The 144,179-nt window shown below is 36.5% G+C and overlaps 7 protein-coding genes across 12 annotated transcripts; 3 read left to right on the top strand and 4 right to left on the bottom strand.

The window, feature by feature from the left end:
• The first annotated feature begins 43,022 nt into the window (after positions 1–43,022).
• Positions 43,023–47,429, top strand: LOC132632365 (homeobox-leucine zipper protein HDG11-like). The gene is made up of 10 exons (XM_060348270.1): positions 43,023–43,738; positions 43,890–44,007; positions 44,131–44,319; positions 44,420–44,887; positions 45,002–45,103; positions 45,203–45,415; positions 45,515–45,695; positions 45,780–46,048; positions 46,386–46,475; positions 46,598–47,429. The coding sequence occupies exons 1-10, from the start codon at positions 43,605–43,607 to the stop codon at positions 46,994–46,996; spliced, it is 2,163 nt and encodes a 720-aa protein (XP_060204253.1). The 5' UTR covers positions 43,023–43,604; the 3' UTR covers positions 46,997–47,429.
• A 6,740-nt stretch (positions 47,430–54,169) lies between these two features.
• LOC132631313 (uncharacterized) lies at positions 54,170–56,287 on the bottom strand. Its single transcript, XM_060346899.1, has one exon. It carries the CDS (start codon positions 56,285–56,287, stop codon positions 54,170–54,172), a length of 2,118 nt encoding a protein of 705 aa, XP_060202882.1.
• A 14,346-nt stretch (positions 56,288–70,633) lies between these two features.
• LOC132632364 (NAC domain-containing protein 54-like) lies at positions 70,634–76,142 on the top strand. 3 transcript variants are annotated; one of them, XM_060348269.1, is made up of 4 exons: positions 70,634–70,853; positions 70,945–71,225; positions 74,717–74,981; positions 75,791–76,142. In XM_060348269.1, exons 1-4 carry the CDS (start codon positions 70,697–70,699, stop codon positions 75,802–75,804), a joined length of 717 nt encoding a protein of 238 aa, XP_060204252.1. In that variant the 5' UTR covers positions 70,634–70,696; the 3' UTR covers positions 75,805–76,142. The 3 variants fall into 3 exon arrangements, with proteins under 3 accessions (XP_060204252.1, XP_060204251.1, XP_060204249.1); XM_060348268.1 differs by lacking the exon at positions 75,791–76,142 and having other exon boundaries at positions 70,945–71,222; positions 74,717–75,590; XM_060348266.1 differs by lacking the exon at positions 75,791–76,142 and having other exon boundaries at positions 70,635–70,853; positions 74,717–75,350.
• Positions 76,143–77,114: 972 nt separating this feature from the next.
• On the bottom strand, positions 77,115–87,333 carry LOC132632363 (uncharacterized). Of its 2 annotated transcripts, XM_060348264.1 has the most exons (7): positions 87,017–87,330; positions 86,829–86,927; positions 86,090–86,429; positions 82,043–82,177; positions 80,231–80,313; positions 77,703–77,808; positions 77,115–77,602 (listed from the first exon to the last, which is right to left on the bottom strand). In XM_060348264.1, the coding sequence occupies exons 1-7, from the start codon at positions 87,286–87,288 to the stop codon at positions 77,507–77,509; spliced, it is 1,131 nt and encodes a 376-aa protein (XP_060204247.1). In that variant the 5' UTR covers positions 87,289–87,330; the 3' UTR covers positions 77,115–77,506. The 2 variants fall into 2 exon arrangements, with proteins under 2 accessions (XP_060204247.1, XP_060204248.1); XM_060348265.1 differs by lacking the exons at positions 77,115–77,602; positions 77,703–77,808 and adding an exon at positions 77,850–78,905 and having other exon boundaries at positions 87,017–87,333.
• Positions 87,334–90,070: 2,737 nt separating this feature from the next.
• On the top strand, positions 90,071–97,885 carry LOC132632362 (tubulin-folding cofactor B). The gene is made up of 9 exons (XM_060348263.1): positions 90,071–90,263; positions 90,372–90,491; positions 90,996–91,147; positions 91,316–91,434; positions 93,629–93,690; positions 94,371–94,412; positions 95,293–95,426; positions 96,791–96,860; positions 97,474–97,885. The coding sequence occupies exons 2-9, from the start codon at positions 90,390–90,392 to the stop codon at positions 97,519–97,521; spliced, it is 729 nt and encodes a 242-aa protein (XP_060204246.1). The 5' UTR covers positions 90,071–90,263; positions 90,372–90,389; the 3' UTR covers positions 97,522–97,885.
• Positions 97,886–98,985: 1,100 nt separating this feature from the next.
• LOC132632360 (uncharacterized) lies at positions 98,986–114,861 on the bottom strand. Of its 2 annotated transcripts, none has more exons than XM_060348261.1 (10): positions 114,248–114,861; positions 112,251–113,007; positions 110,232–110,850; positions 109,122–109,293; positions 107,561–107,921; positions 107,074–107,184; positions 106,433–106,793; positions 103,885–104,110; positions 102,237–102,458; positions 98,986–99,496 (listed from the first exon to the last, which is right to left on the bottom strand). In XM_060348261.1, the coding sequence occupies exons 1-10, from the start codon at positions 114,772–114,774 to the stop codon at positions 99,343–99,345; spliced, it is 3,510 nt and encodes a 1,169-aa protein (XP_060204244.1). In that variant the 5' UTR covers positions 114,775–114,861; the 3' UTR covers positions 98,986–99,342. The 2 variants fall into 2 exon arrangements, with proteins under 2 accessions (XP_060204244.1, XP_060204245.1); XM_060348262.1 differs by having other exon boundaries at positions 112,251–113,026; positions 114,248–114,384.
• A 6,819-nt stretch (positions 114,862–121,680) lies between these two features.
• Positions 121,681–136,588, bottom strand: LOC132632359 (uncharacterized). Of its 2 annotated transcripts, XM_060348260.1 has the most exons (9): positions 136,272–136,588; positions 134,500–135,777; positions 126,768–127,112; positions 125,768–126,698; positions 124,598–124,877; positions 124,248–124,355; positions 123,886–124,164; positions 122,746–122,889; positions 121,681–122,304 (listed from the first exon to the last, which is right to left on the bottom strand). In XM_060348260.1, exons 2-9 carry the CDS (start codon positions 135,716–135,718, stop codon positions 122,116–122,118), a joined length of 3,495 nt encoding a protein of 1,164 aa, XP_060204243.1. In that variant the 5' UTR covers positions 135,719–135,777; positions 136,272–136,588; the 3' UTR covers positions 121,681–122,115. The 2 variants fall into 2 exon arrangements, with proteins under 2 accessions (XP_060204243.1, XP_060204242.1); XM_060348259.1 differs by having other exon boundaries at positions 125,768–127,112.
• Between the last annotated feature and the right edge of the window lie 7,591 nt (positions 136,589–144,179).

Here is a 144,179-nt window from a genome sequence, read left to right as displayed (position 1 = left end):
ATTTAAAACTAAATGGAAGCAAATGTTTACTAAAAAAGACTTGCATTCTAGCACTCCCCAGTGTTAACATATAACTTCTAGCAATGAAGCTTACACGACACCTTTGTTTAACAGTAAGGGAACCTACCTCTTATCTAGCTCAGCACGAAGAGGACAAACCATTCGAAGGAACAACGATATTGGAAATTGAATCTTACTTGCCACTTATAGGAGGCCGGGACTTAAATTAATCAGAGGAGAGGAAACAAGCAGCCATTAAATAGGAATATGAACCAATCCTAACTAAATCATGGAAAAACTAAATGCTAAAAATCACATAGTCACATGCTCATAGATCGATGTACGAAGAATTTAACTGAACAAAGGAATATATATATATATATATATATATATATATATATATATATATATATATATATATATATATATATATATATATATATATATATATACATATAAAACAGTTCATCTGCATTGCTAGAAATTAAGGTTTCTTAATACCAAACACCAAAGAGGCTGAAATAAGGAAATGGGAGCAAACTAATCTACATTACTGGTGTTATAATTTCCTCACGACAAATCGACGAAACTTTTTTAACACAATAACAAAATACAGAAAAGGATACTTAAATAGTCATTTTGTTTTATATAAAAAAAAAGAGTTACAGGCTGGAAAAACAAGTTGGTTATTTAGAATGACTAACTATGATGACATAAATGAAGTCTAAATAAGAAAAAGAAATGGAAATAAACATCTAAACTTGCACTCTTATACTTTCATCACAACTAAAGCAGACGATGAAACTAGCAGGGAAACAAGCACAACGCCATCTAAATTGGATCCTTATGAAACTAAAACAGGATCATAAATTTCCATACGAGCCCCATTTTCCAACATACGAAGAAGGAGTAAACCGATCCATTAATTCAAACAATAATCGAACTGAAACACATACACTAACGACAGAACTGAAAAAATGGTAAAATAAAACAAGATCAAACAGAACCTAATTAAACTAGAGATTTAGCCCACTCATATTCCAAACTAGTATAAATTCATAATAGGCAGCAACAAGATTAGGAGAAGATAAATGCTGAAATAACGAGAGAACTACTGATACCATGTTCTTTGCGTAGTAGGGGTTGATTCATCAAGCAAAACAATAGAGAAATGCGGCTAACCAAGCTTTTAAAACTAACCAACATATGGAACATGAGCTAAAACAGGCATAACGCTGACTAAACTAATCATTTAGCATGCTTAAATCAAAGACCTGAACTGATATTTAAATTTCTCTTTAACATGATTAAAATTAAAAATTAGGACAAACAACCAAACAAGGCTAGCACTTAACACATATCTACTTAATTTATACTAACGATTGTCATAGCTAATCAACTTAACACATATAAACAAAACACAAATAAAAGGCTGAAATACGCTAAAAGAGGGAAGTTTACTAACCTTCTTCGGGTGCAGCGAAGTGGGTACGGGGCCTTCGATTCACGCTCGAACACTATCAAATCCGAGCTTGCGATGCTCGGATTCACAGCAGCAACAAAGCGAACGAACACGAATCTGGAACTAGTATTCTTGACCCAATATTAAAATAAGATTACGACTGCTAAAGAAACTGATTTTTTAGGAATTCTACGCGGCTAAAGGGACTTGTATTTGGGAGATTTTTCGGGATTTCAAAGGAAAACACAAGAAAAATTGTTTCAGAACTTAATTTTTTCAAGGGGTTTTTTTTCAACTTCAATCTCTAAGGGGTTTCTGCGGCTAACAACTTGTCCTCAGTCTTTCCAAAAATCCCCCCTGAAATGGAACTTGAAGCGAATATTTATAAGAAACAGCTAGGGTTTGCTAACGAGTGAGGAGAGAGAGGATCGGGGGGACAAGGCATGATAGAGGCGTGGGAGGGGGGGGGGGGATAGAAGTGGATGTGGCAGATGAGTGGGGAACAGGAACAAGTGGGGGGGAGCGGAGAAAAGGGCGACAGAGAGGAGGAGCGAAAAAGGAGGAAAGGGAATAGGGTGTGCGGCGGATTGAGGAAAAATGAAGGAAACCCTTAGGGTTTCCTTTGTTTAATGAAACGGGTCGGGTCAAATGAGTACTGGGTCGGGTATGGTTTAAACAATGGGCTGGTTATTTTAAAATGTTTGGTTGGGCAAAAAATGTATATGAGTTGATTGGGCTACTACATTTAAATAAAAGACCAATTTAAATTACTTAATATAAAATGTGCAATTATTAATACTCGAATAATAAATTATATGCCGTCATAATAGCAGTGCAATAATATTTGAAATTCAAAAGTAAGTAAATGCTGTTATTTAATTATGCGAAGATAAATGCGGTGCGTGTGCGTAAGACGGTAAAAAATGCTGAAATGATAATTATGATAATACTAGTAAATAGTAACAAAATAATAATAATAATAATAATAATAATAATAATAATAATAGTAATTAATAATGGTAGTAATGACGGTAGTAAAAGATAATGACAGGATAATGAAATGCCGGTATTAATAAAAGCTAATTATAGTAAAAATGCAAGTAATTATTTTTTAAAGTTGCCAAAATATTAGAAGCGAAAAATAGGTATTTTGGAGGAAAGGTGGGACAAAATTGGGTGTCAACAACTTGTCCCTCTTTGCCCGATAATGATGAAAAGAGTTGTCGGGCAAAGACGTTAACTTAGTAGCCTATTTTGTCCCGGCTAAAGGATTATGGAGGACTAAGGGTAAAGAAAATTACGGCCGAACTCTGGTCTCTGAATCGCCTACATATCTCGGGCTGCACGAGAATCAGGTCGTGTGTAGTTCTGGGATGACTACGACACCTATGACTGGCAAATCACAATTGGTGCGAATCTTTGCAAAATATTGTCCCAGTGTCGAATTATGATGACACTGGGTATTGTGATAGAACTCTGAAAATTGAGTGTGCTGGAACACGAACGGGATATTTGGAATTGGAGCCGAGTGTTCGAGGTAGATCTTTGACCCTGGTCGGGAAGTCTGCTTATCCTTCCCGACGTATTGCCCCAGTTCGCTGCCGAAGAAATAGTTCCACGTTGCGCTAAAGCTCCTGCGAAACTTTAAACTAGATAAAAATAGTCAGTAAAAATAAATATTGAAATAAAGCGATGCAAGTGCGGTGCAATGTGGCTGCGAGCATACGTAGAGCATTCGAAAATAATAAAATAATGCAGGTGCGGTGTGGTGCGGTGCGTCTGCGAGCATACGCAGGGCATTAGAAAATAATAAAGCAATGCAGGTGCGGTGCAATGCGGCTGCGAGCATACGCAGGGGCATTTGAAAATAATAAAGCAATGCAGGTGCGGTGCAATGCGGCTGCGAGCATACGCAGGGGCATTCGAAAAATAATAAAGCAATGCTGGTGCGGTGCAATGCGGCTGCGAGCATACGCAGGGCATTTGAAAATAATAAAGCGATGCAGGTGCGGTGCAATGCGTCTGCGAGCATACGCAGGGCATTTGAAAATAATAAAGCAATGCAGGTGCAGTGTGATGCCTTATGCAGGAATTTTCAAGGGGGCGGTGCGCAACCCATGCAACATATGAAAGGCGGTGCTCAGCCTTATGCAAAAATTTCAAAGGGCGGTGCACAGCCCATGCAACATATGAAAGGCAGTGCTCAGCCTTATGCAGGAATTTTCAAAGGGCGGTGCGCAGCCCATGCAACATGTGAAAGGCGGTGCTCATCCTTATGCAGAAATTTTCAAAGGGCGGTGCGCAGCCCATGCAACATATGAAAGTCGGTGCTCAGCCTTATGCAAAAATTTCAAAGGGCGGTGCACAGCCCATGCAACATATGAAAGGCGGTGCTCAGCCTTATGCAAGAATTTTCAAAGGGCGGTGCGCAGCCCATGCAACATGTGAATGGCGGTGCTCAGCCTTATGCAGAAATTCCAAAGGGGCGGTGCACAACCCATGCAACATATAAAAGGCGGTGCTCAGCCTTTTGCAGAAATTCCAAAGGGGCGGTGCACAACCCATGCAACATATAAAAGGCGGTGCACAGCCCATGCAACATATAAAAGGCGGTGCTCAGCCTTTTGCAGAAATTCCAAAGGGGCGATGCACATCCCATGCAACATATAAAAGGCGGTGCACAACCTTTTGCAGAAATTCCAAAGGGGCGGTGCACAGCCCATGCAACATATAAAAGGCGGTGCACAGCCTTTTGCAGAAATTCCAAAGGGGCGGGTGCATAGCCCATGCAACATATAAAAGGCGGTGCACAGCCTTTTCAGAAATTCCAAAGGGGCGGTGCACAACCCATGCAACATATAAAAGGCGGTGCTAGCCTAAACTGTCCTATTAAAGGAAGACGAGCCCTAAATGTCCTATTTTAGGGTGGAAGAACCCGTGTATCCTGTTTTAGAGTGGACGAACCCAAGTATCCTATTTTAGGGTGGAAGAACCCAAGTATCCTATTTTGGGGTGGAAGAACCCAAGTATCCTATTTTTGGGTGGAAGAACCCAATATATACTATTTTAGGGTGGAAGAACCCAAATATCCTATTTTAGGGTGGAAGAACCCAATATGTCCTATTTTAGGGTGGACGAACCCAATATGTCCTATTTTAGGGTGGACGAACCCAGATCCTATTTTAGGTTGGAAGAACCCAAATATCCTATTTTAGGGTGGAAGAACCCAATATGTCATATTTTAGGGTGGACGAACCCAATATGTCCTATTTTAGGGTGGACGAACCCAGATATCCTATTTTAGGGTGGAAGAACCCAATATATCCTATTTTAGGGTGGACTAACCCAAATATCCTATTTTAGGGTGGAAGTACCCAATATATCCTATTTTAGGGTGGACGAACCCAATATGTCCTATTTTAGGGTGGACGAACCCAATATATCCTATTTTAGGGTGGACAAACCCAATATGCCATATTTTAGGGTGGACGAACCCAAATATCCTATTTTAGGGTGGAAGAACCCAATATATCCTATTTTAGGGTGGACGAACCCAAATATCCTATTTTAGGGTGGAAGAACCCAATATATCCTATTTTAGGGTGGAAGAACCCAAGTATCCTATTTTAGGGTGGACGAACCCAATATATCCTATTTTAGGGTGGAAGAACCCAATATATCCTATTTTAGGGTGGACGAACCCAAGCATCCTATTTTAGGGTGGAAGAACCCAAATGCTGTGCGTTTGCGAACAATGATGCTGTGCCTTTGCAGGGCATTTGAAAGTAATAATGCAACGCAGGTGCGGTGCTTTTGCAGTGCGGGACATTTGAAAGCAGTTGTGCATATGCAGTGTGGGACATTTGAACGTAATAGTACGTATGTAGTGCGGGGCATTTAAAACAATAGTGCATATACAGTGCGGGGAATTTAAAGCAATAGTGCATATGCAGTGCGTGGTATTTAAAATAGTAGTGCATGCAGTGCGGGGAATTTAAAGCAATAGTGCATATGCAGTGCGTGGTATTTAAAATAGTAGTGCATGCTCAGAGCATTTGAGAGAATTTGAAAGCAATAATATTTGTGCGTGTTATAAGAAGATTCAAACCGCTCGATACGCAGTCCCTGCAAAGCTGTAAGCATACTTCAGCTTCCGCAACTGGAAACCTTGGTGATATTTCACCTTGCTAAAATGTTTCCATGAATAAAATTCCTGCGCTCAAAGAAAATTATGAGTTTCGAAATTTGTGTTGATTTTGAATCATCCTTGAATCACCCTTTGCTTCATGACTTTCGTGAGGTTTTCTTGATGCTAAGATTCGTATGTCGTGCATTATCGCTGATGAGTAGCTAAAAATCGGTTCTGCGTTACTCAAAGAAAATTTGTTAGTATAAAAGGAAGTGGTTGCCTTGCGTTGAACATTGAAGCTTTGGCTTTGAATCTGTGCTTCTCGTTGCTATGCCATTGCGGAAATCTGATTATGTGAATATGGCTTGGGATAAGCCGTCTGCAAAATTTCTCCAGTCCGACTATGGGGGAAATTGAAATTTTTATTTATTGAGACCGGACCCAACATGGGCGCCTACGTATCCTGCTACTAACAGGAATCAGGTCGACCGTAGTTCATTGAAAAAGTCTAGAAAAGATTACAAGATAGCGGCAATTCCTAAAGATGGGCATGTGGAGAATGATATTCTCGAGTGGCGAGATAATGTCCCTGTCAGTCTGCCTGACTTGTTGCACGCTTTCTTTTCAAATGCCTTGGTGCCAGTTTCGATGAATCACCCTTAACAACAGTTGTCTTTGTGTTTTCAATATTACCGGTTGAAGGCTCTAGCTGTAGCTTTATCTTGCCAATTTCAATCATGCTTTGAATCTTAAATCTTAGTGCTGGACATTCTTCAATGTCATGTCCTTGAATGTTTGAGTGATAAGCACAACTCTTAGATAAATCAAAGTTTGGTGGTGGATGCTTAGGTATAAATCCCTCCTTTGGTTGTAGAATACCCTTAGCACTCAACCTCTCAAATATATTTGCCAATGGTTCATTTAGAGTAGTGAAGCACAAAGGTTTCCTCTTCTTTTGATGTTGAGAGCTTGATTGGGCTTGGTGAAACCGTTGTTGGTAGCCTTGCTGGGAGTTTTGCTGACGAGGACGTTACATGGCGGCATAAGATTGAAAAATTTGGTGACTTTTATGGCATTGCGCTTGATGCATAGTCGTGGAAGCAAATTGGTTTTCCTTCATTTCACTTTGCAGATTTCCTAGTATCTTCACTTGGAAGGTTTGGTGAACGGCTTGTGTTGTTGAGCTATCTATAATTCTTCCTTCTTGAATGGCATTTTCTAGTTCTCTACCAATCCTAATCAAATCAGAGAAGTTGTGTGCACAAGCTCCGAGCAACTTATCATAATATAAGTCTTCCTGAATTTGGATGAAGGTTGAGATCAATTCCCTCTCGGATAATAGAGGATGTATTTTTGAAGCTTCTAACCTCCATCGTATGGCATATTCTTGGAAAGACTCATGTGGCGTTTTCTTTATTCTAAGCAAATCGGCTATGTGCGGATCGCCTCCATTGTTAAACTCGATTGCTTTATAAATCCGCGGGCCATATCTTCCCACGTAAGCCATTTGCTAAAATCTTGTTTAGTGTACCAATAGAGTGCTGATCCTGATAAACTTTGAATGAACAATCTCATTCGTACGGCTTCAATATGTCCAATACCAATTAATCTGCTGCAATAGTCCTTTAAATGAGCGACAGGATCTCCCTTCCCATTGAAAGTGTTAAACTTAGGTATTTTGTACCCTGACGGAAGCTCAACGTTTGAATGCACACATAAATCTTCATACTTCAAAATCTGGAAATTCCTTGAACATAACTCTTCATTAACGATTTTCCTCAAATTGTGGAGTTCTTTTCCCAAATCTTCATGGTAAAGCGACTTGATTTCCTTTCCAGGCCTCCTGTATGGGGATATTGCCAGTTCGTTTTCCTTACTTTTCTCGAATTGAGTGGTGGCTATGGAAAATTGAGGATTAGGAATTATCGCTACTTGATCGGGAGTGTAGGTTGAAGGCATTTGTGGAATGGTATAGGTAGGATCTAAGTGAGGCGAAATGGCTAAGGAAACGTTGCAAATTGAGCTGGGAGTTGAGGTTGTGTTAGGAAGAAGGCTTAAGGTATTTCCCAGATTGACTACAATATTTTTCGAACCACCTTTCCCTTGCTATCGTTTTGTTCTTGCACCAAACCCATACCGGTGTTGACAGCTTCAAATCTCTCTGCCATTATAGTCTCGTCCTTAATGCAGATTTGCAGCCAAAACAATGTTCAATGCCAGACAACCTTTTAAAGAGAAAAGTAAAACTTCATAAACAAAATAAAATGTTAGTGCATGAAGTAAAAGCTTCATAAACAATATATATATATATCTTTTTTTTTTTTTATCTAATTAAGCAGGCTCTAGATTAGAGACGACTTTAGTCATATAAAGGAAACGAATGGACGAAAATGAATCATCAGCTATTTAGCTCTGACGGTTGAGAATGAATCGGAAGAAAAGAAAACTACATTGGAGTAGAACATGCCATTTGGAAAAATGTTGACTCATATCGAACGTCAAAGCTTGGTTCTGAGTTAATTCTTACCAATTCCAGCATATTTTTAAAAATTTGCCCTAGTTTTAGGACGTTTTGAAAAAATGTCTTGGTTGCATTCCAAAATTGTCCCAGTTTCATGCTCCTTCGTTAGGGGAATATTAAAATTTGTAGTAAATAAGACCGGGCCTTATATAGGCTGCCTACGTATCCTGTATCCGACAGGAAATCAGGTCAAACGTAGTTCGGGTTGCGTGTAAAAAGATTTTTTTTAATAATGCAAGAGATTAGCTTAGAGAAGATCATGATTGATCGGGCGCAAGACAGTTGAATTTAATATACCCGAGAGTTACGAAGCACTGGCGGGTTGCAAAATGTCAAGGACAGGAGACCTATGAGATTGTCCTTCGACTTGCATGCCAAAAATTGAAATTAATGGGTGTGCGAAGATAAATTTCAGCGACCCAGAATGACGCGATTGACTGAGCGAAGACTCCGCAGAAGCAAGGTACTTGAACAGTCATTCTTGAACAACTTGATGGCAAAAATCGAACAAATATCGAGAAGTGCCATTTGATAGATTGGACCAATAAATTTGGACATCTACTAATTTAAGAAACGACAAATGCTGAAAATGATAGAATTTGAAAGTAAAAGTTCCATGACGTAAACCGAGTGCAATATGGATTCTACGAGGCATGGAGCTAACGGGTCAAATGTTTCAGCGTTTGAGATAGAAGATCATACCCGTAAAAGAAGGACACAAAAAGCTCTAGAATTTGCAGTTTGATGCGAGACAAATTGTTCGACACTAATAGATTTGAGTAAGTAAGCAAATAACGATAAGAGAATGCCTATTAAAACAAAGTTGGAATGATAAGAGTTAACTTTAAGGATTTTCAAGGCTAGTTCATGTATGCGGAAATTAGGAAATTTCCTCCGACGATTAGAAATTTGTCGGGATTCATGCTAAGAATGCGAACGATCTTAAAGGTGCTCTAGAGTGGCTAAAGTGCGCTAACCGCGGAATAAATAGTTTTTTTTTTTTTTTGAAGTGAAGATGATGCAAAAATATTTAATGAACAATATGCAATTGTGCGGCAAAGCAAATATGAATTTTACTTTTCTTCTGAAACAAAGATGATGTTAGTAAATATCAAGTAATAACTTTTCATAAATAAATTCAAATAAGAGCCTGCAAATAAACTTAAGTAATGAGCTTAGCATCAGGTGATAATCGCAAATAAATTCAAAAGCAAGCATATCGCAAATAAATTCAAGTAAACCACTTAGCAAGCAAGCACGCAACTTAAAAGCTTATAACACAAGTATATAAAATAACAGCCACGCGTGTTAATACGTAGGGGACCTCCTTATGCCCGAGGTAGGCCTAGCGTGTATTTGAAAGATGAAGGTGTCATTATATGTCATCCCATTTGCTCTTTCATTAATTAAACGAGTCTATTCCCAAAATGAAGTACATAAATATTTATAAGCTTTATTACATGCCAAACAAGAAAAGAAAAAATATTCCTAAAAATAAGCTAAGTTCAATTGCGTTCAATCTTCTTTCAAAACTTGCGATCTTCATGGCTATCTGCATCACAAAAGGTTAGTCAAACCCCACCCACCTAAAGTTTAATTAATCAGAGCAATGGTCGATATTTGGCCCAATCAATTTCAAATAATGCACACATAACATGATAAGCGTCGCTTGGGGTCATCAACCCACTTGGACATTTTGGTAACGTTTACTAATGGACTTAATACACCTTGGGTATTAAGCCTCTTAGGCTCGTGCATGTCCTTAAAGAGGGTTTTGGTTTAGCTCTATCTTAAGCTGACTAGGAGTTGTTTTCCTATAACACAAGGCTCCCCCAAGCGGACAACTTGGGAGTGGAAAGTCCGTGGCCGTCGACTGCACCGCCGATCGACTAAATCCACTAGACCAATCCGACTAAAGAGTAATTTAGTAGTGCACGCGCGCGAACCGCGAAGCCGCTTTAAGTGTGTGAATATGTGTGAGTTTTCCAGGAGTGGAAGAAATATGAACGGAATGCCAGTTAAAGAAAGCAGTAACATATTATTACATAGAAAATTTCACATAATAAAACAATCACTTAAAATAACATAAAAGAAACAAATAAAGCAACAATAAAGGCAAAAAATAAAGAAAAACAACCAAACATCCAACAAATTAATTATTAACCTAAGTTTGTTATGGTTAGAACCTAAGGTCCCCAGCAGAGTCGCCAAGCTGTTATACCCCATTTTAACCGGGTTAAAGCGGAGTACAACATATTGGAGATTCCTATGTTGCTTTGTTTTAAGGAGTCGCCACCTAATTAGTTTAATGGTGAATTAGGACACCTAGTTATTAACTAAGGTAAAGCTAACTAAACCTCCATTAACAGTCTGCTTAATCAGTGTGATCTAGGTAAGGGTTCTATATTATCCTAAAGGGAAGGTGTCAGGCATCCTTTAGAATCCGTTAACTACGGTTATCCGGCCAAACTTAGGCTAATTAATTAAGGTTAAATAAGATGCCTGAAATTTTTTAAAAAAAGAGCTAAGAAATGTTGCTAACGTTTTTTAAGAAAAATATAAGAATGTTGCTTAAGATAAGATTTAGAGAAAAATATAATAATTTGCATAAAAGAAGATTTTAAATGCCATTTAAAATAAAAACTTATAAAAGTTGATAAGGATTTAAATAAAAATGCTATTTAGAATGAGATTTGTAAAAAATATAATAATTTGCATAAAAAGAAACTTCAAATGCCATTTTAAATAAACTTATAGATGTTGCAAAGACTTTTAAATAATAATGCTATTTAAAATAAGATTTGCATAAAATATATAAATAGAAGAAAACGCAGGTTTGTGCAGTGTTTTAATAAATACTTGAAACGAACTAAACGACAAGGTACTAATTGACTTTGCATTTTAGAAGTATAAACCAAATTATGTTTTATTAAGTACATTCGGCTAAATGTATGCATGATTGAGATAACCTTAAAAGATGTTCACAAAATATTTTAGTTCTTTTCCTTAAACTAACTACCCATTACTAAAACTAAACCTACTAATTAACTAGGATTTATCTAAACTAATAAAACAGAACAAACAAGAGTTAGTTGAATAATACAAATTAATGTGCACAAAATAAATAGAGGAAGAGATAATTTAAGTGAGCTCAGCCCATTTCAAAGCTGCTATGATCGGATTGCTGTTGGACTTCAGTCCAGAAATCTCATTCGTATGACTACGGGCTGCTGCCGTTATCTGTTTGCTATTGGGCCTTGGCCCAGAAAGTATTTTTATTTTTGTTATGGGTCGACCGGACACGAGAGGAAGTCATGTTGGGCTTCTAGCCCAACCGAATGCAGAGGAAAACGAGTCCCGAATCGACACCCCATTTGCTCGGATGTGTACATGTAAAAAAAAGGATAAAGATCAACGAGACAGGTTTTGCCAAATATATTCACGATACGTTTTTTTTATATATAAGAAATGATAAGAATTCATGAAAAAGAAATACCACAGGACATGAATTACATCTAATAAAGAAAGAGTGTTCAGTTTTATCCAAATTCCATCTTAAATGACTTGCAAGCTTAACCAAATATTGAAAGACACACGCTCTCTGCATTGCAGTGAGGTAATGAAACCATATTAATACACTCAAAGGGATATTAGCACATGAACTTTAAATCTCAAATGTCAAAGATTTAATCATAGCATCCCATACAAACAATGGCTAAGCATATCAACATACAACCTCAATCATGTTTATAACTCCACAATACAACAGCCAGGGAAAAAACATTTTTTCATTCAACAAGATTTAGGAAATAACAATCAGTTCTTAGAAACAGAACACCAACATGGCAACACATTGATGATCAACAATATCTCACAGATGCTAAAAGGAAAACTGATCAGTTTATTCACTTGCGAATGATGCAAGTTCACAGATTTCATATGAATAACAGGAGTCACACGGAGCAGTCCGTAATCCTACTTCAGATTAATTCTTTAGTTTAATCATATTTTACAAAAGCAAACTGGACAGAGTCTAGGCAAAACATATAAGAGACTCCTGACACATTTCAAGAGAAGAAAAGAATAATAATAGAGTTGAGGTCAAGAAGAACTGATCCTCTTAGAGGTTACTAAAATTTAGACAGGACAAATCCCTCAAGGTTTTGATCAACACCCACAGTTAGACACATAAGGGACTTTCAATTGTTAAGTTTTCATAGCAAGAAATAAGCATAAGACTGGTTCAAGATAACACAACTGCTTAGTTACTATCAAGTATATGATGCCAAACAAGGAAGTTCTAATCCCATTAGATCACATCTAAAATAGAAGGTCCAGTATTAGAACTAGAATCACCATCAGGGGATTTTTAATCCAACCAGCTTTGACTTAACTTAAGGGCAATTCTCAGCCGAGAGTTACTTGGTTTTAGATAGAAAACAACACATCAATGGTAAATAATTAATCTATGCATGGCAAATAAGAGTAAACTAATGTACTAAAGGTCTAATCACACTTATGCCCTAGCCGACGCGCACAAGGATGAGCTAATTCTATAAATTCTGAATAAGTTTTATTTAAAACTAAATGGAAGCAAATGTTTACTAAAAAAGACTTGCATTCTAGCACTCCCCAGTGTTAACATATAACTTCTAGCAATGAAGCTTACACGATACCTTTGTTTAACAGTAAGGGAACCTACCTCTTATCTAGCTCAGCATGAAGAGGACAAACCATTCGAAGGAACAACGATATTGGAAATTGAATCTTACTTGTCACTCATAGGAGGCCGGGACATAAATTAATCAGAGGAGAGGAAACAAGCAGCCATTAAATAGGAATATGAACCAATCGTAACTAAATCATGGAAAAGCTAAATGCTAAAAATCACATAGTCACATGCTCATAGATCGATGTACGAAGAATTTAACTGAAGAAAGGAATATATATATATATATATATATATGGAATATATATATATATATATATATATATATATATATATATATATATATATATATATATATATATATATATATAAAACAATTCCTCTGCATTGCTAGAAATTAAGGTTTCTTAATACCAAACACCAAAGAGGCTGAAATAAGGAAATGGGAGCAAACTAATCTACATTACTGGTGTTATAATTTCCTCACGACAAATCGACGAAACTTTTTTAACACACTAACAAAATACAGAAAAGGATACTTAAATAGTCATTTTGTTTTATATATAAAAAAAAAAATTACAGGCTGGAAAAACAAGTTGGTTATTTAGAATGACTAACTATGATGACATAAATGAAGTCTAAATAAGAAAAAGAAATGGAAATCAACATCTAAACTTGCACTCTTATACTTTCATCACAACTAAAGCAGACGATGAAACTAGCAAGGAAACAAGCACAACGTCATCTAAATTGGATCCTTATGAAACTAAAACAGGATCATAAATTTCCATACGAGCCCCATTTTCCAACATACGAAGAAGGAGTAAACTGATCCCTTAATTCAAACAATAATCGAACTGAAACACATACACTAACGACAGAACTGAAAAAATGGTAAAATAAAACAAGATCAAACAGAACCTAATTAAACTATAGATTTATCCCACTCATATTCCAAACTAGTATAAATTCATAATAGGCAGCAACAAGATTAGGAGAAGATAAATGCTGAAATAACGAGAGAACTACTGATACCATGTTCTTTGCGTAGTAGGGGTTGATTCATCAAGCAAAACAATAGAGAAATGCGGCTAACCAAGCTTTTAAAACTAACCAACATATGGAACATGAGCTAAAACAGGCATAACGCTGACTAAACTAATCATTTAGCATGCTTAAATCAAAGACCTGAACTGATATTTAAATTGCTCTTTAACATGATTAAAATTAACAATTAGGACAAACAACCAAACAAGGCTAGCACTTAACACATATCTACTTAATTTATACTAACGATTGTCATAGCTAATCAACTTAACACATATAAACAAAACACAAATAAAAGGCTGAAATACGCTAAAAGAGGGAAGTTTACTAACCTTCTTCGGGTGCAGCGAAGTGGGTACGGGGCCTTCGATTCACGCTCGAACACTATCAAATCCGAGCTTGCGATGCTCGGATTCACAGCAGCAACAAAGCGAACGAACACGAATCTGGAACTAGTATTCTTGACCCAATATTAAAATAAGATTACGATTGCTAAAGAAACTGATTTTTTAGGAATTCTACGCGGCTAAAGGGACTTGTATTTGGGAGATTTTTCGGGATTTCAAAGGAAAACACAAGAAAAATTGTTTCAGAACTTAATTTTTTCAAGGGGTTTTTTTTCAACTTCAATCTCTAAGGGGTTTCTGCGGCTAACAACTTGTCCTCAGTCTTTCCAAAAATCCCCCCTGAAATGAAACTTGAAGCGAATATTTATGAGAAACAGCTAGGGTTTGCTAACGAGTGAGGAGAGAGAGGATCGGGGGGACAAGGCATGATAGAGGCGTGGGGGGGGGGGGGGGGGGGATAGAAGTGGATGTGGCAGATGAGTGGGGAACAGGAACAAGTGGGGGGGGGGGGAGCGGAGAAAAGGGCGACAGAGAGGAGGAGCGAAGAAGGAGGAAAGGGAATGGGGTGTGCGGCGGATTGAGGAAAAATGAAGGAAACCCTTAGGGTTTCCTTTGTTTAATGAAACGGGTCGGGTCAAATGGGTACTGGGTCGGGTATGGTTTAAACAATGGGCTGGTCATTTTAAAATGTTTGGCTGGGCAAAAAATGTTTATGAGTTGATTGGGCTACTACATTTAAATAAAAGACCAATTTAAATTACTTAATATAAAATGTGCAATTATTAATACTCGAATAATAAATTATATGCCGTCATAATAGCAGTGCAATAATACTTGAAATTCAACAGTAAGTAAATGCTGTTATTTAATTATGCGAAGATAAATGCGGTGCGTGTGCGTAAGACGGTAAAAAATGCTGAAATGATAATTATGATAATACTAGTAAATAGTAACAAAATAATAATAATAATTATTATAATAATAATAATAATAGTAATAATAATAATAATAATAATGGTAGTAATGACGGTAGTAAAAGATAATGACAGGATAATGAAATGTCGGTATTAATAAAAGCTAATTATAGTAAAAATGCAAGTAATTATTTTTTAAAGTTGCCAAAATATTAGAAGCGAAAAATAGGTATTTTGGAGGAAAGGTGGGACAAAATTGGGTGTCAACAACTTGTCCCTCTTTGCCCGATAATGATGAAAAGAGTTGTCGGGCAAAGACGTTGGCTTAGTAGCCTATTTTGTCCCGGCTAAAGGATTATGGAGGACTAAGGGTAAAGAAAATTACGGCCGAACTCTGGTCTCTGAATCGCCTACATATCTCGGGCTGCACGAGAATCAGGTCGTGTGTAGTTCTGGGATGACTACGACACCTATGACTGGCAAATCACAATTGGTGCGAATCTTTGCAAAATATTGTCCCAGTGTCGAATTATGATGACACTGGGTATTGTGATAGAACTCTGAAAATTGAGTGTGCTGGAACGCGAACGGGATATTTGGAATTGGAGCCGAGTGTTCGAGGTAGATCTTTGACCCTTGTCGGGAAGTCTGCTTATCCTTCCCGACATATTGCCCCAGTTCGCTGCCGAAGAAATAGTTCCACGTTGCGCTAAAGCTCCTGCGAAACTTTAAACTAGATAAAAATAGTCAGTAAAAATAAATATTGAAATAAAGCGATGCAAGTGCGGTGCAATGTGGCTGCGAGCATACGCAGAGCATTCGAAAATAATAAAACAATGCAGGTGCGGTGCGGTGCGTCTACGAGCATACGCAGGACATTAGAAAATAATAAAGCAATGCAGGTGCGGTGCAATGCGGCTGCGAGCATACGCAGGGGCATTTGAAAATAATAAAGCAATGCAGGTGCGGTGCAATGCGGCTGCGAGCATACGCAGGGGCATTCGAAAAATAATAAAGCAATGCAGGTGCGGTGCAATGCGGCTGCGAGCATACGCAGGGCATTTGAAAATAATAAAGCAATGCAGGTGTGGTGCAATGCGTCTGCGAGCATACGCAGGGCATTTGAAAATAATAAAGCAATGCAGGTGCAGTGCGACGCCTTATGCAGAAATTTTCAAGGGGGCCGTGCACAGCCCATGCAACATATGAAAGGCGGTCCTCAGCCTTATGCAAAAATTTCAAAGGGCGGTGCACAGCCCATGCAACATATGAAAGGCGGTGCTCAGCCTTATGCAGGAATTTTCAAAGGGCGGTGCGCAGCCCATGCAACATGTGAAAGGCGGTGCTCAGCCTTATGCAGAAATTTTCAAAGGGCGGTGCGCAACCCATGCAACATATGAAAGGCGGTACTCAGCCTTATGCAAAAATTTCAAAGGGCGGTGCACAGCCCATGCAACATATGAAAGGCGGTGCTCAGCCTTATGCAGGAATTTTCAAAGGGCGGTGCGCAGCCCATGCAATATGTGAAAGGCGGTGCTCAGCCTTATGCAGAAATTCCAAAGGGGCGGTGCACAACCCATGCAACATATAAAAGACGGTGCTCAGCCTTTTGCTTAAATTCCAAAGGGGCGGTGCATAGCCCATGCAACATATAAAAGGCGGTGCATAGCCCATGCAACATATAAAAGGCGGTGCTCAGCCTTTTGCAGAAATTCCAAAGGGGCGATGCACAGCCCATGCAACAAATAAAAGGCGGTGCACAACCTTTTGCAGAAATTCCAAAGGGGCGGTGCACAGCCCATGCAACATATAAAAGGCGGTGCACAGCCTTTTGCAGAAATTCCAAAGGGGCGGTGCACAGCCCATGCAACATATAAAAGGCGGTGCACAAACTTTTGCAGAAATTCCAAAGGGGCGGTGCACAGCCCATGCAACATATAAAAGGCGGTGCTAGCCTAAACTGTCCTATTAAAGGAAGACGAGCCCTAAATGTCCTATTTTAGGGTGGAAGAACCCGTGTATCCTGTTTTAGGGTGGACGAACCCAAGTATCCTATTTTAGGGTGGAAGAACCCAAGTATCCCATTTTAGGGTGGAAGAACCCAATATATACAATTTTAGGGTGGAAGAACCCAAATATCCTATTTTAGGGTGGAAGAACCCAATATGTCCTATTTTAGGGTGGACGAACCCAATATGTCCTATTTTAGGATGGACGAACCCAATATGTCCTATTTTAGGGTGGACGAACCCAGATCCTATTTTAGGGTGGAAGAACTCAAATATCCTATTTTAGGGTGGACGAACCCAATATGTCCTATTTTAGGGTGGACGAACCCAAATATCCTATTTTAGGGTGGAAGAACCCAGTATATCCTATTTTAGGGTGGACTAACCCAAATATCCTATTTTAGGGTGGAAGAACCCAATATATCCTATTTTAGGGTGGAAGAACCCAAGTATCCTATTTTAGGGTGGACGAACCCAATATATCCTATTTTAGGGTGGAAGAACCTAATATATCCTATTTTAGGGTGGACGAACCCAAGCATCCTATTTTAGGGTGGAAGAACCCAAATGCTGTGCGTTTGCGAACAATGATGTTGTGCCTTTGCAGGGCATTTGAAAGTAATAATGCAACGCAGGTGCGGTGCTTTTGTAGTGCGGGACATTTGAAAGCAGTAGTGCATATGCAGTGCGGGACATTTGAACGTAATAGTACGTATGTAGTGCGGGGCATTTAAAACAATAGTGCATATACAGTGCGGGGAATTTAAAGCAATAGTGCATATGCAGTGCGTGGTATTTAAAATAGTAGTGCACGCAGTGCGGGAAATTTAAAGCAATAGTGCATATGCAGTGCGTGGTATTTAAAATAGTAGTGCATGCGTAGAGCATTTGAGAGAATTTGAAAGCAATAATATTTGTGCGTGTTATAAGAAGATTCAAACCGCTCGATGCGCAGTCCCTGCAAAGCTGTAAGCATACTTCAGCTTCCGCAACTGGAAACCTTGGTGATATTTCACCTTGCTAAAATGTTACCATGAATAAAATTCCTGCGCTCAAAGAAAATTATGAGTTTCGAAATTTGTGTTGATTTTGAATCATCTTTGAATCACCCTTTGCTTCATGACTTTCGTGAGGTTTTCTTGATGCTAAGATTCGTATGTCGTGCATTATCGCTGAGGAGTAGCTAAAAATCGGTTCTGCGTTACTCAAAGAAAATTTGTTAGTATAAAAGGAAGTGGTTGCCTTGCGTTGAACATTGAAGCTTTGGCTTTGAATCTGTGCTTCTCGTTGCTATGCCATTGCGGAAATATGATTATGTGAATATGGCTTGGGATAAGCCGTCTGCAAAATTTCTCCAGTCCGACTATGGGGGAAATTGAAATTTTTATTTATTGAGACCGGACCCAACATGGGCGCCTATGTATCCTGCTACTAACAGGAATCAGGTCGACCGTAGTTCATTGAAAAAGTCTTGAAAAGATTACAAGATAGCGGCTATTCCTAAAGATGGGCATGTGGAGAATGATATTCTCGAGTGGCGAGATGATGACCCTGTCAGTCTGCCTGACTTGTTGCACGCTTTCTTTTCAAATGCCTTGGTTCCAGTTTCGATGAATCACCCTTAACAACAGTTGTCTTTGTGTTTGCAATATTACCGGTTGAAGGCTCTAGCTGTAGCTTTATCTTGCCACTTTCAATCATGCTTTGAATCTTAAATCTTAGTGCTGGACATTCTTCAATGTCATGTCCTTGAATGTTTGACTTTGAACTACCGGCATGCATGTTTTCCTTTAAACGACCACCCCAACTTTATACTTTAAAGCAATATGCACAACTTCAAGAACACTACGACTAACGATGAAGCTTCAATGAATGACATTACATTATTGAACATATGATGGTGCACACAAACGCTACTTTAGGCCGTCACTTTATGTTGTTCAATTCTCATCTTTATGCTCTCACATAGACCAAAGATTGTCCCAACACACATATATACGACAAGAACGGGACGAAGATGAAGGAGAAGAGAAAAAACACTCAACACTCATAAAGAATTCATATCTACACATGCAAATACCATAGGCTTGCCCTTATTTTCTATGTTCTCATCCAAGGCTCGTTCGGTTGTGATCACATTAGGACTTGTTTCGGCTTGTAATATAGGTTTTAGGGACGGGTCGGATACTTTTTGGATATTAGTGACTCACCCTCCTTGAACACTACAACATCTTGTCACCTTAATTCGCCTCTTTTCTTTTCACCCCTTTATTTTCTTTCAGTTTTCGACCTCAATGTGGTTTTACTCCTAACCAACTTACAAATCTTTTTGTGTTACAATTTTCTGATTATTCTTTTTTTTTTATGTATATATATACATATATATACGTAACTACCACATCGGATCTCCACTAGCAAACTCCACCACCCCCAACTTATGTTTTCAACATGTGCTCCACATTTAATTCACCCCCAACTTAGGCATTTTGCCTCATCTAACTAGTAGCATCAAGGAGGGAACGGGTGCGAAGATGGATTAATTTCACAAAGGGTAAGGTTTCATAATTGGCTAGCCAAGAAAAAGGTCAAAAAGGCTCAAAAGGGAAACTAAGGGTATTTAACACTTTTGGTAAGGCTTATTTAGGCAAAGTGACTATTTCAACAAAGAAAGCCTAAGATCATCTCACAACCAAACTAACTTTCGGATTTCATACAAGACCAACCGGGAAAGTTCTAGATTATACATGCATAAACAGAATCAAACTAACAGCTCACACACACATTGGCATAAGGACAATTATTTTTACACTTGTGACCTCATAAGTAGTCATTTATCACACACAATACCCCAATAATAATAATGTCATATAAAGAATCAATCATATTAATCAATCATGTTCTAAGTATGCGTTTTTCCAAAATTTCGAGGGGTCCAAAATTTCCAACAAACCACAATACATGCCATTAGTTACCAAGTAGTACCAAATAAGACAAAATTACTCTACTCAACCTAAGTAATATCCTAAACATGCCAGTTTCAACAAAATAAAACCCCCCTCAGGAAAAGAACTCTGGCAAAGAAAAGCCGAGGAGGTTCCTAAACACCTATTTACCATACAATGATTACCAGGTAGCCACCCCCAACTAAAAAACTTGCAGTGTCCTCACTGCATTACATCAACATACAAAACATTTTTTAAGAATACCTGCCAGCACGGAATGCTACATTCATCTCTGCTCCTCCTCAGAACTGGAGCTGCTGGGATCTGGCAGGACAAAATCTTCCTCATTTTCCTCCTCCTCATGCTGTGCTCCGCACACACTCCTCAGAATACTCATCATCTTGTTCAGAAATTTGCTTTGCTTCTTGGCGTGCTCTCTTGCCTTTTTCTGCCTCCTCTCTATCTAACCCTGCTTTTCCTTTATATGCTTCATGTCCTCCACCACACCTGCTAATGTCGGACCACCAGGACCAGAGGGATCTGTAGATGTGCCTTCTCCATGTGGGCCCGAAGGGAGACTAGCCACTAGCTGTTGAATCCGAGTGTCCACTCCATGGACCTGGGTGGAGATATACTGAAAAGGCCTGGCTGCTTCTTGTAGTGGTGGTAGGATTGGTATAGCCATAGGAGGAGCAGATGCCCCACCAGTAGAATCTGATGCAGTAGATGTGAATTGCCCAAATGACGAGGCTGATATATCAATCTTCCTTTTCTTCTGTATATTACCAGGCCCTCTCTTTTTCAAAGGATGAATCGGTCCACCAGGCCCCTTTTCTTTGTCACCTGGCCTTGTGGGCACTCCATCAGTGGAGCACAAGTAAGTGATCAATGACGGGAAGAATAGACTCTTAGTCCGTTCAAGCACCACCTCCCGTATTTCTTGCATAATGAGCCTCCCCACGTCGACAGGCAACCCTTCCATCACATCACAAATCAATTTATCCCTCTCAATGGGCACCTCTGAATCATGTTTGGAAGGCAGCACCCTGGATGTGACAATATCAAGCCAAGTTTTGGCCTCAGCAGTGAACTCTGCAGAGTCAATCTTTCTCTGCATTGTGGTCAGCCACTTTGGTTGCTCCCCACCGTGGAGGTGGGTCACAAACCATTGTTGCCGCATTTGTTCGTACCTCTGGGCCATCTCACTGTTATCACCATCCTGCAGATTGTAGTAGGCATTGATTCTAGAAGCATTGCACAGGACATTTACGCCTCTGACTTTGACCATCGCCCGATCTGTAATGTCCACCTCTGCAGCATTTGCATAGAATTCCCGCACAAGGGTATAATTTGCCCTGATTGGTTCATCCGCAAAGCGTATCCAGCCGCTTGTTACCAGCCTTCCATAGAACTCGGGCATCTTTTCTTCCAAATTTTCTGTTACAATGCCCCTCTCTTCGATGAAGCTCTTTCCCAGCAGTCTATCATATAACTTTGAACATTTTGCTGACTAGAATGTGGTGGTGTCATAGTATTCAATCAAGGGCACTTGGGCAGCATTGGATGATGAAGCCATTTTTCAAGTTTAAGTACCTACAAAACAAACGCAAACATGTCGAACACACCTGTGAATACCTAAGACGATGTATAATGAGGTAATTAGGCCAAATAAATTGGTTGCCAAAGTTTTGGGCAGCTCTGTACGTGCTTTCTGTTTGTGGACTGTCGGATTTCCTTCAGCGCGATCGCGCAACACAGTGACGCGGTCGCGCAATGTTAATTCATTCTTCCAGCGCGATCGCGCATAAGCGGACCGCGATCGCGCATAAGCGGACCGCGATCGCGCAATGTTAATGCATTGTTTTTACGCGTTCGCTCCACGCACTGGCGCGATCGCGCTGAGTTGGTTCAGATTATCACAAGGCATTTTCACAAACAGGTGGTGTGCATGATTTTTGGGGCTTCGATTCAACGATTTTAAGCCTGTATTTTGCCCCATCTTTTTCATATATCAGCACCCAACTCTTAACTCACATCACTCAATAACAAACAACAATTTATATGACAAGAAATTTCAACAATTTTATCAAGTTTTTATGGTTACACAAGTGAAAGTCAAAATTTTCTTTCACAAATCTAACATGAAGAGATGATAAAAACAACCCTATGAACAAGAGAATGAGAGAATTACATACTTTGTGGTTGCAAGTTGAAGAATTTTTCTTAAAATTTTGAAATTGGGGTTGAGAGGAAAGTTAGGGAAATAGGAGGAAAATGGGGGTTTAACCCCCTGGTCTTCTGTTTTGTAACTGAAAAACGCGCGTCTGCGCATTCGCGTGGCCACATGGCTCGTTCGCGCAGAGTAAATTTTTTTTTTTAACGCTTTCGCGTTATTTTCTTCCGCGATCGCGCAGAGGTAATTCAGACCCATTAATCAGAAAATAAGTGCAGAAACTAGTCTAACAAATTATAACTCATGATTCAACAACAGCTACTGGTTTGTGGCTGCTCTGAAAACCCAACCTGCTCAAAATAATTCTAAAAATTTTGAAACTTTGCAGAGTAGTCAAAAATCATAAACTAAACTATTCTAAAAAAAAAATTCAAAAAATGATTTAAAAATTTTATAACGATGGGTTGCCTCCCACCAAGCGCTTAAGTTAACGTCGCGGCACGACGGTTACCTGTACCACTTTTCCTTCCATTTGGAAGATATGAATTTGCGCCCCAACTTTGAATCAAGATTATGATGACGCTCATAGGGCGGTGGTAGAAAAACAAAGAGGCCAACTCTCGGATGTCGCATTTTGCACTTTTTGGCCTTTGAGTGAGGAATGCCCTTTTTTTTTCTTGGCATAGAAAACTTCAAAATAAAAACGCTTTCTTCTTCATATTCAAAATTCTCCATTGGCTTGTTTGGTTCAACTTCCATATCATCAACCAAGCACAATGTTGAAAAATGGTTCGAATGTGGTCCAACGCGCTCAAATTTCAAATTTGCATGAATTTTGACATTCTTACCCATAAATGAACTAGAGTCTTCAAAAACGATTTCATAAACTTTTTTATGCAACTCTAGTATCATTTCTTCAATCTCGGCATCATTCACTATTTTTGGATTTGTTGGTTGGTAATTTATCATTAGCTCATGAAAATCAATCTTGACCTCTTCTTCATTGGAAACCAACTCAAAATTATGATCCATGGCCCTTTGATATTGAGCATTACATGCTTCAATCTTTGCATTCAATTCGGCCTCCAATTTTCGGATATCCATTTCAAGTAGCTCCACTTCTTGACTTTGCTCAACATACATTTTTAGATATTTTTTCATCATCCGTGAAAAGCCTTCACGGTGATCCCCATAGATTTCAAGTTTTTGAGCTTGATTCATTAGCCAATCTTGGCTCACAATATCCACTTTGTCAAGTTTGTCTTCATGGTGAGAATCGTCCAAATCTTGTAAAAATCCTAACGTGGTGAAATCCATGTTTTGGATAGTTTCATCATCTCCATATTGAACTACTTCCCACCATTGGGCCACAATTTTCCCATATTTTTTATTTCTCCCCATAATGCCACTCAACATTTTCTCAATTTCTTCTTTTCGAGTATTGGAGATTTCTTCTTTATGACTTGGCTCATTTTCTTCAAGTTGAACCACTTCTTCAATTTCACAACTCTTGTTGGGGTCACAAGAATTTTCGGGCGCATCTTGTAAATTTGAAATCTCTTCTTCAACTACTTCATTTTGAGGAATAGGCACATCCATGGTAATTGAAAAAAATTTCATCCTCAAGTGATTTGTTCATTTCTAAAATGGATTGCCCGATGAGTTCTCGCTCCTCCTCCCTTTCCCGGTCAAAGTATGCTTGGAGCAATTCCATAATACCTTCATATCCGGTACTTTGCCCTTCGTTTGCCATATCATTGTTCCTATCAAACTCAAAAGCACAACTAGTATTTTCATTTGAACAACTTGGGGGAGGGGAAGGAAAATAATTAGGACAATCACTCCAATGTTCATTTTGACCACCACAGATATTACAAATATTCGCATCATAGGATTGAGACGGTGCACACATCTCTCTCCCGGGAGCATTTTCACAATCTTGCCAAAAGTGAGGTCCTCCACAATATGGACATGGGTCATCAAAGTATGAACAACTACCATCCAACCAATTTTCATTATATGATGCCATTTTTTTTTATTTTTTATTTTATAAAGCAAAGAAAGTTTGGACCAAAGCAAGTTAGCTTAAATCCCAAACTAACCCAAATACGCCAAATTGTTCCCCGGCAACGACGTCATTTTTGGTAACGTCCAAATCCACCCTATTAATTAGAATGGGCACGGTCGTATGCAAATATAATTTACCCAACTATGAGTCGGGGTCGAATCCCACAGAGAACAATATGTAGGCGAGTAGGAAAAGTAGGAATTTTCACCAACTACGCTAAAGCCAAACGATGGATAATATTTTGGTTTTGTTTGAGAGAATTATAACTAATGCGAAAATGCAAACTAATCTAGAAATCAAGTAAAATGATCAATGGCAACAAGCATGGATACAAGGGAAATTACTCTCTAGTAACGATCCAATATATTTCATGATTTACAAATAAAGGTGAGTTTATATTACTTAGCCTCGGATAATGACTCTAAATTAGCTTCTTCCGAAGACTAACTAGACTACCTAATTGAATATCTCTAAAGCAATTAGGAGCATTAAGAACACCCGAATATGGCTACAAGTGGTGTCGCCTATCCCTAGGTCGATTTCCATTAGATGAGGGTTAACGCCCCAAATTCTTGTTAATTAATCTTTCCCAATCCCGAGTTTGCCTCTTCCAAGTTTAAACCGAAATAAATGGGCAAGTATTAGGGTTAGATACTCCCTTAAGAATCATTCAAAATGAGATTAATCAAAGAAACAATAACTCACTTCATTAGGAATAAAATCATTCAACACATAAGCAAAACAAGAGATTCAATCCAAACTTAAACAATGTATACTTCCATAAACAAGGTTCAAGTATTGAAATGAAATACTACACACATAAATATTCAATACATAGCAAGAGTAGAAGAAATGGGTAAAGAATTTCTCATTGGTGCCTCCAAATCTTCTCTTCCAAGGTGTTGGTGATGAACCCTAGCCTCCAAACTTGTGAAAACTGCCAAAGATATGTTAAGAAAACCCTAGTTTTCTATTTAAAGGGACTGGAATAGCAGAATTCATCAAAGCCCAATTTCTGCTCTGAGTAGGCTGAAAATTCTTCAACGCGATCGCGCCACGTCACTGCGCGATCGCGTGCAATTTACTTATTTTCTTCAGCGCGGTCGCGTGACAACATAGCGCGAACGCGTAGAGTCACGGACGCGCGTGACCGCGAACGCGTGATCTTCTTGCGCGAACGCGCAGAGTAATATTTCGCCAAAATTTCCAGAATGTCCAGTTGTTTCCAGTGAGCAAGGTTTTTTTCTCTTTTTTTAGCTTTTTTTCCACACTTTGGCTCTAGGGACCTCGTATTACCTGAAACATAACAAAAACCACGTAAAATCACATAGACTCGCTTAAAAACAAGTAAAACTTATAGCCGAAAAGCATCAATTGTGGCGTAAAATCACGCCACATCAAGGCTCTTCATATCATATTACTGCACAAAGTGATCAAGACACCTCATTTCAGATGGAGGTTGCCAACAAATTTAAGGACATCTCCTCATGTTACCACATATCTTTCAATGATGGTGATCCTCGAGAGGATGAAGATGCTAGAGATGCTCCTCCAGAACTTGAAGAAGGGGTGAAGGCCATAGTAGACTCCTTGAAAGAAGTTAATCTTGATACTGATGAAGACCCAAGGCCGACCTACCTAAGTGCTTTTCTAACAGTTGATGAAGAATACACTTACATGGAAATACTCGAAGAATATAGAGATGTTTTTGCTTGGAGTTATAAAGAGATGCCTGAATTAGATCCTAAAGTAGCAGTCCATCATCTGGCGGACAAGAATGGTGCCCGTCTTGTTAAGCAGGCCCAAAGATATTTCAGACTAGATTTGGTTCCTTCAATCAAAAATGAAGTCAACAAACTCATTGAAGCTGGCTTTATTCGTGAAGTTAAATATCCTACATGGAATTCGAGTATCGTTCCAGTGAAAAAGAAGACTGACAAAATTCGGGTTTGTGTTGACTTTAGGGATCTTAACAACGCATGCCCTAAAGATGATTTCCCGCTTCCCATCCCAGAATTGATGATTGATGCTACCACTGGTTACGAGGCGATATCTTTCATGGACGGTTCATCTGGCTATAACAAAATTCGCATGGCGCCAAAAGATGAAGAGCTTACTGCATTTCGTACACCCAAGGGTATTTATTGTTACAAAGTGATGCCTCTCGGTTTGAAAAATGCTGGTGCCACATATAAAGGGCTATGCAGAATATCTTTGATGATCTGCTCCATAAAAATATTGAATGTTATGTGGATGACTTGGTAGTAAAATCAAGAAAGAAGAGCGACCACCTGCAAGACTTGAGAATGGTGTTCGATCGACTTCGGAGATATCAACTTCGAATGAATCCATTGAAATGTGCCTTTGGAGTTACTTCTGGAAAATTCCTTGGTTTCATCGTTCGACATTGAGGAATTGAAATTGATCAAGCCAAAGTTGATGCGATTTTGAAAATGCCTGAGCCTCAAAATATTCATGAGTTGAAAAGTCTGCAAGGGAAGCTAGCATACATTAGGAGATTCATTTCGAATTTAGCTGGAAGGTTCCAACCATTCAATCGTCTCATAAAGAAGGGCACCCCTTTCAAGTGGGACAAAGCATGTACTAATGCCTTCGAGAATATCAAGTCATATTTAATGAAGTGTCTAGTTCTACTAGCCCCTGTACCTGGAACACCATTGATACTATACTTTTCAGCACAAGAAAGGTCAGTTGGAGCGTTGTTGGCCTAAGAGAATAGCGAAGGGAAAGAAAATTCTCTTTACTACTTGAGCAGAATGATGACACCAAATGAGCTGAATTACACGCCAATTGAAAAGTTATGTTTGGCGCTAGTCTTCTCGATTCAAAAGTTGAAGCACTACTTTCAAGCTCATAATGTTAACCTTATTTCCAGAGCAAATCCCATCAAGTTTGTGATGTCAAAACCAGTTCTCAGTGATCGACTAGCAAGGTGGTACCTCCAGTTTCATCAATTTGAGATTACATACATCTCTCAAAAGGCTGTAAAAGGACCGGCATTGGCGGACTTCTTAGTGGATCACTCGATACCTGATGATTGAGAGCTAACTGATGAACTTCCCGACGAAGATGCAATGGTCGTTGAAATTCAACCTCCGTGGAAAATGTACTTTGATGGTGCTGCACAACGTGATGGAGCTAGTGCTGGTGCTGGTATGGTGTTTGTTACTCTGCATGGAGAAGTTCTACCATACTCTTTTACTTTGACATAACGTTGCTCCAACAATGTCGTTGAATATCAAGCACTAATACTTGGACTTGAAATGGCTGTCGACATGAAGCAGTTGCAGTTGCAAGTGTTGACACCCAATTTTGTCCCTCCTTTATTCTAATTTATTTCCTTGGGCTTTTAAATTTATTAACGAGCTAAATACTTTGTTTTCACTACTATTTTTTTTATTACTATTAACATCGTTACTTTCATTACTTTATTACAAATTTCAAATGGTTCGTCATCGTTTCATTTTAGGATTTGTATTCGTTAAATTAATTATAATTTATTAAGTCCTCTACTTTTACATATTAATTACTAATTGTCTTCACATGTATATATTGTACTAGTTAGAAGCCCAAAGGTAATTAATTAAAGAAAGAAATTGGTCCAAAATCAGGCCCCAAACTCGTCAAGCCCATATTTTTAAATCATCAATCCAATATTTCAGACCAACCAGCCCATTACCCCTATACTACCCTTTCACCCGTCCAGCCCACATCTTTTATCCGCCCAGCCCAAAACCCATCGGCCCAATCCTCTATTTTCCTCCCTAAACCTAACGATCTCATCTTCAAACCAGCCGCACCCCTTTCCCCTTCTCTCTTCTTTCTCTCTCCCTCTGCTCCCTCTCTCGTCGTTTTCCTCCATTTTTAGCAAAGGACAGTTTCTCTTTCACCATGGCAGACCTTGCCACTTCATTTTTGTGCAAACCCTTTCCTCTCTCATCTTCATTGAACTAGTCAACACAAATGTCCAAAAAATACTTTCTGAATTCTCTGAACAAAATCGACTTTAGAAATTCGATGGTTGGATTCAAACGGCTCTTTTAGTTTTCTGTTTGGAGCCAAAAAATAGTGAAATTCAAAAATCTAAAACCCTAGACTTCGCTTATAAATACATCGTTAAGTCCATAGCCAAAAAAAAAAAAGAGGAATCCCTACTCTCTGTTTTTTTTAGTATCCGGTTCGATTCATAAAAGAGGGATTTTGGGACGACATTCAACATTTTTTCATCTTTTCATTACTACTCTAAATCTGGGAGTTGTTCGAAGTCCGTTCTGTTTCAGTTCTTTTTCAGCCACTTTAACCCCTCCTAAATATCTACATTTTTTGTTAAATCACTGTATCCGGGAACATTCAATTTAAGTCGTTGATCCTCTCTGTTGTCACCTTGGAATCGAGGGTAGATTGGGACTTAAAACCCGTTCACTGCACACAACAAAGGTCAGTGCAATCCCTTCCTTCCACTTTTTTTAGGTTCGTTTTGATTTATGATGTGTGTTTGGATTCCCTGTTTGCATATTTAAAGTGTTTTTAGTTTCAAGTTGGTGCTGCGATAAAGTTTGTATGTCCGATGTCGGAAAAATAGGAAGTTACATTTATCTTTTGATATTGGTTGGTGCTCGTTTAATATACTTAGTGTTTCACTTGAAAATATGGCTTAAGATCTCTATTTGATGTTCATATGAGTTATTTTCTATGGTTAGTTAAGCTTAGTTTGATCTTATTCAGTAAACTTCATGACTGCTTAGTGCGTTAATCATGTCGTTTGATTGTTAGTTGATTTATATTAGGCATCAAACCCGCTTGTATGTTTAAGTTAGGTGTTCATGTCCAGTGTTGATTTACTAGTATTCTGGGTCTTATCAATGAAATTTGTCGTACTTCTTTTGCTGAATTAAGGACCTAGCCCTTACATCTCTTTGCTATTTGCCCAAAATTGAAGATCGATGCACTATTTGGTGTGGATTTAATAGAAATATTATGTATTGTAATATTGATATGGTGTGCTGTTATTCTTACCCGATACTTGTGTAGCTATGTTTTTTCGTTGTAATATTTTCCTTTGTAGTCTCTTTTTCTTGCTACTTATTGATGCTCTGTGTAGGTGTTTAGAGGGATAAAAGTATTAATTCTTTTACATTTGTTGTTGTTGGAATTATAGGGTTGGTGGTGTATATCTTATAGTAATTGGTTTCAATATGTGTAAACTGTTGGTTCTTAAGTACATAAGTATTATGTATTCAAAGTTAGAGATCCTGCTCGTATGCTAAAGTTGAAATGATTTAAAGATATCTGCACGTTGCTATAGTTGGTTATGCGATTGACAACAAGTTGCACTAAAAATCATGATTTTAAAATAACACTAGGCTCTATTTATCTCTTTCTTTGTATTCTCATTTTAGATCCATGACATGGCAAACTTTGATGTATATTAGCTTACACAGTGATTACTTGGTTGCACCTATTTCATTTTCGCTATTTTCTTACTAATGTTTGAGAGGCAGATGTCCCTTTTCTAATGGTTTGTCTTTTTATTTTCTTTGTTTCGCATGTACACCGGAGCCGAAGAGTCTCATTTGAGACTCAACGATACCGCTTACGGAATCCGCCATCATTCACCGCCTATGCTCTCTTATATTGCTTGAGTGGCATCTTGCAAAACATTCCTATCGCTCGTGAAAATCGGAAATGACCTTTCTCATTTTTTTTATGTGCTACCATCTCTGCTTTCCTGTTGGCGTGATTAAATTTCCTATGTGACTACCTTTATTTGTATTTGTGTGACCAACTGTTGAGACTTGAGTTGCCTAAATTTATAGCTGAGACTCATTTAAATGTTATTTTAGTTAATAGCCGAATACTAACCTTTGGTACATGAGATATAACAATTAGATGTAAAGGAAGTTGAACAGGTAGTTAATTATCTATGTTTCTCCAAGCGTTATGCCTTAGATGGAATTTGGTTAAATGTTTTCACTAAAAGTTTATTCTAGCTAATCCAATCTTTTCTTTGAAAATAAATGGGTTTTCAAGGTCATTAATGTAATGCTGCACGTTAAAAAAAGAAGTTGGTTGAGTCTACAAAAATCATTTTAATTCCCTTCCCTTTTTTTTTTAAAAAAAAGGTGGATTTTCACAAATAGCATCTTTGAGGCATTGATAATGAAGATTTTGATACTTGGCATCTATACATAAATTCTACAACTTTACAACCAGCCTTTTTAATTTACTCAGCCTTTTAAATTAATCCTACAAGTCCTCTTTTAAACAGCATTTTTATAGATCTATCTATAACTTTAGCAATACCCACAAAGATATTTTCTTAAATGTTGTAAATTCTACATTTTCAGCCTTAATTAATCAATATAAGTCCGGTCGGTTAACCATTGTTAATGGGTCTTAAAGGATGCCTAATACCTTCCCTTTAGACTAATTGAACCCTTACCTAGAATCTTCAGTTAGTAGACCTTAAAACGGAGTTAAACTTTAGAAAATAACTTTAATGAACTTTAGGTGTCCTAATTCACCCTAAATAATTAGGTGGCGACTCCTGTACTTTAATTAACCCTGGAATTACCGGGATGTTGTAAACTATTTTGACTTAGGTTAAAATAGGGTATAACAGCAAGTCTTTGGTGACTCTCAGTTGGTAATCAATCAACTCTTGGGAAGCTACGAAGTCAAGAAGCCCGAATTACTCCCCTATCATGGTTATGCTCAGAAGTTGATAGGATGGCTTGGTGATGTGACTCTTCAGCACATTCCTATGAAGGAAAATAAGAAAGCCGATGCATTAGTTGCTCTAGCTTCAGCGCTTACTCTGCCAGATCAAACACAAGTGACTATCTGCCAAAAATGGGTAGTACCTCTGCCAAATGAGGATGAAGGCGCGGAAAATAAACTTGAGCATCTCGTAGCTGTTTCCGAAGCTGCGAAGGAAGACTGGTGACAACCCATTGTCACACCCCATTTTAACCGGGTTAAAGTAGGAGTACAACATATTGGAGATTCCTATTTGTTTTATTTAAGGAGTCGCCACCTAATTAATTTAACGGTGAATTAGGACACCTAGAGTTTAACTAAGGCAAAGTTAAAACTAAACCTCAATTAATAGTCTGCTTAACCAATGTGATTCTAGGTAAGGGCTCTATATTATCCTAAAGGGAAGGGGTTAGGCATCCTTTAGAATCCGTTAACTTACGGTTATCCGACCAAACTTAGGTTAATTAATTAGGGCTAAAGATGTAAATATAATATTTAAAATTAAAGAAAGTAGCTTGATAAATACTGCTGAAAATTTAAGGAAGATATAAAATATTTTTTAAGATAAGATGTAAAAAAAAATATAATAATTCACATAAAAGAAGATTTTAACTGCCATTTATAACGAAACTTACGAAGTTGATAAGGTTTTTAAATAAAAATGCTATTTTAGAATGAGATTTGTAGAAAAATATAATAATTTGCATAAAAGGAAAAATTCGAATACCATAGATTTATAAACGTTGCAAAGACTTTAAGTAATAATGCTAATGCTATTAGAAATAAGATTTGCATAAAATATATACATAGAAGAAAACCCAGGTCTGTGCAGCATTTTGAAATAACTCAAATGATGAGATATTAATTGATTTTGCGATTTAAGAATGTAAACAAGATTATGTTTTATTAACTACATTTTTGGCTAACCTATGCATAATTTTGATAAAACCTTAAAAGATGTCTAAGAATATTCTTTGGTTCTTATTTGCGCATTAGTAGTGTTAAAACTCCCAAAGATAAAAATATTATTCCTTTAAACTCAAAATATCAATTTACGCTTATTGAAAGTCCATTATTCTAAGAGTGAATATTATAAATACTACAAATAACTTTAATATAAAAGAAGAAAATGAAACTTACGGAACTAATTATCGGTTTTGTTTAAATTAACTACCCATTATTAACGCTGAAACCCCACTAAGTGTTAGTTAGAATGACACAAATTAATAAATAAGAATAAAATAGAATCCTGAAACGTAAATAGATGGGCTCAGGCCCATTTAAACTGCTTTGGGTCTGTTTCGTTGTTTGGCCTCGGCCCAACAGCAAATTTATAAGCTGTTGCGAATGGGCTGGATGCGGAAGAGATTTCGTTGGGCTTCTGGCCCAACACCGAGTATGGAAGAAGAATGAGTCCCTCGGACTCGTATGCGGTGATCATGCAAAGAACGAAAGGAAAATGATTAGAATATAATCAAAAGAATAAGGACAAACATATACAGATAAAATTTTAGAAGGACAGGTTAAAGATTAATAGCGTGGCTAGTACATGATTCAACACATCATTAGGACCTCATGGCTTTCAAGTTTAATTATTTCGCACGAACAACAACAAAGTGAGCTAGGATTCGACCTATCGTATAAAAAACGTGGTTGTTTGCTAATGCAATTTCACTGGACGACGCATCAAAGGGACAGCAAACATAATTTACGAACAAGATAGACAAGAAAAAATGCAGATCTGCAGGCACATAGATCCCAATAAGCATGCAGCTGATCATTTAAAGTTCGTCTTCATGTAAGGACCTCATTCAATCAGGTTTGAACCTATTTCTGGTGTGTCGTTGAAATCTGAACCTTATACTCATTATCTGAAGGTTTAAGTATAACAAAGATTGAGTATGTCTTAAACATACTCATTGATAGTATTAGACCAAGAGAAAATGTTTGACTTCATAAACTGTCACTTGTGAACATTTAAATGTCAAATAGATGTCTCCTGATTTTCAACTCCTATATACACATCTAAGTCCCAATTTGAAAACTTGAATATAGCCATGTTATGCAGTCAGTATAAGAAAGAAAAAAAAAATTACTAGAGCCCATACATATACTAACAGATCCAACACAGAATAAGACATGGGGGTAATGTAAGCACAGGCATGCATTTCGACAATACAGGGGTTAGTAAACACAGAAGGGTACAAGTGATGCCATTAAACATGGTCTTATCTTAAATGTTTAGAATTTAAAACAACACAGCATTTAAGATGAAACAGAAATCCAAAACCAAAGTGTTCATGTAAAACATCTTAGACCTAAGACAAACTCATTTATCAGTGAAATGCATGATTAGGCATTCTCAGATATCATACACAGATTAACTATCAGGAAACAGGTGGAAGGGACTGCATTTGAATGACAATGCCATACAGGGCCAGTTCTAACTCAGATTGTCATTTAGAGAGAAAACAGACATGTAAGGATAGATCGAACAATTACATAGACCCCTTGCGGATGACCCAGACTAGCCTTGATGCACTCATGAATCACATATGCATTGATGAGTCATATAAAGACATCAAAATAAATACCCAGACCAATATTGACAGTATTTACGTAGGCGACAGGTAGAATGGGGACTAACACGTATTTTACAGCCAGGTTCGGAATAAACGACACATAAATTTTATAACTAATTAATTCTAACAATAGAACATACGAATCACGACTGACATAGAACCAAACCAATGTATAATCTATTCTCGGCGTAAGCAGACCAACCCAAAATAGACTCTTAAGGCATGTTTGGCTGAAAACCAACGGAACTAGCGACTAGATCATGCTTTACTGAAATACATTAGACTATGACAACATCTAAAAAACACATTTTAATCGAATGGGGATAAACTGAGTCAATATACAGGACTAGATAATCTAAAAATAAAAACAGCATATAAAGCAGGCTTGACTACTAAACCAAAACTAACTAAAACGGCGTGCCTGAATCACAGGATAACGAACTGAAACAGACACAAGCAACCAAAAATGCGAAAAAAAATAAACGAAATGAATGATTACCTGCTTTGTGTGCAGCGAAATGAGGCGAAGGTCTCGAATCTACACTCGATTACTATGAAATCTAAGCTTGAATCCACTCAGACCCGCAACGGTAACAAGGGGCCAAAACAAAAGATGATTTAGTATTTTTTCAACTGAAAACTCAAGAAATGTTTTAGAGCGAAAAAAGAAGGTTGTTCTTCTCCTTTAAAGTGACTGGAAATTTTAATTCTTGGGGATTTCGTGACCAGAAAAGGAAAACGAAATTCCAGATTCTTTGGGGTTTTTCGATTTTTATCTTTAAAAGGTTTCTACCGCTAAGCAAACTTTATCATCCGTGTTCTCCTCTCCCCCAAAAAAATCTCCTTGAATTAACATAAAACTCTTATTTATATCCCCAATTCTCCTTTTCGTTTTGTATATAAAAAGTAAATAAAGAGGGGAGCGTTGGGGAAGACGACGGACAGGCGTGAGGGGACAAAACGAGGTGGAGGTGATGGTGAGGATAACGTGATGTAGTGGGAAGTGGAGGTGGCAGAGGTAACGTGGTGTAGTGGAGGTGTCAGACGCGTGGGATGGAGAAAAACAGTGGGGTGTGTGTGTGTGGCGGCTAGGGTTTAGGGGTAAAGGGAAAGGGAGTGGCAGAGAAGGGGATGGGGAGACGGTGGTGTGGTGGAGGCGACGATGGGGAGGTGGAGAAGACGGCGGAGAGGGAGAGGAAAGGGGGAAAAGGTGGGGGTGCGGCGGAAAAGATGAAAAAATGAAGGGGGATTAGGGATTTAGGGTTAAAGGAAAAATAAGGGATGGGCTGGACCGGGTCGGGTTAAAAATGGGCTGGTTTGGCTAAAATATGGGCTGGGTAAAATTAAAAGAGTGGGCTGGTCCGAAAATGTTGGTTAATTATTTGGGCTACTACATTTAAATAAAAGACCTACTTAAATAACTTGTGTTAAAATATTATTCAATATAAAATATGTAATTATTAGTGCTCAGATAATAATAATAATAATAATGGCGTTGTAATAGCCGTGCAATAATATCTCAAAAATCCACGGTAAATAAACACTATTATTTAATTATGCAAAGATAAATGCGATGCGTGTGCGTAAGCTGGTAAAATGCCGAAATGATAAAAAATTGTGAATAATAATAATAATGTCTAGTAACTATAAAGGAATAATGAAATGCCGGTATTGATAAGAGGCTAGTAATTATAGTAGAATACAATATATATTTTTTAATTTTCCAAAAATATTAGAAGCGTAAATAGGTATTTTGGAGGAGAGGCGGGACAAAATTGGGTGTCAACACCCATCATTGACTACTTGAGTTATGGGATACTGCCAGAAGACTCAAGAAGAAGAACTGAAATTCGTCGTCGTGCACCTCGATTCCTTTACTGCAAGGATACTTTATTTAGAAGATCTTTTAAGGGAGTACTCTTGCGATGTTTGGGGGAGGATGAAGGGGTCCAAGCTTTGCAAGAAGCACATTCAGGAGTATGTGGATCACATCAATCTGGACCAAGGCTCCACTTCCACATAAAAGGGATGGGATATTATTGGCCAATGATGGTGAAAGATTGCTTAGACTATGCTCGAAGGTGCAAGGCTTGTTAGTTTCATGCAAATTTTATGCATCAGCCGCCCGAAGTATTACACCCGACCGTCGCATCTTGGCCATTTGACGCTTAGGGGTTAGACGTCGTTGGTCCGTTGCCGAAATCTTCTGGTGGACATTTGTACATCTTGCCTACAACCGATTACTTTTCAAAATGGTCCGAAGTTGTCGCTCTTAAAGAAGTGAAGAAGGAGAATATTGTGAACTTCATCTGAGTAAAGTTATTTTTCTCGAAACTGAATCTTTTTGTGATTTTTGTGTGGATAACGAAATTTTATTAATTTTCAATTAACAATAAATTCGAATTATATTAAATCGAAGATATGTTAGTCCAAATAAATATTGTTGGCTAGTATATTTGGATCAATTATTTAAGTCCACAAAATACGGATTTAATTAAAGGTCCAATTTCGTTGGGCTAGTCCATTGATTTGAGCTACAAATGATGAGCCCACTTTGTCAAGCTCAAGGTGTCATCTTATCCAAGAGGCCCAAATTGGTGCCAGGTGTCAAATGACATGGCACACCAAGTCAAATAAAGAAGCCTATCGCGTCATGCCACGTGTCAAAATAGTGTAGCATGCCCAGTCAAATCAAAAGCCAATGAAGATGCGTCACGTGTACAAGTGATATGTTCCGGTCAATCAAATATCGATATGTCAGCTTAAATCTGATTGGTCGAAAGAAGCCTGTCCTTATCACAACTCCTCCATCCTACAACTATAAATAGGGGTCTCATAATTTAGAAAAATGACAGAAATTCTAACAAGAAGCCAGGGAGAGCTCGTGGATCAAACACCGCAGATTTCTCTACAAGCTAAAAGCATTCAAGCACTCAAGTATTTCTCTAGAAGTTCTAGAGATCCAAACGAAGATTCAAGATTAAGCTTCAAGCCCGTGAATCCAAGTACAAGTTTAAGATCAAGACCACCAGATTCAAGATCAAGCTCAAAGGCTCTTGAATTCAAGTATAAGTCAAGATCAAATCCATCAGTTCAAGATCAAGCTCAAAAGCCCTTGAATTTATTATTGAAAAGACGAATCAGATGAATCATAGAGATTGTAACACTCATAATCTGAAATCAAATACAACGATTATTGCGATATTTTCCTGTCTTGATTATTATTTTCTCGACGCGAATTTTATTGTCTACATTTTGTTTTAATCTTCCTATGAGAATTAATGTCTAATGATGACTTTCAGTAAATTAGTATGGCTAACTTTTCTTTTCATTTTTCCTATATTGTCCATTTTAATGATTTTTCAGTTCTTTTAAATATCATTAAATATCATGTGTGTGCTAAATTAGCCCCTGCATAGTGTCTGGTGTTATTGCAAATACTACCTTTTCATTTCAATTCTTAGAACTGGGGTATTAATTTAATATTCCAAGTGCACCAATTAACAAAACCTAATTAAAGGCTTCTTAGACCTCAACATATCATAAATCAAATAGCGATATGATTGATTCTCCATTCATGCGTGCTATCTCTAGAGCTTTTAAGACCATTTACGAAATAGTACCCTATTTAATCTGGAGAATCACTTAATTAACATTGATCAATAAAAACACAGAATTTACAGAATAAAATGGCATCAATGTTGGTTATTAAGGCAGAGATCCAACTAAATAATTATCTTGTTGTAAATGCATGCATCAATCATTTTTTTTAATCTTTTAGTGATTATGATAGTGCTATTAAGGATTGTATTTGAAGCTTTGACATTTATTTTGAATTTATCCCTTCACTCTCTTGTATTAATGTACCTTTTAGGTACATCAACTTAAAATTTTGGTTTCAACTGAGGGTAGAAATATTCTAGCACAAAAAGTACGTAGCACGGTTGAACTTTCTAGTGAGTAGACTAGTTTATTAAATATGAGTAATAAATTATTCTTTTTATTAAAATAGAAAAGCAATTTATATATTTTGTGTAATGATCTTGTATTATCATACATTTTTTCTCCTTTTTTTTTCTATATAATTTTTCCTTCGCTTTCGCATTATCAAATTGTTTAACTCTGTTTTATATTTCTTTTCCTCGTCTTTTTAGCCTTAACTAATTTAGCTAGCTATTTGATAATACAAATTAAAGACCATTACATACACTAATCGAAAAAGGGCCAAATATACCCCTGTACTATGAGAAAAGGTTTAAGTATACCTTTAGTTATACTTTACGTTATACTATGAGTTCAAATATATCCTTCATCCGTTGAGTTTATTCAAAGTGGACATCCAATCTTATGTGGCAATGACATTTGATGAGGTGGATGCCACGTGTCATGCCACCTCAGCACCCTAACTCATTTTACCCCTTCTCTTTATTTGTTCTTCCACCACTAAAATTCTCTTTCCCTCCACTACCATTATCACCATTTGTGTTAGTAGAGTTCAGAGCTCGAACTACCTGGAATGGTGAAGGTCAAAGTTAGGGTTTTTTTTTCCGGCCAAGTAATTAATTCATAGCCTAATGATAGATATATGGTCGTCTTCATTTCATGTGTTTGATATAGTTTTACTATAAGTGACCTTCTCTTATTCGTCAATTAACTGTATGCTTAATCAGCTTGAAGAATTAGGCCCATTCGTTTACTAAACAATAAGGTGCACACTCAGATTTGGTTTAGTGAGAATTGATTTTAGAACAGTTGTACTTGAAATTTTGAATGGTGAAGGTCAAAATCTAAATAAAGTATTGGGCTTATTCTCTGAGTCAAATGCATTGAGTTCTTCACAAAATTTCACAACTTCTTGGTGTGTGGGACTCAGTAATGGTGGTGGAGGGGAAGAAAATTTTAATGGGAGAAGAATAAATAGAGGGAAGGGTTAAAATGAGTTAGGGTGCTGAGGTGGCATGCCATGTCAATGTGGCATCCACCTCATCAAATGTCAATGTCACATAGGATTGGATGTCCACTTTGGACAAACTTAACGGAGGAGGGATATATTTGAACACATAGTATAACGGCAGGGGTATATTTAGACGCAAAGTGTAACGAATGGTATATCTAAACCTTTTCTCATAGTATAGGGGTATATTTGACCCTTTTCCATATACTAATTTAGCTAGCCTTAACTAATTTATACTAAGCATAAGTTCAATTGCTAAAGGACAAAAATTAAACACCGGCCCATTTGTAAGGAAATTTGTGCAATTTCTTCAATAAATTTGAGGCTAATATCGGGTTAACAATGATTGGGATGGCCTGACTATGATATCATGTAAAAAAGATATGGATCTTGGGTGTAATTCAAACCCAAAACTAGCTCAAAGAAGTAAGATTTGCCCAAAACGATATAAAGAGACTTTTCATGAACCGATGTCACAGAACTATTTTTTCTTTGGGTGAAGTACGTATATATACATATTAAGGAGAAATATTTACAAAATGTGGCGATAGTTTTCTATTTACAAAACATAAAATTACAAACCCTATACAAAACATGCTTTTTTAAAAAAAAAAAACAAATTATTTATTATTTTTTTAAACTCTTTTTTTTTTTAAATAAAAAAATTAATTTAAAAAAAAAATCGCTCAAAAATTTATGTATGAAATGTGTATATCTCGCTCAAGGCTTAAAAAGTTTGCTCAAAATTTAGTGTATGAAAACAATATGAAAATGTATGAAATGTGTATATCTCGTTCAAGGCTTAAAAAATCCGCTCAAAATTGTGTGTATGAAAACGGTATGAAATTTATATCTCGCTCAAGGCTTAGAATTTCGCTTACATTTTCATGTATCAAGTTCATGTTAGATTTCTGTAAAATTAATATAACTACAATAACATTGTATACAACTTTGATACAACATTCAAGACTAAATAATCGCTCAAATTTTTGTGTATGAGATGTGTATATCTTGCTCAAGGCTTAAAAAGTTCGCTCAAATTTTGTGTATATAAAACGTATGAAATGTGTATATCTTGATCAAGGCTTAAACATTACGCTCAAAGTTTTATGTATGAGAATGGTATGAAATGTGTATATCTCGCTCAAGACTTAGAATTTCATTCATATTTTTCGTATATAAAGTTCATATTAGGTTTCTGGAAAATTATTACAACTACAACAACATTGTAACAACTTTCATACAATATTCAAGGCTTAAAGTTTTCACTCACAATTTTGTGTATGAAAATTATATTAAAAATTTCGCTCACACATACACATTTCATACAGCTTTCATACCAAAAATTTGAGGTAATTTTTTAAGCCTTTGAGCAAAAAAATTATTTTTTAAAAATTTAAAATATATTTAAAAAAAAAAAATCTAAAAAAAATAAAAAACGAAAAATATATGAAAATTCATCACGTTTCGAAAAATATCGTTATGTTTTGTAAATAAGGAAAACTATTTATATATTTTGTAATAAAGAGTCTTAAGTAGGCACCTTATGTCAATTTCCCTTTTTTGTTATCGTTTAAGTATTAACTTTACCTATTGTAATAAGAAAATTACAAAACTACTTATATAATAAAAATCACTATACTCACTATATCAGTAAAGTAGTAAAATTCAGAACCCCACCCCCCCCCCCCCCCCCGCCCCAAAAAAAAAAAACCATCGTAATCCCTACGTGGTTGGGGGGCCGGGAGGTTGGTGGGTTAGGTCCTTCTAATATATGTTTCTTCGTACGCACCCACCAAGACAGTTGCACTTAATACATACTGTACATGTTTTATTGTTGCATTTTGGGCTGACTTAAATGGATGTGAAATTCTGGAATATATAGCAGTTCCTCATTCTTACCTTAGTAGTGTTACAGATCGCTAATTACGTTGAGGTGAAATACATGTTTATAGAGAAGTTAATGGCTACGTACTTGAAAAGGCACACTAATTCAAAATATTTTTTTTTAAAACTTTATCTTAGCATTACTTGTTCAAGAGTGAAGAGGCACACAAATAAACTTATTTACTGAAAATAGATTAATGCGGGTCATAAATATAAGAACTAATAAAGTTAGATTAGTTACATTACTCTTCTTATTATCCGGATAATACCTAAATAAACAAAGTATTAATTCATTTTTATTGCATGCAGTGCATTATTATCACAAGGGGACCTCGACTTAAGTTAGTTATTCAAATTAAGAAAACAACTTTAAGATAGGATGGGACGTCTGAAATGGTATAGGAAAGTCGAGTACAAAAATCATTTTTCTTTTTACAAATTCAGAATATTTTTTTAGTTTCCCCAAAAAGAAGGGAAAGAGAGAATGTCAAACTAGGGCGGTTGCCACCCCATACTGCCGTCATGCACCGCCACTGCAAATCTGATAACTGGTAAAACTATACTTTTGGTGGTTGAAATTTCAAGAAGTCACAGATACACACAGCCTTGGTATTTTGACTTTATTGACTTAGTCAGCTTCATACTTTAAGGAAACCCCACAAAAAAAATTCTTATAAAAAGAGAATTTTGTATTGATCGAAGGTCTTTTGATGTCACACTATTTTGATCACAATGGTCCAAATGGAATAAATTCATATGATTATTTATGTCAAATTAAATAATTTATGCTTACTTAATGTCATTTCTATCTTTTCTTCTCAAAGTTTATCTTAATTTAAAATTGTACAATAGAAGTTATGGTGATTTTTACATAAATGTGGCCAAATTTGGGTCAAATTGGTATGACAATTTAGCAACTCTCGAATACAATAATCTCTCTATTTTGAAGTTTACCTGACTAATTTAACATTAATCTTATTTAACCCTTTATTTTTAGAAAGTTGCACAGAAAATAAATCGAACAATTCGGAAAAGGACTAATTAAGTACGAGTATTTTTCTTCATTGGAAGAGAGGTTTGCCACTCTTAACTATTTTAATTTTACCATCAAAGATTGAGATGAGATGGATATATATATATATATATAGGACCCTAATAAGAGGTTTTTAGTTGGAGCAAAATAAATCTTGATAAAAAATATGCTTCATCATTTAAAAGTCTTATGCAACATGAATCCAGATTAGTCGGTACCCAAAGGGTAGGGTTACTGAAAATCGAGTAGGAGAAAAACAATTAAATTTACCGCGCAAGGTGTTGTGATACAATAAATATATAGGATCCTTCTATCTTTATAACAGAGAATTTTATATTCGAGTGAAATTTTTTTTGTCGGAAGCGTTGTTCTTATTTTTATTTTTATTTTAAGTCTTATACAACATGAATTCAGATTAATCTAGGCAAAAGTGAGTAAAAGAAAGTATTAAATTTACCACTAAGAGTTGTGGTAGAATGAATATATAGAATTCTTCTATCTTAACTAGAGATTTTGGAATCGAGCGGAAAAAAGACTAGTAAGGAAAACTTCCTCTTTTCATGAGTCTTATACAATGTTTATTGAGACGAGTCGAGATTCAAAGCGGATACTGAACACTGGGTATAATTTAATTTATAATACTTTTTTTGTGTGTGTACGCTCGCAAGAGGGGGTTACAATATGATACTCCCTCTGTCCCAATTTGTTTGAAGGTTGACCAGTTTGGAGAGTCAAACAGTTCTTTTTTAACTACGATATTCTTCAACTCTTTTCATATATTGTGAATTATTAATTATGCAGACTTATAGTACTTTTTATGTAGTTTTCAAATATGTAAATTTATTATAAATACTTGAAGAATCTATGTTTAAAATTAAATCAAAGAAAAAATTATTTGACTCTTCAAACTGGTCAACCTTCCAACAAACGGGGACTAAGGGAGTAGTAATTTTTGTTCTTTGCTAAAGCCGTTATAGTAATTTGAGCCATCCTTAACAAGGACATCAAAATTCCTAATAACATTAAACTACTGAGCGCAAAATATTTTTTCCAAAAATAAAATAAAGTGACAATGTATCTCGAAGATCAGCTCCGAATGATCAGACCATTAATTAATCCGTCGGTTACAATAGTCAATAAGCACGCAAATAGACACCAGCGTCCTATAATTAAAGCACTTTGTAAATAGTGTGTGTACGTATAGGCCGTAGGGTCAGTAAAGACTAAAGAGTAGCATTCGTATAAGTATTTGGTCCGCTAGATCAATATGAACTTAAAATCTTTTTTTTTTTTTGGTCAAGAACTTAAAATCTTATTACATCCTCACTATAAACAATTTTATATCATCATATCATTCAAAATCTAATTAATATGTATAGATAAGTTTTCTTGAAATGTGAAATCAAAAAATTAAATATAGTACATATTATGACAGGTAAAAATGATCGTGTATAAATTGTATAAATAAACTAACAACGTATATTATATGCCTTTGAGTTGTCTTCCCTCTAATGCTTCCTTTCACTCTTCAATCTTCTTCCTTATAACCATCACCAAATTTCTCTTAATTACTGCCCCCAAATTTCCCTCCTTTTTCTTATCTTTAGCAGCATTTTCTCCACAAATTCATCTTTCTAAATCCATATATATTTCTGATATTCCGTCCGTTACCTAATATATATCTACTGGTCTTTCCCTTGAACTATGCTAATAACAACTTCTTCACTTGTGCATATTCCTTTTTCCTGTTCTATCATTTTCTTTCTCCCTCGTTACTAGTGATTAGTACTATTACCACTACTTATTACTACTAATTTTCTTTTATTTTTTAGATGAGTTGTCTTTACTATAATGGTAATTTCTCCATTCATTCTTCGTAGTAGTATTTAATATAGGTGGTTGTAGTAAAGGCCAAGGCTCTGAGTGAATTGAAGATTCTTGTTTGGCTCTTACTCTCTCTTTGTGATGGGAATAGCTGAATTTTTTCAACTACACTTTCATCAAACTCAGTACTCGTACAGTTGTACTACTACTACTACTACTACTACTCACTAGTTGTTGAGTGTCAATAAAAAATATTTATCTCAATGGAGTACGGCAGTAGCGGTGGTGGTGGCACCAGTAGCGGTGGTGGCCCTGATCCCCACGATGCGTCCGATCCTCACCGTAGAAAGAAACGTTATCATCGTCACACTGCTAATCAAATTCAAAGGCTTGAAGCGTAAGAAACTAAGATTTCATAGATAGTTGTGTAAAAGTACTAGCCATGCATTTGCATTTCTCACTACTCTTTTATTTTTTCCAATGTGCAGCTACTTTTTTTTTTTTTTTTTTTTGTATTACTAATTTGGTTAAGTTTTTGGTGTTGGTAGTATTTTTAAAGAATGTCCACATCCAGATGAGAAGACAAGATTGCAGTTAAGCAGAGATTTAGGCTTGGCTCCTCGTCAGATTAAGTTTTGGTTCCAAAATAGAAGGACTCAAATGAAGGTTCTATTTTTCAATATTTGCTCTGTCTTTTTTTTTTTTTTTTTTTTTTTTTTTGTGTGTGTGTGTGTTTTGGAATTTTGAATTTTGTTGGACTGTTGTATTGCTTTTTTGTTGGGATTTTAGGCACAACATGAGAGAGCCGATAATAGTGTACTTCGAGCAGAAAATGATAAAATTCGATGCGAAAATATTGCAATTAGAGAAGCTCTCAAGAATGTGATTTGCCCATCATGTGGAGGTCCTCCAGTGACTGAAGATTCATATTTCGATGAGCAAAAATTGAGAATTGAAAACATGCATTTAAAAGAAGAGGTCCATTTAATTTCTTCCCTACTTTAATCTTTTAATTTCATTTATTTGATGTAGTTATTCATTTTATTTCCCTTTTTTTGTGTTTTTTGGGAACATGCAGCTTGATAAAATATCTAGTATTGCTGCTAAGTATATAGGAAGGCCAATTTCACAACTTCCACCAGTGCAACCTATTCATCTATCTTCACTAGACTTGTCCATGTCTAGTTTTATGTGCCAAGGTCATAATTCCCTTGATCTTGATCTCGATCTTCTTCCTGGAAGTTCATCGACTATGCCCAGTTTGGCCTATGCTACGTTGAATTTATCGGATATGGATAAGTCCCTTATGGCTGATATTGCTGGAAATGCTATGGAGGAACTCATTAGACTGGTGCAAACCAATGAACCTTTGTGGATGAAGTCCACGATTGATGGGAGAGATGTACTTAATTTCGACAATTATGATCGGGTTTTCCCGAGGGCTAATAGTCATTTGAAAAACCCCAACGTTCGCATTGAAGCTTCCAGGGATTCGGGTGTTGTCATCATGAATGGTTTAGCATTAGTTGACTTGTTTATGGACGCGGTTAGTTTATCTTATCACTTTCTTCTATTTTTTTTATTTTTTTTTTTGGTTGCAGATTGAAAGAGTAAGGTTTAATACTATAACTGATCTTGTTACTCTTTTTTTATTTGGTAGAATAAATGGCAGGAATTCTTTCCTACAATTGTTTCAAAGGCTAGAACGCTCGAAGTAATATCGTCTGGTGTAATTGGCAGCGGAACTAGTACATTGCAATTGGTAAAAGAATTTACATACTCACTTAATAAAGAGGATTTAATCTTTTTTCCTTGAAAATAAATCTATTTTCTTGAGGCTGAAAACGACTACATGACTCAGATGTATGAAGAATTGCAAGTGCTTTCACCTTTGGTCCCAACGCGACAATTTTATTTCCTACGGTTTTGCCAGCAGATTGAGCAAGGCTCATGGGCAATTGTTGATGTCTCTTATGGTATAACTCAAGAAAATCAGTATTCTTCCACTTCTTGCAAGGTTCATAGGCTTCCATCTGGATGCTTGATACAAGATATGCCCAATGGCTATTCTAAGGTTGTCCAAATGGCTGTGATAATCATTAGTTAGTGATTAATTCTGCTCTACATTTGTCGTTCATTATGAGATTAATTTCTAGTTTTATTCGTGGAATAGGTTACTTGGGTGGAACATGTAGAAGTGGAAGAGAAAAGTTTAATTCATAGGCTATATAGAGATCTTATACACAGTGGGTTGGCATTTGGAGCAGAGCGATGGGTTGGCACACTTCGAAGAGTTTGTGAAAGATATGCTTGTCTCATGGTTAATAGCAACCCTACTCAGGACCTTGGTGGAGGTAACCTAAATCAAAATTTGTTTGTTTTCCCGATATAATTGGAAATTAAAATTGGTGGATTAATGTGCAATGTTATGTTAGCAGTAATTCCATCGCCCGAAGGGAAGAAGAGCATGATGAAACTGGCACAAAGGATGGTGAGCAATTTCTGTGCTAGTGTAAACCCATCGAATGGACACCAATGGAACACAATTTCTGGTTTGAATGAGTTTGAAGTCAGAGCCACCCTTCAGAAGAGCACTGACCCCGGTCAGCCCAATGGCGTAGTCATTAGTGCAGCCACCACAATTTGGCTGCCAATTCCTCCACAACATGTCTTCAATTTCTTCAGAGACGAACGGACTAGACCCCAGGTCTGTGCAAATTGACTATGCTTCTAGATTCATTTGACTTTGTGCACAGGGAGAAAACGTAGAAAAGTTTCTTTTGACTTTCTATTATCCTAACCAGATGTAAATTGGGATTACAGTCAAACCTCTCTATAACGGCATAGTTTGTTCCAATATTTATTGGTTATTATAGCGAAATGTTTTTATAAAGAACATATAATATAGCACAACATGAAAGATCGATTCCACAGAAAACATGATTTGTTATAGAGAGGTTTGATGTGCATGCAACTATACTTGTCTTCTTTGTTAATCTGAAACGCGTTCTTGACTTGAGAAATTTATTTGTTTATGTTTACAGTGGGATGTCCTTTCCAACCAAAATCCAGTGCAAGAAGTAGCTCATATTGCAAATGGCTCTCATTCAGGGAATTGCATTTCTGTGCTACGGGTAAATTGATGAAACCATACTATAAATATATTTTCTTAAGAATTTAAAAGTGAATTGCTTTCTCTTTATTCTATCCGTAAAATTACAGAGTTTGACTATGAGGAGAATGTTACATTTTGTAGGCCTATAACACTAGCCAGAACAACATGTTGATACTCCAAGAAAGTTGCATAGACTCATCAGGGGCACTAGTGGTATATAGCCCAGTGGATGTTCCGGACATCAACATAGCGATGAGCGGGGAGGACCCCACGTACATCCCGTTGCTGCCCTCGGGGTTCACAATATCCCCAGACGGGCGACAACTAGACACCGAGGCAGCATCATGCAGCAGCAGCTCAAATGCAAGTACCATAGGGGGAGGCAGGTCAGGGGGTTCACTAATAACAGTTGTGTTCCAAATTCTGGTAAACAGCTCGCCATCAGCAAAAATGAGCCCAGAATCAGTAAACACTGTGAATAACCTTATAGGCAGCACTGTTCACCAAATTAAATCTGCCTTGAATTGCTCCACTTCCTGATCCTATATTTTTGAAATCAGTTCAGCAACTTAAATTATCTCTGCTTCTGTTTGGAAGTAGTTGGGAATTTTCAATGCCTCTGCCACTACTGCTACTGATCCGGTTACAGCTTTATTACATTTCACAACTCATAATCTTTTCTTTTTTTTTTCTTTTGGGGTTGGTTAGCATATTTTTCCCTCTTGAAATTATGGGGTTTTTTTTTCTGCTTAAAAGAGGGAGTCAAGAACGCACCATACAAGAAAAGTCTTGGTAAGAAGTGTTTACCATTATACTCTGTTAAGGGAAGAAAATTGTATGGTTCGGGTATTGACTTCTGTACTTGAACTTTATTCTATCAATCTAATGGAAGTATGCTTGAATTTTTTTCTACATAACAGAATTTAATTTCTCAGTTTATGAATATTCGTCTTTACATTTGTATTACTATATCTCTTTCTGTACACGTACATCGTATTCAACATTGTGGTCCAATATGGGAGAATAAAGACCCATCTTGGCCAAGAGTAGAAAGTCCAGAAGTGTGGGGGCCAAAACAATGATACATTAAGAGTAGCTTGTTTATTATTGCTAACATGCATATATATAAAATTATACTATAGGGGCCTCAATTCTCAACTGTTCTACTTGCTTTTGTGGTGAGAAATTGTATAGAAAAACAGCATTAAAATTCCAACCTCCTCATCATACTGATTAAACTTGTTGGTAGATTTATTATTAAATGCTTGTGTGAACAAGGCAGTCCCTTTTTAGGCCCAAGGGTGTCGATAGGCAACTTTATTCTCAGGTTTAAGATGGCACTTGACCATTACACAATTGAATCCTGCTTGCCCCTACAACCTGTGGGGGCATCGACAAAGTAACACCTCAATTTTTTCAAATTATATCTGTATATATAATCGTGTGTTCGGGTCAGTTTGCATGTACTATTATTAATTCAACGAGGTACTTGCTAGGCTGCTACCTTCCCCTACAACACGTATCGGATAACTCTGTCCATCAAACTTGGACACATGTGAAGATATTGCCTAGTATTTTTGTCCACTGAAATTTAAGTAAAATACCTTAGGGTTCGCAACTAATTTCATCAATCACTAGGCACGGATTTAATTTTGTCAAATGTATAAAATATGTCCACGATTGGGCAATTTACTAGAAATTAGGAGAATATGATATCTCAACTAATTACTAACTAATACCTTCTGAACTGACGCTTGTTTTTTCACTATAATAAACAGGAATTTTCATTCCAGCTTTTTCAGATGTACCTAAAGGTACAAACTATGGGGATTTGCATTCAGCTCTTTGGGATGGAAGACTCCTCTTTTAACTAACTTCAGTTATGTACGAAAATATAAGTGGGGACGGAAAATTTCATTGTATCATCACGGGACAACTTACTTGACTAGGAGATCACAAACATAAAAATGTGTGTGTGTAAGCGCATACGAAAATAGTCTATCTCAAAAATGGGTATCTACTAATTAATTTGTCAAAAGAAATCAGCTACATACTCTAATTTACTGGTGTCTCTTACCCCTCCGTTGCTTAGACTGGAACTAGTACCCACCTTGCATATGGATAAAAATTTATTTTGGGATATTGGCGCATTTTGGCCGTCAAATATTGATAAATTTGTACTTTGGCATTTGTGATTTTTATTTAAGCACATTCAACCTTTAATTCATTGATATATGCACTTTTGATCCTTATGTCTAAATGTTCACAAATTTAACAAATTATTAAGTGTTAAACCATTCAATTACCAATGTGGGAACTTCTCTTTTGTTCATGGTAGAAACTAATCGATTTCTTTTCTGTTACATATGGACTATGTCTAGTAGACTGTTTATAAAAGAGGAGAAGTATTACAATTTTCTACGTTGGAGCTTAACTTTTTCTACATGGTTAGTCACTTGTTGTATTGGAGGCTAAGGTTTATATCCTCCTCCATGTACTTATGCTTTTTATGGAATACACAGGTAGGGGTCCATGCCTAACTCCACACCAATATGGTGGAGTTTTGATTTTTTTTTTTTTTTTAAAAAAAACAATGTGGCATGCTAAATTTGGAGGAAATGGTCTCTTATGAGTTATGGCCACCTACAAATTTGAATTCATATTTCTTGTGTGTTATTTTTAATTTTGATTTATTTTTTATAAAATGCAGATCTCTCGTAAAAAAGACATAACACTAAAACCAAATTTGTAAAGGATTACAAAATCAATTGAAGAAAGGTAGATAGATTTGAAGAAGAAGACAAGGATAAAATGTGTCAATTTACTTTAGATGGGCCAATATTCCTTTTTAGTTCATACATTTGTAAAAGGAATTGTGAGGTTGACAACTCAAATTTCTTCTTGTTTTTTTTTATATTTTTCCGTTAGATAAGCATCCTTCTTTGTAATATCATCATAGAATATAATATAAACTGTGTGATGACTGATGATCATAGAATATCTAGTTCTCTCTAGTTCTCACTTTTTGCACACTTGTAATTAATCACTAGAGTTTCGTTACTTCATTAGGATTAGTAAGGTAAGGTAGATCTAGCCCCCCTTGTTTTTATTAATAAAAAGGCCGCTAGACACTCTATCTAGTGGTATAGATTTGTTTTTTAAAAAAATTGATCCCTGAATTTGTACTATTACTCCATATTTGAGGATAAAATAATTCTAAAACTAATCTAAATATCAAATGTTTCCTATATAGAGGGACCAACTCAAACCTTCTAATTAATTGAAAGTTAAATATACTTAATTAAATATGACAAAGATGTAAATCAAGACTTATCAATAACCGAGGAAAGTGTAATTTAATTTATATGGTTGAATCACAATAAACTTTAGTAGTACTCGACGAGCAACAAAAAGTTTGACACCTTAGGATAGTTCGAGTTTTCTATTCCTTTTTATTCTCTTTTTTTTTTTTGTAGAAAAACTTACAAATAAATTGTACGTGTTTAACTAGGCTACGTCTTGAATACGGAAGCCACATGATTTGGTGACAAAATCTAGGCTACAAAGGAAAAGGAGACAATGTAGGATGAGGACCTCCTCTATGCACCTATAGAAAATGCAGTTAATTAGGCAATTAAATACCCTAGCAAAGCATTTTAAGCCAGAGAATGCTATCCAATTAAAGAGAACTACTGCCAAAAATCAATTTCTTTTTTCTTAATTTTAGCCCTCTAATTATCAGCACGTAATTAAGTGCGCATATGCTGTAATTTTGGTTTTGAGTAATTACTTCATAAAAGATGAAAGCTCAAGTTAAGTACAAAAGGAACTCTAAAGCGAGGTAGCCATTAAGATACTTGATGTGCCATTTGACGCGCTTAATTCTAAAATCATAAATTCGCTTCCTGCAGATTTGAAAGAGTTAGGAAATGGATTAATGATTTTGCAGGAGATTTAAGTAGTTGACAGGTAATTGGAAAATTGCTGACATATATTTTACAATCAATATTATTTAAACAGAGAAATAATTTTAAATATCTATTATTAAGAGCTTTAGTTAAGTTTTTATTCAGTATAATGTAAAACATAAATAAAAACATATATAAAAATTATAGTTACTTATTTTGATTTATCAAAATACATTATTCCATATAAATTAAAAATTCACTTTAAGTGAAGGACAAGCGATGATACGGAACAAAAGGGGAAAAGGAGAAGAGAATAGTACATTTACATACTTGAGATGTACAACTCTAATTCCGCTTTACATAGTCGACAGTTTAATTAACCTCCTAGGTTCAAAACTTTGATTTTTAAATTAAATTAATCAATTATTCTAAAAATTGATCATGATAGTAGAAAATATCGATAGATACATAGATTCTATCTTGGGTTTAAATATATTATCATATCATAAAATTATTTTGGAGTATTCTACTAGCTACTTAACTTCATTTTTCGCCGTTTTATCAAAGTGGCATAAAATTTGGACAATTTATTGAGAAGTCGTTTGAAGGGAACTTGAAATTAAATTATCATACTAACTTCAAGCTCAAGCTGCACTCAGGGAACTTGAAATTGAATTATCATACTAACTTCAAGCTCAAGCTGCACTCTGATACCACTAAGGTACAATCCTGATGGTTCGTAGATTAAAATAATGATTATTCCAATTTCCTCGTAGAAGCAGTTTTACCAAAGGTTAGTCCTTAAAATTTGCATTTGTGCTTCATGCCCAATATTTATATTGTAGCACAATTTTATTTTTTTTGTCTAAAAATAATAAATAGTTGTAGTAGCATTTAATTTTGTATTTTCAATCTATACTACCGAAAAGTGCCGCCAAATATCATGTTATCTTGCGACGTTAGTATCATGATATTATATCGAGTGAAGACAAGTAGATAATTGTTTATGCTGATGGACCGGGTATTTATATCAAATTAAATAATTTAATTTTAATAGTTCAATTAAAGTAACAATATTTATTACTTAATCGTGACTACGTGATACATATGTGCATGTAAGACGTGTGTGTTACTGTAGCAAATATTTTCCGTGTTTCCTTTCATTCCTTGAATTGGTTAATATACAAAATATTCTAACCTAAAATAAGAGATTACAAAATATACAAAATATTCTAACCTAAAATAAGAGATTACAAAATATTCTAACTAATATTTACATAATCTATCACACCCCCGCAGTCGAAACGGGAGGTTTACGAACGCTTAGACTGTCTCGAAAATCTTCAAAAAGGACCCGAGGAAGACCTTTAGTGAAAATATCTACAATTTGATATCGGGACGGGACATGAAGAACACGAACCTGTCCCCGCGCAACCTTCTCACGCACAAAATGAATGTCCATCTCAATATGTTTGGTGCGTTGATGTTGCACCGGATTTCCTGAAAGATATATGGCACTCACATTGTCACAATATACCAACGTAGCCTTGCGAACCGGACAATGTAGTTCCAATAAAAGATTGCGAATCCAGCAAGACTCAGAAACAACATTAGCAACACCTCTATATTCCACTTCAGCGCTAGACCGAGAAAGAGTAGGTTGTCGCTTTGACGACCAAGAAATCAAGTTGTCTCCCAAAAATACACAATACTCCGACGTAGAATGACGAGTATCCGGACATCCACCCCAATCTGCATCTGTGTATGAGACAAGGTCGGTGACTGAGGAGGGGTAGAGATGCAATCCATGGTCAAGAGTGCCCTGAATGTAGCGCACAATTCGCTTAAGAGCATGCATATGATCGTCCCTCGGATCATGCATATGTAAGCAAACCTGTTGTACAACATAAGAAATATCTGGTCTCGTGAAAGTGAGATACTGAAGAGCACCTGCGAGACTACGATAATGAGTGGGATCCTCATAAGGAGCGCCCGAAGTAGCACTGACCTTCGGTTTTGTGTCAACCGGAGTGAGAGAGGGCTTGCAAGAAGACATACCAGCGCGATCAATGATTTCCTCGGCATACTTCCGTTTAGAGAGGAACATCCCACCCTTGTGACGGGTCACAGCAATGCCAAGAAAATAATTCAAAGGACCTAAATCCTTCATAGCAAATTCGGAACCAAAACGATCCATAATGGAACGACGGAGAGTGTCTGAGGATGCAGTGAGAATAATATCATCAACATATAGTAAAATGTATGCCATGTCAGTCCCCGTATGGTAGATGAACAAAGAATTATCGGACCTGCTATTTGAGAAACCAATGGAATACACAAAATATGCAAATCGTTTATACCAAGCACGTGGAGCCTGCTTAAGTCCATAGAGAGACTTACGCAATAGACAAACATAATCAGGATGTGTGCGATCCCGAAAACCCATAGGTTGATGCATATACACAGTTTCCTTGAGCTCACCGTGAAGAAAAGCAGTCTTTACATCCAGTTGATGTATAGGCCAATGCTTGGACAAAGACAGACTAAGAATAGTGCAGATAGTCGCCGGTTTCACCACCGGACTGAACGTCTCACCACAATCTATGCCAACCTGCTGAGTTTTGCCATCACCTACAAGTCGGGCTTTATGCCTCTCAAAATCACCATTAGACTTTTATTTATGAGTAAAAATCCACATAGAACGAATAACATTAACATTAGGTGGACGGGGGACCAACTCCCACGTCTTATTTTTAATAAGAGCATCAAATTCATCAGCCATAGACATTTTCCAATTCGGGTCACTAAGGGCGGTCACAGGGTTACGAGGGAGAGGGGATTTCGTAACCATGGTATTCAAGTTACACGTACGTTTTGGCTTAAAAATACCATTTTGACTCCGGGTCACCATTCGGGGCGGATTGGTAAAGTGGGGTGGCTGGGGTGATGTTTGTACGGGTGGGGGAGATGGAGCTGAGGGTTGTTGGCCCAAGGCAGAGGGGAGAGGGGTAAGTGCAGTAGGGGAGGCGGCTGCCAACGGAGGGTACTGGGCAGTACGTGCCACAGTGGGAGGGGGCAGTCGACTGGGTGACGGGTGCCACGGTGGGAGGGGTGGCAGTCGGCTGGGTCACGGGCAGTGGCGGAGGCAGGATTTCCATTCAGGGGGTTCAAAAAATAAAATAAGCACGCTTGTGTTGGCAAATGAGCGGGTCGGATCAGAAATAACTTAAATACATAAAGTATACTTAACGAAGCACATAGCAATGGAAAGTCAAAAAGCAACTAACTTGCATGAGAGAACCTTAATAGTCCAATAATATATAAAATTTGGAATATAAGTAATACCTTGCAGACTTTTATCTAAATCAGGCAGTAAGGCATACTTCCTCCGTAAATGGTTCGGAAGAGCTTCTATATCTGAGACAATGTCATCAATGTAGCAAATTGTTAGAAATCAAAGCAGAACTACACATAGGAACTAATTCCTATATAATAAATCAAGCATCACTCTTGCACAGACAATACTAAAAATCATGCTCGAAGCTAGAATAGTGTTGTCAAAGGCCTGCTTGAGGCGTACATAAACCTTGAAGCTGGGTGAAGGCACCTCCGCTCATGATGAATAAAAATATCACAATAAAATGCCACAATATAGGTAATAAACTAAGCAAAAGCAAATAAAGTAAGAAGTTTTCATTAAGAAAGGCAACTTGAAGATGCCATATTACAAAAGTAAAAGCTTGGGAGCTTTTGAAGCAAAAACAAAGAAACTAAGTTAGACTACACAAGCAAGAACCATGGAGTTCTACAATTGTACTCTACGAGGTTTCATATCTTGAAATGTCTTAATAATAGCATCATTAGAAACATTATCAAATACATCTTTTTCTAGATAAGGCACCAAACAACCGCTAAAAAAATCATCACTCATTTGACTCCGCAAGTCATTCTTGATAAACTTCATTGCTGAAAAAGCTCTTTCAACGGATGCAGTGGCAACCGGCAGAAGCAAAGCAAGTTTCACTAAGCGGAATACAAGAGGATAATTTGAATGTTTCTTTGTCTGAACTAATTTTTTTGAAAGATCACAAAGCCCTTTTAGATTAGAGAACCTTTCATCAACATCACGAACATCAATAATGTAACTTGCAAGTTGATTCTCAAGAGAACCCATATTGAATTCATTAAAGTCATCAGGATATAATTTAGCCATTTTCATTATTTTCCTGATATCAAAACTTGAAAACAAGTCAATTGGATTCAAACAAGAAATTCCATGAAGCAAATCAATCGGCGCTTCGCCAAAACGATCTTTAAGTTCTTGAAGTTGCCAATCAATAATATTGCAAAATACCTCAACACGATAATGATGAGAGACTTTATTGTCACCAAGTCTCCTTCGTGATCTTAAAGAGCTAACATATGGCTCCTCAAAGTTAGGTACCAAAATTTCATGCTTGATACAAAACAAAGACACCCTAGCAATAAGAGAATCCCATTCTTCATCCCTATATGCTTGCAACCTTATTTTTGCTACTTCAACAAGTAACATAGCATTTTCCAAATCTTGCTCCTTTTTTTGTAAGCATTTATTAAGCTCATTTGTGATTGCTAAAACATCACTCATCAAATGCAATATGAACGCAACCTCATATGTTCGACAAGCTTCAAGATATCCCATTGCCTTGGCTCTTTCATCCAATAATCGTGCATCAAGAACAAGTGATTCAAGAACATTAAGAATAGAGCCAAACATAAGAATAAAATTGTTGAAAGATTTAAAATGAGATCCCCAACGCGTATCACAAGCTCTTGAAAGACCAAGTTCTTGATTCAAGCCACTACCTGTTGTAAGCTCACCCAAATCTAATGCCTCTTGAATTCTTTCTTTTTGAGAATCTCGAAATTCATCCATACGCTTAAAAGAAGATCCCAATACATTCAAAATATTTGAAACCAACACTACAAGTTTTTCCACTTCAATACATTTTTTCGAGACCGCAACAAGAGTTAGTTGAAGTTGATGAGCAAAACAATGAATGGCATGGGCTGATCTACTTTCTTGTCTAATCAACATTTTAAGGCCATTGATCTCACCTTGCATATTGCTTGCCCCATCGTAACATTGTCCACGCACATATGATAGACTTAAGGAATGTTGAGAAAGTAAATTAACAATTGCCCTCTTTAGAGATAAAGCACTAGTATCTTGAACATGAACAATGTCAAGAAGCCGCTCCATCACAAATCCATTTCTATCAATATATCGTAAGACAATATCCATTTGCTCCTTGCGTGACACATCAAAAGACTCATCAACTAGTAAAGAAAAGTAGTCACCATTTAATTCCTCAAGAATAGCTTTAATTGTTTCTATCTTACAAGCACTCACAATATCTTTTTGAATCATTGGAGAAGTCATTTGATCATTTTGAGGAGCATGTTCCAGTACATAATCACGAATATTATCACACTTTTTCGCATACCATGAGAGAATTTGAAGAAAATTACCCCTACTAAGTGATGATTTAGATTCATCATGACCTCGAAATGCCAATCCTTGAGTTATAAGAAATCTTACTACATCAACGGAAGCACTTAAGCGAACCAAATACGCATGCTTAAATTGACTAAATTGCATCTCAAGTGCAAAATGAATAGACTGTTGTACCCGCAATAAATCTTGACATTTCTTTTTTGACTGGTTATGTGGGTTGTTCGGTAGACCAATATGTTTTCCAAGATTCTTCTTTTTCTGCCAACTCTTAAGCCCAACAGTTGAAAATATTTCACCCCCACCTTGATTGGTGTTGTAGCCTTTAAATAGATAACAATACAAACAATAGACTGCATCTTTACTAACACTATACTCCAACCAATCATGATATACATCATCAAACCATTCAGAATTAAAACGACGCATTGATCCAGAAATATTCTGTTGTATCCCGTATTTTTGAACGTCAGATTATTTGCTGAGATGGGACCCACACATCGAGATTTTTTTGGGACATCTGAAAACTCATATGAATCACATATGAGAAGTTAAACACAACTCAAGAAGGACCCTTGGGCCAAATCAAAGTGGAAGTCCTCCAAACGAATATTTTAAGAAAACGTTTTCGGGTGATCTGACTTCAAGGGGCAAAAACGGTATTATAAGTTTGGAATTTGGAAAAGTACCAAGAACTAGAAGTTGTAGATAATCGAATTAGCTTTTCAACCATAGGTCGTGGGTGCCCAGGTGACGTCGGTACAAGGAGAAATGAACGTTTTAAGGTTGAAAGGTCAGTGGGCTAGGCCCAACTCGGGACCAAACCGAGTTGGCCCAAAAAAATCAAAAAACATAATAAGGCCCAAATTTGTGAGGCCCAACCGGCCATGGTTATGGCCCAAGCCTATATTAAATAAAATTTGGTCAATAAATAAGATGACTAAGTCATCTTATTCCACAAAATGTTCTAGAAATTTCAAGAAAAGCAAGAACAAGAGAGAGAGGAGAAAAACTTAAGGCCATTTCGACCAAGAGCAATTTTCACAAGAAAAATTTGCAAAAATTCTCCAAAAATCATTTTCTACCAAGTAAAGGGTGATTAACAAGGTGGAGTTGTTGTTGGAGCAAGAAAAATTCAAAATCATACAAGTTGTCAAGTTGTAGTCAAGTGAGAAGTTGAAGAAGAAATGTGAGTTTTGATCTTGTTTTATGTGTTATATATGGTTTATATGTGTTGTAGTATGCTAAAATGGATGAAATTCATGAAGGAGAGAAATATAGTATATGGCCGTGTATATATATATGTGTGTGGGAGTCATGCTTCAATTATTTTAATTAGTGTTTAGTTGTTATTGTTGTGAATGATATGTGGAAAATGGAAGTTGAATGAGTTTGGAGAGATTGTAGTGGTGTATACATGTTGGAGCCGTGTGAGTGTGCATGGTATATGTGGCCGTGTATACTTGATGTATAGTCGTGTATATTGGTGAGTTGTGAAAGAATAATGAGCGAGTTGTAATTAATATCTTAATCGTTGTGTTGTAGATGTTATATCGCAAATAAAGACTTGACAAGTTTGGTGAAGTATTGGCAATTGGAAGTTTGTGTAAATTGAAAATAATGTTTTTGTATGGAAGACATGTAATGGTATTACTATGATGTTGTTGGAATATATGTATTATAAGGTTATTGTTGTTTCATTGGAATTGGAGAGTATTGAAGGAGGTAGAATGTTAATTGAAGTGTTGGAATGCACCTTGAATGGAATATGTGAATTTTTAGTGTGATTGTTGAATTATGTTAATAGTTTGGCCGGGTTTGAATTCCCGGATTGTGATTGATGAGAATTTGGTTATGTTGAATGTTGAGGATGGTATATTTACAGACGAAGTGCTGCCGAAATTTCGGTAGCCAAGTGGTTCCTTCAGATTCTAACTCTAAGTACCCTAATGAAAGTTTGGGTAAATGTGACCAATTTGCAGATTTTGACGAGATTGCAACGTGAATTCGGAATAGCAAAAGAAGCGGAAAGAGGTATGTAAGGCTTCACCCTTCTTTCTATGGCATGTCTTAGTTGAAATAAGTTGGGTACGAGCCTCGGGGAAAACTCGGTTCCCCGGAATCCGCACCTAAAGTTTTTCACTTTTTGTTCAATAGAATTGAACTAGAAAGTGTGTCAATTGTTGGAAAAACCTCCTACACCCTTAGAACTTGTATAAATGGGACCCGATTACCCTAAGACCCTCACAAGTAACGCTATGACACGTAACATACGTAAATCGTATACGCTACCTCATCCGGCCTGAGGTGGGCCCGCTACTCTCGGATTTTTCCTTACAGTCTTGCTTGACTTACTTGAAATGAATCCAAAGGGAACCTTTGATCCCGATTTCGATACCAAATGATAAATACTATGACTCCTCTAACGAGGGCACTTCCATGACGTTAATGATAACAATGATGTTAGATAAGAGAATATGCCTATGATACGTACTACCGGAACGACTCTATGACTAAGATGACTAAGCTAAGTATCTTATGTAAACATGAAAATGATAAACTAATTTTTGAATCTTATTTATATTTCCTAGCTATGACTTTATTTTCTAAAAGATTTCAAAGTCTATGAACCGTCATCTATGATGCCCCGATTTCATTCTACGTTTACTTTAATATTATTCCCCGTTGGTAGTCTCACCTTAAAATACTCGTTCCTTCAAGGTAAGACAAAGCGATCACGAGTATTCTATAATATAATTGGAGGTCACCGACCTTACGTCACTCCGATGACTACATAATTCTTCTTTGGGCTTTCCTGCGTGCCTATGAGACATATGTATATAGGATACGTAAATGCATATAAGACATGTAAATGTATGTAAGCTATGTGTATATATTTTTTTAAAACATGCACATGACGAAAGAGCTAGAGCGCTATAGACGCTGATGTACCTACACGACGCACGTATATGTATATGATAAAAGAGCTAGAGCGCTATAGACGCTGATATATGTACATGATATATGCATGTGTATACGGGGAAAATTGTGGTAAGGGCAGAGCGTTATGAACGCATATCCACCTGATCAGTTGGCATTACATGATATGATATCGTCCCGGATGCGAGATGTGTATATTTATGGTTAAATGGATCGGCTGCCGACGCCTCGGCAATATGAGATGTCCTATTTTATATGTATATGTATATGAACAAGGAAAGATTCTTAAAGGAAAGCTAAGTACGCATAGCACCTGCCAAGGGTATATATATATACAGGTTATGTTTCTATCCCAGGACATGTGTTGTAACTCTCTTATGTCATTATACATGATTCATATTTTTTGTATATTACTATTCATGCCTTACATACTCGGTACACTATTCGTACTGACGTCCCTTCTTGTGGACGCTGCGTTTCATGCCGCGCAGGTCAGCAGACAGGCGGATTTGATCCTTAGAAGTTCTACCAACAGTGTTGACAGTGCTCCAGTTATTCCGGAGCCTCACTTCCTTGGTACTATTTTGTGTATATATCTCCGGGCATGGCAGTACTCAGCCCTTTCTATGTATAAGTGTACTACGTCTAGAGGCTCGTAGACAGATATGTACAGTCAGTTAAGTATAGTTAGGTATATGGTGTTTTGGCATGCTAATGTTGATGTATAAGTGATAACGAAGTTTATTAGTCTATGTTCAGAATGACGCCGCTAATGTTAATGTTCAAAAAAAAAATGGCTCTGTTTACATGGCTTGCTAAGAGGTAAAGGTAAAACGATAGACAAGGGGTGCTCGGTACAAGTATCGGGTACTCGTCACGGCCCCTAGACGGGTCGTGACAGAAGTGGTATCAGAGCAGTTCGGTCCTAGGGGTTTGTCTACGAGCCGTGTCCAGTAGAGTCTTGTTTATGGGTGTGTAGCGCGCCACACTTATAAACAGGAGGCTACAGGGCATTTAGGAAATGTGACCTTCTTTGCATTCTGAAATCGTGCGATAGAGCTAAGTTGCCAGGCTTCCATATTCCTTTTCCTAAACCTGTGTTATGGTTTCAATAATGCCGCCGAAGAAAAAGGCTACGATGGCCGAGAAAGCCAAGGGGGTGGCGGACAGCAGAGTTGAACGGGAGCTAGAAGAAGAAGAATCTCATAATGAGGCTCCCCCTCAGACTGTTCCTGCTCCCCCTGCACCAGCAGAGCAGGAAAGAGTTCCAGCTCCAGCCCCCGCACCTCTAGTTCCACCGCCAGCAGTTTCGGGCCAGCAGATGGCAGAGGCCATCCAGTTATTAACCCAGCTCGTTGCCGCACAGGCTCAGCGGCAAGATGTAGACCTGGGAGGCAGAGCGGTAAGTGCAAGGGCCCGCGACTTTATCATCCTGAAGCCTCCAGAGTTTTATGGATCAAAACCAGAGGAGGACACGCAGAGTTTTATAGATGAGATGTTGAGGACTCTGGGGATCATACATGCTTCGGATATGGAGTCCGTAGATTTGGCTTCATACAGGCTGCGAGATGTGGCAGTTCTGTGGTACAGTAGCTGGATATCATCGAGGGGAGCAAATGCACCCCCTCCGGTTTGGCAGGAGTTCACTGAGGCGTTCCTGCGACATTTCCTACTGCCAGAGGTTCGACGGGCTCGAGCCGATATGTTCTTGAACCTGAGACAGGGAAATATGAGCGTTCGAGAATACAGCCTCCGTTTTAATTCATTATCTAGGGAGATCATGTACACCGATTTGTGAGTGGGCTAGGGCCACATTTGGTTAAGGAATGTTTGATAGCTTCACTCCAGGACGGGATGACTATTACTCGAATCCAGGCCCACGCCCAAAATCTGGAGGAACAATATCAGCCACGGCGAGAGGAGCGTTACCTAGATAGGGGTTCCAAAAAAAGAGGCAGGTTTTCCAGGACTAGAAGCGAGTACAGAGGGGGACAGGCACAAGAGCTATTCAGGCATTCAGAACAACCGGCGGCCAGTGCACCGCCTCGATTTACGGATAGGGGACTTGACCGTTCTACTCACTCATGACCAGATCAGGGTACTAAGGCTTCAGGATCCCAGTATAGAGCTGATTCTAGCAGGATGATGCCACCCCCGCCACGGTGTGCGCGATGTGGTAGACCACATTCTGGAGAGTGTCGCGCAGGTACAGGTGCATGTTATACTTGTGGACGGGTTGGCCATTTGATGCGTGATTGCCCACTGAGGTATGAGGGAGACCAAGCCCAGCCCGTCGGGTCCGCGGTTGGTTCATCGTCGACCGTACGCCCTCTTGGACAGACCTCCCAAGCTCCAGCGGGCCGCGGCCGAGGTAGAGGAGGGACACCTAGTTCAGCTGGTCCTCCGCACCGCCTATATGCATTGACAGGACGACAGGACCCTGAGCCTTCCGCAGACGCGGCCACAGGTACTTTTTCGGCACCTTCTATGATGTGTATGTTAATTGATTCGGATTCTATCCTATCCTACGTTGCCTTTATATTGCTGATCATATTAAGAATTCAGAAATTAGGACGAAAGGTAGCCATACGCACAGGTAAAAAGACGAATACTAGAGATTGCGGAGGTTAGAACCGTAAATAAAAGAAGAGATGTGTTACGCGGCGTTTCGAAAACTGCTAAGACCCCAACTCGTTCCATAAAATGTGATATAAGTAGTGCGAGGGAGTGCGGGCGAAAATACTAACGCTAAGACGCTGAAATGCACTAAAGTTTCAAGGTTAAGCGTGCTAGGGTGAGAGTAATTTCATGATGGGTGACCCCCTGGGAAATATGCTGAAATTTTCACAAATGTGGGAACAAGAGACGAATGTGAAGCTAGGTAGTCCAATGTAAATTAGAGTGTGTGGAGTGGTTACAAACCCTATGAAAGTCATGTAGGCTGAGACGGACAAGACTAACGGAAGAGGAGAAAGCGTGACAGAAAGGGGACTTATTAACGTAGGGCCAACGTTCAGAGCTTACTCAATGGACTTACGACATAAAAGCGACCTAAGCGACATGTGAGATGTCTACGAAGGAGACCTCCCCGAAGTATTATGATACACTATGAGGCCAGTTTAACATTCGAGGACGAATGTTCTAAAGGGGGGGAGAATGTTGTATCCCGTATTTTTGAACGTCAGATTATTTGCTGAGATGGGACCCACACATCGAGATTTTTTTGGGACATCTGAAAACTCATATGAATCACATATGAGAAGTTAAACACAACTCAAGAAGGACCCTTGGGCCAAATCAAAGTGGAAGTCCTCCAAACGAATATTTTAAGAAAACGTTTTCGGGTGATCTGACTTCAAGGGGCAAAAACGGTATTATAAGTTTGGAATTTGGAAAAGTACCAAGAACTAGAAGTTGTAGATAATTGAATTAGCTTTCCAACCATAGGTCGTGGGTGCCCAGTTGACGTCGGTACAAGGAGATATGAACGTTTTAAGGTCGAAAGGTCAGTGGGCTAGGCCCAACTCGGGAACAAACCGAGTTGGCCCAAAAAAATCAAAAAAAAATAATAAGGCCCAAATTTGTGAGGCCCAACCGGCCATGGTTATGGCCCAAGACCATATTAAATAAAATTTGGTCAATAAATAAGATGACTAAGTCATCTTATTCCACATAATGTTCTAGAAATTTCAAGAAAAGCAAGAACAAGAGAGAGAGGAGAAAAACTTAAGGCCATTTCGGCCAAGAGCAATTTTCACAAGAAAAATTTGCAAAAATTCTCCAAAAATCATTTTCTACCAAGTAAAGGGTGATTAACAAGGTCGAGTTGTTGTTGGAGCAAGAAAAATTCAAAATCATACAAGTTGTCAAGTTGTAGTCAAGTGAGAAGTTGAAGAAGAAAGGTGAGTTTTAATCTTGTTTTATGTGTTATATATGGTTTATATGTGTTGTAGTATGCTAAAATGGATGAAATTCATGAAGGAGAGAAATATAGTATATGGCCGTGTATATATATATGTGTGTGGGAGTCATGCTTCAATTATTTTAATTAGTGTTTAGTTGTTATTGTTGTGAATGATATGTGGAAAATGGAAGTTGAATGAGTTTGGAGAGATTGTAGTGGTGTATACATATTGGAGCCGTGTGAGTGTGCATGGTATATGTGGCTGTGTATACTTGATGTATAGTCGTGTATATTGGTGAGTTGTGAAAGAATAATGAGCGAGTTGTAATTAATATCTTAATCATTGTGTTGTAGATGTTATATCGCAAATAAAGACTTGACAAGTTTGGTGAAGTATTGGCAATTGGAAGTTTGTGTAAATTGAAAATAATGTTTTTGTATGGAAGACATGTAATGGTATTACTATGATGTTGTTGGAATATATGTATTATAAGGTTATTGTTGTTTCATTGGAATTGGAGAGTATTGAAGGAGGTAGAATGTTAATTGAAGTGTTGGAATGCACCTTGAATGGAATATGTGAATTTTTAGTGTGATTGTTGAATTATGTTAATAGTTTGACCGGGTTTGAATTCCCGGATTGTGATTGATGAGAATTTGGCTATGTTGAATGTTGAGGATGGTATATTTACAGAGGAAGTGCTGCCGAAATTTCGGTAGCCAAGTGGTTCCTTAAGATTCTAACTCTGAGTACCCTAATGAAAGTTTGGGTAAATGTGACCAATTTGCAGATTTTGACGAGATTGCAACGTGAATTCGGAATAGCAAAAGAAGCGGAAAGAGGTATGTAAGGCTTCACCCTTCTTTCTATGGCATGTCTTAGTTGAAATAAGTTGGGTACGAGCCTCGGGGACAACTCGGTTCCCCGGAATCCGCACCTAAAGTTTTCCATTTTTTGTTCAATAGAATAGAACTAGAAAGTGTGCCAATTGTTGGAAAAACCCTCCTACACCCTTAGAACTTGTATAAATGGGACCCGATTACCCTAAGACCCTCACAAGTAACGCTATGACACGTAACATACGTAAATCGTATACGCTACCTCATCCGGCCCGAGGTGGGCCCGCTACTCTCGGATTTTTCCTTACAGTCTTGCTTGACTTACTTGAAGTGAATCCAAAGGGAACCTTTGATCTCGATTTCGATACCAAATGATAAATACTATGACTCCTCTAACGAGGGCACTTCCATGACGATAATGATAACAATGATGTTAGATAAGAGAATATGCCTATGATACGTACTACCGGAACGACTCTATGACTAAGATGACTAAGCTAAGTATCTTATGTAAACATGAAAATGATAAACTAATTTTTGAATCTTATTTATATTTCCTAGCTATGACTTTATTTTCTAAAAGATTTCAAAGTCTATGAACCGTCATCTATGATGCCCCGATTTCATTCTACGTTTACTTTAATATTATTCCCCGTTGGTAGTCTCACCTTAAAATACTCGTTCCTTCAAGGTGAGACAAAGCGATCACGAGTATTCTATAATATAATTGGAGGTCACCGACCTTACGTCACTCTGATGACTACATGATTCTTCTTTGGGCTTTCCTGCGTGCCTATGAGACATATGTATATAGGATACGTAAATGCATATAAGACATGTAAATGTATGTAAGATATGTGTATATATTTTTTTAAAACATGCACATGACGAAAGAGCTAGAGCGCTATAGACGCTGATGTACCTACACGACACACGTATATGTATATGATAAAAGAGCTAGAGCGCTATAGACGCTGATATATGTACATGATATATGCATGTGTATACGGGGAAAATTGTGGTAAGGGCAGAGCGTTATGAACGCATATCCACCTGATCAGTTGGCATTACATGATATGATATCGTCCCGGACGCGGGATGTGTATATTTATGGTTAAATGGATCGGCTGCCGACGCCTCGGCAATATGAGATGTCCTATTTTATATGTATATGTATATGAACAAGGAAAGATTCTTAAAGGAAAGCTAAGTACGCATAGCACCTGCCAAGGGTATATATATATATATACAGGTTATGTTTCTATCCCAGGACATGTGTTGTAACTCTCTTATGTCATTATACATGATTCATATTTTTTGTATATTACTATTCATGCCTTACATACTCGGTACACTATTCGTACTGACGTCCCTTCTTGTGGACGCTGCGTTTCATGCCGCGCAGGTCAGCAGACAGGTGGATTTGATCCTTAGAAGCTCTACCAGCAGTGTTGATAGTGCTCCAGTTATTCCGGAGCCTCACTTCCTTGGTACTATTTTGTGTATATATATTCGGGCATGGCAGTACTCAGCCCTTTCTATGTATAACTGTACTACGTCTAGAGGCTCGTAGACAGATATGTACAGTCAGTTAAGTATAGTTAGGTATATGGTGTTTTGGCATGCTAATGTTGATGTATAAGTGATAATGAATTTTATTAGTCTATGTTCAGAATGACGCCGCTAATGTTAATGTTCAAAAAAAAATGGCTCTGTTTACATGGCTTGCTAAGAGGTAAAGGTAAAACGATAGACAAGGGGTGCTCGGTACAAGTATCGGGTACTCGTCACGGCCCCTAGACGGGTCGTGACATATTCGTTTGAGGATACTCATGCTGAAGCAACCGAGGTTGACAAGGACCATTAATAAGGTATGCTCTTCTAATAACATCACGATGATTTGGATGATAGTCCAAGATTGGGGTTCTTTCACCCGGATCATAATTTAAAGTACTCAAATCAAATACTTGAGAAGAAGGTAATGGTACTTCTGAATGGTTGGCATATGCTTCCTGGTTAGGTTGACTAGAGGAAGCTACACTTGATTTCGGTACTTTCGTAAAATAGTTCTTCACTGAACGTTGAGACTGAATCGTAAAAAAATAAGAATTTTGTTAGAACTTAAAAGAAATAAACAGTTCTGTAGACAATTTTACTCATTTAGTTCCTTCTTCCTAGAATAAATTATTCTTCCTAAAATAAGTAATTTAAACACAGCAAGAAATCTAATCTCTACACAGTACACTAATTAATTATACATTTATACATGAAACTAAACTGAGTCATTATAATATTTCCCAAAATGATTAACTGATTAGTAGAATGACATTTTCAACTATCATATTTCCAAATACAAAAAATACTTCATGGGTATAATCTAAAAAGCAAGAGAGAAAATTTTGCAACTGACCAATTCTCAGTCACTCCGGGCAAATTTGAAGCAATCGAGCTAAACTTTATAGCAAATATACAAAATAACAACAACAACAACATACCCAGTATTTTATTCTCGCAATAAAGCAAATATATAGAATTTTAGAAAAGATAAAAAAAATGGAGAAAGGAGGGAACTAAGAACTTACCGAAGAAGCCATGAACGGAGACCAGAAAGACGACCGCGTTAAGGAGAGGAAGATGTCGACAGCCAGCAATGGCTAAATCAACAAACAAAACTGAGCAAAAAAAAAAAGGTGACAGTGACGGAAGAGAATAGAAAGAAACACCTTTGGTTTGTTTAATATTTGACTTATTTAGGGATTTGAATCCAAAGAATCGTCCCCTACAAAACTACATCGTTTTGTCCATTTATTTTACATAAATATAATGTTACTAAACTACGTCGTTTTGTTTAATGAAACAAGCAAACAGATGAAATAAAATGTTCACAAAAATATTGCAAGCAGGGCTGCTGGGGTTCGAACCCGCGTGCATCGTGCAACTTTGAACCCCCTGCGCCACTGAGCTGCGCCTTTTGTTTGTATTGAGGGGGTTCAATATTAAATATATACACATAAAATAAAAATTTGGCCTTATATAAACAGTGTAATTTTTCGACTGAGGGGGTTCGGATGAACACCCTAGGATATACGTAGATCCGCCCCTAGTCACGGGTGCAGCGGGGGGTGGGCTGGGAAGATTAACGAGATCGTTAGCCATATGATGCAACCAAAATGGCGAAATCCCATCGTCCAAAAAATCATAAGTAGTTGAAGTGGGAGAATGTAAATTGAAAAATGGGAAAACATTCTCATCAAAAATCACGTGACGAGAAATAATGATTTTGTTGGACGATAAATCATAACACTTATACCCCCTATGATTCGTAGGATACCCCAAAAAGACACATGGTGTAGACCGGGCTTGCAATTTGTGGATAGTCGGAGAAGGAAAGAGGGGATAGAATAAACACCCAAAAAACCGAAGATGAGAGTAAGAGGGCTTTCTTTGATATAGCACTTGAAGAGGAGAAACATGACCCAATAATTTGCTTAGTAAAATATTAAGAAGATATGTTGCCATTTGTAAGGCGTGATGCCAAAACGAAGGGGGGAGAGAGGCATGAGCAAGGAGAGTCCGAGTGATATTATTGATAGATCGGATTTTTCTTTCGGCTTTCCCATTTTGTGATGACGTATGTGGACAAGAAAGACGAAAGGACATCCCATTAGACTCACAAACTTTCCCGAATTGTCCATTATCATATTCCCTCCCATTATCACATTGGACATTTTTAATATGACGTTCAAATTGGGTATGAATGTGGGCTTTTAAAACCAAGAATTTCGCATAAACATCGGATTTCTTAGCTAAAGGAAAAGTCCATAAAAACTTCGAAAAATCATCCAAAAAAGAACATAATACTGATGACCCAATGAACTTAACACGGGAGAGGTCCACAAATCATTATGTATAATATCAAATGGCATCAAAGTTTCAGAAATAGAAGAATCAAACGACAACTTAACATGTTTACCAAGAACGCAAGAACGACAAATACTAGAATGACTAGATTTATTACATTCAATGCTTTTATTACGCCTAAGACAAGCTAAAATAGGACTTCCCGGATGACCTAAACGAGCATGCCAAAAAGGAGAGGACAACGCCGCAAAGGTTGATGGAGTGGTGGTTGGATATTTGATGGTGGTGATTAGATAAAGATCTCCCCGACTATCACACCGCATTAGTGCCATCCCCGTCTGGAAGTCCTTCACAGAAAATCCATATGGATCAAAGTCAACAGACACAGAATTATCAGTAGTAAACTTCCGGACTGAAACTAAATTCTTAATGAGTTTAGGAGCGTGTAAGACATTCCGTAAGGATAAAGGGGGGTTTGGGGGAGGCAAACTAGTATGACCACAACCACGAATTGGAATCGAATGACCATTTCCCACGACAATACCATTATTTTGATTGCTCAAATTAAAATAAGACGAGAGATTACCGTCCGAGGATGTCATATGAGAAGTGGCCCCGGTATCCATGTACCAATTTTGATCAGGCGGGTTCAAGGTCATGGTGTGCATTGCGGACTCGACGTCGGTTGGAACATACAACCCATGAGGCGCCACTGCTGCCGTGTAGAGCTGCTGGGCTGGAGGAGGGCCCAATATACCCTGTTGTCGTGGCGGGCCAGGCGGTGGACGAGCCCACGAAGCAGTCAGGTACGGGCAGGGGGGAGGAGCAGCCACCCAGCGAGGCTGTGAAACCCACTGCCAGTGACCAAACTGGCCGGCAGTCCACGGCGGGGAAGAGGAACCCGCTGCCTGCGGACCGCCACTGCTACGGCTAGTACTACCGTGTTCGCTGGCGATGAATTTTCCGCCGCTTGAGCCGCGGCCAGAACCACTGTGACGGGCAGTCCCAGAATTTTGGCAATGAGAATTTTTTCCTTTCCCTCGGCGTGAGCGTGTGTTTTCAGAGGGCGGAGCCGCGTCGTCGACCGCGGCTACCATAGCCGAACCAGACCCGTGAGACACCATTTCCGCAAGTACACGTTCCTACAAAACAAGAGAAGACCGATCCTCGGAGAATGGGGGGAGAGGCTTAGCATGGCGAATTTGTGTCCCAACCCCTTTGTACGCTTCAGTGAGACTCGAAACCAATTGAAGGACAAGGCGGCTATTCGTCACGGGAGCCCCGACGTTTTTCAGTTGATCCGTCATTAAGAATTACCTTTGACCAATTTCCGAAAGTCGATTGGACTGAATTAAAATTTTAAATTAAAATATAATAAATACTTGCAGACTACATTGCAAATTTTCCGTTCATATCAAACATGCGAATCAATATATTTTAAACTAGTAACCAATCGCTTAGTTTAAAATAATCTCGGTAAGTGAAATTGTCAAACATTCTAGGATAAATCAAGTACTCCCTCCGTTTACTTCTGCATTATACTAGAAATATAATCTCACTTTTACTTGTCATTTTTAGCATATTAAGACAAAAAAAAAAATCATGTTTTACCCTTTTCATTAATTACTTATTCCCCAAATAATTTCTCCAGACCTAAGACTAAATACTAATATGGGTGGTAAAATACTCAAAGCAATTTTTATTTCTTAAAGGATATGCAAAGTCCAAACTGGACAAGTAAAAGTGAACAGAGAGAGTATATATCTATAGGCTATTATTATATTACCATTCGAAATGAAAATGTTTCTCCCTGTGTCCCATTTTAAGTGCTCTACTTTTCGTTTTGGTCTGTCCCAAAAAAAATATCTCTTTCTATATTTAGTAAGTTGACAATTCAAACGTCCTATATACAAGTTTATGGCCACATGAATAAATGGACATTTTACTACGTTATGCATCTTTAATTAATTAGGACCACAAGATTCAAAAGTCTCTCTTTATTATTAACCTCCGTGCCTAGTCAAACTAAGAAACTCAAATTGTAACGGAGGGAATATATACACTTGTGTATGCCAAATACACGGTGATCGTAGGCGTTGAACCTAATTAATCAAGAACTTATTATTATCTTCATAAATACATTCTCTTATAAACGAATTAATCACCTGTCACGTAAGATACAAGCATATTTTTATGTAACACGTGATAATACTAATCACTATGCTAATACTTTAATTAATTGCAATGAAGCTCAAACCAGAAACAAAGGAGAAAGAAAAACAACTCTTACGGAGTACTACGTATATAAAGTTTTGGGAGAATAGCATTTTTTGGTTGCATGCTCGGTTATTAATTAAAATATGTGCTTTTGATCCCTTTATACAGGAAATATGTTATATTTTGGACTATTTTTAGATGTATTTCCCTCAATATGAAGTTTCACTATAAATTTAACATAATACATGGGTAACTAGCTAGTAAAACTATAAAAATTCTGAAAATTTGTGAATATTCATAAGCAAAAGGAATTAAAGTGCACATCTCAAATAATTGAAGTAAAGTGCACATCTCAAATAATTGAAGATGAAATGTGTTTAATCATATCTTACAAGAACTAAAGTAGAATTTACCAATAATCAAAGACTGAAAGTGCTATTAACCATAGTCTATTAAAGTGATCAGCCACCACCAAAGTAGTACAATTCATCCTTAATCAGAGTCTCGGATTTTAGTCGCGTAAATAGAGACGGTGCCTTTAGTAAAGAGTGTTTTATTTCCTAAATCACTTTACTCCGACAATCGATTTTTTCGACGCTAATCCAAATTAGTCGGGTCCTAAAATAAATATCGGACACCAAAGGAAACCAAAAAAAAAAAAAAAAAAAAAAAAAAAAGGGTGATCAGGCGATGAATAACCTTTCATGTTCATCTTGCGGCACGTAGTAGCTAACTTTTCACGAGAGAAAGCAAGGGGGACTGGCCGCTCTCTTGCAGTACTACTAGGCTACTAGCAATATAGTGTATATTATTGTGGAAAAAAAAGAGGTTACAATATGGAGAACTATACTAAACTAATAAGTAGAGTGTTACAAACCAACCAGTAGTATGCAAGAAGACAGTACGTAGTGCTTGAGAGAAACGTTTTATGAGAATCTAGAAAAGAGAATAAAGTGAAAAATGACTCAAAGACAAGGTACTTTGAATCCCTTTTATATATACACCCAAACATTACTGATCAAGGCCTCCGAATTCCATACGCTAATATCTCCAGGAGGCTATTTGGTTAATATAGTATGGCACCCGTTGGACTGCCTCCTGGTTTTAGGTTCCATCCAACTGATGAAGAACTCGTCAATTATTATCTCAAGAGAAAAATCCACGGCCAAGAGATTGAACTTGATATTATTCCTGAAGTTGATCTGTACAAATGTGAGCCTTGGGAATTAGCAGGTTAATTTAATTCCCTCCTCTTGTTAATTCACAATATTCTCCTCTTTTTTTTTTTCAATGTACTGAAATTATATTTCAATGTATGAATTAGAGAAATCGTTTTTGCCAAGTAGAGATCCGGAATGGTATTTCTTCGGTCCAAGGGACAGGAAATATCCGAACGGGTTCAGAACGAACAGAGCGACTCGAGCTGGTTACTGGAAGTCTACGGGGAAAGACCGGAGAGTGAGTTCACAGAATAGGTCGATTGGGATGAAGAAAACATTAGTGTATTACAGGGGAAGAGCACCACAGGGGATTAGGACTGATTGGGTAATGCATGAATATCGACTCGATGATAAAGAATGCGACGAAATCTCCAACATTCAGGTAGTTCGTATTGTGATTCCAATTCTTCTTCTAAATATAACAAATCAAGGTAATTTACTGTGTTTGCACTAAATCAATAGATTCATCACATGTGTTTCCCCACACACTTATATATTTTCACTTTACCATGATTAGTAAATAGGTATCTTAATTAGTTTACAAGAATCATTGTTGAATAATAGATCTAACCACATGCACACACAAGCACATATATACTCATCAAACACTTCACAAGTTATTCTTTTCAGTTTTTATGATTGTTATTTTCAATTTAATTATTTGTGTGGTTCTTATTTACTTGGAGTAAATAATAAATATTAGTATATTACATATGTTTTCTCTTGGTATACTCTGAATAGGATTACAGGAAATAAAGCAGAATGTACCAATTTGAAAATTAAGATTGCATTGGCTAAATCATTACTCCTAAATGATTTGGACTCTTAAGTACGTTTATGAACATCATCATTATCAACTTTCCTGCAATATTCTGCACCATTGCTTTAATTACTTTTCTATTTTTATTTTTTATTTTTTGATGATTTGCCTGCTTTAATAATGGAGAGTTCAGATAGTTGGAAATGCAGAGGGGTCGTAAATAAAGGATAAATAAGAAAGATAAAACGACTAATTAGTTGTTAAGATTTTATCCGCATCCAATAGTTACACCAAATCAATATATGAATGCAAGACAAGCGTCTTTCATACAGTTTTTTTTTTCATGTTGTTTATTACATAGTGGTAGGGGATGGGAAAATGGGAGAGGGAATTACAATGTGGGGATTCGAACTCTCACCAACAAGGTGAAAGTTTAGGTAGTCAACCAACTGAGCTACTAGATCCCTACATCTATTCTTGTTTTAACTTTTAACTTCTATGATTAAATTTCTTGATTTGGTTTATACACTGATGCGAGTAAGTATTTATGGTAATTAGTTTATATACACATCATTTCTTGTATTTGAAATTAAGGAGAAAAAAGAACTTTTTCCTATGAGGAAATTTAATTCAAATCACTTAATTTATACACAACAGTTATTGTTAATGCCATACTCTTTTGTTTTTCTTTTTACTTTTGTGCTCCTTGCTTCTTTCCTTTTTCCGGGCGTTAATTACGATTTTCAAAACTTTTAATCTCTTTGAAAAAGAGTTTTACTTCAATTACCAACCATGCTCTTTACTCTTTAACATGTCACTAAGGCACAAGTGTCAGCATTTGACTTTAAAAGCATGGATTTTATAAGCCGTAATTTGCTGGAAGATAAAAAGCATTAGCTCTCAACATATTTCTCCAAACCTCTTTTTACAGTTAAAGGATGTGATAAAAAGCAGATTAATCGTCTTTACCATGTGCCCCATGTTATCTGGCTTTTAATTCAAACCCCCCCCCCCCCCCCACACACACACACACACCCTCTTTCTGAAGTGAAAAAACACGAGAAAAAGAAAGTGAAAGACATTAAAAGAGTGGGAAAAAAATAATCTTCATCGAAAAGAAAAGAAGGTAGAAAACATTTTATATCGGATCATAGGGGGATAATAATACAACTTGAAAATTGGTAAGAAGATGGGAGTAATGAAGAGATGAACGTGGACTGCATGGCATGCATGGAAAAGCTAGGGCTTTTGTCTCTTACTAGCACTTACTTCCTCCGTTTTACTATTTTGTGCAACAGTACAGTACTACTTCCTGTGTTTTAATTATGTGTCTTAGATTAACTGAATATATGATTTAAGTAATTAAGTAAAAAATTTGAAATTTGTGATCTTAAACTAAGATATGTATAATCATAGGCGGAGCTAGTTTTGTGGTTACGGATTCGATAGAACCCAATAACTTAAGCTCAAGCTCTGTATTTTGGTGAAATATTAATTTAATATGTATAAATAATCTATTAACTATCGGTAAATAAAAAGATTGCCATTAAGAACCCATACACTAAGAATTTTGACTCCGTCTTGTTGTGTAATGTGTATAGGATGGTAGAATTAAATAGTTACTAATATAAAAGTAATATTCTTTAAAAATTGATTATAAAAAGTAAGCCCCAAATAGAAGTACATATAAGATTCCTTTATGATAGTTTCAAATAAACAAATAATACCTAGCTGACATATTCGTTACTTGCACAAGATTTAGATTTCATTGAGTGACAAAAGTCTGTAGCTTCACTTTGTCTTTGGATAGTAAGACAAAAGTAACATCCTTCCATACGACTGAATCTGTTATATATATAACCTCCAATCATCAGTACTATTCCACTTGCTTTTTTTGTTGATTTTTCTCTCTTTTCATGATCATTGATAAAAGAACACTAATCAAAGATTCTTCCACCAAAAATTGAAATCATCATCACTCTTGGATTTAACCTAAAAGCAAGTAGTCCCCACCCCTCCAATTTAGTACCACTTTCATTCTGTGAGAAGGTGTCGGTTGCTTTTCACTTTATTCCAGTTTACCTTAATAAGCCAATGGATGTTAACTATTCCCATTGGCCCCCAACGTAAACATTTAACAATGACTTCACCATACAACTGAAGTTTTTTTTTTTTTTTTTTCAAAAAATTTCTACATTTTTGGAACTTCCTTAATACAAAAGAAAATTAGATAATATTAGCATCCAGTGTTTTGCTTCTAGCTCTGCTCGCCACATGTTCCGTGGAAGCATTTTAAGTGAAGTGAAATGTACTTTTAAATTATAATATTGGATAGCGAAGGTACTAGAGACAGGAAGAATCGTTAACTATACTTTTGTTTCTCATAGAAGTAGAGAAGAAGAACAATGATCTTCCCTTTTTCAGTAAATCTGTCCTTCTCCTTTAGGATCTCTTCTAGGGAGCTAGTTTATCATATCTAAATAATCCAGCAGAGCCCCAATTATTGACTACTCAAACTTTTGTTGTCAGAAAATGTACTTGTTTGATGCTGCCATACAAGATTTAGTCAATAATCCACCCCCCCCCCCGGCCACAAACCCACCCCCAACCCCTCTCCCTCTCTCTCTCTGAAAAGAATAAAGATTCTATATGACAGCTCATACATAAATACTAACCTCACTTTTTATTGGTAGTTATCTAACATTATTAATAAGTTGTTTGGCCACTGGAAGGGTAATACACAATTATCACGGTTAAATTACAGTAGTTGTGTATATTCAAACACATGTCATGTATCTATTAGTTGATGTAAGCACTAGTCCGATCGATTAAATTTTAACTAACCAGGAGTAGGATACTAGTCCTAATATAAAATTTTGAAATACATTTATGTCGTGTTAGTATTAGCTAAAATTGATTATAAATTTTACACCAAAATCTTGGTATTTTCTCTCTCATATAGGCTGTGCAATTATAATCCCATTATTCCTGGATTATAATCTCGGAATATCCTTGTTCCTAACCGAGATCCTTTATTTTGTAGAAGTTAAAACACTTACCGGTATAGATCATTGACATTCTTGTTTGCTTCTTTATTTGTTTTGTTATGCAAGCAGGATTCATATGCATTGTGTCGTGTATTCAAGAAAAATGGTGTTTGTTCAGAGATAGAAGAACTAGGCCAAACTAGTAATAATCATGTACCATCATTTGAGTACCCATTAACCCAAGGCACTAATAATGTTCATGATCAGTATCAAACACCATCTCCAGATGTCCCATTAGCATCATCGTCCTATATTGAAGAAGAAGAAAAGGATGATTCATGGATGCAGTTTATTACAGAGGATGCTTGGTGTTCCTCCAACTCTCCCTTTCAAGGTGAAGAGATCTCTCCACTTGCTTTCACAAATTTATAAACAGCAGGACCTTTCAGTGTTCAATTAATCGATGACATAAAATTCTTCTTACCATAATAATCCATATTATTTAGTGATAAAAGTATCTAGCTTTTTGTTTTTTTTACCCTAATTATGAACAATGATTTCGCTAATTGTACTTAGGGGTTTTTAAATTATTTGTGTTGGAACTGGTCATATTATATATATATATATATATGTACAGCCAGTTTATCTTGTGGCTTTACGGATTCAGATTTTGACCTCTCTCTTTGAGGTTGTCGTGGTGTTATACTTGTGAAATAAAAGGCAAATGGGTTGTTATTTACTCCTCTCTCTTCTTAAATTTAATTCAGTTGAGAGCAGTAACCAACCAGGGTTGTAGCGGAATGAATATGAAACATTCATCTCAGATTCGATCCCTCGGTACGGAAAAAATTCTATTAGGACGCAGAGATCCTATTTTCACCAAAAAAATGAGAGCAGTACAAATATTTATACGAAAAACTAAAATCACAATCAACAATTACTCTATGGCTTTTAATTCTACTATAGTAGTACTTAAAACTTAACTAATGTTGGTAGGGGCCTAATTTTCAAAGACTAGCATTATCATAGGCCCTGAGCCTATATGGGAAAATGTCAATTGTGTCAATGTCTATTGACCATTTCATTCTCGATGAATTTTTGAACCCTACATTCTTGACATGGACGTGACTATCTTTGAACATAGTTCATGAACTACATATAACATCAATGTGATATGAAATTTTAGTAGTATTGTTCTGGCAGAAACAGCTCATTAAATTGGCAAAGCATCCAATAAACATACGTGGCTGAGTTCCAGTACTTCATATTGAAGCAAATGAAAGTCCATACTGCAATGCAATCCAACTACAAGAAAGTCATCGCCGAAAGAGCACAGGCTAGATTACTTTATGATGAGAATTTGAAAATAACATGTACTAAGGTTTTCTCTCTTTTACTTCAAAAGAGATTTCAACTATTCAACTGCTTGGAATTATTTTGACATCTTTCTAGAGGTAAATTTTTTAGTTTACTAGGCAATAGGAACTTGAAATCATTACCCCTTGAATGTTTCTTAAATTTTTTATACAAGTTATTGTGTATGGCAGAGATGTATGCAAATTGACTCGAGATGCACTATTATAAACAAATTCAAATAAAAATATATAGTATGAATTTTGTTGCATATATTCAAACATCTTATTAAAACTCGACTTTAAGCCACTAATTTTATTGAGTAGACCCTTGCCTAGACAAGATGCTCGTGATTTTATTTTTTTGGTTTTTATCATCTGAAAAATCACTAAGAAATTGTCTACTTTGAGTCCCAAAAGAAAACCACCAGCTCACTGAACCACTGCATTACTAGCGAAAGCAAATAAAAAAATTGCGCAGATTGTCCCTCATATGGACTGGTCTTTAATTTTGGTCCCTCAAATAGATGATCTTTAATTTTGGTCCCTACTTCTCATTTAATGAAAGTTTGTGGGCTAAAGTACCCTTATTTGTTGGTCTATAAAATCAGAGACTCGGGTTCAACCCAGCAGAGGCCAAAAAAAAAAAAAAAAAAAATCACAAGGCAAGATTTTGTAGCAAACTATGCCTATTATTTAGGCAAAAGTTATGCCTTAAGGCATAGTTTCTATGTAGTTCCTTTTTTCCAGCATAGTTTTGTAGTATAGCTTCATTTCTACAAAACAATGTTGGACAAAGCACAATTTCTATGTAACTACATAAAAACGATGCCTTGTGGCATAATTCTGTAGGATAACTTAATTTCTATAGAACTATGCCAGACAAGGCATACTTTACATAGACACTATGTCTTAAGGCATAATTCGGTAGAATACTACATAAATATGCTTTAAGGCATAACTTTTGCCCGAATAGGCATAATTTGCTATGAAATCTTGCCTTGCGATTTTTTTTTAATACTCTAGTGGGTTCTAACCCAGAATCTCAGGGGTATTTTCAGTCACTTAAAGTGCCGAAGGACGACCAGCGATTTGAGGGGCAAAAATTAAAGACCACCCCCGAAATAGGGCATTTGTGCGAATGATCCCACAACGCAAAAAGATAATCCACCAGATTGAACTAGTAATTCTTTTCCCAACATTATTTCCTACCAGGATGGTCGTCACAACGTGCCATATCAGAGTTTCTTACATAAAAAAGCAGAGCTACACAGACCACCTTTGACTGTAAGGTTGATACTATTAGAAGGGTTGAAAGTCTAGCATGAGCAATCCTATAAATCCTAACTATATTAGCTGTAAAGAAATTATCCTACTTCCATCGTCACGGGACAAAAGATGTACGCAGATACTTAAGAAGGGATCATTTGCGCAAATGAAAAGTGCGACATGGATAAGCTCTGGCTAATTCAGTTTTGATTGCGGGCTTTACCTAAGATCTAGTTGTCAGATAATACGTGGCCTAAGATCAAGAAACTTCAGTTAGATCGTCAGGGCAATAGATCACCTATGTCGAAGTTCTATTTGAAACCTTCCAATTCTCCAACTCAGAAAAGTTCAACATAAATGAACTGGCATTTCGATGCCCACCACCACCAAATGCCTGCGAAGCCCCAAGAAATACATTATAAATTACTGCAAAATATAGTTTAATACCCATTGAATGACATGAAAAGTAAACACAGCAAGAAGAGCCTAAGCACCTGGGAGATAGATGTCGTATCCTCATCACCAATGCTCCTCAGGCTAACTTTTAACTTCTCATCATTTTCAAGCTCAGGTACCTTATAAACAACAGCTCCAATCCCCCTGACATACATCCAACGAGAACAATGAAGAACTATTTCTACAAGCATCATTCAACAAGTAATAAAATAAGATATTAACGATATTGGCTAGCTTTATCTTGAAGCTTCGTGAAATGACATGGTTGTCAGAACTTATGCACAAGTGATATTCTCCTTTTAATCAAAGATATATTTCAAGGAGAAACCATGAGTGCTTTTCTTTATAATTAGTTCAAGTTATCTTTTTTTCCATTCACCAAATTTCTTCTTTTATCATGATTTTGGGGCCATAGGACTGAGTGACTTTGATGTCAGACTTTGTCACTGACCTATACCATATAGTCAATAATCAAATCTTGGTTGTTGTATTACACTACAAACATGCTTACTGTTGCATTGGAAGTCTTAGGTCTAATGAAGAAAATGTTAACAGTACTAATGTTAAACACGGAGAATTCTAGCTTCACACAATTCATGTAATTTCCCTTTCTGCTACTTTCCCCCACACTAAGACAAGATTCGTACAGAAGTCCATATTGTTTCTGACCATCTCCTTTTTCTTTTATAAAGAGTGGTATCCGGGCAAACTTAGCACACCTCGACTATTCCACATAGTAACCAGCATAGGTGCGCCGTACCGGGTAACTCTGCCCTACAACACTTAGATTGATGAGAAGAAACCACCTAGTGTTTTTTTTTGTCTATGCTTGGGTTTGAACCTTGGTCTCCAAAGTTTGCACCCACTTCATTCCACTAGGCCACACCCTTGGGTGCAACAAGATATGTGGAGACCCAGGGTCGAACTCAGGACCTTTGACCATCTCCTATAATTACAGCATTCTAAAACCTCTGCAAAAGACCATTTGCAAGCATGCTTAGTCAACAGCGACAACTAGCCTACATTCGTTTGACTCTCCAGTTTTATATTTGCACTAAACTCTCTGATATTTTCTAACTTATTGTCTTTCACATGTCGAAACACTCCAAACAGCTGCTCTCTGAGCTTTCTTAGACGAGTATCCAACTTCATGTAAGTCGAAAAAAGAATCCACCGAACCGTGTCCTTTGGGGTCAAAATACTCAAATTGCTGCTCTCAACTTTCTTTGGCAATTCCTCAACTGCATGCAAGAAAAACATATCTTAGCCTCCACTATATTTTTTTGACATTGATTCAACAGCCTCCACTATATAGAAATTCTTCAATATACTTATGCCAGAATAAACCATGTCGATCTGAATTTCCACGAATGACCTTGGCCAAATGCTAAAAATTGTAAGCACTGTCCAAATACAATCATCTAAAGTAAGAGAGTCGCACCACACTGCTAAAGTGCTTCGTTCTCTCTAATATTCCAAGTTGAGCTTATTATGTTATGTGAACTCTTCATTTGCCTAATACACATGTCAGCTCATGTAGAACTTGAAAAAATGCACTACACTTGCTGAAAATTGCGGAGCCTTCCAGATATTCGCCACACATACAAAATACATACCCTTATCCAAGTTCATACAATATCCTGCCTAGGATCAACCTATCAAAGGAAGTTATAAAAACAGACAGATAAATGCAAGTTTTGCAACCTTGGTTCAGATTATCAGTATATTTGAGTCTATCGGAAACAGCCTCTCTAGCTTTTTTTTGAAACTGAGGGAAAAAAAAAAGTTAGAGAGGCCTCTCCCAAGGTAGGGGTAAGGTTTGCGTACACTCTACCCTCCCCAGACCCCACTTGTGAGAGTATACTGGGTATGTTGTCGTTGTTGTATTATCAGTATATTTGAAGTAGCCACTTGAATACAGTTCCCAATACAAATGCCTTATAATTTTCTGACACAAACTCCTAATCCAACTTCCAGCAAGCTATGAATGAAATGAGTGTCATTAGTAAAACAAATTTGAGACTTCATCATGCAAAAAGGTTCCCTTGCATAGCTTTAGACAATTATATAGTGTTAAGGCATAATTAAAAGTAACTTCTCTCCGGTAAATTAAGCTTTTAGATTAGATGATCACATGATTCAACAAAGTAACTGAGCAGGTAGAGGTCCACAATTCAAGTCTCACCGCTACCACCTATCAAAAAGTATTTTCACGAACTTGGCTCCAAGGAAAAAAAAATCAAGCTTCACCTTCGGAGGAATGTCAAGACAATTAAATAAATGAAAGTGTCAATTTTCTAACAACTTAAGCTTTTAAATGAGGTAGCATATACTTCCAACAAATCGAATAGTCCATGTACATCATCTGATTTCTTTGAATAAAGTAGGTTCGTGAAATCAAAAGAGCTTACTCCAACAATAAGATAGACAATTTTTAACCTTTATGCCAAACTTATGTTATAAGGAATGCATCACGAGACACAGAGAGATAATAGGCAAGGAGGAAAAGAATAAAGAAATAAGGTATCATAGAAATTGAAACACATAGAAACAGGGAAGCACAAACCTCAACTTCATATTATGGCTTTTGACTGCCAACTGGTTTCCAAGCTCACTTCTTAACTCAGGCAAAGAATCTGCATTAACTGCCTACAGGAAAAATTGAATCATCTTGTCATTCTCAAATTCTCTGATCAATATGAAAATAGTTTATAAAGTTAGTCTACAGTAGATATTGCACTAAAAAGTAACATCTGGTCGCTGACAATTTCTGACTATAAGCATCGTTTTAAAAGTAAGTCAAATTAGAGGAGGACCCTGCTTAGAAAGAACTCATGTATCAGCGACGCCATAGCTTGTTGCATTTTCTGGATGGAAATAGTAGGAACTGTATCTTTTTAGGTACAGTTATAGATTTTTTTCGTCCGCCACAATCACTGACGGTAAATTCATTCATTATCTTCCAAAGAACCAGACATCTTTAGCTGGTGTTATGCCTAATCAGTAAGACCGATTCCATCTGACCTTTTACAATATTAACCAGTGCCCTCATTGCCTCCTCTTGATTACAATCAAAATAAAGTGGCCAGAAAATTTTTCTTCAAGTTCTTAAACTTCTGTGTTCTTATTCTGTAATGAAGACAGCTAAGAGGATCACTAGTAGGATAATAGCTAGTAAAGGATAGCTTCCCTACTTGCTGGTGGGAGTTAGCAAGTACCTCGTTGAATTAGTCAAGATGCGTGCAAGCTAGCCCGGACACCACGGTTATGAAAAAGAAACAGGATATGCTTCCCTACTGCTACAGAACTTTGATAGCTCAATCACATGTGATCCTTAAAACCCTAAAGAATAGCCTTTGCATGATTAGAATAAAAAAAAAATATATGAATGACCACTCATACAAGCGGAACCAGCCTAATCTTCTGACTATCATGAATCTGGAAAATAGTTCATTTCAGCCAAGGGTAAGATCGGGAAAAGTGCAGGTCCCAGCCTGTATAAGGTAAAAAATACAGACCAGAAAACAAAAGATCTCCCGCTTATTATTTACCTAACTATCGAACTTCAGTCATAATTTGAGGAGTAGACTCCTGAAAGAGCTGTCCCGCTGTGAAACCAAGAAGTATAAGACACATAAACCTATATTGTAGAAGCTTGAAAAATTGGATGGGAACACACTATATACTGTTTAATTGTTGATTCACCTCGTCACAAAGAAATAGCCTTTAGGGATATCCCAAGATATTCAGATCTAGAACCTTAACTTATGAAAGTTTCGTACCTTATACATGTTTCATCTCCAAGAACTTCCCACCTATATCTTTCATTTAAAAGCTTAAATTCCATTTGCAACTGACGGCAGCCACTTACTTATTCTTTGGCTCATCAACAACTTCCAAAAAGTGACCAATCACTATAAAGATGATTTCATGAGCTCTAACACCATGAAAGGTGATATGTGTTGTAAGTAATAATACTAGCTTGCATTTGTGCATTCGTCATTTTTTTAGAAGGATTAAAAGCGTAAGCCCTTCAGCTATCAATAGTATTTCCGTAAGCATTGGGAGTTTGCACATGACACACGTAATTCTAATGTTTGCTCAGTTTATCCATGCATGACGAGCAAGCTATAAATCCTAGCATGTATTCTCCAAAATGGCTCATTGTTAGATACTACAGTTACTTGATTCCATGCATATTATGGAAAATTGCCTATTTAACAACTAAGATGGTAGAGCGCTCGCTTAGCATGCGAGAGTTACGCGGATCGATACCCGCATCTCCACACTTTTTATAATTTCCTTATCATAAAAAGAACTAAAAGTTCATTAAGAAAAACTTCCAGAGTCACAAGATGAACAAGTCTTGGAACTTTACCAGGCAACAACCAAACGCTCCAGCTCCAAGTGCTATCTCAAATGATTGCTCAAGGACCTCATCTAATCGTTTCTGCTTGTGGGACAAGCTTATCTTTCCTTGCTCTACAACAGATTTTAGATCCAAAGCAAGCAACTGCAGAAAAGGAAATCATTAGAGGCGTAACGAACAACCTACAAGATACAAAAAGTAAATTTGGCAATAACAAACTGCTTAGATTATGTTCAAGTATATGAACTTGGTGCGTGACTGCGTGTGACAAGGATCTAATATTCAATGAATCTGACAAGCTTGGCGCCAAATAAAATCACCAATTTTCCCAAACTTCTAAGCCTCTCAGATTATTTATGGAAGCAAAAAAGCTTGTGCAAGCTTGATATTGAAAAGGCATATGATCATGTCAACTGGGCTTATCTGTTGAACATTCTAAAGACAATGGGTTTTGGAGACAAATGGATTAATTGGATCAAATGCTGCATATCCAATGTGAAGTTTTCTGTCCTAATCAATGGAAGTCCAGAGGGTTTTCTTCATTCTAGCATGGGTTTGAGACAGGGGGATCCACTTTCTCTTTCTTATTCCTACTGGCTATGGAGGGGTTAAATTACATGATCAGAAAAGCCAAAACAAATGGATGGATCAGGGGCTTTGGGGCACAAAACAACAAGGGAGAAGACATGGAAATAACACATTTACTGTATGCTGATGATTCCTTGGTGTTCTGTGAGGCAGAAGTTGACCAAATCAGACATTTAAGGGCTATTTTGAATCTTTGAAGCCATTTCTGGGCTTCATGTCAGCTGGAATAAAAGCTGTTCACATCCAGTGAATCAGGTGCATGATTTACAAGTGTTGGCAGGTAATCTGGGGTGTCAAACTGAGTCAATGCCCACAAAATATTTGGGAATGCCATTGGGTGCTAATCATAACGCACAGGAGATATGGAATGATGTGCTTGAAAGATGTGAAAAGAAATTATCAAGATGGAGATACACACAAGAGGATCAAGCTCTATGGAAGAGGGTGGTCAATGCTAAGCACGGTTCTCAAGGCAGCTGGTGCACCAGACTAACCAGTGCACCACATGGGGTAGGATATATGCAGGCTATGGGGCGAGTTCTCAGAAAATCATCACTTTTTGGCGGGCAATGGTCAGCTAATCAGGTTCTGGAAGGACAAATGGCTGGGAAACTCAACATTAAGACATGACTATCCTGCTATTTTTCAGATTGCTTGTCATCCTGACTCTACTATCACTCAAAACAAGATTGGGCAGATCTGGAACATCACACTTGAGGAGAAATCTTCAAGACTGGGAGGTTGAAGATCTAGTCAGGCTTCTAGCCACACTGAACGACATCCTACTAAATCAGCATATCCCAGACAAGTTCAAATGGGGAGGTGCAAGTGATGGCAGATACACTGTGAGGAAAGGGTATAAAATGATTATGGAACAAAATGGAATTACTGATTTATGGCCTTGGAAACTAATCTGGAAAACCAAACTGCCCCCCAGGGTCATCTGTTTTAGCTGGACTGCTCTTTATGAGGCATGCTTGACCCTGGACAACCTTATGAAAAGGGAAATTCATATGGCTAATAGATGTTACATGTGTCACAGGAAGGCAGAAACCAACAACCATCTGTTTCTGCATTGTAGATTTGCATCATATTTTTGGAACATGTTCTGTTCACTTTTTGGAATCAGTTGGGTTATGCCTCATACCATCAAGAATGCTATCGAGTGCTGGAGCATCTGGAAGGTTGATAACACCATCAAGAACATTTGGAGAATGATACCTGCTGCAATTTTTTGGAGCATATGGAAGGAGAGTAATAGAAGATGCTTTGATGGATTATCAACCCCAACACCAACCTTGAAAGCAAACTGCCTTTTGTATTTATTTAGTTGGGCAAATGTCTCCCCTGTAGATTCACCTTAAAACTTTTTGGACTTTGAGCCCGTTTGGATTGGCTTATAAGCTGTTTTCAGCTTTTTTGAGCGTTTGGCTGGCCAGCTTAAAGTCATTTTGTGCTTAAAATAAGCTCAAAAAAATAATTGGGCCCATTTGACTTAGCTTATCTAAAGCAGCTTATAAGCTAAAAACAGCTTATAAGCCAAAAAAAATAAGTTAGACTACCCCAACTTATTTTTTTTAGCTTATAATCTGCAAACAGCTTATAGGCATAAGCCCATCCAAACAGGCTCTTTGTTAGCTCACTGTATTTAAGATAGTTTGTTTTGTCTGTAGAAAGCTAACAAGGTGCTTTTTGCTTTTTGATGCTACTAGGTAGCTCTAACTTTACCTGTAATTTGCATCTTCTTGATGCCTGATGCTTCTAGTGATAACAATTATTTCATCAAAAAAAAAAAAAATTATCAAGATGGAAAAGTCAATACCTTTCACTTGGAGGCAGACTGACATTGATAAATTCAGTCTTGGATGCTTTGCCTACTTACATGATGTCTTTATTCCCTATCCCTAGGGGTATAGAAAAGAAGCTGAATAGAATTAAAAGGGAATTTTTGTAGCAAGGTAACAAAGAAAAAAAAGGGTTACAACTTGATGGAATGGGAGACTGTGACCCTTAACAAGCAACATGGGGGCTTGGGGATTAAGAATCTCAGTTGACCAACCAGAGTTTGCTACAGAAGACTATTAGAAGCAACATGGGGGCTTGGGGATTAAGAGTTTGCTATAGAAGCAACATGGGGGCTTGCAGTGTTTGGAAGACTATTAGAAGAATGTGGAACGAATGTAGGGAGAATTTGAGCGTAAAGGTGGGGGATGGGACAAAAACTTCTTTCTGGGAAGATCAATGGATTGGTCATTGTAATCTCAGAACTTTGTTCCAAGATTTACACATCATCAGTCTCCAAAAGAACGAAAAAATATCTCAAATGTGGATAGAACAGGGATGGAATCTGGTGTTTAGAAGGGCATTGAATGACTGGGAAATAGGGAGAGTGTCAGATCTGCTTTTGATGCTTAATCCCTTCACTGGTACCACAAATACCCTAGACAACCCAGTCTGGAGACTATGTAGCAAAGGGAGCTTCACTGTCAAGTCACTATACTGGGAGAAAAACAAGGTTGTGAACCCATCACTGATTTGGCCCTTGAAATTTATCAGGAAAGTCAAAATTCCATATAAGGTTTCTACTTTTGTTTGGTTAGTTTTGAAGAGGCTTTGTCTTACACAAGAGGCCTTACAAAGAAGAGGTCTACAGATATGCTCAAGATGCCTATTTTGTGGGGGAAAGTGCAGAAACAAATTAGCATTTATTCCTTCATAGTGAGACAACTGCACATCTGTGGCACATGTTCTTTTGTATACTTGGGGAGAATTGGGTATGACCAAGATCAACTTTAGAACTCTTATGCAATTGGAAAGCAATTGGAAGAAGAAATGCACAAGAAGACTAGTGGCAAGCCATTCCAGCTTGTATTTAATGGACAATATGGAAGGAGAGAAACACAAGACAACTTGATGACAAAGCCAATTCTATTCAGACAGTAAAAATGAAATGTCTTAGTCTCTTGTATTTTTGGTGTAAACAAGATATAGTGGGGGAGGTAGGAGAATTGGTAGGTTTTCTAGGCAATATATAAATTGTAATTTGACTTTTATCACCAGGCCACTGCTTGTGGTTTTACCTGTAAAGTACCTTCAGCAGCAGAGCAGCAGTTCATATGCTGATACTTTTGGATGAAATACAAATGTTACCTTATTCAAAAAAAAATTATGGAAGCAAAAAAGGTCAGTGCTATACCAAGTGGTGCTTCAGTTCCTTACTTCAAGTGGATCTAATTCTGCTACATGATATAACTAACAACTTTTATTCATAAACCTATTCAACCACGGGTGTAAACTCTGTTCATGAATACATCATTCATCAATCCTGGAACTAGACATTTTAAGTGTGGGTGGTGACTCATCATTTGCATGCATAGTATCTTCCCTTGGCAGAATTAACAGTTGATGCTAGTCTTAATTAGTCGATACAGTTGCTGGTTAGAAAATAAAACAGCCAGCAATAACCACCTGTTGAAACAAGGAGGAGTTCAAATTGACATCATATTCAATATTGCGATCATCCAACCCGCTGCTGAATGCCTTACTGTCTGGGAGTTTCCATCTCCACAAATCTCTGTCCTCTATATATTCGAATAATCTCTTGACTCTATCAAATTCACCAATCTTTAGTGCACTACCGTCAGCAGCTTTGTTATTGTCCCCGGTTATGAGCTTCTCCTTGAAATAATCATAAGCAATAGTAGCCCCACTTCTATCCATGTCAATCACTTTACTCACATTTTCACTCACAGATGTCCCTCCACCCAACAGCTCTCGTGCAGTCTTGTGATGGTCCAATACAACAACACTGATCATAGAACCACACAAAAAACAAAAAACAATGAGTATAGAAGCCGCAAGCGTTTGGTTCCATTAAGTTCTCGAACACAAACAAAATTACTAACATCTTTGCACAAAAAGATATGAACTTTAACTAAAAGAATCACGGTAAGAGTGTGCAAAACAGAAAGGGTGTCAAGATAGAAAGAGACAGTGAAAATCAGTTACCATTTTGCAACAAACAGTCACTGGAAAGATAGAGCATCTAGAATCTCTGAACAGTACAAGTTCCCCAATCAAAGTGAATTCTAATGCAATTATCTTTTCGTTACCACAGTATCTAAACATTAATGAATTAAACATAAACCCCATAAGGTGAAAGCCTGAAAAAAAAAAAAAAAAAAACTGAGAAGATAAAAGAACTTACAAGTCAACTTTAGACTTGAGTTGGTGTACAAAACCAGATGGACCCACAAAATCCAAGAGGTAAACATGATCAATTTCATTTAGAGGAAGGTCCTCCACCCTATACACAAAAAATTGAAAAGACTTAAAAAAAAGAAACAAAATAAATGCCAGTGAAAGCAAGAAACAAAGAGAGAGAGAGAGAGATACCTGAGAGGAGAGTAAACAGTGTTAGGGAAGTAAAGAGGAGTAATGTGTAGGGAAGAAAAATAAAGGTGAGCAGCCAAAGCGGCAAAAACTCCATCAGGGCATGGGTAATGGTATAGAACTGCCGGTTTCTTCATCAATGTTGATGGTGATTTTGTTGCACCGCCGCCACCTGTTGTATTAGGAGCTACTGAGAAAGCTGCCATGGTAATTGTATTCTTCCTAAATTCGGAAACCAAATTGCGTACTTTGTGAAGTCTATACACACTAAACATCTTCCCTTTTTGTCAAGGTACCAAGAGGACTGCATTTGGTAAATATTTTCTGGAAAATAGCTTCTTTTTTTTCAAAAATAAATAAATAAATTAAAGATTGCACTAATATAGCAAATTGAATAGTCTTCGATGAAACCGTTTAGTATTATAAATTAATCACAGTTTTTTAGTGTTAATTTGAGCTATGATATAAAGTTAACACTTGAGGTCGGGGAGTGTAAGATGTTAGCAAAACTTATCTCTACCTTTGCAACACAGAGAGGTTGTTTCTCATAGACACTTCACTAAAAAAGAAATGTAATTAATGCACGAATATACGGAGAAAAAAAGACAACAAAATATCAAAATGAACAAAATAAATTATGATGAAAAATAACTTATGACAGAAAATAAGAGAAATCATTTTTGTCATTTAAATATAAAACATTTTTCTTACGAAATATTCATAAAAACCAAACATTGGAAAGAGACCTAATTTTTTAAAAAAATACTTTCCTTCATTCTAAACACATCAAAAGTTGATCAATTGTCTAAAAAAAAAGCATTATTGATAGTTCAATGTCACTTAATATAACAACTATTATTTGCTCAATATATTGGTAGATTATAGTATTTATGTTTATTCTTATGATAAAAATATTTCTATTTGATCATTATTAACAAAATTACATGACATAAGTTGATTCTCATATTTAAGAAATTATGGATAACAGTAGTGAAATTCAGATGAATAACAACTGAAAGTTGAGTCACTTTTTATTGCATTTTTCTTCTGTGTTTGAGTCACATTGTCTTTGGATAAGGATGTAAAATTATGTCCTAATCATATATATATATATACAAACACGTACAAAAATACATCCGACATACACATAACATACAATTGCGTTATTGTATATATCCGATAAAAACATACAAATGACATACATAAAACATATAAGTATGTAGTTGTATGTATTTCGTATGTTAGTTTGTATGTCATTCTATGTCCAGTACATTGGACATACAACGTACATACACCCGCATATGTCCAACATATAACTATTCCACCACCACACATCACAAAAATACCACCATACCTATCACGAAAAATAACCATCATTTCTTCCACCATAACAATGCAAAAAATATTTCTCTACAAAAAAAAGTGATATGACAGAAATAAAATCATGACCTATTGACAACCCTATCTTTGGATTAAAGAAACCATAATTTGATTGCTAAAAAATCAAACCAAATACTTGCTAAATATAAAAAGTGATTTTAATTACACTAATATTCCAGACATATCGAGGGTCTATGGGAGACAACGAGCCTAGGGGTAAGACTGCGTACACAACACCTTTTCTAAACCTCTGATTAAAACTGTGTACTGTATACTATCATTATTGTTTTTTTTTTTAAAGCTAATTTAACGCACAACTTTTCTTTTAAGAACTAAAAGTAATATGGTTTTTACGTTGATTTTAGGAGAATTATTAGTTGCTTTGCTTCTTCTTCTTCTTCTTTTTTCCTTCAAAAAATGGTTGGATTTAATTTTTTTTTTTAAGAATAAAAGGACGAAAATTGCAAATTCAAAAAATTGATGACACAAAAAGAACCCATGAATAAGAAAGGATTTCTTTAGTTGTGGACTTGTGTCTAGGGGTGGGCGTTCGATTTTTTCAAAGTTCGGTTCGTTTTTTCGGTTTCGGTTTTTTGAAAGTGGACACCGAACACCGCACCGAATTAGTTCGGTTCGGTTCGGTTTTTTGAAGTTCGGTTCGGTTCGTTTCGATTTTTCTAATTCGGCTTTTTTAGCAATTACACATCTCTCCATTTATTTCCATTTTTCCTTCTTGATTGCTTCGAGTTACAGAGGTTTACGCTAGACTAAATGTTTGAAGGTTTGATGACTTTAGAATCCAACTATAGTGATCATCCACACATACAAGATAATATCTTCTATATACAAAATATAATGTATTATACAACGTATAATAAAATCATACGAGGTATATAAAATTTTATATAGTGTATAATCAAATTATGTGAGTTATATCTAATTTATTATAATAGGTGAAATAAATTATATGAATATTATTCTATGTATAACATTTTTATTATGCTATATATAATAAAAATCAACACTCAAATTATTATTATACTTGTGTTCAATATCCTATAGTGTTAAATGAAAACTGAGATTTTATTTTTTATGGAATAGTGAAAGAAGTTGAGAATAAGGAGGAAGTAGAGAAGGTAAGAAAAAAATGCTGGAAAAAAATCTTGCAGAATAAGGAGGAAGTATGAAATTGTATAAAAGTAGTTATACTATGAACAACAAATAGGTATTGGAGTTATTCACGTCTGAAGGGTTTCCTTATATATAGCAATTTGATTTACTACAAAACACTTAACCTGCCATGTAATGTTTAATAACATTTAGTTGTTAAGAGTATGTAAATATTATAATATTATTATCTACTTATGTTTTTTTCCCCCAAAAAAATTATATTCATGTAGTAAATCTTAAAAAAAAAAAAAAAAAACTTCGGTTAAACCGAAATACTGAAGAACCGTTGACCCGGAACCGAACACCGAGCCGAAACACCAAATTTGTTATAAAAAAACCAAAACCGAACCGAAAAACTGAATTAATTCAATTCAATCTAATTTTTCAATTTTCGATGTTTATGCCCAGCCCTACATGTCTCCCAGTCCTAGGCGTGGGAAGCAGGTACAGGCCCAACCCTGATGCAACATTTCGAGCACTACAAGCGCATCCAACTTCAAACGTTTTTGTCGTAAAAGGTAAGCCACACCGAGCTGTGAGAGTCCCTCGAAAAAGAAAAAGGAAAATTCAAATTCGAGCACTCTGATTTTTCTCTCTCTACAGACCTGTAGTGCGATACTGCGATCTCTATCTCTCTCTGTCTTTGGGTGCTGTGGTCTGTGGAGAGTACTAAAATCCTCATTCTAACGGCGGCTTTAAGGTAACATTCAGAATTACTACTTATGATGATTAGGGCTGGGGGTTGTACTTTTTATTGTCTTTCTTCGATCTGAGTTTCAACCTACTGTGAGTTTTGCTCTGATTCCAGGGCTGAGTTAGAAGGATAATGGCATCTGGGTTGCAGTTTCAAGGAGATGAATCCGTACTTTTACGGGCCACTCACTCCAATATGAAGACCTTTTCGCCTGAAATCCGTTTTTCTCTTCAGGTTCATCTCAATGCAATTGTTCCTGCTGTTATTCTCATACATTAATTACTACTTCCTTATTGCAAGTATATGTATGACACTAGCAGCATTGTCTCAAAAACCATAATAGAGACGACACTTCCCTACCATCTTAAAACAAGCTATAAACATATTATGTTCTCATATTCCACTACTAACCAGGCTCATGAACTGTTATTATTTTTAAACCCCAAAGTCATTCTTACACCAAGAATCATAGTCATAAATTAGACCGAAATTTTAATTACAACTTAAATTACAAACTTGCAAAGACATATGATCGGCTTTACAATTGTTCTCGACTTCTCGATGAGTTGTTATTACTTAGACTTCGAAATGGCTCGTCTTTGATCTAATAAAAATAATGATTGAAAAGTCCATCATCAATTTTGCTGCTTAATTCATTTTGAATGTGTTTCGTTGAGGAAAAAAAAAAGTTGTTTTAGCAGTTGTGTGCATTACAGTCCAATTTCTCTTTGTTTTCAGATGACAGTGGAAGCCGTGAAAGAGAAGCTCTGGAAAAAGTGTGGTACATCGGTCAATTCGATGTCCCTAGAGCTCTATGATGAAACTGGTGCTAAAATCTCAGTCCTCAGTGATAATGCGAGACCACTTGGTTTTTATTCCCCACTGGATGGGTTAGTCAAACTTTTTTGGTTGAGGACCTATTTTATTATGATTATCCTTTTCTAGATAACCAACTCTTTGTAGTAGCTATTGGAATCATATCCTGTCGGCATTTTGTGCAGAAAGAACTTGAACTAATATGGACATATACTTTTGAATTAACCAGTCAGTCTTTGCAGTTTTCGCCTGCATGTCATTGATCTTGATCCATCGTCGGTGACTTCTGGAGGTTGGCTCGAGGACACATCACTTGTGGAGAAGTATACGATCTCTGACGAGGCTTATGGGAAACTTGGTGGTAAATGTTGACGACTTTCACTTGGTATATTTGTTATAATAATGCCTTTTCTAATTTGATTTCTCCTTGACTCGGATGCAATACCTCTTTAGGTCAATTTACTCCTCAGTTTGTTCCCTGGCAATTGGGGTCTGTTAGTGGACAATGTGTTTTGACTCGTCCCAGAAGTCCCATTAGAGGGTAATTGTGTTTCGACCTAATATTTGAAAAATAATTCTGTGAGAAGCAGAGCCTTGGGAAAAGAATGGATCTTCCCCAAGTTGCTTCAGTTCCCTGCCCTTGTGGTCCTAAGATGAGGTAGAACACTAATACTCTTTAGATAAGTGGTTTCCCTTCAATTTCAGACATAAGTCACTGTGAACATCTTAATTTTACTTAAGAAGTTACCTATTATGGTTTAACCAGGGAGGAACTACATAGTACAATGGATTATAGATATTATAGCAACATTTTTTATCCAATCAGACATCTTTTGTTTTGCCATTAGGCTAGGATGCAAAGTTTTATCTAATTAATCACACTCTTAATCGACAAAAGATACTTTTCTTGTCATTTTTGACTTGTTGACTTATGTCTTAAATATCCAACTGCATGGTTCCTGAAGTTAAATTTGGCAGCACTTTTATCCATTCATCAGTCTGTGCACCTTTCAATTAGGGGATAGGATGGGTGGCTGACATTTTTTAGATATAAGTTAAAAAAGAGGAAGACATCCCTCTTTTTCTTCTTCTACTATTCTATGTACAAGACTTTGATTTTCATTTCCCTACTCTGCTTTTCCGGCTCTTGTTTCTTCCAGTCTCATCTTACCTTTTCTCCTTACTGATGCTCTTCTCTGTCATCTCCTCTCCATAATTACATGTTGAATTAAATGAACTTCAAAAAAAATAAAAAAATTGAAGGATGATAATCAAAGTGGAGGAGTAACAAGGGACAGAATTTTGAGCCTAGTTCCATGGTCTTATATAGGTCTTAAAACAATGTTCATAGGGCTAATGGCCTTATATTTGGTTGTTGGGCAAAAGTAAGAAAATAAACAGCGATAGAATAAAGATATCTTTAAAGCTTAATTGAAAGGTCAAGTAATTTATCTCCTTTAGTGAAGGAAAACAATGTATTTAACCAGACAATTACATAAAAGTACTTTAAGAAAAAAGAACAAAAGAAGGATATCTCCACCTTTTTACTGGATTTTTTTTTCTTTAAATGGTGGTGTTGGGTCCAATTTGCCGGCATCTCAATTGATCCATTGTATATTGCTACCTTTCACCAGCGAAAGTAGCAGGTAATTGTATCTACCAAGGCTTAGACAGAAAAGAATACTCCGCGGTTTTTATTATGCTGGAATTTGGACCCTGATCTTCCATGGTCAGTTCCAGCCTCATTGACTGCTAGGTCACACCCTTTGGTGCACTGACCTAGATATCTTTGGATAAACCATAACGACAAGTAACTTGATTTAAACTTGGACGTTCTTTTCTGAGGTCTTTTGATGGTAAAATAGACAAGCTTATGCGTATCTATTACATAAAGAGCTGTCTATCATGCCACAGTTAAAAGATTCACTTAGAGAAATGGACACATGTTCAGTCTTTTTTTATATGCAAAGTTAGTAGCCGCGAGATTGTATCCTTTTCTTATATGAAAGAGAAAGTACAGCCAGTAGCAATTTTGCGATTCCCTACAGTAAATTTTTAGTCTTTAATTAACGCAATTTTCATTGGAGGAAACAAATGCTGCCATATGCTAGCAAATGTATTTGTTTTGATGAAGTAAAAAAATCTATTAATGTGGAAATACTCCCGTATATAAATCGTATTCTAACAAGTAGAGAACCTACACAATAATGTAGTTTCTACAAATTACACCCAATCTTCTAAACAAACATGGATTCCATGGGTGCACAGTGTACCAGCAACTAACTGAGAATGCCTCAAATGTAGCTCTGTTATTTACCCACATGATGGATACCAGGGTAATGTATGGTGTCCTATGTATATTCTTCCTTCGTCTAGATGCCCAGCTAGGCAGCGCAACCTTCACTGGGGCCGGCATCACCTAATAGCAAATATCTTAAATTGTAGTCATTCAACAAAGTTAAGCCGTAACTGTTGAAACTTAATGATTTGCCTGGTGATGTCATGAAGCTATTGTGATGGGTCCTAGAGTTGACAAGGTTGTTGTGACTTTCTAGGTACTTTCAGAAAATTCAAGGAAACACTGCCGCTTAAGCAACCGCCAGGTCAAGAATCTAAAGTAAGTTTTTCTACTAATATTCAAGTGTTTATAAAAGCTTGAAAGTAAATTTCTTAGACTTTTGCTCAAATTTAACACAACATTGTCCCCTCTAATTTACTATGTCATTGCTTACTGCTTAGGATCTTAAAGAATGGGCTATATTTTAGATGTTAGCTGGTTAACCGTTAACCCGACCGCTCCAATTTTAACTTGTTCACCCCCTTTTCCCTTTTCCCAGCATATTTAGTGTCCTTGCTCCCATCCTCAGAGCAACCACTTTCACTTGGCAAGTTCTAGCCTTACAACCCTTCCACCAATTCACCCTTTCTCTCCCGGATATCCAGCCCTGTTACCCACCTCTTCAGGAAAAAAGAGGAGGAAGGATTCAATCCCTTCTTTCTCTGTTTCATTCTTTGTTGAATGAAGGGTAAGTTTTTCGTGTCATACCAAATATAGAGCCATCTAGAGTGAATGTTTGGAAGGGCAATCTCAGGCAGTTTTCAAACTACTGCCATTTAAGTAGTTCATTGTCACTAAAATATAGCTAGTTCCTCGCCTTGCTGCTTCTTTTAAGAAGAGCGTTTTGGCACTAGATAATTCCAATCGCTGAACTATTTACTTTTTAATTTCGTGTCACGGTCTCTATATTTTGTGACTCTAGGTCTTTTATTCATTTCCCACTTGGGTTTGTCAAACAGATATCTGACAACTACACAGAAGATCTTTGTGCAAAAATCAAGGTTAGTTGATCTCCTTCTTTATTGCAGTTCTCTTTCCAACTTAATATGTCTATTGCATATTCATATTAAAGTAGTAAATACATTCTTGACCATAATTCAGTTTTCTAACGGCGAGCCTTTTAATTACACAGTAATTGAGGATTACTTGTTATGCACATTTATTTATACACAATTTCTTGGCAGAGAGTTTGTGTGCTGATTGCCATAGAAGATGCAATATACAAAACCAAATACTTGACTAAACTATAGTACCCAAAGAAATTTCCTTGTATCCAGATGTCCTTTTAAACAATTTCAGACAATGTATCTTCCTGCGACTAAAAGCTCCTCGAACCTCAATTAGAAAAGATAAACAAATAAATAGAAAAACAAAGGTTCAACTTAGCATGAATTAGCTAGTTATTGTAAATTAGTTTTGTTGTCTGAATGGATCATTGATAGTTTGACTTGTAAGTAAGTCAAAGATACATAATCTGAAGTAAGTTTTACTTTTCATTTCTTAGTTGTCGTTGCTGATACTTGATAATGGGTTGTTAATATGTTTATTTGTGTTACTACCTGTTACAAACTATTTGTAGAAGAAAAGGATACTAATTTGGTTTCAAATTTCCAAATGATTGATATATCAATTCTGGCCTTATTCTTGTGCTAACTATATTGGACTTGTGGTTCTGTTATGGTTTACAGAGAGCAACAACCAATTGTCTTTTGAACCTACCCTTAAAGTAATTCTTCCCTCGCTTTTTTTTTCCAGTGATGATGCAGGAGTTGTGTTCTTCTCCGCACTTTTTTATGTAAACTTTTTCTGTCATTGAAGAGTAATAATTTAGTGTTATTGTTAATTTGTTTGACCACGGTTTTGTTTTCTTTGTGAAAGCAGATAGGGGACAGATGTGAAGTGGACCCTGGAGAGAGAAGAGGCACAGTCAAATTTGTTGGTCAGGCAGAAACACTGGCACCTGGGTTTTGGGTTGGAGTTCAGTTTGATGAACCAGTAGGAAAACATGATGGCATGTACGTCAGAAACACATACTTCTTATCTAAATCTTTAGTTTGAAGTAGCAATACATATATTTTATTAGTGGTAACTAGCAGTAGAGAGTTTATTCTTTGAGGAAGCATGTGCTATGCGGGTATTTTGTGAATGACTTGCCTCCCCATCAAAGATTGTATGGGACTTCCACTAAGGAGGGACCTTGTATTGGCTTGTTTGAGCCTATCCTTAAATTTAGAAGATTTTGCCATGTCTAGATGTCCACTTCGAACTGTAGAACATGTGCGAGCCAACTCTTCACCCTTGGTGCTTATTGTAGTCGGAAATTAATTTTTTTTTTTAAACTGGTAACTGTGGAAATTAATTTTTATTGCCCAAGTTTTAAATTTCTTTGTGTCTTAACTTTCCTTGATCCATGGCTCTTGTTTAATCTTTGGTGCTCTATTCATTTAGTAATTTTAAATACTACTTGTTTAGTAAATGTACTGATGAAGACCTACTGTTTCAACCCTTGCATCCACAAGCTTAATCTATGTTTAGTTGCATTAATTATTTTGAAGGAAATCTTAGATAATAAACTAGTTACTTGTTCCTTCTTTTATGGTCAAACTCAATCTGGTATTGGCTATCCTGTTTCCCAACAGCAGCTGCATATAGGTTTCTTCTTCTCTAGGTCTAACTAAATATCTAGTCAATTGACTGTACAAACTGCTATAAGCCTAGAATTGTTTACTGCTCTAGATTTGATGATCTAAAATGGGTGTACACAAATTTATGGCAGAGATCATATAGTCTAGATTTACCAGTTACGCCAAGGCTCCCCTTCATCATATAATCTAGATTTGATGATCTAAAATGGGTGTACACAAATTTATGGCAGAGATCATATAATCTTTGTGAAATGTGACTTTCTTTTCTCGGGGGGCAGGTAATGGTGCACATAACCAGCTATTGCTACATGCATTCACCAAATTAATTAGAATAGAGTTACTGCCAAAACACTGGTGACGCATAATCTACATGAGAGCTTGCTTCCACAAGAGGTCAGGAGAAGTTTCATTTATATGAGAAAATAATGTATCAAAAGAAAAATTGAAATTTTGAAATTATAAGACATGAATTGACAGGTGACAAGGCATATGGAACTCATGCAGTCCTGAGTAGCAAATAATGTAGTTGCTCTGCTGCATTATACAGTACGATACTTGGCCAGAGGCCTCTAAAAGGTCCTTTGCTAAAGTTTCTCTTTTTCTAGAAATCGTTGTCTTGTGCATTGGCACAAGCATTCTCTTTTGACCTGAGAAATGTTATATATGGTGGACTCTTCTACGGTGACTATAATAATTGCCGCATCTAAACCAGATTATTCTCATATGTTTTGCAGGGTGAAAGGGAAGCGTTACTTTGACTGCCCTCCCCTTCATGGTGCAATGGTTCGACCAGACAAAGTAAAGGTTTGTACAACGGGATCTTTGTCATAGTCAATTCTCTAACAAACTTGCAGTTAATGTTGTCTTGTATCTGTTTTATGCTTGGGTTGAAACATTATATGGTTCTATCGTTCCTGAGATGAATATATTCACACTTGTTACCTTCAAAAAGTAAAGTTATTAGCCGCATATACAAGTTATAGAGTCTTTATTCGATAGTGATGAGAAGTTGAAGATGCTGAATAGAATGTGGCAAACAAACATCCAATTTCAGTGTGCTTTTAAAGATTTATAAAATGAAGAAGAGTAGACTTTCTGTTCAGGCAGTCACGTTGCTAAAGCTAAAAACGGGACTTAGCTCCTCTAAGTTGACTGTTAAGTTTAGTGATTATGAGGGTTACAGCCACAGGGTGTGTATTTTGACTTCAGTTTGTCTGGCTGAACCAAGACTCAAATTTTTGAAATTTCATCTTCATAAATGATTCAAGATATTAGAAATGATTAGTGGAAAACAACTGCATCCCTCTCCTCGACCAACTTCCCCTAGAAAAATGTTTTGGGATGAAAAGGTGAAATCATTTATGGTAGTGTTGTAAATTACATTAAATCTGACCTTTTGACGCAACCTGTATTGCAGATTGGAGACTATCCTGAAAAAGATCCCTTTGAGGATGAGGAAATTTAAGTATATAGGATTCCCCTGTCTGCTGTTCCTCTGTTTTGATCGTTTAATGGATAGGAGATGCATATTTCAAATATAACTGAGCTGAAAAGATGGTCTAGCCTTGCGTAATTGAAAGTCATGGAAATGACCACGAAGATTCACGTCGATGATGAAACCTGTGTGAATTAAACACTTACCCGGCAGTTGCATACAGATTGCTACACTTATGTGTATTGTGGTTGTGTTTTAATGGTTGATTATAAGTACGAACCGTGTAAGCAAGTTTCCAGATTATGTTTATTTCAGTGGACAGAAACTGGTGACGGATTGCACTTTCATTACCAATAGGTTACATCGCAACGTAAATGAAACATATTGTATCCTATTTAAACTTCCCAGACTTCGAAATCTTCGACTTTGATGCTGCAGCCCTGAAGGTCAGGTAAGAAACTGAAACTAACATTCACCCTCTCCAGTCCTGTGGTGCCCGGCAGAAAACCTCCCTATGTAATACAGCATAACCTAACAAATTATGCAACTCGAACAGTCCAAATGGTGACAGATTCAGGCTGAAGACTGCAAAATTAGGGAAAATGAATGATCTGGATGCGAGAATATGGCACGTTGGACATCGCAGTGTATGTTTTACTACTGTAGCGGTTTTCAGAGGTACACCTGGAAATACTGCTTAAGAAATAAAGAAACCAGAAATCAGAGGCTTAAATAATGTCAAAATGGCGACTGCACAGAAATTGTGACACACTAGAGAACTCTGAAAAGAATGGATGTGTAGTAGTGCATTTCCAGCGATGCAAAGTTTGCTTGGGAACGGTCACAGAGATGTGGCCCCCTAGAGGAACAAAGAATAGTTTGGGTGTCTTTCTCGCTGCATAGCATAGTGACCACAACGATGGCTCTTGGGTGCAACAATTGAGAAGCTCATTAGTCATTAACTCTGAGGGGGAAAGATGCCAGTTCATTCAAACATTAAAGATCAATATCAAAAGGGAGAAAACTGCATTTCCACAAAAAAAAAAAAAAAAAAACGAAGTCATGTTCCTTCACATTGTTAAAAAGGGAAGAAAGGGGAAAACTACAGAATGCAATGTAGACGCCAGAAATCAAGAGAAATGCTAAGAGTGAAGAAAAGGACAGGTGCATTTCCTGTAAATGCCCCTTAAGACAAAATTTCTTCTTTTTGTTGGTTCTTCTCAATTGTTGGTAGAACATTGAAGCATATCATCAAAACCATGCACTTAGCAAGTTACAAATGGACCACTATTAGCCACTGATTTTTATCAAGTTATGATGAAATGATTACAGGAAGGCAGCACCAGGCTGTCATAGAAATCAAGAGAAATGCTAAGAGTGAAGAAAAGGACAGGTGCATTTCCTGTAAATGCCCCTTAAGACAAAATTTCTTCTTTTTGTTGGTTCTTCTCTATTGTTGGTAGAACATTGAAGCATATCATCAAAACCATGCACTTAGCAAGTTACAAATGGACCACTATTAGCCACTGATTTTTATCAAGTTATGATGAAATGATTACAGGAAGGCAGCACCAGGCTGTCATACAACTAATGGCATAAGTAATACACTCTGACAAAATGTACATTTTCTGTTATCTTCACCAGAAAAAAAATCCTTCTTCCTACTCAAAACACAACAGTAATCAGCACATATTACGAGCAAAGGCATCACTTGCGGCCTTATACGAAAGCAACCAAGAGCAGGTGCTTCAAAGTTCCGCGCTGACAAAGGCCATGTGGCAGAATATGAGAGTGGTTCACATAGCGGGCATGTTACCCTTCGGCAACTGAAGAAATCTTGATTCTCATGACTTAAGATTCAACATCATCTTGCAGTAGTATTTCATAAATATCTGTCCTCAAATTGAGCTCTTTATCCCGCATTACCTCCTGGAGATCCGACAACTCTTTTGCTGTAAGCACAGAATTTAACTTGATGAAACCATCAAGCCAGAGTCGTTTTGACCTGAGCAAAATTTTGAGCAACAGAAATGAGGATATTAGAAAGCACAGCAATAAAAATTAACTGTTTGGTGAATCTGTCTGGGTTACAAACCACAGCTCTCTAAGGTTAAGTCGATGTTTTAAAAATAAAAATAAAAACGAAAAGGGCCAAATATACCCTTGTACTATTGGAAAAGGGCCAAATATACCCTTCGTTATACTTTGAGTCCAAATATACCCCTTCCGTTATACTATTGGTTCATATATACCCTTCCTCAGTTAAAGTTGTCCAAGGTGGACATTCAATCCTACGTGGCACTTACATTTGATGAGGTGGATGCCACGTGGCATGCCACCTCAGCACCCCTAACCCATTTTACCCCTCCCCTCCATTTGTTCTTCCACTACTAAAATTTTCTTTCCCTCCATTATTGCCACCAATTGGGCATTAAAAATTGGAAGAGCAGTCGGTTTGCATAGATGCAATATTTTCTCAGCTAATCTCTCTCTGCTCCCCTTTTTACCTCCTCCTTACCAGTTATACTTAACGTTCAATTTTCCAGGAAAAAAAAAATTCATTCACAACTGATATAGATAGTGCGAATACTGATGATAAACAGAACATAGATGGTGTAATTGTTGTTACTGTATTTCAACCATCTTAATTTCCCAACTGGTAGCCCACTGTCAGGAATTTCGAATAAGTTACAATGATGTCAATACTTTTCAACCAAAATGTAGCTAGCCAGCTAAGTGAACAAGAATAAAAAACCTATGGCTAACATCAATCTCTAGCAAACTAGTTGGCTCCATTAACTGCCTTCCCATTCTGGCAGTGGCTTGGTGGCAATGAAGGGGGCAATAATGGTGGAAGGGAAAATTTTTTCAGTGGAATAACAAATGGAGGGGAGGGAATAAAAAACCTATGGCTAACATCAATCTCTAGCATTAACTGCCTTCCCATTCTGGCAGTGGCTTGGTGGCAATAATGGTGGAAGGGAATTTTTTTTTTAGTGGAATAACAAATGGAGGGGAGGGGTAAAATGGGTTAGGGGTGCTGACGCGTCATGCCATGTGGCATCCACCTCATCAAATGTTAGTGCCACGTAGGATTGGATGTCCACCTTGGACAACTTTAATGGAGGAACGGTATATTTGAACCAATAGTATAACGGCAGGGGTATATTTGGACCCAAACCAAAGTATAGCGAAGGGTATATTTGGCCCTTTTCCGATATTAATATAAGAGAGTAAGGAAACGCTACAGTTGAGGGCATGACATTTGTGTTGTAATAAGCAAGGATAAAACTTGGGATATGCAAGAACCCACTCCATAGTGCTACAGAGGAACAAGGACAGCAGGCCATCAATGGTGAACAAAAAGATACACACTAAATCTACGACACAATAGAAATTGCACTAGGGCTATAAGAAAGAGTAAACAATGGCTCATTCTAGAATTCCTCAAATGCTATGACTCCACTATTTCTGCTAACCATGCCAGGGCACAGCTTCTTACTTGACTTTTGTTTTTTGAGATTAACAATATGTTCTAACTTTACCTATAATAGAAAAATGCTCATTAAAGAGACCTTCAATATTCATGCCAAAAAAAGAAATGAAAAAGAATATTTACCATTCAAATTGAAAATGAAAATAAAAGAATATTAATAATATTTACAATCACTATTTAATAATATTAGTATTAGAATTGGTATTAGAATTCTCTCACTTCTTTCAGTCAGTAAGATCTTAGCATATGCTATGAGGACAGAGAAGGATAGACTGCTTATAAGCAAAAACAATTGGAACCGAAAAGCAAAGAAAAAAAAAATCTGAAATAGAAGACGTAAACCAATCCTTGGTACCCTTCTGCGTCAACCATTTTCTAAATATAAAGATGTCTAGTTACAACCACCACCTCATCTTCATCCCTGAGGTCAAGAATGTTCTTCTTATCATCGAGAAATCCATCTGGCCCAACCCTTAGGACCAACCGCAGCTTTCGAAACTCAGGGATAATGGGCCCGCCCCTCTACCCTTCTTTACTTAAGATGTTAAAGAATGTTTTCCTCTCACAAAAGTCAAGCCAATGAACGACCTACCTCACTCCTCACCATAGTCATTCTGCAACATACCCAAACAAACCTGTACATAATAAAGTCCACCAGCACCAGAGCAAGAACTTATCTGCCTCAAGGAAGAATCTTTGACAGACCAACTCCCCACTAATATTATCAACACTGAAAATATACTGACAACTTTAATTGAGAAAGTTTCACAGAGTTGGACAGAAGGATGAAGGCATTTATTCTTTTTAGCACACTGGATGTACGTACAAATTAACAACATGTTTACACCCCCCCCCCCCCCTTTTTTTTTTTTTTTTTTTATCAGTGTGTTTATTAATTAGAATCAGAAGGTTTTGACCAATGTTCACTGTCAAGAGCATTTAACTGCTGAGTGAAATGAGAGGCTCAAATACACAATACGAAGTATATGGCCATTCTCCAAACAGTTGGAAGAGGGGAATGACCAGAAATAAAGATTTTGTTTTCCCTTGCTCCACACTTACACGGCTCCAGTAACAACCTTTTTTTAATCATTCTGGTAACTACTTTCATAGCAACACTATACTTCACCCCTGCCCCCTTTTATGTCGAGTTTTTTCCTTCTAGACCTCTTAAAACTATGGAAGTCTTTTTTATCCTGATTTTATTTTACTGTTACAGCACATCAGTCATCACAAACAATATACTCACCATGGGCAAGCATGGATGGCCCTAAAGAAAGCTCTTCTAGCTCCAGAAGGGTTGCATGCTATGTCACTTTCATAAGCAATATACGAGCGCCAGACCAAAACTGAATTACGTAGCTTCTCATTCTCCAATGCCCTCTCAAAGAGTCTGCGTATTCTATGCTCCGTACCACCTCTGCTCATGTCGAACGATAATGCAAAGAGCCAAGCAACAAGCGATGGTTTCCTGGAAGTTTAAGCAAAGGACACAAGATAGAGAGAAATTAAATCTTTGAATCCAGTAGATGGAAGCCTATAAACACAGCTTTAAACAACTACACGTTAGGTATATATTCTTCCTGCATCTTCTTTCAAAAGGATAGATTTCAAATGCAGACCAAGAGAGAGTTTATAATACCATCAAAAAGGTGTCATCCCAAATTTTTATTGTCATTTTTGACTTGACAGATTAGGGGGGTTGGAAATTAGATCTAATTGTCCATTATAAGTCTCTCCAAAATGAAAGAGGCAGAAAACATTCAAGACCTTCTATAATACATGCTTGGCACAGCTTTTCATTTCCAAAAGCCTGCCAACAGAGCAACTTTACAGAAAGATATTTTAAGAAGCACTCAGACAGAAAAACGCACATATGTCTACATGACCCTGAAAGTCAGATTGCAAACCCAACCGCTTGAAAAGTAGTACTCCCTCCGTTTCCATTTATAAGTCGTAGTTTGAGCGAGCACGGAGTTTAAGAACGACTTTTGAACTTGTGGTTTAAATATGCTCTAACATTTGTGCGGCTATAACACTTTATAACTTGTGGTCTCAAATATTCCATAACATTTGTGTGATTATAAAACTAGTCACTAAGGGTAAAATGGGAAGTTCAAGTTAAATTATTTCCAAATTTGATAGGTGCCATTCTTTTTGGAACGGAGGGAGTGTACCAAAAATCAACTAAGGAAACATTTGAAAAGTCATTAGAGCATCAATATTTCACATAGCTGGCCCTAATTAGTTTGGAATTGAGGATAGCGTTATCGAGATAAGGTATCAATATCTGTTTTTGATAACCAAGAAATCCCCGAGGAACAGTGGTGCATGGTTCAAGACTATGGATAATGGACCCGCCGCTCCACCCTTCTCTCGCGCCTAAACCCACACATCAAGCCCTTCTCACTTAAATACCAGGCTTTTTTTGTGGTAGCATTCAAACACGTGGCGTGCGCCTAAACCCACACATCAAGCGCTACGCTCTTTACCACTAGACCAAAGCGATAGAGGAAGATTTCAATACTTCTCTATTTTAGACGTGAGTGTTCTTAATAATTGATTATAGACAACATAATAGTCTTACTAGCATATACAAATATCCTAGACCCGCTGATACTACTAACGAGAATATTACAAAAAGGGCAACCCGGTGCACTAAGCTCCCGCTATGCACGGGGTCCGAGGAAGGGCCGGACCACAAGGGTTTATTGTACGCAGCCTTACCCTGCATTTCTGCAAGAGGCTGTTTCCACGGCTCGAACCGTGGCCTCCTGGTCACATGGCAGCAACAGGAATATTAGAAGTAATGATCAAGGAAACTTAACATATCTGAAGATCTGACTGTGACTACCCTACGTCACATAGAAGTGGAGGAAAAGTTTAAGAGGTCATACTTTTGGAGATTTTCATCAAAGATCCACCGTAGCTTATTGGGTGACACATAGAGATGGCCAATTTCAACTAATGCATTGTAGAGATTTGGACTGCATGGATATATATCCAATCCTTTCACAATATATTCCCATAATTTTGACAGCTTCATTTCTTGATGATGTCTGCAAAGCATCCTCGTGTAAAAGTTGAACAAACACTCGAGATGATGACTGTGCCGCCTCCTTCCTACAGTAAGGTCATTGCAGTAACCATCAGTAAGATAATAATAATCCATCAGAGATCTATCAGATTCAAGACAATGGTAAAGTACATAAATTACGAATTCATAACACCATTTCTTTGGAAAAAGAATAAACAAACAGCATATTGCCTTTTCTCTCTTTTAATTTTTGGCTGTGAGGTACCAAGTAAGGGTGTGGAGGAGAGGATTCCAAACTACACTATAAGTTATAATTATAGAGAATGGTATGTCCAACAAGGATAACTTAACTTATCGTAGATGTATCTTGGAGGATTTACACGTAGTTACTACTGTCAGTACAAGTTTTAGTTCTAGTAGTATTTACAAATAAATGAAGAAATAATTCAGATATACCTCCCCATTCATCAACTATCGAAACTAATCTACTTGCATGGATATCTACAACATGTAAAGTTTAAGTTTCACACCTGCCCGAACTCTGAAGTATTACTAGTAGAGTTTCATCGCATTGAATATCAGGGTGGATGTAAAGTGTAAATTATGGGTTCATCTGAACCCAATAGCACTGGTTCGGACCTTGTATAAGTGTTAAAAATTTCACTAAACAAGTATAAATAGTTGATTTCGAACCCAGTAAATCAAATGAGTTGTGCTAGAATTCCGAACTCGAACCTATAAAAGTTCAAACCCTAGATCCGCCTCTGTTGAATATAGTCCTACTCTATCGAGACGTAACCTGAACATTAGTGTAAATACTCCGAATAGTGGAATCAATTTGGTTCTAGACAAATATTAATTACACACCAGCCGATTCAGATGTCTAATTAACAGATAACTTCCATAATCACAATCTGACAAGAAACAAAGCCCTTGATCCAATAACATAAAAAATGAATCAAAATTTGTCTTTTCATTGGTTTCCGCTTCTTGTTCAGAAACTCAAATCAGACAAGGTACATTGGATAAAATTTTAACTAGTAAATTGATTAGAAACAAAAACAAAATTCTCATGGAACTGTAAAATTTCCAACAATAGTTCCCAAAAAAAAAAACAGAGGGGGGGGGGGGGGGGGGGGGTTGTTGGGATTGTGTTGTTGTTAAAAGCAAGAGCAGAGAGACGAGGGTTCAGTGCTTCTGGAGGGTGAGGATATGCAAGTGAATGAAGCGGTCACTTCTGTCCGTGAAGCGACGAAGCGGCTGCTTTGTTAATTTATTTTTAAGAAATGAATATTTAGAGAAGGGCAACAAGAAACAATATTCATAATAATATCATTCATTAAAGTACCAATTACAACAATATAATAACCATAATAATGGCACATAAATTGTTCAAGCATTCATATTATACATGAAGAAGGGCAACGTGAAGCAATGTAGTAAACTAATATGGAGACATGACGATCTAGCATCACAAACGAACGTAGTACACCCTTAACATAATTTTACATTACCCTTAGTATCACCGAAGAACAAAATTTACCCTTCACATTCTTTAGGTAAGACCATTTTTTTTTAAAAAAAAAATGATTGTGCAAAAGCTTTAGAGAGCCAGAACTGAAAGAATAAAGAATAATGCTCGAAAAATCAAATTCAAAGAGAATATAGTTCACCCTACACAGAGACGTCACGATATGACTTATAATATTTTCCCTGTCAATTTCAACAATCTTCATGCTAGTTTAGTGGAAGGGGTACGCAGACCATACCCCTACCTTGGGAGGTAGAGAGGCTGTTTCTGATAGATCTTCGGCTCAAGACAAAGCATATCAACGCAGTATGGAAAAAAAAAAAAAAAAACAGAAGTGGAGAAGCCACTAAACTAGCTTGAGGATTGTTCAATGGAAGAGGTAAAAAAAAAACATCTTAAAAGTTTAACATGATGAGCAATATTTCTTCTAAATATTGCAAAAGACAACTTTTCTCAAAAAGAAAATGAATATTTTCCAGTAATATTGATCAAAGGTTGAAACAACGAGACGTTTCCACTGTCTTCATTAAGAGGTAAGAGGTATCTTCAATTATTAAGAAGACAAAAAAGAGAACAACTAATTTTACTATACAAATACTTCAATAAAAGGATGCAAGCTGGAAATTTCCAGTACTTCATCGGCAGTAAGCAACAATTTATTTCCCATAACAATTGTTATTGTTTTTTGATAACAAACAATTGTTATTGTTAAGTATAGGGTAATTGCATATAAAATAAAAGCTAATTGACTACATCTCAATTCCAAGCTATCTTAAACCAACAAGCAAACAGGTGCAGCTAGCTACAGTAGATCTAGAAGACACAAAATTTCAGGTTTAAAAAGGAGAAAATGACAGGCAGCGAAAAAGCTGATTACCAGGAAGCACCATTGTGAATGCTTGCTCTAAAATTTGAACACCTTCAGTCCATCCAATTGTTATTTCTTCAAATAAAGCAGCTGAACATATGAGAGCAACTGAATGATCATCAATTAAACCGCGTGTCCACGATGAACGTAGAATATTCACTTGTTCTTTGAATCCTTGGCGTGCTTTCAGCTGTTGAAGGCTTGAGGGTTTACATTTATACGGACTGTATTTCGTACCGCTCCCCAAGCAAGATAAAATATGCATAGCACGTAAAGATGATTCCGCCGATCCAGAACTACCATGAGTACCGTTTGCGAGCTCCACTTCAGCATACCAGAGATATAAGAGAGATGCATTTGTCTGAGCATCCTGCTTATTCAATAAAATAAAGTAATACTACAACATCAAATGACAAAAACAATTTATAGGAAGCAACGAAAAATTAACCAACAAGAACTAAAACTAGTAATTGACTGAGATTCCCCGACAAACTGTGGGCTGGACTACTTTTTTCATGGTGAAGGAAATGGTGATTTAAGCATTAGTTAGAAGACTGCCTCTACAGAACCAACGGCACGTTGAAGGGGTACTCCTCTCTCAATTAAGGGATACCATGCCAATATCATGTTAAACAGGAAATAGAATGTACCTGTGGAAGTCCATCAATAGAAGACAATGCCATATCGAAAATCTTTCTAGCATGGTCAATATTTCCAAAAACTGCTTCCCTTCGTGCATAAACTCCACAAAGCAATACATCCTGTAAGAACAAAAAGTGTAAAAGACAAACAAGTAACTTTCAAGTTGAGACATCAGAAGTGCAAAAAATAATATAATCCATTTGTGGCACAAACTTAATAAAAAGAATTTTGTGGTGAACAGGGACAAATGAAAAGCAAGGAACCAAAATGATATCCTTGGGAGCGGCAGGGATCAAGAGAGAGAATACAAATCAATACCAAGTCTAACACCTAACACACTGTTACCTTTACATTTATTTGCAAGGCAATTACTTTATTTAAAAGTCACGTGCAATATACAACGTAGAAGACATGCACCTTAATATTTTTTTTAAATCATGTGAATATACCACATATGTAAAATGCTTGACCAGCAAGATGAATAAAAAATTATACCTGACGGTTACTCTTCAAAAGGCTTTTTGCTAAAGTTCGACATGGTGTTACTGAACAGCTAGAAGTATTCATCACTGTATTTGATAGCTCCTCCGCAATCAGAACAGCTTCTTCCAACATGTGATTTTGGGGAAATACAGTGCAACAAAGCAATGTAGCATTTCGGACAAATCTCATCATGCTAGTCCTCATAGAGATATCATCAGAGCTGCTAAAAACTCGCTCCAAACTTGTGTCAATTTGGTTCCTTCCTTCTTTGGTTAAAACGTCGTGCATTCTTCTTAGTTCATCAAAGAGAGAGTCTGGAATTGCCTCCAAACTAACGCTTTTTTCAGCCCAACTTGAACTGTTTGTACAAGTCCTGCATGCATTAAAAGGAAGTAACTTACATACAACTAATTATGTTACTCTTGTTTCATTCCTTCCCTGTGCTAGTTTACCAAGCACCTCCATGTGGCTTCTCTCAATTAATAGCATCCTTCGTCAAAGAAAAATAACCAGAGTAATACATAGAAGCAACATATCGAACAATAACTTTTGAAATGATTGAGAAACTAAAATATGAGAGTCTGGGACTTACAACTCACTCTCAGCAACTTATATATTTTTATTTACCAACAAAAAACAACTCATTATCACTTATCAGAAACCAATAAAAAGGAAGACCTAATTGAATGTCATAAGGAAGCAAGATCTCTTAAAGCAGCAGGTTTTTAGTGGATCCTTCTCCTATCAAAGTTGACCATCCTCTCTGAATCTTTGATTTCATATTGCAAACCAAAATTTGGAAACGATTATCAGAATGTGTATATTAAGAAGCTTCCTATTCTCCATCTAGGTTCCCTTTGACTCTAAATGGCAATCGATTATATCCAGTGTGAGAGAGAGAGGGAGGGAGGGAGGGAGAGAGAAGGGGGGAGAGAGTAAATTTAAGCCTAAAAAGTTCATAGAACTATCCAAAAACCTTTTTCTGCATATAATGTCAACTTCAACAAATCGACTCCTTCCCTTCTAAACTGCTAAGAAGCAGGGCAGATTCAGGGTTTTAACCAAAATACTGTGCTTTATATTCTTAGGGACCATTAACTATCCGGTATCCAGTGGTAGAGGCTAAAAATAAAAAAAAGTTGACACATGGATATAACTTAACAATTTACTAACACTTAAGGACATAAAAAATGATCCTAGCTAGTCGAGCATAAGTGCCGAAAGTTCAGGCTCACCAAGTTTTAGCAAGCTCAAGACTCTGTACAGGAACCAAGCTCAACCTTGATAGCATTATTCAACCCTAATTGTAAATGTGACAGGATGGCTTGGTTCTCAGAGTTAAAAGTTTAAAACTTCAGCATATGAGATCCTTCCCAAGTGTGCTAGAAAAACACCACCCGTTCCAGATACATTCACATAGTAAATAGATCCTCAAGCAAGAATTGTTTTAACATGTGACATGGACCTCTGCATTTCTTTCATGGCAGCAATATGACATGTACAACTCTAATATCTAGGAAAATCAATGTGATTACTAGAGAAGTCAATATAACATTCAAGATCAGAAACGAACCATTGAGCCATCCTCCCGCCATAAAACTCAATGAACTGGGATACCAGGGAAAAACGTGCTTCTTCAGAACTTATCGAGAACAGGTAGTCACTCAAATCTTCATATGCTATTACTCTCAAAAGCTGCTCATCATCCTGTGCATCAGCAGGATCCTCACTGTGAGAAATCCCAGCTGTTAAACATAAATACTTCAGGAATTAATTCTCGACCTCAGACAACAGACGCTAATGCAAGAAGAAAAAAATGAGGCAGAAAGCAATTCATCACTTGGAAACACATGCAGTACACTGATACTTAGATCACTCAGTTCAAGATCTTTACAAGGGAAATACTCATTAAAAAAAAAAAAAAAAAAAAAAGATCTTTACAAGAAAAATAACAAGAAGCTGTTGTTGCACTCCATTTGCAAATGCACACATTCTTAAGCATAAAATTAGCCTCGGAATAAAATTAATAGATACATAGTCATGCCTATTGATCGAAAAGACTTGGTGGAGTAAGGCATGATAGGTGAATGGTGCTAACAACACAGCGAGGATGAAAACAAAACAGGAGCTATTAAGTGGACAATGGTAGAGAGCCTGGTATTGAATTTCGTCCCCAAAACTACTATTGTTCATGCCTCGCTCACATTTGAAATAATTTGGATTTGCCGCTTGATTGGCACGTCTACTGTCATTCTGTCATTTAGCCATTGGAGTCAAACAAATGAGCCAGACTCGCCAAGCTTTTTGAAGAGAAGAAATAGAGAAGCTAAGCCATTAAAACAGAATTTGACTCTAAGTATTCAAAAGTAAACAGTCTTTTTTTGGAGAGTGAAAATTAAAGGCCCATTAAGTGATAAAGATACTATTTAGACAGAGAATTTTTCAGCTCTACCCTAGTTAGTGAACCTTCCAGAGCACAGATTTCCGTGGCACAAAGATCAACCTTCATATTTCTCTGTTCAGTCTGTATCTTAGTTTGTTAATTTTTCACTGTTTTAGTTAATGGTGGCCTCTTTTCAAGCAATTCATTCACTTGATATTTTGTCCTGAAGAGGTGCTTTTATAGTTGATTAGTTAAAGAAAGAGGGGTGGAATGAAGAAGGGATGGGAGAAAGTGGATTACTTTTAGCATGGACTGGCATCCACTCTTTCGAGTCTCTTGCTACCTCTTCTTCAGACCACCTAGTCCAAGTTCTTGTCTCTTTAATCTCACAATTAGCTTCAGCAGTAGCATCAATCCCAAGCATTTTCAGCAAAGCTTCAGTATCATCTTTCTCATCATCTTTCATTTCAGATCCATCTTCTAACTCGTCAAGAGCACCATCAGTCTCTGTTGCATTTTCTATAGCTTCAATACTTCTTTTACTTTTAGATAACGGTTCTGACCAACCAGTCCAACCACCTTTTTCAGAATCATGTGAAGACTCCTCCTTCATAGCCTTTTGCCTTAGCTCTTCCTCTTTCTCTAGCCACTTTGACCAGCCGAGTGCACCATCTTCCCCAACCCTGGCACCATTACTGTTCCAGAAATGCTCAAATAATCTTTGCTTACTTTGCTCACTAAGAAGTAAAGAAGGGCAGAACAAGCTGTATTCGATCTGTGCCTGAAACAAGGCGGTAGCCAACTCTCTGTACCCAGCCTGCCACTCAAACCGGCAGAGACTGAGAAATGTATCAATCAGACCAAGTTCAAGTCTAACAATAGCAGGATCCATAGAAGGCGAATTAGCACCTCCAGAAACCTGTATCCAACAATGATATCTCCATCAGCAAATCAATGGGTGGCGGAGAAGATCAAGATGAATTCATTTGTCATTAAATCTGAACTCTCGGATCGACGCATGTGCCAACACAGCAAGATTTCACATACAGAAAAGCAAGAAAAAAACGAATTATCTAAAAGAGACTGCAAGATTTCACATACATAAAAGCAAGAGACAAGAATTACTACTACTACGCCTCAGCCCCAAATCATAAAGCAAGATAAAGAGAAATTGAATAATTTAAAGGATTAGTTCTTATTAATTTCAACTAAGTTTAGCAGATTGCTTTACGATTATTTACTAAATATAACACAGTGGAAACTTACAGTACCGATGCTCATGAGATCAATGCAAAATTTCATTTTTACAAGGTAGTGCTACACCTACGGTAAAATTTTCTCCTTAAGTTGTCAATGGATCCAATACTCTGGTTATACATAGAGGCTAACATGTATAAATCCAGTAATGATCATAAGTTTCACCCTTGAGCCATTCAAGGGCCTTGCTTAGTCAGCTTCTTATTTGAAAACCTTTCACTATTGTCCGACATCAGCGATCAAATATTAGGGATGTTCTAGGAAGGCATACAACAATATTTATTGAGCTAGTCCTAGCCAAGTTAATCCTGGAAGCTAATACCCACTACTTTCAGAATCCCTATCCTTACCCCAACAACTGCATGGAATTATCCTTCATAAAAACTCCAATAGACCATCTGTCCCCAGAGTTCAGCAGGACTGCTCTCAGGACTAAAATTCCCTTTCAAGGATCCATGGCTAAGCACATGGATTATTATGCAGTTAACTATTTGCCAGTTAATGATACCATCACTCTACTGATCCAGAAGGGAACAATCGGCTTTTATCATTTACACTGTGTAAGAAGATAAGGATTGTCAGAAGCCACACTAACACTCAACAGGCACAAGTATCAAATTTTCAGAACAGCATCAAAACTGAAATCTGTATGTTCTAGCTGTTAAAAGTCATCACTTCGCCACTAAGAGCGATGAAGTGATGCGAACCGAGGGGTTATCACTTCATGGGTGAATTCCATGTTCTTCAAAAAATGGCGGGCACAGTGATCCAAACATGAAGCAGTCGACTCTGAATCTCAACTTCGAGAGGTTGGATTAATGTCGGCATCATTGTGTTGAATGTTAAAATTAGTTATCTAATAGAAATTATATGTTTTGTTTTACTTTTCTGCAAAACAGTGAGCTTCGCTTCAAAGAAGCGTAAGCTTTGCTTCTCACTTCTCTTGAAGCCTCATGGATCTTGCCACTTTTTACGCTTTCGCTTTTAAAAACACTGGTAAAGATCAAATTAATAAATATCTTATGCACAAAAAAAGAAGCATAATGTGTCAGAGGTGAGAACCTGCCTATGCTGCTTAGTCCATGCACCAGATAAAGCTTGGATAGCATTTGCATACATTTTTCTCATTTCAGAAACCTTAAATCTTGAAAAGTCACCCTGAACAACCCGCAAAAATTCTCTCCACAATGTGCAACTACCTGAGTTTTCGATAAGTATCTTCTCCCATCGACTAATCAGGTCGTCAATGCTATCTCTGCTCTGATAAGAATTCATAAGAGAGAGAAGCAGGTCCTCACTGTCAGGGTTCAGCTCTGTAGCCTTCTCCAGAATACTAATCTTCTTTTCAAGTGTTTGCAAACGGGCACCTTTCTGTGGCTGCAGACTTGCTACCTTATCTTGGAACTGTGCAAAAGCCAACCAAATTTGTGCATCATGTGGCCGTTCCCTTGTCATCCTGTTAAACTCCTTTGTTTTGCGAAAGACCTCATCCTCCCAAGATTCCTCGATCATAGCATTGCCTGAAATGGTATCTCCTCTGATTCCTTCATCTGACTTAACTTCATCTGAGAATGAGATAAAATCAGCTGGACTGCTCATCGTTGGCTTGAGAGGAGTCAAAATTCTTAGACGCTTCAAGTTCTTATGGTGCTCAATTGCAGCATACGTTGCAGACCAATAGCGACCTCCAGACCTTAGTTTATTGTCCAACGCATCAATATCACTATCCCTTTCCAAAGTTCTCTTATCATTCCGCCTATAGTAATTGAGCTCAGAGGTTTTCCTCGAATTATTAAGCTTGTAACGAGCAAGATCCATTCTACAGAACATCAGAATATCTACAGTTAATAAAGTAAAGTGAATCAAGCTAAGAACTAAAACAAATTAGGTGCATCAAATGCCTTTTTTGTGAAGATCAAAATCAAAATGCCTTTTCATAACTGATCAAACTATGTATGGAAGCTCAAAAGATCATTTAAGAAATAAGTGTGATCCCTTCGTACATTCTTTACCTTCACCATAATAGAAAAGAGAGCACGAGTTTACCGTATGTGACTCATAAAATCACACAGCATGTCCCCATAACATTGGAACATAAACCTCACTACTCCATCTTCACTACCAATAAACAAATTTCGGAAGTGATTTGCGTCTAAAACATAGTTAATTGATTGATTAGCTTTGCTGCAACTACGAACGGGTTAACTAAAATTGTCATTGTAATGATTTTTCAGATCTCAATTCCACTGTGTTAAAAGGTTATATCATCATCCTAACATTTTCAAAGCTTCCCATTCTGCTGGATGTAAGAATAAATCTCTGTTTATGTTTTACTTTAAAGGCTCATTATTTGCAGATTGCATTGCCCATTGCTTCATCAAAAACTACTTCAAATTGCATTGCCCATTGCTTCATCAAAAACTACTTCAATTCACATATGAGTTTCAATTATGTGTAGTATTATATTCTTTGATGGCTAACAAAACAAATGAAAGAAGCAGGAAAAGAAACAAGTTCCTCAGCGACTCATTTCCGCTTACTTGTTCTACTTCTACAAGCAGTAAAAAAAAAAAAAAGTGTAAAAGTATGCAATGTATAACTTCCTAACATTTGAAGTATCTTTACGTTTACACTTAAGTTTTATAATTCGCATACCGCATTGCCAGCCAAGAGCCAATAACCGCCACAATCATTATCAACCTATGAGTTCCAATAATGTGTAGTTTTAAATTCTCTTGACAGCTAACAAATCAAACAACAGTAACATTGGAAAAATCAAGCAAGATCCATCGCGACTCTTTTTCTATTTATCAAAACACAACTCAAAGCTGACTAGACTAAGAGTTCGAATTCAATCGCCAAAAGGCTCGTGACAGCTAAATTTGCCCATAAAATTCCATCCACATGGCAGCTGACTCATTAATATTGAGGTGTGTTTTTAATAAATAATAGGTGAACTATGATAGTTAGGGTAAGGAACTCGCAAAAAAGTGATAGTTAGGTGTGTTTTTGACCATTATCTCTAAAATGAAGGGCACAAAAAAAGGACCGTAACGCACCTGTAGATAGTACCAAAAGCTAAATTGTCTCGATCGCCACGAGAGTCAAAGTAATAGTCTTTTAAATTAGTAGCACCTGAAGAAGAAGCCCAATTTGGAACATCAGACTTTCTAGAAGACGAAAGTGCATACTCATACTGTGTACGTCCATCACTCAATCCCTGCCTCTTCCTCCTCTTCGTCTTCTTCTTCTTCTTCTTACTATGTCTTTCATCATCATCCGATGCGGACGAGTGCAGCAACTCATACCGTGTTTCCTCTCCTTTTTCATTTTCCTTTTCTCCTTCTTCGTCTTCATCTAAATTGTCTGGGAACTGGATGTTATTTCCGTAGTTCGTTGTAACGGCGTCGTTTATAACGGAGATGTCGGTTGTGAAGCTGGAATTTCGAAGCCATTCTGGAACGGCGTTGTATGAGGTTGTACGATTGGGCGTTGAAGATATCTGAGATTGGGGAAATACGGGAAATAACGATGAAGTTTGCAGTGCTTCTGCTTCGATTTCTTCCATGCCGGTTTCCGTTTCCATCTTCTCACTATTCTGATTTACACTGTTATTTTCTCAGGCCCCGTTTATTTGAAAAATCTCCTACCAGTACCAAGTCCTCGTATTACTGAAAATTTCTATTTCTATTATATAATAGACGGCGTACACTTTAGATTATAGTGTTATGTTTAAAATACGATTAATATAACATTGTAATTTGTGTTTCGTATCTAAAATTTTATTATATTAATGTTTGGTATAAATACAAAATTAGCAAATTTATTAATATTTTTTAAAAGAGAAGACTTGTTTAAAAGGAAACTATTTTTCTCTCTTTGAGATAAAATAATAGCAATATTTAAGCATCAGTTGATACTTTCAATTTTAATTCGATTAATTTAAAGGTGTAAAATACTTATTATTTTTTATCAAATTTTGATTTGGATAATTCTAATTCAAATTATTAAATTAATTTTACATGTTTAAAACGAAACAAAGTAGAAATTTATTTTCTATTTAAACGAAGAAATACTATTTTTTAATTTTTGGTAAATATTCTCGGTTTAGCTCATTTTACTTGTCATGTTATCTTTTGCATAGTTTTTTAAGAAAACGTCGATTAGAATTATAATTTGACTAATTTAACTTATTCATTATTTGATCTCCATTTGATTTTTTTTTTTTTACATTAATCTCTTTTCACATTTATTAGAGTAAGAATAAAAATAAAAAAGTAATTAAATTATATCTTATTTTAAAATATAAATATTTTAAGTATATTTTTAGTGAACATAACAAATAAATGATATGGCGGAATAGCAAATACAACAGTTTAATATCTAGATTAGATCTCAGGCTAATATAAAAAAAGACAGAAAATTGTATGGTTTGACTACTTAACTTTTTAAAGAAAAGCAATTTCATTTGCTCCCACTAATGGATCGATACGCACGTGGCAATGAATCCATCATTATTGACTTAATGAGATACTTTGAAAATTACATGAATATTATTTGATTTTTTAATATGGAGTGCACTTTTTTTTTGACATTATTAATTTGCACTATTTTTATGTGTATATATATATATATATATACTATGTTCAAAACACGATTAATATAATATTGTAGTTTGTACTTCGTATCTAAAACTTTAGTATATTAGTGTTTACTACGAATACAAAGTCTGCACTTTTTTTTGACATTATTTTTTTTTAATATGGGGTTCACTTTTTTTTTTTTGTATTGCTTGATTTTATTAATATGGTATTCACTTTTTTTTACAGTGAGTTTAGAGATGGTGGGTTCCACTTTTTTTTTTTTTTTTATATTACTTGATGTTGTTTAGTATGAGGTCCACCTTTATGGGGTGCACTTTTTTTTTTTTTTTATATTACTTGATGTTGTTTAGTATGAGGTCCACCTTTATGGGGTGCACTTTTTTTTTTGGACATTATTAGTTTGTACTATTTTTATGCATATAATATATATATATATATATATATATACTATGTTCAAAATACGATTAATATAATATTGTAATTTGTGCTCCGTATCTAAAACTTTATTATATTAGTGTTTGCTACGAATACAAAGCCAATTTTTTTTTTTTTACATTATATTTTTTTTAATATAGGGTTCACTTTTTTTTTTTTTTTATATTTCTTGATTTTGATAATATAGGGTTCATTTTTTTTTCCCATGAGTTTGGAGATGGTGAGTTCCAACGGACGACGAAGCATGGGTCTAAACCCATGCTTTATATAGTTTCTTGTTTTTTATATTTTTATTTTTTATATTGCTTGGTGTTGTTTAGTATGGGATCCACCCTTTTGGACATTATTAGTTTGCATTATTTTTATGCATATAATATATATATATATATATACTGTGTTCAAAACACGATTGATATAACATTGTAATTTGTGCTCCGTCTCTAAAACTTTATTATATTAGTGTTTGCTACGAATACAAAGTCTGCATTTTTTTTTTTGACATTGTTTATTTTTTTAATATGGGATTCACTTTATATATATATATATATATATATATATATATATATATATATATATATATATATATATATTGCTTGATTTTGTCAATATGGGATACTATGTTCAAAACACGATTAATATAATATTGTAGTTTGTGCTCCGTATTTAAAACTTTATTATATTAGTGTTTGCTACGAATACACACGTGGCAATGAATCCATCATTATTGACTTAATGAGATACTTTGGAAATTACATAAATATTGTTTGATTTTTTAATACGGGGTGCACTTTTTTTTTTTGACATTATTAATTTGCACTATTTTTATGCATATATATATATATTAGAATTATGGGGCCCACAATGTTTTTTTGCACTTTTTTTTTGACATTATTTGTTTTTTTAATATGGAATTCACTTTTATATATATATATTGCTTGATTTTGTCAATATGCGATACTATGTTCAAAACACGATTAATATAACATTGTAGTTTGTGCTCCGTATTTAAAACTTTATTATATTAGTGTTTGCTACGAATACGCACGTGGCAATGAATCCATCATTATTGACTTAATGAGATACTTTGGAAATTACATGAATATTGTTTGATTTTTTAATATGGGGTACACTTTTTTTTTTGACATTATTAATTTGCACTATTTTTTTAATATTAGTTGTTGTTTAATATATATGGGGCCCACAATTTTTTTTATTAAATTGGAACGGATATATAAATATATTAGAATTATGGGGCCCACAATTTTTTTTTATATTAGTTGTTGTTTAATATATATATGGAACTCACAATTTTTTTTTATTAAATTGGAACGGACGATGAGAAAGTGAGCCCAACCGGCTCTTCTTAATAGTAGAAATAAGTGTCATATGAGGACTAACACAACATTAAAAAGTTGTACCATAAGCATTACAAATTGTACACTTTACCACAGCAATGAATACTTGTACCAATAGTTACATAAATTGTACACTTTAATCAATTACTTATTTATCCCACATGGACATATGTCATGGTACTGAATATGTATTCTCTTCTCATGTATACAAAAGTTGTACCATAAGCATTATACCATAAGCATTACAATTTATACACGTATGCACTTCAATTTTAATTCTCCGACACATTTATTTCTTCTGTGCACTTTTACTTGTTCACTTTTGACTTTTCACGTTCTTGCTGAATATTTATTCTCTTCTTATGTATAGACGTATGCAGTTCAATTTTAATTTTCCTACACAAATTTATTTTCTCCGTACACTTTTACTTGTTCATGTTCTTTTCTTTTCTAATATATATAGGTGCGGTGGGTGTACGAACACAGCTACCCTGCTTGTATCAAAAGCTTTAAAAAATGTACCCGTAATGAATGCTTGTACCATAAGCTATAAATTGTACAGCTTAACCAGCTACTTTTTTATCCTACATGGACATATGTCATTGTACTGAATATTTATTCTATCCTCATGTATACATGTATGCACCTCAAATTTAATTCTCCGACACATATTTATTTCCTCCGTACACTTTTATTTGTTCGTAAATGAAGTACTCAACATTACTTTTTGAATATTTCTTCTCTCCTCATGTATACACATATGCACTTGAATTTTAATTCTCTGACATATATTTATTTCCTCCGTGCACTTTTACTTATTCATAAATGAAGTACTTAACATTAAGCTATATAAATTGTACTTTTATCCCACGTGGACATATGTCATTGTACTGAATATTTATTCTGTCCTCATGTATACACGTATGCACCCCAAATTTAATTCTCCAACACATATTTATTTCCTCCGTGCACTTTTATTTGTTCTTAACCAGCTACTTTTTTATCCACGTGGACATATGTCATAGTACTGACTATTTATTCTGTCCTCATGTATACACATATGCACTTCAATTTTAATTCTCTGACACATATTTATTTCCTCCGTGCACTTTTACTTGTTCATAAATGAAGTACTTAACATTACTAAAAAATATATATGTCCAAATTACTTGTTCATTTACAAAACCAAGATAAAATTAATTAAATCTTTCCCATCTTACCTTTAATAATAAATGTTCTTGAAAATAGTCAATTTTGATTAGAATGTATTTATTGGATAGAGATAGAGGTAAGATAGTAAAATATATCTTTTATTTATGATTTCTTAAGAGGCTTGCAAAAGGAAAAGTGACAAGTAATATGAGACGGAGGGAGTATATATTTTGCTATAATATTAATATTTATTGGTGTAAGTCTCAATAGCCTTCGAAAATGATTTGAAAATGAGTAATTAATGTGAAGGGTAAAATTAATAATAAGAACAAAAAATTCTTTTTCCATATTACTTGGTCACATTACTAAAAATGTATGTCCAAATAACTTGTTCATTTACAAAATCAAGATAAAATTAATTACATCTTTCCCATCTTGCCAGTAGTAATAAATGTTCTTGAAAATAGCCAATTTTGATTAGAATGTATTTATTGGAGAGAGGACGAACAATAGCAATGAAAATCTGTACCAAAAGTTATATAAATTGTACAGTTTAATCAATTACTTTTTTATCCCACTTGGACATATTTATTCCCTCCATGCACTTTCACTTGTCCACATTTGACTTTTTACATTCTTTAAGAATTAATAAATGAAGTATATATTTTATCATGATATCCATATTTATTGGTGTATAGTCTCAATAGCCTCAAAAAATGATTTGAAAAAAAAATTAATGTGAAGGATAAAATAAGAAGAACAAAAAATTCTTTTTTTTTAACGTCGACAAGTAAAAGTGAAGGGAGGGAGTGACTTTTATTCCTGTTTTCCTTCTTTATCAATACTTTACTTATTTTACTCTCCTTTGCATTCCCTGATTATTATATCTTTCTACTTTTGATTTCTTTGTAACAATTCTTTTTATCTATAATTGTTAATATAAAAAATTATAATATATTTTTTAATTAATTTAATAAAAATACTTTATTAGTTTTGCTTTTAAAAAATCCAATATATACAACAATGGTTCGTATGTTTAGATCTGAACAGTTAATTAATTGAAATGAATATCAATATGTCGGTATACATATAAGATATTAAAGAATTTAAAAGAAAAAATCTAGAATCAAAATATTAATTTTCCCTCATATTCTTACTAATTTTCTTTTTCAAATCGATGAACAAATTTCATTGTTATGACAATGAGACAAAAGTCCGACTCTTCCCATCTCAAAGACTTAATTCCATCGTATGTTCTTAAATTTTAAACTCCATGTTTCAAAATATTAAATTTCCCTCATATTCTTACTAATTTTCTTTTTCATATCGATGAACAACTTTCATTGTCATGACAATGAGAAAAAAGTCCGATTCTTTCCGTCTCAAAGACTTAATTCCATCATATGTTTTAAAATTTTAAACTCTATTTTTTAATTATACCTAAAGTGATGGTACACAAAATACATTTTGTATAGCTTGCTATATATAATAACAATTAGAATGTTTTTAAAAGTTATTTTCCAAATACAAACATTAAAGACTGGTTAATTAAAGTGAATAGACATGTTCGGCCCGTGCATCGCACGGGCATGTATTGCTAGTGTACAAATAAACCCCTATAAGAAGGATGTCCCGGGAGGAATGACGGTGAATATTAGGGATACCCATCGGCCAACTAATTTGTCAAATATGGCCGAAGTATACACTTCGTATGTATATATATATATATATACACATATATATATGGTAATGTATTTTTAGTACTCCCTTTGTTCCAATTTAGGTGTAGTGTATCTTTCTATATTTAGTAAGTTTTCCAATTCCAAGGGAAATTTAAGACCACAAGATTTAAAAGACTCCACATATCTTTTATTTAAGACCATATGATTCAAAAGCCTCCTTTTATTTCTTAAACTCCTTGCCCAGTCAAACTAAGACACTTAAATTGGGACGAAGGAAGTACTATCAATCATAAACTACCTATACACTAAGTACATATTTTATAAACTAGATGGCCGAATGCTTGAGTGCGGCCCTCCCTGAACCCTACTAACACGGAGTGCTTTGTGCACCAAGCTGCTTTTTTTTTTAGATGGCCGAATGATATTTGACTATAATTTTCCCTAAATATTAACCCGCACTTTATGTGAGTCAACTGATTCTGTAAGTGTTTACAAATATATTTTTAGTTTTATATCTTTCTTAAAAGAAATCTTTATTTTATGCATATAATATCTGCAAATAGCGCACCAAAAAAAGATTATATAATTACTTTCTTCTATTCAAATCGTAAAAGGCAATATTTCCTTGTCGCAATTTTTTTTTTTTTTGGCAAATGACGGAAGTATAGTTCCATCTTTTCTCCTCTTCAATCAATGTTATCTAATTTCGCTTGGACCTCGACTTTTTCAGTATTATTATGCTGGTAACGTGTCTAACAATGTCTATTTGAGTTCAAAGCGATAGATACACATTTGCTTGCCTTAAACTTTTTAATACAGTAGTCGTACTTATTAAAGATTATTCTTAGCAAACTTTCAAGAAACATCTATCAGATAAATATGCATTACTTCTTGTTCAGTAAGCGTGTGAACTTCGTCAAGATTTAACTCGATAGCAAATTATTAACTTGTTAACTTGTGTTTCATTTTTATTGAAGCAACTGCAACATAAATTTCAGCCCTTTGAAATGTTGGCCCGAACAAAAGAAAAGGTTATCAAGAATTAATAAAAACTCGTGGACAGAAATTCTTGGTTGCAACTCATGTCACCACTGTAGACTTGCCTTGTGTAATGGATCTTTTCAAAGAGAGTAATGGCTCGTGAGAGATGATCAAATATTACCATTCTTAGCACAAGTTACAGACGCAGTGACATAGCGCGCTACTGCAGAGGAGGGGGGGTGGGGGGCCGGGGGGTCATTGGACTAGAGAACTCGCGAAAAGATTTCATCAAGTGGAATTTTGCATTATGACCATCGATGAAAATGTCAGATATGAATATATATGTTTCTGATCTTCCTTCATTTTGATACATTGCTGCAACTGAGGGAAGGCAATCAAAATTGGATAAACAGCTATTTCACAAGCTATCACTATCACCTAAAAGAATCAACACACATCATGTACAAACCAGCATGCATCCCCTTCCATCAAACAAGACAGAACCCTAATGTTACATAACATTTGCAAGACTACATTCTCAGTGGGGTTAAAATAGAAATACAGCTCAGTGATATGGAAGGAAATGCCAACCACCTTGAAGATATCCTTCCCATGTCATCACTGGAGCATCCAAATTGGAGCAATTGCAGAACTTCAGCAGGTTAAAATGCCAAAGAAATCTCACACAACTCAAGATGATATTTTTTTTAAAAAAAACTCAAGATGATATTGGCTCGTATGGATATGACAGCCACGGATGCTTTAAAGCGTCCGAGGCAGATGGACGCTTCTTTGGGTTTACTTCAAGGAGATGGGCCACAAAATCAATGAATCCTTGATCCCCCATTGGCAACCGATGCCTCAAGGATGTCTTTTTGGGTATCAAGTATTCCAATCTGTTTGTTTCCTGAAAAAAAAATATGAATGCAATACATAATCAAGAATGGATATTAGCGAGCAGCAGACAGATAGAGCAACATTAACATTCAGAGCAAGTCAACAACAGAGAACACATAAGTGGTGCCCTCTAATAATGGGAGTCTTTTGTATAATTTCACAATTCACCGACTCATTAAGAGAATAAAGAATCTGAGAAACAATCGCCTCTCTGAGAGATTAATATATATTGTCCCTGATTTTATCTATCTTATCATCAAGTCAACTTGTGGCAAGAGAAAAAATTTGCCTCAAAGAAAACAAAAAGTATTGATCTTGTGAAGCCGAGTTGTCAGAGAGGATACAAGACATAGTAAATAGCAGAAGCGCAACTCCCCCCCCCCCCCCCCCCCCACCACCACCACCACACACACACACCAAAAAAAAAAAAAAAAAAAGAGAGGAAATTTACCTGATTTCGTTCATACAGCATGTGATTTTTGGTGAAATACTTATAAGTATCTCGTCCTTTGACGAGCAACTCTTGGTCAATGGGACCTATAATACCGATCACCCTAGCGAGTAATGTGGCAGGAGAGTCATTTTGAAAAAGTACCTGCACATGAAAAGGAAGTCTTCAATTCACACTTGAGCAATATTGGAATCAGAACATTACAATAAAGTAACCTGTATGGTTTTTTTTTTTTGGATAAGTAACCTGTATGCATTGTATGAGCATCAAATCAAACAAGCATTCATAACAAGCACACTTGAAGATTGAAAGCTTCATTTCCGAAAACATATTGAAGAAGGATGAATGAACTGTCAGTTAACTATTGGTCATTAGCTTTTTGCTTTGCCTTTACTTGTGTTTTGTCAACTGGATAGTGCATATTAGTCCTCAACAAGGATTGGCTCTCAGCACACTGCCATGTGTCAACAGCACTGTAGTATCATAAAACTAAGGTTATTTGACTAACTATTCCTGCCTGTCAAACTATATGCAAATTTTCTAATTGTCACCAATATTCCAAGTCTACCAGAGAATATATACTTGTATGAAATATAAGTTCGTGAATCGTGACAAATGAGTTGTCTCCATGTAATTAGCACTAACCATGCCACTTTAATAGGTTTGCTTCATCCAATTCCACTTAAAAGAATGTCACCCAGCAGGCAAAACGATGTCAATTTTTAAAGCTATAGTACATGCATAGCATGTACAACTGGTGTAGTAAAACATAGAGATGGATACTGATTTTTTCTTTAAAATGGAATTTGACAAAATAAATTAGAAAAAAGGGTCTTTTCACGCCACCAGAAACGTTCTTAGACACTAGGATTACACGACAGAGGATATTGAGGCTTCCAAAAGTTTGGCTGCCAATTCTAACACCATGACACCGTAATGTATCCCAATTCTCAGAAATCAACTCTCCAGTCTCTTGAAAAAATGCAAGGAAAGGGAAAGAGATAAAAATAAAAAGGGATTAAATACTTTAGGAACTACCATAGTGCCTGGTATGACAGGCGAAAGATCCCTAACATCAGAATCATACTTTCACTAGTTATAAAGAGGTAATAATCACAAAATGCATAAAAAAGAACCTACATTTCCGGTGCAAAGTTCTGCTAGGATGCAGCCAAGTGACCAGACATCGATCTTTTTATCATACGGAAGTCCCAAAATAACTTCAGGCGCACGGTAGGATCTGGATTGGACATAAGAACAAAGATGATCTGTTTCAAAACAACTGCTTCCCAGATCAATCACCTTCACTTCACATCTACTGTAGCTTTTCACCAATATGTTCTCAGGCTTCAAGTCACAATGTATAAGCCCAAGCCGATGCAAAAACTGAAGAGCCTCCAAACACTGAATAGTGATTGACTGCATAAGATATTCATATAGAAGTCAGAAGAGAAGCATCGCTGATGACATAAAATCTTTATGGATATAGCCATGCAACAAACCTGCAGTCTTGGCATGGTAAAGTAGACTTCTCCTCCAGATTCTCTATTAAATTTATGGAACTCATAAAGATTTGCCTTAAGGAGTTCGCATACAATTAACAAATGCTCCTGATAACAAACACAAGGATCAGTGGTGAATAGCATTCACAGTCCAAAAGTTTCTTCAGCATATCATTCAAAATGTACATAAGGAGTTTCCTTAGTTATATGTTTTTGCTTTCACAACAGATAAGACAGTGGCACAGCATCGACCACAGAGTTGATGGAACTTAGCATTTAGAAGGAATTCCGATAATAGGGAATGAAGTATTACTTTAATGAAAAAAAAAAAACTAAGAATTTTCACTTACTCGATAATAGAAGTAATCATACAACCGAAGTAAATGGTACTTGTCAGCGGGATCATGCTTGTTGACATACTTGAGAAGCTTTATTTCATCAAGGCTCTGGTCAAAGAAATCTTTGTTGTTCTTTATGATCTTCACACAAACATCCATGCCAGTGTGAAGGTCGTGAGCTTGGATAGCTTTGCTAAATGCAGCAGATCCAAGATACTCAGTAACTTGATATCGCCCAGCTAAAACTGAATTTAAAACAACATGGAAATTCTTGTCCTCCTCAAAGCCAGTTCTGATCCAAAAGATAAATCCAATTAACAAAATATGTCAAGTCTAAACATTAAAACTAGGGCATATATAAGTTAAGCTCCAGTCTAAGCTCTAAATTAAGCTGTCTTCCTTCAAAGAAGAATACATGAATACATAGATATATGCACACACACACACATACACATAAACTACATCTCCAGAGCAATATATGATGTTAAATTTACTTCTTTGTTCTTCTGCTTATCAATAAGTTTGATTCATATAAATAAAGATATATAAAATTCATGTGCACTGATTTTGCATAAACAAGGTCCAACCAGAATTTCAACTATCAAAAGGGAAAATGTAACCATGGGTACACCTTCCCCTGAAGGACCAGTTGCCTATTTCAAAAGAAAAGTCCCAGCTAGTGACCTTAGATATCATGCCTGCATTCACCCTAGGGGTTGATTCCACTGCTTCAGCAATGGTGCTTAGCTCAGATGTCCACAAAATCAAGCGAATGGTTCCTCAACTGTTCTTTGTTCTATACATAGAGCTCAAGATTTGTAGGTAGAAACTTTCTCAAAAAAAAAAAAAAGATTTGTAGGTAGAAACTATCCCTCTAGCTGTGGACAAGTTTTCCATTTACTTGGTACATCTTCAATTCAGCCACACTGTGCTTGTTTCAAAAGTATACAGTTAACTGTATCTGCCTTATTAAAATGTAAGTTTATAGATAGAAAACCAGCATATTTTGTTTTTATTAGTTAGATAAAAAGCCAGTTACGCATATTGAAAAATGAAGATTCACGTAGAAAATAATTAGCTGTTTCCTCTGACTAGGACAATCGCAAAGAAAATGTATTAAAATCAGCTAAAGTGAATTATGTCCGCTCTGATTCATAATAGCCAATAGAAGATTGAACATGCCTGTTTTTCCTATGCACAATCTTAAGATCAAAGGTTTCAAATTCCTCCTCCTGTGCCTTGATCTGCCTTACTTGCTCCTGCACTGCTGTTGCTTCTTCATCCTCCAGTGACGCCCCTACATCTTCTTCTCTTGCACTGGCTAGTTTTGTCTCCTCTTCTTTCTTCACATGCTCCCGTTCAGCATAGCCATAGTTTGAAAGAGAAGAAGGGCTAGAATTTTCTGATCCTGCGACATTTGCATGGCTTTCATCTCTTGAGCTCTTGACAGGTGAAGACTCGCTGCTTTTGCGCCTCCATGGAGCAAGCATGTCATCATTTGCCATAGAATCATCAGCTTCATCACTGACAACAGTGTTGCACTTGTTTGACCATAAAGACTTACTCGAGCTTGTTTGAACTAACTCTCCATCTCTAGGAGGGGGAAATGAGAATCCTCCATCCAAGTGATTCCTTTTCTGCACAAAACTTCCTTTGTCAGCCCCAGTAACAAACTTGTCAGAACTATGTTTAGCTGCTTTCTTTTCTCTCTTTGATTTCTCTGAATAAGGCTTATTTGAAATGGGTGGTAGGTGCCTGGACCCACCAATACTGGTATCATGATCATGGAAGTACTCTATGTCCCCCTCACTACTCCCTCCAACCAAACTTTCACGCACTTCGCTTCCAAAATCAGCAGTGTCACTGTTAATCCCCACACCAATAGACCGAACTGAACCGTGCTGATCATCGTCCATGCAAGTATCATCCTGCCGAGGCCTTCCACACTCATTCAGAACTTTAACATCCCCCAACATGAGTTCATTTGTTTGAGTAACAAAGCCCCGCCAAACTGGCTCTGCACGTATCAAATTTAGTTCTTCTTCATCCATTAACTGTCCATCATATTGGGCAATCAACTCACTCTCATCAGTTCTCCTGTACATTTCAGATACTGACAACCCTATGTGATCATCTGCAGGCCTAACTGGATCAACATTTTTTGATTGGAAATATCGCTCACCTGAGAAGCAGGAATCTTCTTCTGCAAAAGACTGCTCATCATCTTCTTCTCGGCTTTGCCCTCTTTGAGGATCTGGAACACTCCCATGCCCTGTTCCCTTCTCATTATCACTGGGATAATCAATTTCATGAGCTAAAAACCACGCCTCATCTTCAATAGGTTGTCTTGTGTAGCCGACATCATCATCGTCATCATACTCATCGGAGTCCCAATATTCATTGGGGTAATCAATAGATTCACTCAGTCCATCACCAATTGTTGCAAAACCGGAAACCAGATCAGAAGTGTCCTCAGCAATGCCTTGACTTACAGACAGCCAACTACCTCCTGCAGGCCTTTTTCCACCTGCATTCAGTAAAAGCAATGATGATTACTGCACAAGCCTTGAAAAGTATATGTATACACACACACACACACACACACACAAGTACAAGAAGCACTAAAGACAATGATAATGATTTGATGAATCATAAGGTCAAGACAATTCCAGAAACTACCTAAACCGAAATATGATAAGAGTGACAACCAATGGTCTATGCACATTGAACAAGTCATATCTAGAAGCTCCCTCTATATTGTTTTTATTTGAGGAAAGCCATAAAAGAACAGGATTTAGGACTACACATACAATGCATAACCAGCAGAAATCTTGAATCTAACATCTTTTTATCAAGTGTACTATATGAACTATAAGACCACGCAGAGTTGTACATTCATAATGGTAAAAAAATCAAAAGTTCAAAATGTCATGTCCGTGGAGGTAATAATAGTAGGGAGCCGATCTGATTGCGTTGTTCAACAAGGAAAACCATAGTAAAATTGATACAATTGTAAGAAAGAAATTATGCCACAGAAAAGAGAAAGTTGAAGACACGCAAAGAGTATGAGCTCATGGTCCAAGATTTCCTTAATACTGAATAGCATTTTGTGACTCCGGAGAAGATTTCTCCTTGTATAAAATTATTTTCTATGGACGAGACGATCCACAATTCTTTGTTGATCCGATAAACCTTGATCCATACTTAGCCCCCATTTGGCCACAAGAATTATTCACTTTATTCCGGAAATTTTTTTCACTTTTTTCCGGAATTAGCATTTGGCCATGAGAATTCCGAATACAACTTGAAGTTGTATTCCGGAATACCAAAAACTCAAAAAACTTGTTCTTCAAAATTTTTTCACTTTTTTACAACTACATTTCACCAAAAACTACAATTTCAAAAACTATGGCCAACTCCAACTCCAAAATTTCAAAAACAAAGTGAATTTTTTTTTGGTATCTATGGACAAACGGGGCCTTAGAATGTCTCAAGAAAACACACACCAGTTCGCAAATATTTTGAGCATTTTCCACTCCACCAGATCAGGAGCAAAAAATCCGAGTTTAAGCAAGAATTATCTTGTAGCATAATATCCTTATGAAATCCCCAAGCAGGCTGCATTTCACCAAAAGCCCCCTTCTCACACAGCAATCATAGGACACGACTTTCGAGGTCTCTGAGTCAGTAGTCTAATTTCAGTTTTAGTTTCCATTTCAGGGGTCCTTTCAGGCTACTATGGCCGGATCCTTTTCTCTAGAGGAAAATAGTATATTCTACAATGCCGGTTTTAAGTCCTATGATATTACTAAATGCAAATCTGGTGCAGAATCTTGGTACGAATGGGTCGAACGCAGCAGGAATTTAATGAGACGAGTCAAAGTTAGCATTAAAGTTTTAAAGTGGATAGTAGCAGTATTTATTGAAGCATCCAAATTACAGGGGAAGGTGGTTAGCAGATGGAATTTGAAGGATCACTTCTCAGAATTTTTCTGCACTCTAAAACACAATGAGAGTGGCAGATACATCAGTTTCATAGCATTACAAGGACAGAGCAAATCTGTCATTATTACACCGGAGACTACATTCAATGGAGGATGGGGGAATATAGCTCACAAAATTGCAAAGTTTACATATGAACCAGAACAAACACAGAAGCCGCAGGAACCTACAACTAAACAGCTGGATAAAACCTTCAAAGAGGCCTGCAGCAGCAATAGATGGGTGACGGAGGCCACGAAAAAGGCACAAGTTCAGAGCACGAAGGACAATATAAAAATCTCAGGGGGGACTTCAATCTCTGAGATAGACTTGCTGAGCAGATGTGTAGTTGGGAAGTTTCAGAGCCCAACACAGGAGATAGCCACTCTAAATGATGTAAGAAGATGGGCATGCAACACTTGGAAGACTGCTTTTGGTATAAATGTCCATGCCATGAATGATGGCTATTTTCTCTTTGAGCTCCCATCAAGGAAAGAAGCAGAGCACATCATGACCGGAGAATGGACCTGCAAGAAGATGCAGTTGGCACTTGAATGGTGGAAACCAACTACAGGTTGCTGGCCTGCAGAAATTAAAAGGGATTGGGTGTGGATCAGACTGCTAGGGTTTCCATTATGCCTATGGTCACAAGAAATCTTCAAACAAATTGGAGATCAATGCGGAGGGTTTTTAGAAACAGAGGAGGAGACTTCACTCAAGAACCATCTTCACTGGGCTCGAATCAAAGTGGCAGGAAATGGGAAGCAGATTCCGAGAGAGGTGGAAGTGTCCAATGAAGAATATACCTACACTATTCCGATATGGTGTGAAGTTCCGGTGGAAGTCAGAGCAAAGGAAAGGAGGAGAGAGGAAGAAACCTTTTGTCCAATGGTTAATAAAGGACTAGGGTCTTGTCAGAAGTCAGCAGAAATTAGGGGAACCCATGTGGGGACCTCGGGAAAAGGGAAAAATTTGAATTGGACAAGTGGGCTGGAAACAAGAGGGAAAGGGCCAATGGAGGCAGTTGCGGGCTCAATTAAAAGAATAGAGCATTTGGGCCCAGTTAATAGAATAGAGCAATTGGGCCGAATTTTTGACCCTTTTGCTGTAGTAATTCATAAGTCAATTTCTGAAGCCCATTTAGATGACATGGTTAGTATAGAAATACAAGCTAACTTGTCAAGACTAATAACCCAGAAAATGTTTGAACCACTGGGGAACAGTGATGGAGAAAAGGAGACTCAACATAATCAAATTGAACAGTTCATGGGAAATTCATCTGAAGAAGAGGAACCAGCAGAAACAGAAAAAGAAGACAAGGGCCTACATCTACAAATACAAATGCAAGAACTAGATACAGAAGAGATAAATGAAGATGTTACCCCTCTGAAAATTCAATTACCAGAAGAAGCAACCATTCCAGCATCAATAACTCCAGAATGGATTCAACAACATATAATCAGACTTAGCACAGAGTTTGGTGCTAGCTTTAAAAGGTGTGAAGAGAAAGCCAAAGAGTTATTCATGAAGATAGATAGCAACAAGCAGGAGAATATGGGGGAACAATCAATCACCAAAAGGAAGGGGATGAATGAATTGAAGGGGCTAGAATTAGATACTAAATTCATGAGTAATGGTACTAGAAGTAGGGGGATATCTAGCAATAAAAGATCAATGAAGTTGAGTATAGTGTCCTGGAATGTTAGGGGTCTGAACTGTAGTAAAAAAAGGAGTATGATAAAAAATATTTTACTCACCTGGAAAGCAGATGTGGTGTGTTTCCAGGAAACAAAAGTGGAAGGGGATATCACTGATATAGTGAGAGAAGTTTGGGGGAGCAGGTGGGTCAATTATGTTCAATTAGAAGCTAGTGGGACAAGAGGGGGGATAGTAATTATGTGGGACAAAAGGGATTGGGAAGGGGTGATCAGTAGTGAGGGCATGTACTCTGTTTCTTGTAGTTTCACTGGAAGAAGTCAAGATTTCAGTTGGAACATGACTGGAGTTTATGCACCAAATGATAGAATGGAAAGGGAGGAAACTTGGGGGGAAATAGGTGCAGCAAGGAGTCTTATTCCAGGGCCCTGGGTCCTTTGTGGTGACTTTAACACAGTTAGATATCCATCTGAAAAGAAGAATTGCAGAAGAATCAACAAAGCAATGACTGATTTTTCTGATTTCATTGAAGACATGGAAATGGTGGACTTGTCCCTGACAGGAGGGAAGTTTACTTGGAAGAAAGGAGACAGACACAATATTGCAGCAAGAATTGATAGATTCCTGATATCAGAAGAATGGGATGCTAGCTTTAGGAACATCAGGCAGTCCATATTACATAGGGTGACATCTGACCATTCACCTTTGTTACTTCAAAGTGGAGAATGGGAGAAAACCAATTCTTATTTTAAATTTGAGAATTGGTGGCTAAAGACAGAGGGTTTTAATGAGAGAGTGAAGACATGGTGGGAATCTTTCAATTACAGTGGAAAGCTAGATTTTATACTGGTAGCAAAGTTGAAAGCTTTAAAAGGAAAATTGAAAGAGTGGAGCAAAACAGCACAAGGGAATTTGGGAATGCAGAAACAAGTGATATTGGCTCAGCTTGCTGAACTGGAGGAGATACAAGATCATAGAATCCTAAAAGAGGAGGAGATAACTTCTAGACTGGCCCTGACCATGGAATTTGAAGACATTGCTAGGCATGAAGAGATTGCTTGGAGACAGAGATCAAGGGCAACTTGGTTGAAAGAGAGAGAAAGAAACACAAGTTTCTTTCACAGAACAGCAAATGCACACAGAAGGGCAAACACTATAGACAAGTTAAGAGTAAATGGAGAAATTCTGGAGGATCCTGGAGAAGTGAAGGAAGAAATTGTGTCATATTATGAGAAGCTGTATTCAGAGACAGAAAATTGGAGACCACAATTTGAGATGAGGAATTCTCCTAGATTGGATGCTGAAGATAATGCAACTCTTATGGCCCCTTTTGAACCTCAAGAGATATTGGACTCCATCAGGGCATGTGCAGGGGACAAAGCTCCAGGCCCCGATGGATACTCTATGGCTTTTTCAATCAGTGTTGGGATATCATAGGGATAGAGCTTGTAGCTGCTATACAGAACTTTTACTTTGAAGGTTATTTTGAAAAAAGTTTGAATGCCACTTTTGTGGCTTTGATTCCAAAGAAAGATAGAGCTATAGAGCTCAATGATTTCAGGCCTATTAGTTTGATTGGGGGAGTCTATAAGATCATTGCTAAACTACTGGCAGAGAGGTTGAAAAAGGTAATACATAAACTGGTGGACAAGCAACAAATGGCATTTATTAAAGGAAGACAGATCATGGATGCAGTTCTTATAGCTAATGAGTGTGTGGAGTCTAGACAGAGGAGTAAGAAACCTGGTATTCTATGCAAGCTAGACATTCAAAAAGCATATGATCATCTGAACTGGAGCTTTCTAATCAATATGTTGGAGAGAATGGGGTTTGGAACTAGATGGATCAAATGGATAAAACATTGCATTAGTTCTGTTAAGTTCTCAGTTTTGGTCAACAGAACTCCTTGTGGTTTTTTTCCTTCTCAAAGGGGATTGAGACAGGGTGATCCTTTGTCCCCTTTCTTATTTATCCTGGCAATGGAGGGCATGAGCAATATGTTTCAGACAGCTAAGGTGAATGGCTGGATAAGGGGATTTCAGGTGGGTGCAGGAAACTTGGAGATTACTCATCTGCAATATGCAGATGATAATCTTGTCTTTTGTGAAGCAGTGGAAGAGAACATTTTAATCCTAAGAACTATCTTCATCATCTTTGAAGCAGTTTCAGGATTACACATTAATTGGGATAAAGCTTCATTTATCCAATTAATGAGATTGCAGAGGTGGAGAGCTTGGCAGAGAAATTAGGAGGTAAATTAGGGGAGCTTCCAACTACATATTTGGGCATGCCTTTGGGAGCCAAGAGCAAGTCAAAAGGAATATGGAATGGAGTTCTAGAAAAATGTGAGAAGAAGCTGACAAACTGGAAAAGCCAATATCTTTCTCTTGGGGGAAGAGTGACCATGGTCAATAGTGTGCTAGATGCCTTACCATCTTATATGATGTCCATATTCCCAATACCTGTCAATGTAATCAAGAGAATTGATATCCTTAGAAGGAACTTTCTGTGGCAGGGCAATGAAGATAAGAAGAAATTTCACTTAGTCAAGTGGGAGGAACTGACTGTGAGCAAGAAGACAGGGGAATTGGGTATCAAAGATTTGAAATTGCAAAACCAAAGTTTAATGATGAAATGGCTATGGAAATTTGCTACAGAGGAAAACATGCTATGGAAGGAAGTCATTACTGCTAAATATGGTTTGGAGGACAAGTGGATGACAAACATGGTTAATACTCCATATGGATGCACTGTGTGGAGGGCAATCAGGAATCACTGGCAAATAATGCTTGCAAGAATTAGATGTAATGTTGGTAATGGTCTAAAGGTATCCTTTTGGAATGATATATGGTTGGGTGACACAGCTCTAAAGGTGAAATTCCCTGTCTTGTTCATCCTTAGCCAAAAGCAACATGCTACTGTTGCTGAGATGTGGATTGGACAAGGGTGGGATCTGGATCTGAGAAGACACTTGAATGATTGGGAAATGGAGATGGTAGCAGAATTCCACAATGGCAGCATTCATCAACTTAACAGGGGAAAGGGATACTCTGGAATGGAAGAAGGATAGCAAAGGAATTTTTACTGTTAACTCAGCATACAAAGACCTGAATGTATCAAGTTTTCAAGAAGAAGGATGGCCATGGAAGATGATATGGAAGACAAAAGTACCTTATAAAGTGAACTGTTTTAACTGGCTGTTGGCAAAAGAGGCAGTGTTGACTCATGAAAACTTGAACAAAAGAGGTTTTCACTTATGTTCGAGATGTTTTTTGTGTGGGGATCATAATGAGACAATCAGTCATCTTTTCTTGCACTGCAAATGGACAGACCAGCTATGGAGGATGTTTATCAACCTGAGGAGGATCAGATGGGTGAAGCCTGGGAGCATAGAAGGAGTGTTAAAATGCTGGAACAGGGATGGGAATGTAACAAGAAAAGAGGAGAGATGGAAGATTGTCCCATCATGTATATGGTGGACTGTTTGGAAAGAGAGGAACCAGAGATGTTTTGAGAACAAGCAGAATAATTTACAGAAGTTAAAGATGAACTGCCTAGCTCTTTTTTATTTTTGGTGTAAACAGGAAATTCTAGATCAGACAGAAGATATTTTTAATGTGTTAGATCTCTTGTAAGAATAGACAACTGTAGAGATCAATGCTGGAAATGTAACCTTTTGGAGGGGGACTACATATTTTGATGTAGTACACCTGTGGATATATAGATTAACTGTTACAAGTCTCAAAAAAAAATCATAGGATACTCTGGTATAATAGGAGAATAAGTAAGCATCCCAGGAACATAGTAACATTTATCTTGTGTACAATCCTAGAATACACTGGTTAGAGACAGTGATCAGCTATCAAATATATCTAGATTGACCACTTGTTATGCAAAGTTTACCCCTCTAAACTGCATTTTCTTTTTCTTTGATAGTTCTTGTAGCCATATTTTTATTACTTCACATGATTTCTGAGATTATAAATTTCCAGTCCAAGAAATTCAGGTGCCATCTGTCATCTCTTCTATATTAAATATATTGATTTCCATTTTATTCATTTATCCCAAGACTCTGACAAGCTATGATTTCAGCAAAGCTAATGAGAACCGCCACATTTGGGAAAATAATGCCAACGGGACTGTATACAAATCAATTACAGAAGCCAACATGCTCCAGAACAGGGTAACGTGGAGGTTAAAGTGGACTGAATGCAACAGGCAAGATTTATTTTCCTTTAAAACTACAAGCTTAAAGTTGTTCAATTAAAGAAGCAAACCTGAACTGGTAAGATCTTGTCCAATAGGAACATCAAGAAATGAACCTATGAAATAATTGTCAGCATTAGTAATCTTTGAGGCGGGTCCATCTCGTTCAAACTTTTCCTCCCAAGGGATACTGAAGGACTTCTCTTCTGACTTCAATCTAACAGGTGGCAACCTAGGGAATCCTTCTTTCTGGCTTTCAGAAACAAATGAAAAGCCTAGGCCGCTGAAGTCTTTTGGTTCACTTCCGTGTGTCTTCCCAAGATACAGAGCTCTTCCCACCTCATCCACTTGTTCTTTTATTGCTGCCCTAACATCACTAACCTCTGTTTTTCGTTTTCCTTCTTTCCTGTCAGTACTACCAATGTCATGATCATAACTTGTCGAGACATCTCCTTTGGAAAACGGGAAAACAGTTTTAACTGTACAGTCTCTCCAAGGCTCAGATGAAGGGTGTATGAATTCATCACTTTTAGACCAAGGGTTATTAATTACTACATCTTTGGAGCATGCCCCACTTAGCTTAATTTGTTGATCAACCTCCTTGAGCTCAATATTTCGACCACTATCATGCTTTGTTTCTACAGTGTCTTTGCTAGTACTTCCAGGCCAAGAAGTTCTCTTTTCACCAGAAAAACTGACATCTTCCTCGCATTTTGCATGTGCCTTACCACTATCAAAGACCTCAGAAGAATTTAACTTCGATTTCCCAGAGTTCACCAAACTTAAGAGGTCAATGGTACCAGTAGCTCCACCGTCATGCTGATAAGTAACCGGACCGTTACCAGGAGTGTATTTCCACGAATACAGATCAACAGTATCCTCCGAACTGTTGGCAAAACTGAAGTTTTTGTCACTTGTCCCAACAGATTCATTAACTTTCTTCTGCTCCTGGACATTTTTCCAGTTGCAGTCTGAGCCGTTTCTCCCGGTACCACATTCTATCTCCTTAATAATAAGCTCCTTTGATATTTCACCGCTGCTCCTTGAACTTGTCTCCTTGTAAACATCCTCACTATTCCGAAAAGTGGTCCCCGGAGTCTCTGTCGTTGCTATACCCCTACCTGCTCCTGTCGGTTGACTCAACTCTTTATCCTCAATAGTAAGCTTCTGAAGAACGCCATTCAGATCAGGATGATTATTCAGCTCCCCCCGCAAAGCGGCCTCGGCCCTTGTAAATTTATTTTTCCGTAAAAATTCCAGTATTACATCTACTGACGCCGGGTTCGCCATTTATATTAACGGTGAACTAAGAGTTTTAATCTACTACTATAATGAATAATCCACCATACCTGAAAAACAAAAGAAACAAAGAGCAATTAACAGAAAATGCAATGCCAAAAGGTCCAAACTAAGCATTAATTTCAAAATTTGAAGAGGAAAACAAAAACTGTAGGCAAAAGTTGAGCCTAAGTAGAAACAAGTATAAGAAGAGTAAAGGCTGAATGAATGTTTGTTGCGGATCACAATGAAAAAAATCAAAACTTTAACCAATAAATCATCTCAAAAATTGAACCTTTTTTTTTTTTTTTTGAGAAAGGTAATAACTATCTCAAAAATTGAACTTATTTTCTAGGGATTTCCATATTTTATTGGCAACTAAATACCAAAACCCTAGCTAGATTTCCCACCTTCCGATTCAAAGATCTCCACTTTTTCCAAACCCTAGAAAGCAGCACCCACTAACAATTACCATAATAAAAAAATAAAAAACAAAGAGCTAAAAACAGCAAGAAATTTCAAAAATCTAAAGAGAAAAAAGAAATGAGTGAAAATGCGAACTCACAGATCGAAAGTGAAGGATATGACACAATTGAATCCATAGCCACCATACACAAAAGGGAAATAAAACAAGAAAACTCAGAATACTTGGTAAACAAACATGAAATATTAACGTTTAACTTCACACCAAGCTGGATAGTGATGTTTCCCTTCACAATACCAAACAAATGGAAAGCGTTTCGATTTTGAATTTTTTTTTCTTTTTTTTTTTTCCGCTTAGCTCTTGTGATTTGTGATTCCTTGTTCCCTGTTTGGTGGGGTGGTCTGAGATGGGGACTGGTTTTTTTCGGGTTTGGGTTTGGTTTAAGTTTCTCTTTCGCTTGGCCTGCAAACATTATGGGGTCATATTTCTGTTGTCCAATTATAATAATTAGTATATTTTACAAAATTAATTGATCTTTTACTAGTATGGGCGTAAATTAACTTTTAGCCATTGATTTGTTTTTGTTTTTTAATTAGGTGTTGGGTATGCTTTGAGATCTGATTAATTCAGATTTACTTTGAAAAATTTCACTTTGAAAGTAGAATCTATCAAATGTGGCTTTACTTTCAGAGCTCGAACTCGAGACTTTTAATTAAGGACTTAAGGATAGTTACTACTTGTCATAACTATTGGTGGTAGCGATGTACAACTTGTTTTGATGGTTATTACCTATTCTATTGTATAGCATTGTTATTTTAGATGCAACATTTATTTTGATTTTCACTTAAATTTTATTGTATGGTATTGTTAAATTTGTTGTTATGTAATGATAGAAAGTGTCATTTTATATAACGATAGATTTGGTGTGATCGCGTCGTTATTATGTTCCCGTCTTGCCCTTACTTATTTTGTAATAAATCTATTTCATCATTTACTCTAACTTTTCTATAATAGCTTACCTCGTGTCCTTTTCTTTATTATAAGTTTATTCTTCAAATGGATAAGTGCAGAGCATTATGAAATGACGAAAAATGATATAATCTATTCAAATATTATATTTATAAAAATAATATAATACAATATAATAAAATAAAATACATTATGATCGGGAATAAATGGTTTTCAAAGAGAATGATCAACGGCTAAATTGTGTTAATTGCTGCAAGTGCAATAATTTAAAAATATTATATGAAACTTTTTTTTTTGGTTTTCCATCCGGTATCGGATACCCGCATTGGGGCTCGACTAATCCGGATTCGTGCCGGGTAGTTCCACACTGGGGTGCAAATCACTCCCTAACAATAGTGACTCCGTACCCAAGGGGCTCGAACTCGAGACCTTGATTAAGGATGAAGTAGTACCAGCCACTGCACCACAATCATTGTTGGTATTATATGGAACTTTATTAGTTTGCTGATTGGTATATTCCACGCTTATGAGCTCGTGGGGCTGGCATATACTTTGATGCTGCCGAAACCCCTCTGATTATTATTGTTAACTTTAGCATACATCTTTCTTTTTTTAGTTCATTTTCCAATAATTAAGTGGTTCTAAAAGCTAGGTAGCTTGCTACTTTTAGAATTTGCTATTTAAGAGTAACTACGTTGGCATTTAATAAGTATCCGACGCACATTATGTTGTGTTATTTGTACATGTTGTGTGGCACCAATTAGATACCGATTCCTTTATTAAGTAAAACTAGGTTTAAAGTGTGCTTGATGTCGAATTGGTCCTACGCACTTTTATGTATAGTAGTAGCAATCATTTTTAGGAGTTTATTGGCATGGGGTTCGTATGATTCTAACTCATTAAATTTTAGATTTCTACTGATACCTGTTGGCCCTTTTCATTTGAACCTATAGAACGATTTGTTTAGACTTCTATGCAGTCACCTCAATTTCAAATAAATTGAAATGAATTTTATAAATAAAAAGACAAAGAATACTATGAATATAAGAGTTCGTTTGGTTTGCGAACAAGTGATATGATGATTATAATAGGGGATTTAACAGTAAATGGATGAAGTATACCAATGAGAAAAGGAGATGTTATTTATTTTGAACCATTTACTCTTCATTTCAAATTAAAAGAGCGGAAGAGGCTCAAATATGCCATCGAAAATGGCTCATTTATGCCACTCGTCAATAGTTTGACTTATTTATGTCATCGAACTATATGAAATGACTCATTTATGTCATCGAACTATAGGAAATGACTCATTTATGTCACTCATCAATAGTTTGACTCATTTATGTCATTACTCATTATCAAAATGACTCATCCATGCCATTTTTCATTAATGCCGGTTTTATAATACAAGATATGACACGTGGCCTCCAATTAGAGGTCTACGTCGTTTAATTAAACCAGGCCAATTTTAAATATCAAATTAAGAAAAACACCCGATCCATACACCCTGCCCACCCACAACCATAATCTAATTGGAGACCACGTGTCATATATGGTATTGTAAAATCAGCTTTAATGAAATATGACATGGATGAGTCATTTTGGTAATAGACAATGACATAAATGAGTCAAACTATTAATAAGTAGCATAAATGAGTTATTTCCTATAGCTCGCTGGCATAAATGAGTCATTTCCTATAGTTCAATGACATAAATGAGTCAAATCATTAACGAGTGACATAAATGAGTTATTTTTTATAGTTCGATGACATATTTGAGTCTTTTCCGTTAAAAGAATAGATTTACATATATTCACACATGCGGGGAAATCTTAGTGGACTTGCAATATTAGGGCTCCAAAAGTACTTGGTCTTATGAAAAATTGAGCCTACACTTGTACATCCTAATTATGAATGAACTAACCAACAATATACACGATGAGGTACTATTTGGAAACATTATATTATGTTAATGACGAAACTACAGAGTTTGACAATCAAAAACTTAAACTATACATTCAAACTTTTCTATAACGGGATAGTTTGTCCGAATATTTTTTATTGTCATAGCTAAATTTTGTTATGGAAAACATATAACTTAACATAACATGAAAATTTGACGATATAGTGAAATGTTAGTATAGAGAATGTTGTCATGGAGATATCTGATTGGAGAAGCAGTAAACATAGTAAGGTCATCAGGACAAGTAGAAATAAAACTTAGGTGTTGTTTGGCCATAAAAACTATTCACTTTTTTTCGGATTTTATTTTTATTTTTGGGCGTTTGGCCATAAATATTTCGAATACAACTTCATACCAAAAACTCAAAAAACTTGTTTTTCAAAAAAAAAAATCACTTTTTTTCACTTTTTTACAACTACATTTCACAAAAAACTACAATTTCAAAAACTATGGCCAAACACAACTCCAACTCCAAGTTCAAAAATTCCAAAAAAAAGTGAATTTGTTTTTGGTAACTATGGCCAAACGCCTACTTAATATATGCGTCGTAGCTAACATAAGGAAAGTGAAATCGAGATGAGATTGGATAGATTGTGACGTCAAAATATAAATGTTTCAGATATCTAGGATCAATGTTTCAGGATAACACTCTGATAAATGACGATGATACATGTATAATCAAAATAAGATGATTGAAAGCGAAAAGTTCATTATAGAGAACGGTTGTACGTCCAACAATAATGTTATATGAGAGTCAACGTCTAATATATTCATAGTAAGAGTGACAAATAAAACGATTATTAAGACGAATGTGTGGTTATACAAGATAAAAATATGATTGACCGCATTCATCATTAAGTGCAGCTGTGCATATCGAAGGTAACATGAGATAGTTTGGTCATGTCCTATATCGACTCGGGATACGTTAATCCGTAAATAAAAAATCATTATGATAGGAGGAATCCAAAGGCCATGAGATAGGCCTGAAATCACATGTAAGAATATTATATTATTACTAGAGATTTTACATACATTTTACAAATATAAAGAACTTGTGATGCTAGATAACGTAAATTTTTAAATTTTGGATCAAGACTGGTACATGACCAACATTGACAGTGCTAAAAAAACCTTGTTTCTTCTCCTTCACATCGTCGATCAACTTTGTGGATAGTAGACATAACCCCCTCTTATAGTTTTTGGTTAGAAAATTTTAAAATTTATTTCAATATATTCAACTTGCAAACGTTACAGTTTAAAAATAAAACATCTTGTTTTTTTCTCCAAACAATCCCACTAATCCGCAAAGCAGTATCTCATTGGTTACCACGTGATTTTATACGCCATCACTATAATGTTTTTCAATAGTCCAGAGTCAATGACACATTGCTAATTGGCTAATTGCTAGTATATCTCAGGCCGAGGACATGAACTTGTATATCATCACGCAAGAAGTGTGGGCTCGAGTATGAGCTGAGGTATAGTTGTGAGAAGTAGCACAAATATGCCATTTCGTGGGTCATTGTTTAGGATTTGTCTTCATTTAAGGAATTTGTGTAAGAAATGACCGGTGTGCTACAATACAAGCCTGTCTTGCCAGCTAATATGAAAAGACTAGTAAATAGTTTAATAAGATCGGATAATGAAGTTATACTAAAGTTACATGTGTTCGTCATGATTTGTGAACAATGAATAATACATGAGCACTAGCAAGTTCTGACGATTAGAAAAGACAATTGTGAACCTTTTAACAAGATAGGAGAATAAAGATTGTGCAAGTTATAATGCACCCGTCATAACTTGTGAATAATTGAACATATAAGTTCTGTCAATTTTGCTAGGCTTGAAAACAATTTAGCACGTACAAGTTCTATTAATTTAGTATGACTTGCGAACAATCTAGTAAGATAGGAGGATGAAGACTGTGCTAAAATTATGATTCTTATATTGTAACTTGTCGAAGCGTGATTTTTCACTCTTCTGAATGGTATGCCGAGATCCTTTTTATACAAATTTCTTAAATGACTACAGCATTTAAACATTGGGCATTCATGATGCTATTTTTGCAAATTATCCGTATAGTTCAACTAGGAAAAAAAAGGGGAAACATACCTAGCCATTCGGCTGGCACTAACTTTTCGGCCCTATTTTCTTGTTCATTTTTTTGCGCGGAATGTCCTCATTTGGGGTGGTCTTTAATTTTAGCCTTCAAATTGGTGGTCTTTAAGTTTTGCCCTTCGCTTAATACTCCAACGTTGTGGGTTCGAACCCCAGCTCAGTAAAAAAACAAATCGCAAGGCAGAATTTTGTAAAATTCTGCTTTACTTTGCCTTGCGAATCCAAACTATATCTTGTGATTTTTTTTAAAATTTTTGACTGAACGGGAATTCAAATCCGAAACCAAGAGATTTTTAGCGAAGGAAAAAAGTTAAAGAACACTAATTTGAGGGACAAAAAATTAAAGACCGCCCCCTGTGAAGGCCAATCCTGCAAATTGGCCTTTCTTGTTTACGCGCAATGGGCCAAAAAGAAATTATCACCTAGCAACAAAAATAAGCCGACTGGTGAGCAGTTTCCAAATCTTTCCATGAATACACAATTAATAGTTACGATATTTCCACAGATTCAAACCAAAATAAGAATCTAACACGTGAACTAACCTATCCTCAAACCATTCTTCCAAATATCTCTACATGGGGTTATAATTCCAAATAATTAAGCATTTTTTTGATTGGGCCAGGCCGCAAGCACACAGAAAATGGGTCCTTCCCTTCTTTCGTTGGGTTCCTCCGACAAACAAACAAGGACGGGTCATTTGCACTTTTGCTCCTATCTTGGCGCGTCTTTAATTTTTGACCCTCACAAATAATATTTTTGCTAGACATAAGTTTATATTTTTTGTATTATAATATCTCACAAGTTATGCCGGGACCTTAAAAAGCTTGTGCCCCCTAGGCATAAGTCTGATTTTGATGGACAAAAATTTAAAGACCAACTCATTTGAAGGACGAAAATTAAAGACCAGCCCGTTTGAAGGACAAAGCGTGCAATTTCTTCAACAAGGACCCATGCCTGCCCGACTTATCTCGATTGATACTTCAATGGTTGACAAGTGCTTTTGTCCATATGAAATGCTGAGATCTGTTATTAGAGCCTGTTTGGATGGGTTTAAAATAAGCAGCTTATAAGTTGTTTCCTTAAGCTGTTGAAACAGCTTATAAGCAAAAAAAAAAATAAGTTGAGGCAGGCTAACTTATTTTTTTGGCTTATAAGCTGTTTTCAGCTTATAAGCTGCTTTAGATAAGCTAAGCCAAATGGATCCAATTATTGTTTTGGGCTTATTTTACCCACAAAATGATTTTAAGCTGGCCAGCCAATCACTCAAAAAAGCTGAAAACAGCTTATAAGCAACTTATAAGCCAATCCAAACGGGCTCTTAATTTATATGATATAATTTAAAAGGTATAATTTAAAAAAAAAAAAAAAACTAGTTTCCTTAAATATGTCATAAATTTGCGTGAATATAAAGCTTTTGAAACTTGTGAAAACATTTATGTAACTATAAAAGCTTGTCATTTTTTTATAAAACGAAAAATTTATAAGCTAATTTATTTTCTAATTTAATTAGAAACAATTTAAGGAAATTAATGAGTACAAAATATCATAATATTTGTGTGATTATAATACTTGAAAAAACATTTTTATAAAAGTCTGTCATTAAGAATAAAATGAAAGGTTTAAAATTAAATTATTTAAATATAAAAACAATATATATTTACTGAAACAGAAAGGTTATGTCATATCATTTGCTAGATTTATGTTGTCTTTTTTTCTTTTTTCTTTTTTTCTTCAACAATAAGATGTTGTTAGACTAGGATACCCACTCGCTCACTGCTTGGCATAAGTTATTTCAAGGGTCTTTATTTATTTCAAGGGTTTTTATTTATTTATATTTGAGCTACTCCCTGGTGGACAAAGTGTGTAAGCTGGAAAAGCACGTTCAAATCATAAATTCACTTTTGCTGCCGTATTTTCTTATAGCTCTTTATTTTTCCTTACATTTCATTTTATGTGACACAACCTTTCTGCCTGGATGCCCTTAATGAAATATCTTATTTCATAAAAAGAAAATCTTTCAGGAGAGTTGTTCTCAAAATTTATTCAAGATCTGAAAATTGTTAAAAGTAGAAGAAAGTATTATGATGCCAACATCTCTAATAAGAAAATCTTTCAGGAGTCGTTCTCAAATTTTATTCAAGTTCTGAAAATTGTTAAAAGTAGATCAGAAGAAAGTATTATTTATGTCAACGTCTTTAAATTTATTCATATTTAAAGGGGGTATGTCAATTTTTGTTTTGAAGTGAGTCCCCGTAATCCCCTTTTTGCCCCTAAATAAATTTGGAGTTTATGCATATTCAAAAATGTTTTATAGTAATTGAAAGCACTGGAATATAGTATAACTGTATAAGCAGAATTATGCTATGCAACAAGCTCTTTGTCAAATTTTGATTGCGTGAACATGTTGAAGAAAGTAAAAGCAATTCGAAGTGGGTCCTATCTATTTACAACCACAACGCAGCTGTTATTGCTGTGAGGCTCTTTGGGCGTCGGTGATTGGAACTGAAAGCAATGCCAGAGGCGTCGAATTTTTTTCACTTTATAGAAGAGGGAATTCCCAATCAGTACATTTTAGTTAATTATATCTTGATTTTTTAAAAATAATAATTATTTTTTAAAAAAAAATAAAAAAATCAGGCCAAGATCGTTATCGAGCATGAACTCCTTCAATGGTCAACTGAAATTAAAAGATAGAGTTCACATATATTAAAAAGAAAAAAATGAATAGAAAACCAAGAAAGAATTGAACGTGAAATAGCAAAAGTAACTGCGGCCCACATTTATATTTATATTTATTTTTATATTTATAATTTATACTATTATAGAAGAGGGATAAATTTTTTGGATATTTAGGTGATTTTATATTTAGGTAATTACTCTAAATAAGTTAATTGTTGTACATGTTTTATTAGTTTTTTACAGTGCTGACTTTTTAGCCCTTTGATACAGTCGCATTGATTTCAAGTGGGGTCATTTATTATTATGACTATGGCCGATAAC

The sequence above is a fragment of the Lycium barbarum genome, chromosome 3 (genome assembly GCF_019175385.1).
Source record: "Lycium barbarum isolate Lr01 chromosome 3, ASM1917538v2, whole genome shotgun sequence".
NCBI classification, from domain to species: domain Eukaryota; kingdom Viridiplantae; phylum Streptophyta; class Magnoliopsida; order Solanales; family Solanaceae; genus Lycium; species Lycium barbarum.
The sequence above is the reverse complement of the archived record's forward strand: the minus strand, read 5'-3'. Positions and strand labels throughout refer to the sequence as shown.

Bases quoted from the DNA above. Each gene is read 5' to 3' on its own strand.
- LOC132632365 (XM_060348270.1), top strand. From the start codon at position 43,605: ATGGAGTACGGCAGTAGCGGTGGTGGTGGCACCAGTAGCGGTGGTGGC. The intron at 44,320-44,419 runs GTCCATTTAATT...GGGAACATGCAG, and splicing joins ACATGCATTTAAAAGAAGAG to CTTGATAAAATATCTAGTAT. The intron at 46,476-46,597 runs GTAAATTGATGA...TACATTTTGTAG, and splicing joins ATTGCATTTCTGTGCTACGG to GCCTATAACACTAGCCAGAA.
- LOC132632360 (XM_060348261.1), bottom strand. From the start codon at position 114,774: ATGGAAACGGAAACCGGCATGGAAGAAATCGAAGCAGAAGCACTGCAA. The intron at 110,851-112,250 runs GTTCTCACCTCT...TGTTGGATACAG, and splicing joins GGACTAAGCAGCATAGGCAG to GTTTCTGGAGGTGCTAATTC. The intron at 107,922-109,121 runs GTTCGTTTCTGA...TAATGCATGCAG, and splicing joins GGCGGGAGGATGGCTCAATG to GACTTGTACAAACAGTTCAA.
- LOC132632362 (XM_060348263.1), top strand. From the start codon at position 90,390: ATGGCATCTGGGTTGCAGTTTCAAGGAGATGAATCCGTACTTTTACGG. The intron at 90,492-90,995 runs GTTCATCTCAAT...CTTTGTTTTCAG, and splicing joins AAATCCGTTTTTCTCTTCAG to ATGACAGTGGAAGCCGTGAA. The intron at 91,435-93,628 runs GTAAATGTTGAC...GTGACTTTCTAG, and splicing joins GGCTTATGGGAAACTTGGTG to GTACTTTCAGAAAATTCAAG.
- LOC132632359 (XM_060348259.1), bottom strand. From the start codon at position 135,718: ATGGCGAACCCGGCGTCAGTAGATGTAATACTGGAATTTTTACGGAAA. The intron at 124,878-125,767 runs GCATGTTCAATC...CTTTTGGATCAG, and splicing joins ATTGTGCATAGGAAAAACAG to AACTGGCTTTGAGGAGGACA. The intron at 124,165-124,247 runs GTTTGTTGCATG...TATCTTATGCAG, and splicing joins TTACCATGCCAAGACTGCAG to TCAATCACTATTCAGTGTTT.
- LOC132631313 (XM_060346899.1), bottom strand. From the start codon at position 56,287: ATGCGTCGTTTTAATTCTGAATGGTTTGATGATGTATATCATGATTGG.
- LOC132632364 (XM_060348266.1), top strand. From the start codon at position 70,697: ATGGCACCCGTTGGACTGCCTCCTGGTTTTAGGTTCCATCCAACTGAT. The intron at 70,854-70,944 runs GTTAATTTAATT...TGTATGAATTAG, and splicing joins TGAGCCTTGGGAATTAGCAG to AGAAATCGTTTTTGCCAAGT. The intron at 71,226-74,716 runs GTTCGTATTGTG...TTATGCAAGCAG, and splicing joins AAATCTCCAACATTCAGGTA to GATTCATATGCATTGTGTCG.
- LOC132632363 (XM_060348264.1), bottom strand. From the start codon at position 87,288: ATGTTTAGTGTGTATAGACTTCACAAAGTACGCAATTTGGTTTCCGAA. The intron at 86,928-87,016 runs GTATCTCTCTCT...TTTTGTGTATAG, and splicing joins ACTGTTTACTCTCCTCTCAG to GGTGGAGGACCTTCCTCTAA. The intron at 80,314-82,042 runs GTAAAGTTCCAA...TTTTTCCTGTAG, and splicing joins GAGCGTTTGGTTGTTGCCTG to GCAGTTAATGCAGATTCTTT.